Below are 144,179 nucleotides of genomic sequence, written 5' to 3'. Positions count from 1 at the left end.
TTTGTAAAAAAAATCATTTGAAGTCACATCATGGATTATGGTCAAGTTAAAAAGGAAATGGATCTCAATTTTTGGTGAGAAACCTTTGTATTCTGTTTTCTTAGCTGTATTATGGAAAAATTAGCAGGATCAAGAGCAATGCTACAAAGCAGTATCAAGAGATCCTGCAAGGCAGAAGAGCAAGGTTCCAGAACTCTGGAGAAGGGACAGGGGCAGTTTCTTCTTCTGAGAGAGACAGTTAAGCAGCCAGGAGTTGAGTTCCAGGCTAGTTATTCTGGGGTGGACCTAGGGAGCTAGATATTCTCTCTCCTGTGGCTTTGTGATCCAGCCTATCTCTATGAATCCTGCTGATGCTGAGAGTGATTTCCAACTGAGCTGCTCAATACTCCAGAGGACAACTATCAGTGAGACCTTTCCTTTGAATCCTGTTTCTGCTACCTTCAATTCCTTTCCACTTTTATATATTAAGTAAGGGGGTTTAATTTAACTAGTTGTAGGAAGTAGATTTGTAGGTAGTAAAGTATTAAATAGTGTAGGTTAATCACTTGATTTTGGTTTTAGATATATCATCACAATTCCCTTCCCTTCCTTCCCTTATCTTAAAATAAACTATTTTAGTCATACACACACACACACACACACACACACACACACACACACACACACACACATATATATATAATTTCAATGGTTATTTCAGCTGACACAGTGTGTCAATGATTGCAAGCTATATATTTTTGATTTTTAAAACTTTGTTATTATTGGGTTTTTTGCATGTGCAATATAATATTTCAGTTTTATTTTTTCTCTCCTTTTGTATTTGAAGCACATGTCAATATTATTGAAGATTTTTCTTTACATTTTTTTTATTTTGCAGTAATATAAGTTTAAAATACATTTCTCCTAATGTCAATGCATACCAAAAAAGCTCTAGACTATAAAATAATGCCAATGATTGTTTAAAAATTAAGGGACTTTGCTTAATGATTCTGTCTGATTCCAAGAGAAGGGAACACAAAGAGCCATTGCACAGTGCCAATGGAGCACAAATCTACTTGCATAGTGCCAATTGAGCACAAGGTTAAGGAGACAAAACCAATCCTACGTGTATTAATGACATTCTATGCAAAGAGCACAAGGACTTGATTATGTGTGAGACTCAAAGTTGAGGCTGTTAAACATGTATTAAATGAAGGACTTCCATTTACCACACATTCCATATTAAGTAGATAACATAGAATATTTTAGCTCCATCCTGGCTCCCATTTGCTGCTAAAATCTAGTCCATTTTCTCTTTCACAGTGAGGCAAACATTCTGTAGTCCTGGCTACCGATTGGGGAAGGGCATAATTACATAAATCACTTTAATTGTACCCTTATTCAAAGACCAGTAATAGGTTTATTTTTCCTCTACTTAGAATTTTTACATATAAGACTTTGATATTCATGTAGTTTTTAAATTTTGTTACCTTTTTATTCCTTTATTTCTGATGATTATTAGTACATCTCTTAAAATGTAATATTTTTAGTATTAGAGACTAATTTTAATTTTCACAAACCCTACATCAATATAGACTCATAATGGGTGAATGACTTGAGTATAAAGAAGTAAACTATAAGTAAATTAGGTGAACACAGAATAGTATACTTGTCAGATCTTTGGGAAAGGAAATATTTTAAGACCAAGCAAGAGTTAGAAAAAAATTACAAAATGTACAATAAATTGTTTTGTTTACATTAAATTAAAAAGGGTTTATACAAACAAAACCAATGCAATCAAAATTATAAGGGAAGCAACAAATTGGGAAAAAATCTTTATAACAAAACCTCTGACAAATGTCTAATTACTCAAATTTATAAAGAGCTAAATCAATTGTACAAAAAAGTCAAGCCATTTCCCAATTGATAAAAGGGCAAGGGAAAAAAATAGGAAATTTTCAGATAAAGAATTCAAAACTATTAATAAGCATATGAAAAAGTTCTAAATCTCTTATAATCAGAGAAATGAAAATCAAAACAACTCTGAGGTGCCACCTCACACTTAGAAAATTGGCTAACGTGGCAAAGGAAAGTAATAAATGGGGATGTGGCAAAATTGGACATTAATACATTGTGGAGTTGTGAATTGATCCAACCATTCTGGATGGTAATTTTGACCTATGCCCAAAGGGTGCTAAAAGTCTGTCTGCCTTTTGATCCAGCCATAGCACAGCTGGGTTAATATCCCAGAGAGATAATAAGGAAAAAGACTTGTACAAGAATATTCATAGCTGTGCTCTTTGTGGTGGCAAAAAAAAATTGGAAAATGAGGGGGTGTCCATTGTGAAGATTGGATTTGACTCTCTCCTGATTGAGGGTACTTAGCTCTTCCTTGATTGTGAAGATTGAATTGTAATCCCCAGGCTATTTTTAGATTTAATCCCCAAAGTATAAGCACAGTACTTAAAGTTGAGTATGGAGATCTACCCATTTTGAATTTAGCCACAAAAGGTGCAAACACCCATTTCACACATTGAGTTGGAGGTCTGTGACCCACATGTGAAAGAGTGGGCAGTCCTGGAGCAGAGGGTCGGCTATGATTGGTAGACATAAAAATTTAGGGGAAGTGATACAAGAGAAAACGTCTTTAAAAGTGGAGTTCCGGAGGCAGCTGGGTAGCTTAGTGGATTGAGAGCCAGGCCTAGAAACAGGGTGTCCTAGGTTCAAATAAATCAATTGGTGCTGACAGGCCAAAGAGAGGAATAATCTCTTTTAAGTGCACCTTCTGGCGAGCATTGGCTCTGACTCTGGCTCTGTAGGTGCGGTGGTGGAGGGTAGATCGGCTCACTTTTGGGTGGGATCTTTTTCACCCTCTTGTAGTGTGGAAATTCCCAAACCCCATGAACCTTCAATGCTGTGGCCTATTGTAGAGTTCCTCCATTCTTCTGAAGATTGTTTTTATGTTCTTTTCAGGTAGTCTATTTCTGTGGGTGCTGGGGAGAGGAAGCGTCCCACATCTAGACTGCCGTCATGCTTACCTGGAAGTCTTACACATCTTTTGTACACCTGCAAATTGATTTTATCTCTATGCCCAAAGCTGGAAAGTATACATTTTGTCTGGTAATAGATCAGCTGGCCAGATATCCTGAAGCATTTCCTACTGCTCAAACTTGGTTATTGTTGCCAAGTTGCACTTAAAAGAGAATATTCTTCACTTTGGCCTGCCAGCACCAATTGATTTAGAAAGGGGAAGTCGTTTTACTGATTTTTTTTTCTCTGATTTATTCTTGTTTGAGGATAACTCCTAAATTCCATGGGCCATACCATCCCCAGAACTCAGGCTACATTGAGAGAACAAATAGAGATCTTAAAACTATGATTGACAAATTGTCCACTGAGACTAATTCAAAAATGATGACATTCTCCCTCTGGTCCCATTTTACCTTTGTATTATATCTTTGGTAGGTCCAAACAGAGGCTGTTTGCAAAGTCAGACACAGGATTCCCTTGTGCCAGGTTCAGACTTCTACCAAGTATCTCACTTTGGCTGCCATTTTGAATCCTCTATCCCTGAGAACAAAGGTAAAATAAGACCAGGGAGTACTATTTCCCATCTGCTTCAAAATCTAGTCCCTTTTCTGTCTTTTATGGTGTGCCACTTTTCTGTAGTCCTAGCTGCTGATTGGGTAAAGGCATAATTGCTACTATAGGCTTATGGGCAATAAATCACTTTAATAGGGTCCTGATTTAAGGTCATGTTATAGGTTTATTCTTCCTTACTTTAGAATTTTAACACATGAAACTTTGATATTTTTTGTTTCATCCAGAAGTTACTTTTTCTCTTTTATTTGTTTTATTTTTATGTTTCTGGTTTTTTTTTCACAATTGATTAATATACCTCATAACTCAACCATGTATCCCAGGGTGATCTGTGTGTTGATGAACACACATCTGATGAACACCCCCTCTTGGGGCAGGGGGTTGTATTATTATCCTATCATGCAAAGTTTAAATTCATTTGAGAGTAATTTTAGGATAAGAAACGTGCTAACTCTTTGAATACAGAAAGAGGACCTTTTGGAGAAAGTGCCATGAAGATGCCTGCAGAGACCACACACTGCACCAAAAGATCCAGAATGAACTTTTGGATATATTGATTTGAACTGTAGGGGGTTGAATGCATTTATTTTTAATGTGCACTCATGCCAAAGGGGATTCCCCCCAGTTGGCTTTTTATCAATGCACCTAGCAATTATTGGTTTTGTTCTCTTTATCTTTTGTTTCCCTCTTATCCCTGTAAGATTAAAATTAATATACAATAACTCCAAGTATTATATTTTAAAAGATTTATTAATAAAGGAATATAAAAGGTACTTATCTAACAAAATAAAACCACATGCCCAAACTCTCCTTGCCTGTTTAAAAGAACCACTCCACCAAAGCTGTGTTAGGAAGAGAAGAGAGCAAGAGGTAGAATTAAACAAAATTTATCTCCTGCCTACATCAGCACATAATGATGGGAGGAGAGTGGGGTTCTGGGAAATGAAGTCCTGAGGTACAAAATTATAATTACACAACTCCCCCCTGTGATCCTTTGGGAGACTAGTCTCCCCAATGGATCATTTAAACATAACCAGCTTATAGCTCTAAAAATCTTTAACTAAAGATATATGCAATATTGCAGTTGTTAAGAGGAAATTACAATAATTTGGGGATAATAGAGAAATAAAAGAGAAAAAAAACAATGATTGCTACATTGACAAAAAACCAAGTTGGAGGTAGTTCTCTTTGGCATGAGTGTACATTAAAAATAAATGCATTCAATCCCCTACAGTCCAAATCAATACATCCAAAAGTTCACTCTGGATCTTTTGGTGCAGTGTATGGTCTCTGCAGGCATCTTCATGGTACTTTGTCCAAAGAGTTCACTTTCTGGATTCAGGGAGGTAACATGTTTCTTATCCTAAAATTACTCTCAAAAGAATTTAAACTTTGCATTATGGGATAATAATACAACCCCCCCCCCCGGGGGGGCTGTTCATCAACATACAGATCACCCTGGGATGCATGGCTGAGTTATGAGGTATATTAATCGATTGTCAAAAGAAATTCAAAACATCCAAAAAATCAAAATAAAATTTTAAAAAAGTAACTTCTGCATGAAATATAAAATATCAAAGTCTCATGTGTAAAAATTCTAAGTAAGGGAAAACAAACCTATAACAGGTCCTTTAATCAGAGCCCAATTGAAGTGATTTAATTCCCACAAGCCTGTAATAGCAATTATGTACTTACCCAATCAGCAGCTTAGTTAGTTAGTTAGTTAGTAGTAGTCTCTTGGTAACCGAGGATGACGATTGTCTTTGTGTGTTTTCATCTATGGTGTATAGATGAGTGTGCACAAAGACACTTGTGCATGGAGATTTAAGTGGAAAAGTCGTTGCACAGAGATAGTCCCACTCTCTCGGTGTTGGAAGCCTGGGTCCAGTGGCACAAAAAATCATTACACCTGGAGACTTCCTCAGCTGCATTGGATGGTCGTGTTGTCCTTAGTGCTCTGCTACGTCGCCATCTCAGCCATTGAACCTTCTTGTTGGTTTCTTCCACCTGTTCTGCCGAAGCAGTCTTCACATGCTGGGTGAGCAAAGCCCTGGTTCACCAGGGGTCGATGACCTGATGGCTACCCTTAAAAGGTTTGGCCAGCCTGTCGAAGCCATTCCCTGGGGTGTGGCCGCTGCCACATGCTAGCAGCTACTGGGAGCCACAAGTGAGAGCTGGGTGTCAGGTGGGGGTCAGAGGCTGGAGCAGCTAGGACTACAGAAAATTGCTACACTATGAAAGACAGAAAAGGGACTATATTTCAGCAGCAAATGGGAAAATGCATTCCCTGGTTGATTTTACCTTTTCTCTCAGGGATGGGGGATCCAGGATGGTAGCCAACTTTGGTACTTGGTAGAATGTGGCACAGAGAAGACCTGTATCTGACATATGTCAAACAGCCACAACCTCAAACCTCAAAAATGTTCAAGTCCCCTGTCTTGGCACATAATCTCATCAATCCCACCAGGATTGATTGGTCTCTTTGACCTTGTGCTTGTTGGTACTGTGTAGTGATTCTTTTAGAGATCCCTTATTCTGGAATCAGACACAATCATTAATGAAAGTCCCATAATTTTTAAACAATGAATGTCAGGTTTCCATAGTCTAAAGTTTTTGGGTATGCATTGACATTAGGACTAATGGACATTTTAAACTTATATCCTAGTGCAAAAAAAAAAAACTATTCATAGTGGTAACGTGTGCTTCAAGTACAAAAAATGAGAAAAAAACCCTCAGATACTCTATTGTACATACAAGGGAAAACAATAATAATAAAAAAGATTAAAATAAAAAATATAGCTTATAATCAGTGACACACTGTGTCAGTCAAGGAGGGGTAGAATACAAAAATTTCTAACCCCAAAATGAGATTCATTTCTTTTTACACTTGGCCATGATCCACAGCGTGAGTGCAAATGATTTTTACCAAGTAACAGCTTTTCAAAACAGCAGTATAGCAACTAATTCACATTCAAGAAGTACCAAAATCCCCCCAAATCATAAGAACACATTTAATGACAATAGCAAACAAACCCACTATCATTAGGATTCACATGAAACTCTCAAGGCACTTGCTGTGTGGCATTTAAAAATTTTATGAATTCATGGATATTTGTCACAAGTTCTCCTGATCTAGCCAATCTTTCAATCTTGACTGAGATATTAACAAATTATATTAATGCCATCATTCCAAAATGTGGCAGAGGAGCCCAGAAAATAACCAAAAACCTCTGTTTTGCTGATGAAAACCTTTTGGGTCTAAAACATCACCAAGAATCCAGATCATTCTGGTGGAAGGGTAGAGTAAACTGAAGATATAGAACCCATCCAGAAGCCAGTAGGCTTCTTGGGAAATGCTTCCTCTCAGGAGCCATTCAGATGTACCATACCCCCTAGGAAAACCTTCTCACCTCCTGGATGAGATTATAACATATCACAGGGTAATCAAGCCCCTTTTAGAGAACCTCCCTCCCTCTGGTACCTGTATTTATATGTCTCATTCATTTCAATGTGGAACCAAGGACTACAATAGTGAAAATCACTTCATATATCTCATCCATTACATTTTTAATAAATGCAGAGGTGGGGGAATACAATAGTGCTATTGTACTTTACTTCAACTACTAACTGAAACCTTACCTCTTGTTATAAACAACTCGAAGGAAGGCAAATGGTCAGTCAGAGGTAGGGAAGCTACTAGATATACTGAAAATCACTTCTGAAGACCCTTAAAATCAAATGAGATTTTTAGCTCATTAAATTCTTCAAAGGTTGTATATAAGTTGTAACCAGTTTGATGGAATTCAGTCATCATCATCTATGTGACAATAAAAGGCTGTTTAGGCAACATGTGACCTTAATGGATCTGGTGACAAAGCATCTATAAGGACCTATGGTTTTCCTTGGAAAAGGGTTTGTACAACTTAGCTATGGGCTTTTACAATGGTATTTTCTCCAGTTCAGTCATAGGGGAAGTGTACAAATAAAGACAATATAATAGAACATACAGCTAATGGCCAAAGCACAGTAACTTATGAAATAAGTGGGTATTATAGATGGTAAGATTTGTATAAATGCTGTATCAAGTTTGGATATACCACTCAGAGGGTAGGCCGAAAAATGTAGCTTGTAGGCCCCAAATGCTATCTGACTGATTGACAAAATGGTAAAAACATTAATTGAGGTTTATTAACAATCAAGTAAAAAGAAAGGGAGGAGGACCAAGAACAAGGTGGCCCTAAACTTTAAACTCTGGTTACTCTACCCTCCTTTCTACAGGTCTTGCAAGAGATCATTTTCAAGATATTGAGGCTTTCCTTCTCCATTCTATCTATAAAACTCACACTATCTGACTTATGTGACCTAAATGGTCCTCAAAATTAATGGTAGACAAGTTTAACGTTCTTCAAAATAAGATAGTTTTAACTCTTGGTGAGTTCATCCTCTTAGGCCTAACCAAAATGGCTCTGGGCATTTCCCAGAGTTTTACTGGGTACTGGCAGTTTTCTCTAAGCTGTCAAAGAAACTCTCAGGACACTGGATCTCATAGGAACAGATAGATGGAAATGTGGTGACAGAGAATGACAGAATCTCCCACCAGGATATCAGCATCTCAGGATAACTGGATACCAGGAATATCAGGAACATTTGGCTCTCAAGGAACAGATAAGGCAATTCCCCTTGGCTCAACAGATCAAGTCACAGGAAGTAACCTCTCTGATCTCCCTGATGGACAGGAAGAATGGCCCCCAACTGTCTCAGTGTGTCCATTTTTACCTCTTCCCCAAGCTTTAGAATAGCTCTTTCAGTTCTGTGCATGTGGCCAGACCCTCTTTGCAAAATCTTGAAGTTAGTCTTTTTTTGCAAAATCTTTCTTTCTGTCTTTCTCTTATACACTTAAAATGATTCAGGGTAACAGAAGATATTAGATTAGATTAATATGTGAACTTAACAAACAAAATTAAATCTTAAAACAATCAGCAAATACAATATATGTGACAGGATATAGGCACTGAATCCAAGAGTCTTTTTCTCCAATTCCAATAGACTTCTTCACTATTCAGAGGGGAACAAACTGAAAACAGTTAGAAATCAATGAATCAATGGTGTCTCAAAAGGCTTAAAATTCACCTCCAGACTCATTAAGGTTCCTTACCCTCCCCAGTATCATCATCCATTTAGATTCCTTTGGTCACACTTCTGGGGTTCCCCATACCTGCACTGGGGATAGTGTGGACAAGCCCGATATTGGATATATTACAGAGACCGGGCAGGCCAACATGGCAAAGGAGTATAGGGAAATGAATCTCCCTCCTGAATCTTAGGATTACTCAAGCTATCAACAGTAAGGTATCCAATCAGTACAGCCATGAATGATAGTAAGAAAAGACATCCTAAAACTGTAAGCTATGTGACCTTGGCAAAGCTCTCCAGAAATAGAAGCTGTTTGAGATAAGCAGGAAACTGGGCCATGCTTGCAAGCTCTACTTCCTGCCTGTAGGTGGTGCTACCCTGGTATGTACTGGCTGAGCATATAAACCTCACAAGGAATGTTTGGGCGAAGAGTTCTTTCCCTTCCTCCTCACAGAGGTAAAAACCAGTGGCCCAATGATAACTCAGTCAGCTTGGAAGCTAGACAGGGTTGGGAGTGGGCAGCAAGGAAGAGGCTTCTCTTGGGAAAAAAAACTCAACTTGGGAAGCCACAGCAAGCAAGGGGAAAGAGGATTTAGATCTCCCTCCACAGAGGAACCTCAGGGGATCAGCAGTGCTCTGGAGGCCTGGCTTATCCCATTTGGCAAAAAGCCCCAGGCTAAATCACTCAAATGAAAATGGGTGGGGAAGCCAGCAAAAAACAAAACAAAACAAAACAAAATAGTAGGAGCAAGCAGTGGTAGGGAAGCCATGGTGTGAGTGAAGGGAGTGATGGAGCAAACTTCAATAGTTCATGGAAAGCAAAAACCACAAGGACACCAAGACAGTGTCTGGTCAAACTTGGGAGGCAGTTGTGCAACTGCAGCAGCAGCAGCAGCAGGAGTGGGAGCAGCAGTGGGGCACTATAAGCGACAGGAAAGAAACTTGGCTTTGCAAATTTATTGACTCCCTATACTTTACTCAAAGGCTTTCTTAAAAGAAAAAATTGATAGTTCTTTTTCCAACTCTGGTGGTTGCCACAAATGTAAGATTAAAATGAATATGCAATAGCTCCAAGTATTATATTTTATAAGATTTATTAATAATCACTTAAAGTAAAGGAATAAAAAGGTAATTATCTAACAAAATAAAACCACGTGCCTAAGTTCTCCTTGCCTGTTTGAAAGAATCACTCCACTAAAGCCACATCAGGAAGAGAAGAGAGTGAGAGGCAGAACTACTCAGAATTTATATCCTGCCCACGTCAGTATGTAACAACAGGAGAAAAGTGGGGTTCTGGGAAATGAAATCCTGAGGTACAAAATTATAATTACACATCCTCAAATTATTGTAATTTCCTCTTAGAAAGTTCAATACTGTATGTACCTCTAGTTAAAGATCTTTAGAGCTATAAGTTGGTTATGTACTGATTCATTGGGGAAACTAGGCATGTAAATCTGGGAGATTTCTATATGCTCATTTTCCAATGGAATCACAGGGAGAATTGTATAATTAGAATCTGCTCTGCAGGCCTCTGAATCCCAGCATCCCACTTTCATTTTTACATTATGTCCTTACATTTTGGAAATAAAGTTTTCTGTAGCTCCTCCCCTCTCTCTCTTTTTCCCATGAATACAGCTGGGAAAACTTTTCTTTAGTTAGGCTTTTACTTTTGTCTTTTTATTTCTGCTACTTCAAGTGATTATTAGTAAATATTATAAAATATAATACTTGGAGTTATTGGATATTAATTTTAATTTTACAATGTTCTTTTTGTAGTATGCTTTAAAGCATTTTGCCCTGAGGCTATCTTTCCAGCCCCTGCTGCCTCTGCTACTGTTAGCCTTGTTTCTGCCCAAGCTCTGCGCTCTGCTGCCTAGGCCCTATGCTCTTCAGCCTCCAGTCTCAAGTCTTGCTGTCAAGTCCTTGCGCTGCCCTTGAGGGTAAGTCTGTAGTGCTTTCAGCCAGACATGGAGAATTTAGAGATTGCCCCTGCCCTTGCTCTGACTCTGGCAGGATAAGTAGTGTAAGGGAGAGGTGATCAGCTTGCACTTTAATTAGTGCAGGTTTTCCCCCTTATAGCATGGACATCACCAAACACAGCCTACTTTTAAGGCTGTATCCAGTGGGAGAGCCCCTTTACTTGTCCAGTTTTGATTTCTTACTTTTGAGATGCTTTGTAAGATCAGTTGGAAGGAGATTAAGAAGGCTTCTGTTACTACACTGCCATCTTGCTCCAGGGCTATTTAAATAGCAATTACTACTGTAGCACTGGCTTTTAGGAAAACACTAGTAAAGCCATAAGCTGAATACCATGTAGCTTCAGAATGATCACTAAAATTCCAGTTAAAATTCCAGTTAAACTGGTGGAATATAATTGAGTGAGAAAAAGTGATGAAGAAACAGATTGATAAAGTCTCAAGATAGTTTTTGTTGATGTACAACATCAACAAGCCTTATGACAGAACTTTGTGCGTATATGTGTAATTCTTGTAAGAGAAATGATAAAGGAATTCAAAATTATTTTTTAAAATAAGCTTCCCCATATAGATATATAGAACAGGGTAGCCTCCATGTAACAGATACTTATATATAATGGAATTAGAAGAGAACAAATATTTATTAAGCACTTACTATATGCTGGACCCCATTCTAAGTGCTTTACAAATATTATCTGGAATGTTCATCCCACATCTCAGCGAGACAGGAGTTCCACCTTTGTGAGTTGTTTTTTTTTTTTCCAATTTGAATTAGTTTATTTAGTCAATTTAGAATATTATTCCTTGGTTACAATAATCATATTATTTCCCTCCCTCCTCTCCATCCACCCTTCCCGCAGCCAGTGCACAATTTTATTGGGTATTACTTGTGTCTTTGATCAGAACCTATTTCCATGTTGTTGTTTGCACTAGGATATTCATTTAGAGTCTACATCCTCAACCACATTCCTTCAACCCATGCATTCAAGCAGTTGTTTTTCTTTGGTGTTTTTAATCCCACAGTGTTTCCTCTGAATATGGATAGTGGTTTTTCTCATAGATTCCTCCAGGTTGTTCAGGGTCATTGCATTGCCATTAAAGGAGAAGTCCATTGCATTTTATTGTACCACAGTATGTCAGTCTCTGTGTACAATGTTTTCCTGATTCTGCTCCTCTCACTCTGCATCACTTCCTGGAGGTTGTTCCAGTCTCCATGGAATTCCTCCACTTTATTATTCCTTTGAGCACAATAGTATTCCATCACCAACATATACCACAATTTGTTCAGCCATTGCCCAATTGAAGGCCATCCTCTCATTTTCCAATTTTTTGCCACCACAAAGAGCACAGTTATAAATATGTATGTACATGTATTTTTCCTTATAATCTCTTTGGGGTACAAACCCAGCAGTATTAGATCAAAGGGCAGTCTTTTATCACTCTTTGGGCATAGTTCCAAATTGCCCTCCAGAATGATTGGATCAATTCACAACTCCACCAGCAATGCATTAATGTCCCTACTTTGCCACATCCCCTCCAGCATTCATTACTTTCCTTTGCTGTCATGTTAGCTAATTTGCTAGGTGTAAGGTGATACCTCAGAGTTGTTTTGATTTGCATCTCTGATTATAAGAGATTTAGAACACTTTTTCATGTGCTTATTAATAGTTTTGATTTCTTTAACTGAAAATTGCCTATTCGTGTCCCTTGCTCATTTATCAATTGGAGAATGGCTTGATTTTTTTGTACAATTGGTTTAGCTCTTTATAAATTTGAGTAATTAGACCTTTGTCAGAGGTTTTTGTAATGAAGATTGTTTCCCAATTTGTTGCTTCCTTTCTAATTTTGGATGCATTAATTTTGTTTGTACAAAAACTTTTTAATTTGATGTAACCAAAATTATTGATTTTACATTTTGTGATTGTTTTTCTAGCCCTTGCTTGGTTTTAAAGTCTTTCTTTTCCCAAATATCTGACATGCATACTATTCTGTGTTCAACTAATTTGCTTATAGTTTTCTTCTTTATATTTAGGTCATTCACCCATTCTGAGTTTATCTTGGTGTAGGGTGTGAGATGTTGATCCAAACCTAATCTCTCCCATATTGTCTTCCAATTTTCCCAGTAGTTTTTTTTTTATCAAATAGTGGGTTTTGGTCCCACAAACTGGGATCTTTGGGCTTATCATAGACTATCTTGCTGAGGTCATTTACCCCGAGTATTCTGTCTCTTAGCCAGTACCAAATTGTTTTGATAACCACTGCTTTATAGTATAATTTGAGATCTGGGACTTCAAGTCCTCCTTCCTTTGCATTTTTTTTTCATGATTTCCCTGGATACCCTTGATCTTTTGTTCTTCCAAATGAACTTTGTTATGTTTTTTTTTCTAATTCAGTAAAAACGTTTTTTGGTAGTTCAATGGGTATGGCACTAAATAAGTAAATTAATTTGGGTAGATTGTCATTTTTATTATGTTAGCTCATCCCACCCATGAGCAATCAATGTTTTTCCAATTGTTTAGATCTAGTTTTAATTGTGTGGAGAGGGTTTTGTAGTTGTGTTCTTATAGTTCCCGTGTTTGTTTCGGCAGATAGATTCCTAAGTATTTTATTTTGTCTAGGGTGATTTCAAATGGAATTTCTCTTTCTAATTCTTGCTGCTGTAATGGGTTGGAGATATATAGAAATGCTGATGGCTTATGTGGGTTTATTTTGTATCCTGCAACTTTGCTAAAATTGTTGATTGTTTCAACTAGCTTTTTGGTTGATTCTCTAGAATTCTTTAAGTAGACCATCATATCATCCACAAAGAGTGATAGCTTGGCCTCCTCATTGCCAATTCTAATACCTTCAAATTATTTTTCTTGTCTAATTGCTACTGCTAGTGTTATTAGTACAATGTTAAATAATAGAGGTGATAATGGGCATCCTTGTTTCATTCCTGATCTTATTGGGAAGGCTTCGAGTTTATCTACATTGCAGATGATGTTTGCTGATGGTTTTAAATATATACTGTTTATTATTTTTAGGAAAGGTCCTTCTATTCCTATACTTTCTAGTGTTTTCAATAGGAATGGGTGTTGTATTTTATCAAAGGCTTTTTCTGCATCTATTGAGATAAGCATGTGATTTTTGTCAGTTTGCTTATTAATATGGTCAATTATGCGGATGGTTTTCCTAATATTGAATCATCCTTGCATTCCTGGTATGAATCCTACCTGGTCATAGTGAATAATTCTTGTGATCACTTGATGGAATCTTTTTGCTAATATTCTTTTTAAGATTTTTGCATCTATGTTCATTAGGGAGATTGGTCTATAGTTTTCTTTCTCTGTTTTTGACCTGCCTGGCTTTGGAATCAGTACCATATTTCTGTTGTAAAATAAATTTGATAGAAATCCTTCTTTGCTTATCCTGTCAAAGAGTTTGTATAATATTGGGATTAGTTGTTTGAATGTTTGATAGAATTCATTTGTGAATCCATCTGGACCTGCGGATTTTTTCCTAGAGAGTTCTTTGATGGCTTGTTCCATTTCTTTTTCTGATATGGGGTGGTTCAGGTAATTTATTTCTTCCTCTGTTAGTCTAGGCAGTTTATATTTTTGTAAGTATTCATCCATATCACCTAGATTGCCATATTTGTTGCCATATAGTTGGGCTTGATAGTTTTTAATGATTGCCTTAATTTCCTCTTCATTAGGGGTGAGGTCTCCCTTTTCATCTTGGATACTGTCAATTTGATTTTATTCTTTCCTTTTTAATAATTAGACTGACCAGTACTTTGTCTATTTTATTTGGTTTTTTTTCAAAGTACCAGCTTCTAGTCTTGTTTATTGAATCAATATTTCTTTAACTTCAATTTTATTAATTTCTCCTTTGATTTTTAGGATCTCTAATTTAGTGTTCATCTGAGGATTTTTAATTTGTTCACTTTTTAGTTTTTTTTTTTTTAACTTGCATGCCCAATTCATTGACCTCTGCCCTCCCTAATTTGTTAATATATGAACTCAAGGATATAAATTTGCCCCTGAGTACTGCTTTGGCTGCATCCTATAGGTTTTGAAAGTATGTCTCATCATTGTCGTTTTCTTCAATGAAGTTATTAATTGTTTCTATGATTTGTTCTTTAACTAACTGGTTTTGGAGAATCGTATTATTTAATTTCCAATCAATTTTTTATTTACCTCTCCATGTACCCTTACTAATTATTATTTTCATTGCATTGTGATCTGAGAAAGTTGCATTTATTATTTCTTCTATTTTGCACTTGTTTGCAATATTTTATGCCCTAATAAATGGTCAATTTTTGTGAATGTACCATGTTCTGCTGTAAAGAAGGTGTATTCCTGTTTGTCCCTACTTATTTTTCTTCACATGTCTACTAACTCTAATTTTTCTAAGATTTCATTTACTTATCTTACCTCTTCCTTATTTATTTTTTGGTTTGATTTATCTAGTTCAGATAGAGGAAGATTAAGGTCTCCCACTAGTATAGTTTTTCTATCTTTTTCATCCTTGAGCTCTACTAGTTTCTGCTTTAGAAATTTGGATGCTATGCCATTTGGTGCACACGTGTTGAGTACTGTAACAGTTAAATTAGTTTCTCTACAAAAAGTATTATATTTTAGAGGTTTATTAAAGATTATTAGAAATCAAGGATACAAATCAATAAGCCACGTTTCTAGGGCTGATAAGCCCATTCAATTTCACTTACTATATCTTGAGAGACGCATGTGCTTAGAAGTGGAAGCAGAGAGACCCGAAGTAGGTGGATAGCCCCTTTAAATAATAATTTGTGATCTCGCACTCAGGTGAGGACTGAGGTGAGATTATAGGGAATTCTGGGAAGTGCCAAGAACTCCTGGGGATTGACGTCTGGGGTTTAAATCTCCATTTTTATAGTATGATATTTCCTCATTGTTTATACTGCCTTTTATCAGGATGTAATTACCTTCCCTATCTCTTTTAACTAAATTTATTTTTACTTTGGCTTTGTCCAATATCATGATTGCTACTCCTGCCTTCTTTTTATCATTTGATGCCCAATTGATTTGGCTCTATCCTCTTATTTTTGCCCTATGCGTATTTACCTTCCTCATGTGTTTTTCTTGCAGACAGCATATGGTAGGGTTTTGGATTCTAATCCACTCTGCTATTCACTTGCGTTTTATGGGTGGTGAGTTCATTCCATTCATATTCAGAGTTATGATTACTAGCTGTGTATTTCCCAGTATTTTAATTTCTACTCCTGGTCCTGCCTTTTCTTCTTTCACTATTTCCTTCTATACCAATGTTTGTTTTTAATCAGTCCCCCTAGATCCCACCCTTATTTTACTTCCCTTTCTACCCTCCTCCCTTCTTATTCCACCCCCCCCCCTTATTTTCCCTGTAGTCTTTTGTGAATCTTAAAAATTCTCAGACCTTACTTCATAAGTTGTGGTTAAGACCATTCCCCATTTTAAACAATGAAGGAACTTAGATCAGGAATGTGAGACCTCTACTCCACCCCTACTTAAGCATGCTTTAGGGGGAGAAACTCCTTGCTGAACAATGAAAAAGACTTAAACCCATACTTATAGTAAGGCAAAAGTTCTTAAGCTGTGCCTATTTTTAGATCTAATACAAAAGGGTGCTAAGTACCTATAAAGGTCAGGCAGCTTGTGAATTTACAAGGAACAAAGAGGTGAGAACTTACTCAGAGGTTTTTTTCAGGTGTGAACTTAATCAAAACTTTAAGTCTACTCAGGTGCGAATTAAGAATGGTCTGTCCTTTGGAAAATGTCTACTGTGATTGGTAGATGTGAGAACTTAGGGGAGATGACATAGGAGAAAATTCCCTTTAAAAGGAGATGAAAAGCTGAGAGAAGGGACTGTTTCAGAAGAACTCTCTCTGGAGATTCAGCTGGGAAAAGCTGAATTGGAGGAGACAGCTGACCAAAGCTGCCTTGAAGGGCTTGAAGGCTGAACTTGATTGAGCTAGCTGAAGCTGAGCTGGTGTCTCTCTGAACACTAGAATCTTGCTTGGAAAATCTTGTGGTGAGAGGATAAAAGACTGACTGATCTCTCTCTTAGTGTTTTCAGCCTAGGCTGGCTCATGGTGGCCTAGGCTAGTATAGCCCTTTCACATTATTTCCTTTTTCTCTCTCTCTCTCCCTTTCATTAATTCCTTAATTTGCATTAATTAAAATCTATATAAAACCCAGCTGACTTGGGTATATTTAATATTTGGGAATTTTTTCCCTGGTGACCACCTTATATTTGATTTGAAGCAAGACACTGTCTTGAAACCATATTTTCTGTGGTCACAATTTAAGCAATCAACTCTTTTAACAGCCACAGTTTATGGCTTCCACTATTTTAATTGTTACCCTTTCTAAAACTACTCCCACCCTCTCCCTCCCTTATGCTGCTTCCCTCCCCACCAGTCCATTTATTACCCTTCTTCTCCCCTATAAGGTGCAAATCTATTCTCTACCCAAATGAATTGGATTTTTCTTCCCTCTTTGGGTCAACTCAATGCATGTAAGAGTTGAGTATTTCATATCTCCAACCTCTTTACCTTTCCAGTGTATTGATGTTCTCCCACCTCTGTAAAAAATGGAGACTTGAACTCAGGACTCCAGTCTCCAGAAGTCCTTGCTCACTTCCCAGAATGTTTTGTAATCGCACTGAATTATCACCTGGGCTAGATCACAAATTATTATTTAAAGGAGTTCTGCGCCTACTGAGGCTCTTTCCTACTTCTGCTTCCCATGAGATGAATCTCTCATGATGTAAGTGAAATTGAATGGGCCTCTCTGGGCCTAGACACATGCTTTCTTATTCTGTATTTTCTTTAATCCTTAACCTTTAATAAACCTCATAAAATATAATACTCCTTGACAGAGAGAAACTAATTTTAACTCTTACACCTCCTGCCATGAGCTTCTTAGTGACATATAAATTTACTCCCATTTGTTTCTTTCCCCATTTCTTTTAGTATTAACCTCTTTTTTATCTCTAGTTTTATATATATATATATGTGTGTGTGTGTGTGTGTGTGTGTGTGTGTATGTATATATATTTATGTATGCATATAGCTATATACCTATTTATGTCTTGTCCTTTCATCCTAAACAGTTTGTCACTGTTCCCTCTAAGTGTAATTCTTCCAGATGCCCAGGTGATAATGACACTTTTTAAGAGTTACCAATGACCTCTTTTCTTATAGGGATACATAACATTTTAACTTATTGAGTCTTTTTTAAAAAATAAAGGTTTTTTTCTTTTATTTTGTTTTTCTTTCTCCCCCCCTATTTTTAAATTACCTTTTGATGATTCTCTGGAGTTCTGTGCTTGGGCATCAAATTTTCTGTTCAGGTCTGGTCTTTTCTTTACAAATTCTTGGAATTATTCTATTTTGTTGAATAATCATACTTTTTCCTGTAAGAATATAGTCAGTTTTGATGGGTAGCTTATTCTTGGTTGTAGACTTAGTTCCCTTGCTTTCTGAAATATCATATTCCATGCCTTTCAGTCCTTCAGTATGGATGCACCCAGATCCTGTGTTATCCTCACTGTGGTTCCATGGTATCTGAATGACTTCTTCTTGGCAGCTTGTAATATCTTTTCTTTGGTCTGATAGTTCTTGAGTTTGGCTATAACATTTCTGGGTGTTGTCAGTTGGAGATTAAGAACAGGAGGTGATCTGTGGATTCTTTCAATCTCCACTTTTCCCTCTTGTTCCAGAATATCCAGGCAGTTTTCTTGAAGAATTTCCTGTAGTATTATGTCCAGGCTTTTTCTTTTGTCATGGTCTTCTGGTAGACCAATGTCTCTCCTCAAACGATTTTCTAAAACCTCTGTTTTGTGAATGAGATGCTTCATATTTTCCTCAATTTTTTTCATTCTTTTGGTTTTGTTTTATAGTGACCTGCTTCCTTGTGAGGTCACTTGATTCTAGTTGTATTCTGATTCTTAAAGACTGGATTTCATCCCTGGCTTTTTGGTCATCCTTCTCCTTCTGGTCTGATTTTCTCTGGAGGTCATCTTTCATTCTCTTTACCTCATCTCTCATCTCCTTTGCCCTTCACACTATACACATTATACAAAAGACAATCATAGATACTGTTAACATATCCTTGAAAGCAAGAAAGACAGTACTTTGGAAAGCCATAAAAATTAGTTTGCACAATGGTAAACAAAAGAGTTGGGAAGCTCTGCAGCAAGAGATCCAGATAAAATTTCCACTCAGCTTGGGTAAGAACTACTTCCTTAGAAGAACTGATTCTTATCAGTCTCTGGAGGTTAAGGTACTGGGAAACAAGGGATGGTACTAGCTTTTCCTACATATTATCAGCTCTAGGGAATCAGATTCTCTATTCAAATTTCATACATTTGCTACTCTTTAAATATTTTTAAATTTTATTTTATTTTTCAATAAACAAAAACTTATTTCCTCTCCCATTCTCACAATCTAAAAGAAAATAAAAGCCATTTTAACAAAAATATATAATCAAGCAAAACAAACCCTTACATTGTCCATGTTAGAAAAATATAAAGTTCATTTTGGATCTCAAGTCTAATATCTTTCTATCAGAAAAGGTAAGTAGCATAGTTCATTATCAATCTTTTGGAATCATAGTTGATCACTGATCAACTCCTCTTTGTATTTCTCTTCTTACTTCTTTTTGGCTTAGCAAAAGAAAAGTATTTACCTATCTGGCTATGTAGATAGAGGAGTTTGATGATTAAAGCCCATAAAATAAGGGTGGGATCTAGGGGGACTGATTAAAAACAAACATTGGTATAGAAGGAAATAGTGAAAGAAGAAAAGGCAGGACCAGGAGTAGAATGAACCCCTTCTGTTTAGGCTGGGCCAAAAGGCCCAAGCCCTTAGATAGCTGAGGCAAAGAAAGGAGATCAGTCCCTATTACTCACGTGACCAAAATGGAGAAACAGTCTCAGGGGCCTCCACTTCCAGCTTCCTTCAGAGCAGCTTCCTTCAGAGCAAGCACAACCTCTCAGAGCCAAAACCTCTCCCTTTTTTTTCCCAATGGTGAAATTTCCAACATTTATAAGTCTAAGAAATTTTAAGGTTTACAATCCCCATTGATCATTTAACATAATCATTTTGTAGTTCTAAATTCACTTCTAACTAAAGATATATACAATATTCAATTTTCTAAGAGAAATTAGAATAGTGAGAGAGGAAATAGAAAAGAAAAGAAAGCAAAACCAATGTTTTGCTAGGCGCATTGACAGAAAGCCAAATTAGGGGGAGTCCCTTTTGGCATAAATGTGTACAATTACAATAAATGTTCAATCAAAAGTTCAGTCCAATCAATCACATCCAAAGTTCATTCTTGATCTTCTTGATGAAGTGTAGGTTTTCGGCATCTTTCTGCAACAGTTCATTCTCTGGATATAAAAGTTTCAAGCTTCTTTCTTGAAGATCTTTTCTCAAACAGAATCAAAATCTTTGAATTTTTTTATAAAAGTAAAATCTTAAACAAAACACATGCTTTTTTAGTTTCTTGTATATCCCCAACCCTGCTCCCCTCTCCCTCACCACAAAGGTCTTTAAGAGGTGTCAAAAACTATTTCTGGAGCTCTTGGACCTACTGATCTCTGAGACCATTTCCAGTTCTCGTGAACCTCATGGTCTTTGTAACCCTTGGATGATCCTTCATTATCTGTATCTTCCTACATGAATAATTTGCAAAGAGTATATTGTAAAATAGATTAACATACTTATGATTAATTTGATAACACATTTTAAATTATTATAATAACACACACATATACACACTTGAAATTATAACTGGGTATTATCCTGGGATTACATTTTTAACCTTATTGCATACTCAGACTTTTGCCTGGGACTATACTCTTACTGCAAATCACAGTTAGAAGTTATCAAACTAAAAGGATACTTAAGCTAATACAAACAAGGGGTGGCTAATTAAATTCCTTTTATACTTCCTTAGTGAATCAGTCCAACTCTTCCTTCTCATCTACAATTAAATACCTTATTCTATTATATTTTATCATCAATTATGTTTGCCAATCCTCAGGCTTGGATCACCCTGACCATTCACCATCTTGGTTCCTATTCACTTGCTGATGAACAAAAATGAGGAAATGACAAAACCGTGCTGACTTAACCCACTACAATTTTGTTACATAATCTCATCTAGTCTTTATGGCAATTGGTAATCGATTCCTAGCTCTCTAATAAATTTACTATTCCATTCATCACATCAACTATTTCAGCATTCTCATTTTCCTAATAAAACCTCCTTGTATTGTCTCAATTCAGGCTCTTCACTGAAAAAAAATTGATGTCACTCTTCTCCCCTTCTCCTCATCTCCCTTTTCTCAGACATTTCTTCTCAACATGTACCCTTAATCCCATTCCTTACAATTTTCTCTAATAGATTGTTCCATTTATCATCTCCATTCTCTCTATAATCTTTGATCTCTTCTTATTTATTAGCTCTTTCTCTGATCCATACAAATATGTCTGTCTCCTCCAAATTAAAAAAAAAACCCTAATTTGATTAAAAATCTTCATTAATTATATCCTTTCTCCTTCTTTTCTCAATTAAAATCCTTGAGAAATCTATCTAGTGCCTTCAATTCTTTCCTCATTTCTAATCTCTGTAATCTGATTTCTATCCTCATCATTCAACTAAATTTCTTAATGATCAAAATTGATGGGAACTTTTCTCAGTATTCATTCCTTGTGACCTCTCTGTAGCCTCTGAAAATTTAATCACCCTCTCCTTTTAGATACTATCTTCCCTCTACATTTTTATGACATTAACCATTTTTGTTTCTACCTTTCTGACCATTCCTTCTTACTATCATTTGTTTGATCTTTATACAGGAGATGCCCACTCATTGAGGTCCTCCCCCAAGGCTTTGTCCTGGATCTTCTCCTCTTCCTTTTTATTTTTTGTTGGTTAATGATCTCATTGGGTCCTTTGGGACCAATTATCTTGGGACAGAATGGAACAATTATCCCTTTTATGTAGATGATCCTTAGATCCTTTTGTTCAGCCTTGATCTTTCCTGAATTCTAATTCCATATCTGCAACTGCCTTTTGGACATCTCAAATCATGTGTTCTGTAAGTATCTCAAACTCAACATGTCTAAATAGAACTATCTCTCTTCCTAAGCCTTTTCCACTTTCCAAATTTCTTATTATTGTCAACTACTTCCAAATGTTGTCAATTTTCTTATAACTATTCAATTATTTCAAATTCTTGAGCTTGAAAACTTGTTGTGATCCTTAGTTCCTCTCACCCCGGATATCCAATCTATTGTTGTCTTATTATTTCTACCTTCACGACATTTCTCCTGTATGACCCTTTTTCTCTGCACATAAGGCCATCACTGTGATGTGGGTCCATGACCTATCATACCTAGACTATTGCAATAATCTCCTAATTAATTTTCATATGAAGTCTCTCCCAACTCCAATTCATTCTCTATTAGCTGTCAAAGTGATTTTCTTTAAGTGAAGGTCTAACTTTGTCACCCCTCCTCTATAAACTCCAATGACTTCCTCTTGCCTCTGTTTTGATAGAATTTAATATAAGTAAACTGAGGCACAGGATTTCTGAGCTTTATCAACTTATTAGTAGGCTATGAACCTGTTATCAAAGTGGGTCACATGGCTACCTCAGGCCAATAACCCAGAGGAAGAGTTGAAGTTCCTTTTTATAATCATAAAACAAAAAACAGAACTGGGAAGGTAAGGAAAGCAATACAATTGACTACAGGGTCGGTACCATAATGGGGTGAAGACAACATTATTAGTTATATTAAGAAGAGTGAATTAACCCTCACCTGTGGCTAACAACCAGCCCTCTCTGTCTTAGCAGAGTGTTTGATTGATTTTTGGGACACATCCTTCAGGTTATTAATAGTGGACCACAGATAGCAGACAACCTGCATCCTAGAAGAGAAATAACATCTTCCTTAATTGTACAAGCACAGAAAAGGATGGATAGTATGTCGTGGAAATGTGCCAGGTATGCAAAGGAAATTTACCCTTCCTCCTTTTCTGGGGTCACACAGGTGATGCTATCTACTGCTGACTACCTGTGTGCCTGGAGTCAGCCTGAACTTGGCATGGAGGCTAGAACAGGACAAAGGGAGCCTTAAGGTTATAAAAAGGGCTAACTAAAGTTCATGGACTCTGTCTCTGGCATTCTGCCAAGGAATTTCTGTGTTGAGTTGCTGCTAGAGGATCCACCTGGAAAGTTAGATCAGTCCCCTTTTCTCTCTTTTTCATCTTCTACCTAGCTGAGTAATCCTAATAAATCTTATTGAAATATAAGAACTAGATTCCTATTTTAATCTAACAGAGGCCAGCTTCAATGAAAGCGAACTGATGTCATAAAATTTTTCAAGAGCTGAAAGTATGAAAGATTAACTCAGATGAGAAGCTAAACTCCTGTGACTAAGAAATGTTTATTGTTTTGGGTCTACCTGCAAGGTTAGATATAGTGGATCATACTCCCTGTTGACTACTTGCATACCTCAAGGTTAACATATTTCCATTTCCTTGAGGCAAGAACAGAACAATGATTAGCAGGAGAACTGTACTGTACTTCTAAACTTAGTTCATAGGCAAAGAGACAAAGAAATGTGACTTGAGCAATCATTCCAAATGGGGTAGTAATACAGAATAGGATCAATTACAGAATATAATAAATTATAAAATTATACAGAATTAATTTAATTCCTTCAAAACTAAAACTCACAAGCCTCCATTAATATTCTTATTTTAAAAGCTAAATACTATGAGGATACATTAGTTTAAAAAATTAATCATAGTAGAGAAACTAAAGTGATAAGAATAAATGGCCTGCCATTATTTCCAGTATGGAGTATGAAGGAGACATATAGGGAGCATTTATTACCAGTGACCATGAACAGAGAGTATACATGTAAGGAAAATTGATAACAAGGGAATATACATGAAGCTAGGAACTCATGTGGCCAGAGAACATGAGTGGAAGACATACATACGAGAAACATGGTCAGACAAAAACATGGCTGATGTAAATCATACTTCTAACATCGTAGAACTACTGATGCCTTTTGCTGATGTTATTATACTACTCTCTGCTGCTTTCTAATGGCCATCACATCTCTGCTTTCTACCAAGACTACTCTACTTATCCTGTGGTTAGTTCTGCGTATCATTCTCTGATACCAATGTAGCCACTTGATGGTCACATTAATTCTTCCTAGTAAGGTGTAGTGATAAGAAAGCCTTTCCCTGATAATATGCCTATCCTCCCCCACCCTCTTCCCCACCCCATATTTTTAGTCTTTTGAAATCTTATTTTTTTCCTAAATATTCTGTAATCTATTGACATTAGCTTCTTTGCTGTGCTTTATGCAGGACACTCTATCTCAAGACTCAGAATTTTCACTGGCTATCCCCATGACTAGAATTCTCTTCTTCTTCATCTCTACCTCCTGTTTTCCCAGGTTTTCTTTAAGTCCCAGTTAAATCCTCAACATCTTTAAGAAGCCTCTCTCAATCTTAATATTAGTGCCAGGCTCCTAAAATTATCTCCAATTTATCTGCCCTTCCCAATTTATCTTGTATATATAACTTGTTCATAGTTATTTGCATACTATCTCCTCTATTAGATTGGGAACTCCTTGAGAATAGGAACTATCTTTTGCCACTTTTTGTATTCACATTGCTTGGCACAGTACCTGATACATAGCAGGCACTGAATAAAAATATTTATTGATTAAAGTCTAGAATCTAAGACAAAAAATGTGGGGTTACTTAGCAGATAAGGATACAGTTATCTAATACAAGACAAAGATACTTGATGCAACATTGGGCACATATTAGGCACTGAATAAATGTCTGTTGACTTACTGAAGACTAAAATCTAAGATTAAAAACTAAACCAAAAAAAAAAAAACCTCAAGGGCTTACTTAACTGACAAAGATAGGATTATTTAGCACCAGGCAGAAATACATGATGCAAGACTGGACATAATAAAGGTGCCAGATGGTCATCTTAGCAATTCATTTTGACCCCAAAAGTAAGTCATTAAGCATTTATTAAGGACCTACTGTGTTAGGCACTGTGCCAAGTCCCTCAGTGAGAGTCAAAATCCTGATCAAGTCAAAAAGTCCAGACAGCTTCTTTCATAAGTTTTTTCTTGTTTTCTATCTTTTTTATGTTTTTTTTTTATCTAGTTCTTATCTAGTTTGTGTGGGAAAGGCCGAAAGAGCCCAAAGAGATTTTGAAGTTACTTTATTGTATAGGAAGAGAAGCAGTAATCTAATTGTCCATGGAGGAATCATGATGAGTGAAGAACTGCTCTGCAGTCCAGAGTTCTGTCCAAACACCTGGATGAGGCTTATTTTCTTTCCCAATTTCATAGCAGTCAGTGCAAGATGAAGGTCTTATGTGGTCAAAGGAGTAATGGCTCTTCTTCCTTTGATTGTCCATATTCCCATATGTTAGGTGCTGTATCTACTTGAAGATTGTTTGGGAAATAAAGGCAGGTTCTATATATCTATGTTAGTATTTACAAGCTTGTCTTTTTGCTCCCACCTACTTAAATTCTTACTATACTCTCTGCCCTCAAAAAACACATCTCAGTGGGAGTTGTGCCCATAGCAATTTCCCTGCAGTGCCACCTAGAGTTTAAGAGAGGTGAAAACGCAGAAAATCCTCTTGCTCTTCTTTGCTCTCTGTAGTTAGAATAGATAAAGAGGAAAAGCAGGTTTTGAAGTTGCTTTGTTGAAGAGGAAAAAATGCATCAAACTATTTACACAGTACAAAATCCTGATCAAGGCTAACAAGCTCAGGCAGCTCCTCATTTCTTTTATAAGGGTCTTTTTTTTTTTCCTACTGCCATCGGTTTGTGTGGGAAAAGCAGAAAGGGGCTAAAGAAGTTTTGAGGCTGCTTTATTGTATAGAGAGGTGCAGTTATCTATTTGTCCACTGCAGAATCATGGTGAGTAAAGGATGTTCCTTTCTTTTCTTTTTTTTATTAATTAACATGTATCATTGTTCAAAACCTATTCCATAATATTTCCATATTATTAATATCTGCAATAGAATGATCATTTATTTTTTACTTTATTATTTTAAAATTTATTTAATTAATTTAGAATATTTTCCCATGGTTACAGGATTCATATTCTTCCCCCCCCCTTCTTCCCCCTCTCATTGCCAATGAGCAATTTCATTGGGTTTTACGTGTATCATTGATCAAGACCTATTTCCATATTAGTCATATTTGCAAGAGTGATCATTTAGAGTCTACTTCCTCAATCACATCCCCATCGAACTATGTGATCTAGGAAATGTTTTTCTTAGAATGATCATTTAAAGTAAAAATCCCCAATCATATACACATCAAACCATGTGATCGATCATATATTTTTCTTCTGTGTTTCCACTCCCACAGTTCTTTCTCTCGAAGTGGTTGATATAGGTAAAAGAGCTATAAAACCTTTTCTTTCATTCTTTTCTCATAGCAACTGGCAAAGAGAATAGAAGGGTGAAGTGCTGATAATTTTTCTAGTTAGTGAGGACATGGTTTTCACACTTCTGAGTTTAAGTTAAGGCTGAAGACTTTTCCAGGACTTCTTCCTAGATATGCATGATTGAATTGGGGCCTCAGGGAGTAGGCAAATCACTTCATATTTTGAATAGGCAAAAGTAAATACATAGTGCAGATCCACTATATCAGATTCAAGAATCTCTTCTGGATATAGAAAACTTTCTAAATACATGTAGCACAGCTGATCTTCATTCATACAAGATCCAGTTTGGCATTTTCCCTATAGGTACAAGAGGTCCTGTTACAGGTAGAAATATTGTTCAAATATTGTAAGATCTTGATGTCTAAAGACCCCATAGAGATATTTTCCCCTCTGTGTGTGTATATAGGTACATGACTGAATGGTCTATTCTGGTTCATGGTATGTCTTAGGTAAGTTCTGCTCCCATGACTGAGTGTTTATATGTCAACAGAAAAGTAAGATTTGGAGCTATTCCAAACCACAGAAGCTCTGTGAAATCTATTCAGGGTGCGTACAAAACTGTCTCCTTTACAGTTGGCAGGATTAAAGACTCTGTTTCTAACTTTCAAGTAATAGAACATGTAGAAAAGAATAAAGGATTTTTATGTGGAGCCAAGATCACGGAGTAAAAGCAGGGACTCACCAAAATTCTTGTAAATTCCCTTCCAAACATTTTTAAAATAGCCTCAAAACAAAGTCTGAAGTGGCAAAAACAGCAAAAGGTGGGATGAAACAATATTCCATCTGATACTGTAACAGTTAAAATTTAGGGGAGACGGGGAGACTGAGGCATCTGAGGCAGGTAGAAATTAGTTTCTCTCTGCAAGAAGTATTATATTTTTAGAGGTTTATTAAAGGTTAAAGATCAAAGAATATACAAGTAAGAAACATATGCCTAGGCCAGAGGCCTAGACAAAATAACCTCACATCACGCAAGAGACACGCCTGCTCCAAAACGGAAGTCCAAAAAGAGCCAAGAGAGAGAGCCCTCAAAAGCCTTTGAATCAGCTTAAATACCTTCTCATCTCGGCCCAGGTGAGATTACAAGGCATTCTGGGGAAGTGGAGCAAAGGCTCGTGGGGATTGTAGTCCTGTATTCGAGTCTGTTTTTTACAATACCAACTTAGAAAGTTGGCAGGTAAGATCTGTCTCATTGGGGTAAGGTGGGAGAACAGTTAAGTGCCTGTTATACCTGCCAAGCCAGCTGCAGACCACTCCTAGAGCAAGTCAGCAGCAGGACTTCGGAGCAACTGAATCTATACAAGTCATTTATGAAGCTCTTAGCTCACAGATGGTAAGGAGATCAGACAACTGGTCAGATGGAGATTACAGAGGACTGTTAGCTGGCACTGGTTGCATTACCCATATTAGGATCCAGATCACAGTTCTAGGGCAAAGAAATACACTAGTACATTAGAATTCCTTTCTTAAAAAACAAACAAACAACAACAACAAAAAAACCCAACATTTATTTATTTAATTAATTTAGAATATTTAAAAGAAAAGAACATGAATCATGTAGCCAAGGGAAAACTTGGTTACATGATTCATGTTCTTTTCCTCTTTTCCTTCCTTCTCCCTCCCATAGCCAATGAACAATTCCACTGAGTTTTACATGTATCATTGATCAAGATCTATTTCCATATTATTCATATTTGCACTAGGGTGACTGTTTAGAGTCTCTATCCCCAAACATATCCCCAACAAACCACGTAATCAAACAAATGTCTTTCTTCTGTGTTTCTACTCCCACAGTTCTTCCTCTGGATGTGGAGAGCATCTTTCTCATAAGTCCCGCTGAATTGTCCTGGATCATTGCACTGCTGCTAGTAGAAAAGTCTATTAGAATCGATTGTGCCACAATGTCTCTGTGTACTCACAAAGTCTCTGTGCACAATGTTCTCCTGGTTCTGCTCCTCTCACTCTGCATCGATCCCTGGAAGTCTTTCCATTTCACATGGAATGTCTCCACTTCGTTATTCATTTTAGCACAATAGTATTTCATCACCAACAGATACCACAATTTGTTTATCCATTCCCCAAATCAAAGGGCATCCCCTCGTTTTCCAATTTTTTGCCACCACAAAGAGTGTGACTATAAATATTTTTGTATAGGTCTTTCCCCTTATTTCTTTGGGGTACAAACCCAGCAGTGGTATGGCTAGATCAAAGGGCAGGCATCCTTTTAAAGACCTTTGGACATAATCCCAAATTGCCTTCCAGAATGGTTGGATCAATTCACAATTCTACCAGCAATGTATTAGTGCCCCATTTTTACCACATCTCCTACAACACTTGTTACTTTCCTTTGCTGTCATATTAACCAACCTGCTGGGTGTGAGGTGGTACCTCAGAGTTGTTTTGATTTAAATTTCTCTAATTATGAGTAGAGTTCCTTTCTACATGGAGCAGGTACCATGCTCACATTTTCAAGGCAACAAACAGTGCTTTTGGTCACTCACATACCAGAGTACTGGTTAGGAGAGTAGTGAACACACCCCTCTTTAGAACATACCACCTTAGAAGAACTGAAAACTTAGATACCCCTGTAATTCTTTAACACTAGCCTGTACCCCCTTTCCTTTTTGAGGGGGGGCACCTAAGATTAACCTTAAAAGTTTTGATATTAATTTTTATGGAATTGGATTGATCCTGATTGGATTAATCTCTAACCTGACCCACTCTGATCAAATCAAAAGAATGGATTAGGAAAAAATAATGGGGGAGGAGAAAAGCAGGCATGGACTTTCTGGAGGATAGTAGAGGCCTCATGATTCCCTCTTTTTTGGAGCCTCTTATCCAGAGTGAGGTCTGAGCCCCCCAATTGGAAGAATTATTGAAAGAGATATTAAGAGATTAAATTTGAGTTCTAAGAGGAGATTTGCCTTTTTTTTTTTTTTTGGCTAGGAATTGAGAGCCAGAAGGGTAAATGGGCATAGCCCCCAGGCTTAGAGGTAGCTTGGTAAGGAATCTGCCAACCACATAAGGCCTTTTATTTCTCTGTCCTGCTTTTTAAATTATTTAATAAATAATTATGAAATAAAATATAGTATCAAGAAAATTTCAGGACTAGTTCTAGAAAAAAAAACAGGAAAAAACTCCTAAAGCTTCAGACAGTGCTCCCTTCACCTAAGAGTAGAGTCTAACTTCACCATTAAGCTAAAAGCAAAGAAATTGGCTTGGAAAATGTTGGAAAAATAAGCAAGGTACCAAAAAAAAACCTAATTGTAGAAGGTTATTATGGTGACAGGGAAGATCAAAACACAAATTCAGAAGAGGACAACAATGTCAAAATGGGTATATGCAAAACCTCAAAGAAGAATGTTAATTGATCTCAAGCTTAGAAAAAAATTTATGGACAAGATAAAAAAGGATTTTAAAAATCAAGTAATAGAAATATAGGGGGAAATAGGGAAATAAATTAGAATAATGTAAAAAAGTCATAAAAAAAGAGTCAACAGCTTCGGAAAGGAAATCCACAAAAATATTAAAGAAAAAAAGCACCTTAAAAAGCAGAAAGGCAAAGAAATTAAGAACAAGATTCATCTACTCAGTCAAAGTGAGTATAATCCTTCAAATAGGATTTTTCAAGCATTTATGTTGAAAAGGTCAGAATTGAACACAAAATTTTATTTACAAATATGATTACATAAACAAAGAATTTAAGTCTTAAATTAGCAAATTGTGTTCTGGCCTAATGTTCTTCTCCCCCTTTTTTTTTCTATCTGCAAAGCAGACCAAGGATTGAATTACATAGATCTATTTATGAGATGCTCTTTAGTCATCCTGTTCTCAAAGCAATTTTTTTTTCTTCCAAAATACACATCTTTGCTGGGAAGAGACTCATCTGTTGCTTCTTACATATGGAAATTCCAGAATAAACTTCATGGGGGAGGAGCTGTAGTCCAGTCTGGACCCTTGGACCTTTCACTGTATAATTTCCACCCTGCTTATAAAATCTATGTCAAGAATTTTCAACAATCTGGGGGAATTCAACCTGCCTACTGTGTGAATTTATACCTTTCTAAAAGGAAAGTTTTGAAAATCCATTTCAGGAAAAACATGAACTGTTCATGGGTAGGATGAGCTAATATAATAAAAATTACAATCCTCCCTAAATGAATTTACTTATTCAGTGCTATGCCTATCAAACTACCAAAAAAAATGGTTTTTTTAATAGAATTAGGGAAAAAAATACTAAAGTTCATCTGGAATAATAAAAGACCAAAAATATTAAGGGAACTAATGAAAAAAGGGAAGGGCAGGAGCCTAGCAGTACTAGATCTTAAACTGTTACAAAGCAGTCATCATCAAAACAATATGGCACTAAGAGGTAGAAGTGTGGAACAATGGGATAGACTAGGGGTAAATGACCTCCACAAACTAGTGTTTGGTAAATCCAAAGATCCCTGCTCACTATTTGACAAAAACTTCTGGGAAAATTGGAAAACAGTATGGGAAAAATTAGGTTTAGTTCGCCATCTTACACCCTATACCAAGATAAATTCACAATTGGTAAATGACTTAAATATCAAGAGCAAATTCATAAATAAATAAATTAGGTGAACATAGAAGAGTTTACCTGTTTGATCTGTGGAAAAGGAAAGAATTTAAGCAAGAGATATAGGACATTACAAAATGTAAAATGAATAATTGTGATTATATTATGTTTAAAAGTTTTTGTATAAACAAGATTAATGCAACCAAATTTAGAAGGGAAGGAATAATCTGGAGAAAATTTTATAATGAAACTCTCTGATGAAAGTCTAATTTCCCAAATATATAAGGAACTAAGTCAAATGTATAAGAAATCAAGCCATTTTCCAATCGACAAATAGTCAAAGGATATGAATAGGAAGTTTTCAGACGAAGAAATCAAAACTATTAATAATCACATGAAAAAGTGTCCCAAATCTCTTATAATCAGAGAAATGCACATCATAACAACTCTCAGATACCAAAGCTAGCAGATTGACCAATATGACTATAATGAAAAATAATAAATGTTGGAGGGGACATATCAAAATTGGGATACTAATACACTTCTGGTGGAGTTGTGAATTGATCCAACCATTCTGGAAGGCAATTTAGAATTATGACCAGAGAACTTTAAAAGACTGCATGCCCTTTGATCAAGCAATATCACTACTAAGTTTATTCCCCAAAGAGATAATTTTTTAAAAAAATTGTTCAAAAATATTCATAGCTGCATTCTTTGTGGTAGCAAAAAATTGGAAAATGAGAAAGTGTCCCTCAATTGGGGAATGGCTGAACAAATTGTGGTTTATGATGGTGATGGAATATTATTGTGCTATAAGGAATGATCATCTGGAGACTTTCTATATGAAATGGAAGAATTTCCATGAACTGATGCAGAGTGAAATGAGCAAAACCAAGAGAACACTGTACATAGAAAGTTAAACATTGTGCAATGATAAAATGTAATGGACTTTGCCAATAGAAACAATACAACGATCTAGGACAATTCTGAGGGACTTATGAGAAAGAATGCTATCCACATCAAGAGAAAGAACTGTGGGAGTAGAAACACAGAAGAAAACATATGACTTATCACTTGTTTATATGGGTACATGATTTGGGGTTTTGGTTTCAAAAGACAACTTTATTGCAAAAATGAATAATATGGACATAGGTATCAAGTGATAACCTTTGCACAACCCAATGGAATTTCTTGTCGACTCTAGGAGGGGGGAGGAAAGAAGGGAGGGAAAGAAAATGTATCATGTAAACATAGAAAAATATTTTTAAAAAGAAAATCCATTTCAGGTTCCTCCCCCCCCCCTTCTCCCCTGGGTTAGAAACTGGGTTAGAAATGAGGCCCAAGGCTTATTGTATAAGTAGAAGCCTCTGGCTCCCTGGTATCCCAGAAAATGCTTGCCTCTTGTTTCACATGACTCCCAGCATCCAGAAGATTGTCCTCTGACCAGTCCTGAGGCTAAATCTGTCTAACCAGGGAGACCAAGAAAAGTGATATCACTGGAATTTTAAATTAGTGATGGAAGAAGCAGTATGGTCACTGTTTTTTGTCTTTCCTGGTGTGGCAGCATGTGGTCTCTTTGCCAGCAAATGGATACATGAGATAAGTGGTGAGATCAGGTTAGCTAAGCAACAGGTCCTGTCATTATGTGCCTTTTCTCTCTCCAACCCATTTTTACTACCTAATAAAGCATTATAACAATATTTAATCTTCAGAGAATTTTGTTCCTATCACTACAAAAACCTCTTCAAATATGCCTGTCATGTGGGTGGCTAAGTGGTGCACTGGACATAGAATTCAAATCTGACTTCAGATATGTATTAATTGTGTGCTCTTGGGCATGTCACTTAACTCCATTTGCTTCAGGTTCTTCATCTGTAAAATGATCTGGAGAAGGAAATGGCAAAGCATTCCAATATCTTTGCCACCAAAATCCCAGCTCAGTCATAAAAAGTTGGTTACAACCAAAAACAATTGAATAATAACAACAAAAGCTTCCCGGTGTTATTGCTGTCCCAAACAGGCCTCCTTACTAAATATATCTGAAAGTATAAAATGTTAGAAACTTCAGACTGAATGAATATTTATTCTTTGCCAATTTTTTGGCTTCACAGTTTTTGGTGTCACTTGTTATTATGGGATTATTTAAGGGAAAGAGGCAAGAGGGAAATATCTAAATATTTTAAGTTTACTGACGGGAATGGGAAAGGAAGGAGGTTAACAAAGGAGAAGGAAAAGTTATTAATCTTATCCCCAAACCTAAATTCCCTTAATACTATCCTAATGGCAAACTTATCTAGGCTGAATAAGTTAAGTTCCCCCCAAACAGAACCTCACAAAACAGAGTCCAGTAAATGAGCCAAGATTCCAGAGGTAAAGTCCAAAGTAGGTCCAGCAGAGAAGTGATGATTCTTCTTTGGTCTTTTATCCAGCTGCCAGCATCCAGTTCAAGAAGGTGTTCTCCTCTCAAGCTGGTATCTCACAAAGGGCCAGAAATCTTGTAGAAAGATGGATCACAGCTAAGTCCCAAAACTTCTCCCAAAAATCTCATTTTTTCAGTTGAGACCTTAGAATCTTGACCCAGGCTCTCATGTGCTTCTCTGTCACATGTCGTCAATCAAATGCAATTCATTTTGCAAAATCATTTTGCAATCTTTCTTTGCTTACTACACATTATATATGGAAGTGCCAAAATACCACTAGATCTATAACCCAGTTTTTTGTTTTTGTTTTTTGCTTTGCTTTCCTGATTCTTATAATATTAACCATTGTTCTTTCTAGCCCAATCAATTTGGAAAGTTAGAGAACTAATACACAAATTCCTGACCTTGGAAGGTTAGCTAAAATGGGGAATTTTCTGCTATATATTCTACCTATTACTTTGTTCATTTTCTTGTTACTTGTTATGTTGTCTGCTAAGCTCTCTTGCTGTAAAATTTTGATCATAATAGCCATGATACCTTTTATCTTTTATGGGTTCCAGTCAAAATATTATTGTGGCAGAGACAAGGGCTTATGCACAGCTCAAACCCATGGCTGTCTAAACAAGATACCATCTCAGGCTCCTCCTCCTTGTGAAGATTGGATTTAGCTATCTCTTGGTTGTAACAATGAAGATACTTAGCTCTTTCTTTATTGTGAAGATTAAATTGTAATCCCCTGATTGTAACAATGAAGGTACTTAGCTCTTACTTTATAATGAAGCTAGAATTTTAAGCTACAATCTATTTTTGATCTTAACTAAAAAAAAAAAGGGTGTTAAGTAAGTACAAAAAGTGAATTAACCACAAAAAGGTGTTAAGTAACTACTAAAGGTGAACTACAAAGAGGTGTTAAGTAACCCAAAAAAGATACAATCTAACCAAAGAAGGTAAGAACTAAAGAATGGGCAGTCCTGGAGAAAAGCATCTGCTATGATCAGTAGATGTGAAAATTTAGAGGAGGTGACACAAGAGAAAAAGGTCTTTAAATAGAGGGAAAAAAGATGGAAGGTCTGTTCAGATTCAGATATTCAGATGAGTTTGGACGCAGTCAGTCACCAGGCTTGGAGTGAAGGATCAGTCACTTGGAGCTGAAGGGAAGACGGACATTCATTCGGAGATTTTGGGCACTGACTGGAAGGAGCAATCAGAAAGCGACACCAGATTTCTCTAAGACTATCACCATTGGAGAGTGAAAAACTGACTTAGTGACCCCTCCTTTCTGGAGGCATGAAGCCTCCAGGTAAGGCCCATAGTTCTTGAGACTCTCTTCTCCTGGCTGGGAGTTAGAAATTCTAACTAGTATAAGAAGAAGAATTCTCTCTCTCTCTCTCTCTCTCTCTCTCTCTCTCTCTCTCTCTCTCTCTCTCTCTCTCTCTCTCTCTCATATTCCTTAATATTTTCCTTCTATTTTAAATATTGTAAATAAACTACCATAAATTCCATTTACTTTAGTAATTAATTTTGGGATTTAGAAATTAATTCTTTGGAAACCACATAATTAATATATTTCAGAGTCCAATCAAAATTTAAATTTAACATCCTCCTCTTCTTCCATATTCTACCACTTAGTCTACCTCTGTAAGCATTCAGGCACCCTCTGCCATTGATGTTCAGAGAAGTGAGTATTTTTGGTGTCATAATTTTACTTCTGATCCCAAAACCATATTCCACTGGGAGAAGCAGGCAATTACTGCAAAAAAATAAAAAAATAAAAACAACAAAAACAACAACAAAAAAGCCATCTGAGGCCCCAAATCTGATAAGTACTACTGCTTCTACAACTCTCACAGTGATATGAACATGAAACTGGAACTCTCCCTCATGCTAGTTATTCTGTCAATTTTAAAAATCTTTATCATATCTTCCTGCATTTGCTTGTTTACTTTACTAGTACTGTTCCCTCTGGCCTTTCCTAACTAAGGATTACATCATATACGGGTGAGAAATAATGGCATTATCCACACCAACCATCAGATAAGAGACAGCTTACAAAATTCCAGGGTCATTGGGCCTCACAGATGTTGTACTTGTCATCACATTCATCAGTTTGATCTGGACTCTTGTGTTCCCATGCTATTGCAGCACAATGACATCATACAGCTGCTAGAAGGCACTTTGAATGGGGATATCTTATTCACTGACCCTCCCTCCCTAGCTCTATTCCTTTTTGCTAATTGTAAGCTTGAAGCTAATTGTAAGGTTAACAGCAGAAGCTTTAATATAACAGATTTCACAGAGTCAGTAAATGGTACTGTAAAGGCTCTTAAATATCCCTAGATTCTCACTGCAGTTGGAGTCAATTCCTCTTTTTACAAAGCAAGAATGATACATTTTCAGCTCTCACCAATCTTCTCCTTTTGTAATAATAATACTGGGACAAATGATACCTTCATGTCTTGGGGAAGTTCTATCCAATACAATTATACTTTCCTGATCTCTGATCTAAATAAAGCAGAATTTTCATTTGTGCCAAGACCAGAGTATTTAGTGACACTACAGGTCCACTTTGGAACTCCACTTATACAACCCTTACTTATAATAATAGAAGGGCCACTGGACCTTACTAAAGAATTCCAGAGATGGTGTGGGAACTGGTAACCCTGGATCAATTTTTTTATTTCTTCAATAGAGGCCTCTGCCTCCCTCTTTCCTGGCTAATATAGAACTTGGGGAATACTCCATTTACTGTCACTGTTGTAAGAGCACTCATATATAGTCAAAACCCTAAAATAGAACCATTAATACACTGATGTGAAAGATAGCATGCTTTGATCCTCTTCCATCTGACTCCAAAGTTCTTTCTTTCTCTGTGTGATGCAGAGTGAAAAAAGAGAACCAGAAGAATATCACACATAGTAACAACAGGTTAAGTGCTTATTCTTTCAAGAGGCTTAATCATGGGTAGGGGTGGGGAAATACTAGGAGCCTAGGGCTATGGTGGAATTCACAAAGAAGGAGAGATACTTTTTAAAATTTTATTTTCATTATCATGCAAAACATGCTTCCATATTTATCACTGTTATAAGAACACCCATATATAGTCAAAACCCCAAAATAGAATCATTAATACACTGATGTGAAAGATAGCATGCTTTCATCTGACTCCAAAGTTCTTTCTCTGGAAGTGAGAAGCATTTCCATCATGTCTTTCAGGATTGTCCCAGATTATTGCATGGCTAAGAGGAGCCAAGCTTTCACAGTTGGTTATCATAAATTTTGTTGTTACTATGTGTGATATTCTTCTGGTTCTCTTTCTTCACTCTGCATCAGATCTTTCCAGCTTCTCCTGCAACAATCTTGCTCACCATTTCTTATAGCACAATAGTATTTCTTCTCCAATAAGTATCACAATTTATTCAGCCATTTCCCAATTGATGGACATCTCAATTTCCAATTTTTTGCCACCAAAAAAAGAGAAGCTATAAATATTTTTGTACTAATATGTCTTTTCCCCCTTTTCATTATCTCTTTGCGATACAGATCCAGTAGTGGTATTACTGGATCAAAGGTTATGGACAGTTTTATAGACCTTTACAACTAGTTCCAATTTTCCTCCAGAATGGTTGGATAACCTCACAATTCCACCAACAATTCATTAATGTCCCAAATTTGCCATAGCAAACATTTATCACTTTCCTTTTACTGTCATAATTGCAAATCTCATAGGTGTGAGGTGTTACCTCAGCACTGTTTTAATTTGCATTTCTATAATGAAGAGTGATTTAGAATATTTTTCCATATGATTATTGATGGATTTGATTTCTTCATCTAAAAATTCTTGTTTATATTTTTTGATCATTTGTCAAGGGGGAATAACTTGTATTCTCATAAATTTGACTTAGTTCTCTATAAATTTGAGAAATGAGACCTTTATCAGACAAATTTTTTATAAAAAAATTTCCCCCAGTTTGTTGTTTCCCTTTAAATCTTGGTTACATTAGTTTTGTTTGTACAAAGGCTTTTTAATTTAATATAATCACAAGTATTCATTAGACATTTATAATACTCTTTGTTTCTTATTTGACTGTACTTTCCTTATCCAAAGTTCTGCCAGGTAAACTATTCCTCTAATTTAGTTATAGTATACATCCTTATTTCTAAATCATATACCATTTTGACCTAATCTTGGTATAGGGTATGAGATATTGGTCTATACCTATTTTCTGCCATACTGTTTTCCAGTTTTCCCAGCAGTTTTTGTTAAAGAGTTAATTATTATTTCAGAAGCTGGGATCTTTGGGTCTATCAAATATTAAGTTGCTAAGGTCATTTCCCCCTGTATAATGTGTGTTTAATCTATTCCACTAATCTATCATTCTATTTCTTAGCCAGTTCCAGACTGTTTTGATGAATATTGCTTTATAGTACACTTTGAGATCTGGTACTGCTATGCCACCTTCCTTCATATTTTTTCATTAGTTCCCTTGATATTCTTGGCCTGTTTTTCTTCCAGATGAATTTTGTTATTATTTTTCTAGCTCTATGAAATAATTATTTGTTAGTTTCATTGGTATGGCACTGAAGAAGTAAATTAATTTAGGCATAATTGTCATTTTTATTACATTAGCTTGGACTATGAAGAATTAATATTTTCCCAGACAAAAGATCTGACTTTAGTTGTGTGAAAAGTGTTTTGTAATTGTGTTCATATAGTTCCTGTGTTTGTCTTGGCAAATAGATTCTCAAATACTTTATATTGTCTAGAGTTATTTTAAAGGGAATTACTCTTTTTATCTGTTGTTGCTGATCTTTATTGGTGATATACAGAAACACCAATAATTTATATGGATTGATTTTTGTATCCTGCAAAAAATTGTTAACTATTTCAACTAGTTTTTTAGTTGATTCTCTAAGATTCTCTAAGTGTACCATCATATCATCCGCAAAGAGTGATAGTTTAGTTTCTTCATTGACTGCTTTAAGTCTGTTAATTTTTTCTTTTCTTATTGTTAAAGCTAGACTTGCTATATGATATAAAATAATAGTGGTGATAATGGGCATTCTTGCTTCACTCCTGATCTTATTGGGAAGGCTTCTAATTTATCCCCCATTGTAGATAATACTTGCTGATGGTTTTAGGTAGCTACTACTTATCATTTTATGGGATGACATATTTATTCCTAAGCTTTCTAGTGCTTTTAATAGGATTAGGTGTTGTATTTTGTCAAAGGTTTTTTTCTGCACCTATTGAGATAATCATGCTTTGGTTATTAATTAATTAGTAATGGTAATTAACCATAGTTTGATTATTAATATAGTCAATTATGCTGATAGTTTTCCTAATTTTTAAGCAATCTTGCATTCCTGGTATAAATCCCATCTGGTCATAGTGAATGATCCTTGTAATATATTACTGTATTCTCCTTGTTAGTATCTTATAAAAAAATTTTACATCTATATTCATTAATGAAATTGGCCTATAATTTTATTTCTCTGCTTTATTCTTCTTGTCTTGGGTAATAGTAGTATATTTGTTTCATAAAAAAATTCAGTAGGATTCCTTCTTTGCCTAGTTTCCCAAATGGTTTGTTTAATATTGTAATTGATTGTTCTTTAAATGTTTGATAGAATTCATTTGTGAATCCAAAAGCCATGGGGATTTTTTCATAGGGAGTTCATTGGTGGATTTCAATTTTTTTTGTGTGCTGAGTTGGGATTATTTAAGTATTCTATTTTCTCTTTTGTTATTTTTGGCAATTTGTATTTTTGTAAATATTCATCCATTTAATTTAGATTAAGAGATTTATTGCTATATAATTGGAAAGATTGCTTTAATTTCCTCTTTCTTGGTAATGAGTTCACCCATTTAATTTTTGATACCAATTATTTTATTTTCTTCTTTCCTTTTATGAATAAAATTATTCAATGCTCTGTATATTTATTTTTTCCCATAAAACAAACTCCTAGTTTTATTTATTAATCCAATGGTTCTCTTACTTTAAATTTTATTTTCTCCTTTAATTTTATTATTTCCAATTTAGTCTTTAATTGAGGATTTTTAATTTGCTCTTTTTGTAGTTTTTCTTAGTTGCATGTCTAATTTGTTCATCTGCATTTTCTCTATTTTATTGATGTAAGCATTTAGAGATGTAAAAATTTCCCTAAGTACTTCTTTGGCTACATCTCACAAATTTTGATACACTGTCTCCACCTTGTTACTCTGATTAATGAAACATTATTGATTATTTCTGTAATTTTTTTCTTTGGCCCACCCCTCTTTCCATGGAGCCTTGTTAATTATAATTTTATTGCATTATGATATGAAAAGGAGACATTTATTATTTCTGCTTTTCTGCATTTGGTTGTGAAGTTTTTATGCCCTAATATTTGGTCAATTTTTGTGTAGGAGCCATGTACTGCTGAAAATAAAGTATATTCCTTTCTATTCCCATTCAATTCTCTCCAGAGATCTATTAGGTCTAATCTTTCTAAAATTTCTTTCACTTACTTTACTTCTTTCTTGTTTATTTTTTGGTTTGAGTTATCTAGATCTGAAAAGGGGAAGTTGAGGACTCCCACTAATATAGTTTTTTTTAACCCTTACCTTCCACCTTGGAGTCAATACTATGTATTGGCTCCAAGGCAGAAGAGTGGTAAGGGCTAGGCAATGAGGGTTAAGTGACTTGCCCAGGGTCACATAACTGGGAAGTGTCTGAGACCAGATTTGAACCTGGGACCTTCTGTCTCTAGGCCTGGCTCTCAATCCAGTGAGCTATCCAGCTTCCCCCCACCCCCGACATCTCCTCCCCCATATAGTTTTATTGTCTATTTCCTCCTAAACCTCATTTAATTTCTCCTTTAAAATTTTGGAGGCTATATCATTTGGTGCATATATGTTTAGTACTGATATTACTTCATTGTCTATAGTACCTTTTAGCAAGATATAATTTTGGTTTTTATCTCTTTTAATCAGATCCATTTTTACTTTAGTTTGTCTGAGATTATGATTACTACTTCAAGTTTTTAAATTCAGATTATGCACAATAAATTCTGCTCTATTACTTTACCTTTACTCTGTGTGTGTCTATCTGCCTCAAATGTGTTCTTGTAAGGTCAGCCAGACCTACCATGCCTACATTAACCAGTTAGGAAATATCATCACTAATGTATATGAAATTCAACATATTATATTGGCTACTTAGCAATTTTCCAATGAAACCCACTCACAAGAAAGTGGTTCTTGGGGGAATCTCTTTTTCTGGTTTTCTTCATTGTTTTCCTGGTTTAAAGGCAGTAAAATATTTTTTTACTATGGTTATAGGGGCCCTGTGTTTAGCTTATTGTGTTAAAACATGCTCAAAGATGATTCCTAGATATTTCACGGTAATTAGAGATGATTCATTAGTTAGAAATTATGATGTACCCCAGGAACAAGAATATGCTGAATTATATGATTTATAATAACCTGCCCTCTGCTTTTGTGATCATGCTTTCTGCCAACACAAAATTAAGTATAGATAAACTTTTTGGATAAGGAGATTCATGGGAGACTGATCTCTCAAGAATAAAAGAAGGGAATTATGGAATGTTATTTGTCAATTATTTATTTTTACTCACACTGTTCAATTACATATACCTTTTGTTAATCATTACAAATTAAGAAATAGGAATAAGATCCCATAAAAGCTGACAAGGTACTGACTCTAGGAAACTCTTCTGTAAGCTATATTCATCTTTTCTGCACATTTGAGCTCCTGCAACTGAGCTGTCAAGTTCCCCATTTCTATTAAAAGCCCCTGTCAGCCAAAATTTCTTATTTCTAAAAGCCTGGTTGCCTGTAATTATCATAGTTTTTATGGTCAAATGCAAGTCGCATGAGGATAGAAAACACTGGAAATTATTCACTTGTCAAGCCATTGCTAATAAATTGTTGCTTGAAGCTTTTTTAATTGCCTCAAACTCACTCTTAGATTTCACTGATGACATTAATATATAAATTTAATGGAACATTATTATACTATATTCCCAATCTACAGGGATTATAAGAGAGGATATCAGAGGATGGAGGACAATGTATTAGGGGAGGTTAAGGGGAAACATGAACATGAAAGAAAAGAAGAGAAAAAATGACAGAGATGCTAGGGAAAGAAATACGGCAAAAGTAAAATATGATCAGAGCAAAAGTGTGAATCAAAGGCAGAGGGTAGTCAGGATAAATGGAGGGGCAATGTCAAAGATCAAGGGTATGAGGGGACAAAAGGTATAGAAAGGAAGGAGAAAAATGAAAAGGGTGAGCACAAGAAAGATAAGAAGGCACTTGGGAATAGTGAGAAAAGGAAGAAAAATATGGGGACAATGCAGTGGAGAGGAGAAGGGAAAGAAAATATGGGAATTACAAGGGAAAGGGAGGAGAGAGAATAAGTATTTGTTAAGCACTTTGCAAATATCTTACTTGGTAAGCAGAGAAAGAGTGAAAAATATGGGATAAGAGGAACAGAGGGCAGGGAAAGAGAAGATGAGGGTTAGAGATGAAGGGTAGATTGTGGTAGTGGTGATATAATAGAAAGAGTCAGAGGGAGAAAATAAGAATTGAGGGAACCTTGGGTGAGGAGAGCACAGGGCATATTTACATAAGAAGACAAGGAAGTCACCAAAGAAAGAAAAGTTTTTGAATAAAAATTGCTAAGTGAAAATGTGGAACAGAGTTGAGGGTGCAGTTGATATCTAGACCTTAATATTTCTAAAGACAAAGACATTAAGCAAATAAAGAGAAATTTTGTCAACAACTCTTGCAGGGTGATCCAAGATTATTTTAGGATGCATTGCCCATGGTGGCCTCAGATTGACCTTGAAGAGTGAAGAAACATTCCTTCTTATGTTTTTAAAGGCCAAAAGGAAAAAACAGGAAGAGGCTAATGATGTCATAGAAACTTTGAGAAAACAAATCAAATTTTTGGAGTATAAGATTGATAAACAAAACAAAGGGCATGATGCTCAACCAATGATGCTAGCCCCTCTCCAGGAACCTAGCAGTCCCTTACCTGCCAATTCTGTCATGAGAAGGGCCACATAATGATGAACTGTAGGAATTTTTTCCAGGTAATGATGAACTATACTGACTGGAGAAATTCCTATAGGAACAGTTACAGGAATGATAATTATGATGGTGATTTCAGGAATCATAATTTTAAGACCAATAATAATCCTAGGGACATAAATCAGGCACTTGTCAACTCATACCAAATTACCCCACAGCAGTATATTTTGAGTGGAGATAGCCCCCAAACCACCCAGGGAGCTACTGCCCTTCAGGGGGAAGCCCAAAGTACTACCCAAAGATTATGAAGGTGTATGGGGGGGTAGGGGGGGATAGGAATCAGAGGATACAACCTTTGATTTTCCAGATGCTGATGTCTTACTGCCCATTGTCCCTATCCACTACCCCCCATACTAATGAGCTCCATGTAACATTAAAGGTTGATAACATCTGTTATGATTGTCTTTTGGACACTGGAGCTTTGCGGTCTGTATTGAAGAGTCCACCTGATTTGGATTGCAGTTCCATTGGCTCAGTTAATGTCAGGAGAGTATCAGAGACACCCCTAAAAGTTCCCAAGCTTTACCCTAGAATACTGTCCATAAGACCCCTTAGTGTTGAACACTCTTTCCTCTTAATGCCTGGCTCCCCTTTAAATTTGCTGGGGAGAGACCTTTTGTGCAAACTTAGGGTCACAATAGCTTGCTCTCCAGATGGCTATATGACACTGGAACTGCCTGAGTAATTCTTAACTTTACTCCCTGTACTTCTTTCAGATACTCATTAAATGAAGGAGACACCTATTTTTGAGATGCCAACTGATATACCTGAGTCTCTCTGGACTACATTGTCTTCTGATTTTGGCCTACTTAAATTGGCTGTTCCTGTCCAAATTCAAACAAAATCTAGTCCACCTCCTTCCATTCCTCAGTACCCTCTTTTGAAGGAGGTAATTGATGGCATTACACCAATAATAAATTCCCCAATTTACCAAGGCATCATAATTCCCTGTAAATCTGAATACAATACACCCATCCTGCCTGTTAAAAAGCCAAAACTGGAGCCTGATGGCAAGCATCTCTATTGCTTTGTCCAGGATTTGAGAGCTGTGAACAATCACATTATAAAGAGACACCCTGTAGTTTACAACATAAATACTGTTAATTCTTCTATTCCTAGAACAGCTATTTACTTTATAGTAGTAGACTTGTGTTCAGCTTTCTTCTCTATACTCATACATGAGAGCTCCAGGCATATTTTTGCTTTCACCTGAAAGGGTTCTAAGTAGATCTGGGATTGTCTGCCCCAAGGTTTTGTGGACAGCCCTACTCTGTTCACATAATCTTGATCTGCTGATACAGATGCCATAAAATTTAAATATAATAGTTTAATTCAGTATATGGATGATTTATTCTTGACCTCAACAAATACTGAAGCATGCCAAGTGGATTGAAAACACCTCCTCTTAGAGCTACATAAGAGAGGCCACAAGGTCTCCAAGGAAAAGTTCAGTGGTGTCTCCCCAAGTTACAATATTTAGGCTTCATTTTAACTGCTGGGTCCTGTTTAATTTCTCCCAAGTGTATTGAAAATATCTAAAAGTTAAGTGCTCCTACCACTAAAAAGTAATTGAGAGTTATTCTTGGAGCAACGGGATTTTGTTGGCAGTAGATCTCTTGCTATGGGGAAATCACTAAGCCCCTTGTAGCATTCACAAAAACTCAGTCCCTGAACCACTTAAATTGGAAACAGAACACCTAACAGCTCTTTCAAATTTAAAACAAGCTATCCTGTCTTCCCCTACTCTAGGCATACCAAATTATGATAAAACATTTGCCTTATATATCCATGAAAAAAAAAGGGGTAGCTTCAGGTGTTCTAACTCAACTTTTGGGACCTGCTCATCCCCCAGTAGCCTATTATTCTGCCCAGCTTTACCAAGTAGCTGCTGAAGCACCACCATGCCTTAGAGGAGTAGCTACCACAGATTTACTGGTAACCAAATCTGCCGATCTGGTATTGGGATGCCCTCTGACCATAATGTGGAAATAACCAAGCAGATATTGCAGCAAAACCAGCAGCCTTAGAGGGCCCTGAATTATGCTACTAATAATTACTGATGATTTGGATCTATCCCTTTCTTATAATGATAAGGAAGTTGAAAAATAGAAGCAGAAATTTAAAGCAAAACAGATAAATGGAGTATGGGTATCATCAGTTTGGCAAACCCTTACTCCTTAGAACTTTCTATAACCAGATTTGTCACTCTATTCATAAACATGGTCATTTTGGCACCCAAGGTATTGTAGACTCTGTTAAAAGAGTATGGTTAGTTCCTGGAATAACTACAATTGCCTCCAAAGTATGTACAGCTTGTCCTATCTGCCAGGCCTTTAATCAACATGCCTTTTGAGGAAAAGCCTTTGGTGGACATCCTTTTGCTTACACACCATTTGAGCATCTCCAAATTGACTTTTTCTCTATGCCAAAAGCTGGACAGTATAAATTTTGTCTGGTCATAGTTGATCAAACAACCTGGTGACCTGAAGCATTTGCTACTGCTCATGCCACAGAGGCTTTTGTTGCTAAAATCCTTTTGAAAGAAATTATTCCTTGTTTTGGTCTGCCAGCATGTAATTGATTCAGATAAAGGAACTCATTTTACCAATTCAGTGTTATCTCAAATTTATTCATGTCTGGGGATAACTGCTAAATTTCATATGCCATATCATCCCCAGAGCTCTGACCAAGTTGAATGAATGTATAACAATCCAACTGGCAGTTGCTATATAATTTTCCTTTATGGGTTGTAGCTTGAGAAGGAGAAGGGAGCCTGAGGAAAATGGGTATAAATGAAGACTCAAAGACAAGTTAATTGATATGGGGAGTGGTGTAACCCCTGATAAGGTTTTCCTTTGAAGGTTAATTAAAGGAACACCTGAGAAATAAGGAAACAGGAGGTAAGAATTCCTGAGAAATAAGGAAACAGGAGGTAAGAATTCCTAGATAAGATACATGTGGGAAGTCCATTTCAGTACAGTATGGGAAGGGGGTGGGGAGAATTTCCCGTCATTTTGTTGAGCTGTCGAGTATGAATGGGCAGCTATAAATCATGGACTTTGCAGGTATTTAAGCAGGATCTTGAGCAAGGGTTCATAAATTTCCCTTTGGCAGAATAGTGAGGTCTGCGGAGGCCTCAGAATCATGTTTCTAGTGGGCGACAGTGTTGCTAGGAAAGATAAGGAGAGATAGGAGGAAGAACTCCAGGGATGCAGGAATAAAGAGGTAGGAATAGCGCCCCTCACCCCAGCATTTATTGAGATGTGGATTGGGAGGTGTTCAATGAATATGTAACATAGCACAGGTCTTAACATTGGTTGAATTGATAGTGAAGAAAACAAAGAGGTGGGGGTAAATCCAACCTGAGCTTTGCAAATGAGTGTGCTCTAAGCAAAAGAGCCCGCATTTTGTTAATGGCCTTACTCTGAGCAGAGGCAGCGTGGCCCTGAGGCAGCTTGGCCAACACCCAGCTCATGAATTTGCCTGTCCTTCACTAGTGCCTAGGACTGGCCCTTTAACATCAAGAGTTCCGACCATGAGTCTGGTAGTACAATATCAATACATCAATCATACTTCCCAAATGCCAACATGCCTGGTATGCTACAGAATGAATAAAGAACTTAAAACCATGATTGGCAAATTGTGTACAGACCCATTTAAAGTAGCCTGAAATTCTACCTCTGGACCTACTTTATCTCAGAAGCAGACCCAGAGGTGATTTACTCATCTCATTGTTTGAGATGCTATTTGGACATCCACCTATTCAGGTACAACCATTTACCCCTGCCTATACCTCAGGAGGATATAACCACTGCTACATATATCAGACAATTACAAACAAAATTGAAAGAACTCCATGCCTCTGAAGCTGCTGTTCAAGCAGGCCCCATTGATTTTTCACTTTATGATTTAAACCCAGGTGATAGTGTGTACATAAAGAATTTCAAATGTACTGGGTCAACTGAACCTGCTTACGATGGACCATTCCAGATCCTATTAACTACACCAACAGCCATAAAATTTGGAGAGAGGGACTCATGGATTTATTGTAGTCATGTAAAACGAATACCTTCTGTTGATGGTGAATAATTGCTTGCACTTATTGTATTTGACTATTGATTGTGATTGGACTTCTTTATTGCTGGATTGGTACTATATTATTGCACTTTATTTGATTGATCCTTATATTTGCACAAATTGTCTTGTAGAGCAACACATGTACTACCTCATAGAAGAAAATCTGTATTAGTGACCTATATTGACCTGATGTGCCTTTTGTAGAATTTTGTGTCTTTACTATTTTTTTTGTATTTTCTTGAATGTATTATTGCTTTGTCTACCTCATTTGCACTCACATTGTTTTATCTGCCTTATTTGCTCTCACATTGAAGACCATGGTAAGTCAAAGAGGAAATGAATCTTATTTTTTTAAACTAGTCCCTATACTTTACCTCTGTAATTGTGAAATATACACAATTTTAACATTTTTGTTTTCTTCCTACATGTGTCAGACAGTATTTGATTTCTCCCTTCTTTTCTCATTTTTTGCCTTTGAAACACGTCACTAGTATTGAAAATTTTTTAAACTATTTTTACTTTTTGCAGTAGCATAACCTAAGATGTCCATTTACTTAGCATATAAAACACATACCCAAAATGCTTTGGACTATGGCAACCTGCCACTAGTTATTTAACTATTGTGAGACTTTTACTCAATGACTATGTCTAATTCAAGAACCATGGACCACAAAGGAGACTTCAAAAGCACCAAACAAGCATAAAAAAGGTGAAAGAAACCAAACCAATCCTATGGGGATTGATGACATTCTGCCCAAAAAGCACAATGACTTGATCATGTGTGAGACTCGAGGTTGTGGCTGTTTAACATGTGTTAAATGCAGGACTTCCTTGTAGCACACTCTATATCAAGCATATAACGTGGATTGCTCTGGCTCCATTATCCCGGGGAAAAAAAATAAAGAAAAGGGTTGAACCAGGAAATTCTATTTCCCATTTGTCTTGAGATCTAGTCTCTTTTTTTATTTTCTTTCATGATATGACAACTTGCTGTAGTCCAGACTGCTAAACTGGGTTAGTGACTAATTGTTGTTGTATGCTTATGGGACATGAATCACTACAGGAACCTGTTGTGAGTTGTGATATTTTTTCCCTTTTTTTCTTTTTTCCTTCTTCACAGAATTTTTTTCTTCAAGTTTTCTTTTTATATTTTTTTATCTGACTCAGAAGTTATTTTTTTATTTTAATTTCTTTGATTCCTTAATGTTTCTGATACTTGATTCATATGCCTTATGACTCAACCATGTACCCCTGTGTAATTCCTACATATATCCCTGTAGCCTCCTTGGGGGAGGGGATTGTATTATTATTTTCCTCGGGGGGGGGGAACTATGTTATTATTGTGAACTTTGACTTGAATTTGAGACAAATTTAGAACAAGAGACTACCTCTCAGAATCTAGAAGGCACTGTGAAGTTGCCTGCAGAGACCACACGCTGTACCAGAAAATTCAGAGTGAACTTTGAGATATGGCAAATTTGAACTTTGGGGAGGTGTTTGAATGCTTTTGTTTTTGAATGTACACTCTTATGCCACAGGGGACTGCCCCCTAATTGACTTTTTGTCAATGCACCTATTTTTGGTTTTGTTCCTTTTCCCTTTTATTTTCCTCTTATTCCCAAATTATTGTAATTTCCCTTTAAAAACTGTAATATTTGCATATACCTCTAGGTCAAGTTATGAGTTAGTTATGTTTTCATGATCCACTGAGGAGACTGGTCTCCCAAAGGATCAAAGGGCGAGATGTATTGATTTAGAATCTTGAAACCTAGAGACTACATTTCCCACAACCCCCTTTTTCCTTTTCCAGTTATGGGTCTCCTTATATGGGGGGAGTTTTTAGTTTCTTTTTCTGCCCACAAGCTCTCTCTGGATCCATGTGGAGGAGGGAGAAGTGACTCTTGGTTTTTTGCTAGCCTTACTTCCTTATACTTCAAGATAAATATTACTAAATAATAATACTTAGAGTATTGGATATTAATTTTAATCTTTGCACCAGGCACTATGGAAAGGCATGAAAAAAAATTACCTGCCATCAAATATCTTACATTCTACTAGGAGTAAAAATGGCACATAGATAAATAAATATAGAATATATGTAAAATACATAGTTATTTGGAGAAGCTTGTTATTGGGGAATCAGGAAAGGCTTCTAGTAGAAAGTGGAAGGAGATGAGGGTTCTAAAAAACAAAGTTAAGGGAAAAAAATCATTCCAAGTCTGGTCTGTGCAAAGGCATCAAGGTGGGAGATGGAATGTCATTTGAAAGAAATAAGAAACAGGAGAGTTTGGCTGAGGGATAGATTAAATGTGAGGAAGTAATGGAGCACCTGTCTAGGCTACAGTAAACCTGTGAGATATTCTACATGCCAAACACAGGGATTTGTACTTAAACCCAGAGGCAATAGAGTTATTAAGCCTTCTTGAATGGAGAAGTAATATCAATTTCTCAATATTAAAAGGACAAATCTTCTTTTTGGCCTCGTCCCAATAAATAAGGGAAACTTGAAATGAGACCAAAGGAATTTATTGTAATACACCAAGGCAGTAGTTGCGTGGGGGCCAGCCTGAATCAAACTGAGAGTGACTTCTATAGACAGGATTAAATAACTTCTTTATAAGGGAAAGAGAGTTCTGACTTAGCTGTTCCAATGAGATGAGTTAGTGCCACGTTAGCTCCCTTATTACAGTCTCATAAGGAGATGAGATCAGTGCTAAGGAGATAGGATGATTGTATATGGGGACCTTCCTTTCCTGAGTGGGAGCTGGTATGTATTCCAAAGGACAGGCAAGGTCTCTGAGTGAGTTGGCTAACTGCACAGTAAACCCCACCTTTGGTGCTAACCATACTTCTGGTGTGGCACTACAATCGATCCTATATCATTCGTTTATCTTCAGCTGCATGGCCTTAATCTCTGGCTGCCTGTCACTTGGGAAATTTGACTTGGGAATCAGTCCATTGCATCAAGGGAGACATTGTAAATATAAACAGCACAAGATCTCCACGAGGCCCCAGAAGAGAAAAATCACAGATACCTTAGCCATCAAATATTTGGGAGCCAAGAGGTTAGCCATTCTCATGGAGACCAAGGTTCCATCCCCTTCTCCAGGAACTTGTTCCAGGCATTCCAAACCAAATCCATGTGTATATGGATGTTGTTGAAGTTTATAGAAACCCAGGTGCAGCCCTACTGTCCTACAAGAGTACATGCACTACTCCTTGCCAGAAGGAAATCTAGAGCACTCTGGCACCTCCAAACTTTGTATCTGGTTTACATAATTTAAATTTAATGAAACTATATGAAAGTTGTCTTTATTTCAAAGAGGCTCCCACCATATTTTCATGGCTTTATAAACCTTCATTACTTTAGCTATTTCTTCCTCCAAAATTTGACATTAAACTTTCCTTGTTTCTCTCATTTTCAAATTACTAGTGAGGAGACAGAAATTGTAATCTCTCAAATTAGCATGTTTTCTGTGTTCTCCATCCTATCACCCGTATGGTATTAGGCAGCTTTTAAGTACTGCATCGGACTTATTAAAAGGTGAAAATTAGATGTGAACCACCTGAGGGCTCTTGCACTTAACTTTAAGCTTGGGTCAAAAGCTGGACTGTTTTGAGAGTTTTCAATAGAGTTTAGTGGTATCCAAGTACTTGTACCTGTTGGGTTTTGAGACCTGTTATATGGATAAACACTAGCCCTAGTGGGGAGAACTTCAAAATAACAAACACAATAACTGCCCAAACATTAGGTCTGGTACCTCCAAGCTTTATTTCTGCTTTACATAAAAGTCATTTTGTCATGTCATGTGTGTTAGCACACAAGTGTAGCAACACTGGGCATGCCTCAGGAAGGGAGAGTAGAGAAAGCTGATGTGAAAAGAGGAGATATCTATCTAGACACAATCTAAGGACTGAATGGCAAGAATAATCTGGAAAGAAAGAATAGCTCTGAAGGGCAATATTGAAGGAATCAAGGGATGAAGTTGGCTCTTGAGAAGTCTTGCCAGGGTTGTCCATTTGAGAAAAACCCTAGCACCACCTGTATGAGTAGTAAGATTGTTGAAAAACAAAGGTGTTGGGGGTAGCTAGGTGGCTCAGTAGATTGAGAGCCAGGCCCAGAGATGGGAGGTCCTGGGTTCAAATCTTACCTCAGACACTTCCTATCTGTGTGACCCTGGGTAAGTCACTTGATCCCCATTACCTAGCCCTTACTACTCTTCTGCCTTATTGATTCTAAGACAGAAGGTAAGGGTTTATTTAAAAAAAAAGAAAAAGAAAAACAAAGGTGTTATTCCTTTCCTCCCTTTGTCTCTCGTTATTTTGGTAGACAGTGAATTATATCACTGGACAATACTAAATTGTCTACCGAAAAGATGCATTTTTCTGACACACAGCCTATGGCCAATAGAGCTTGACCAACTTTTATATTTTAAGGCTACAATCCAAAGTATCTGGACCTCAGTTTTAAGATACTCCACTACACCTATGGTTTCATTAACAAGTACTTGTAAAAATATAATCATTTTACTCAGTAGCACTAGACTAAGTCTGATCCCAATCATGGGCAATGAGAAAAGTGTGTTTAGGTTTTCTCATTAAAGGGGACTGTGTAGCAGAAATCTGGATAAATTCATGCCTGTTTAGCAACTGTGTACTAGGAGACAGAGTAAATGTGAGCTGGGGGCCAAAAGCCCCCATCCCAACCCACACTTGCCTGCCCAATTTGAGGGGAGCCAAGAATACACTTTTGTTTTGTTGTTGTCATTACATAGGAAATAAATTCTCAACAGGGTTATCCTAAAAAAAATCCTCTCATGTGTGAAGTACTCCTGGCTTAATACAATTTCCCAGAAGACCCTTTCTGTCCTGATGGGCCACATTTCTCTTCAGAGATAGGGTACAATTACATCCTATTTGCTGTTATATTTCCTATCCTCCTTTCTTGTTGTCAACATGGATTTTTGGAAGACTCGGTTTACCCTTACTTTTGAGAAACCCCAGTACTAAGCACATCTTTTTTTGGTTTGAATGTGAATCACCTTTTTGTTATGGAGGTTTCTCTATTGGTTGAAAGTTTCCTTTCAGGAAGCCCAGTTCCTGAGTTTGACCTTTATCTTTAATTTGTTACAGCTGACCATTTTCTAATGTCATAGCTGTTGAGTGTTTAGAGGTTTACACACCTGTTTGTAGTTAGTCTTTGTAGGCTTCCCAAAGGTATAAAGAGACTCTCAGGTTCAGCTTCTCTTTGGAGTTGGTATTAAGAGCTGGGTCTTCTCCCAGAATATGATTCCCAGAGTCTCAGAGCCTTTGGTTCTGCATGAAATTTGATTTATGACTCTGTGTGGTGCCCAGATTAATGAGCTTATCCCTTTATTTGATTAAAAAGTGGGTTTTCTGACTACTTGGAAGTTCTGTATTTCTTTCCAAATTAACACTGTTTTGATCATAACACAGAACTGGTGGCCTAAAAATATGCCTTAAGTTCAAAATGAGGGGAGAATTGTGAAAGGTTTGTGATGTTTTCCCTTGGCTGAAAGTGAATGATGGGGGGAGATGATTATTCCAGCTCGTGGCAGTACAATTTGGTGTTATATCTCAATTTGCCTTGGTACTCTATCCACTGAGCCAATCACCAGCCCTGAAGTTTGCCTTATTGATTGCAAAACAATAATCGCACCACTCCTGGAAATTTGCTTCCCCACCCACTAGGGGCATCCTTTCCCCTGAGGACAAAAGGGGCATGTGCAAATATACATCAGTCCAGATAGAAATGATAAGCAGCGTACAAAATAGGCAACAGGTCATCAACACAGAGAGAACTAATAAAACAGGCAAAATTACAATAAGATGAATAAAGAAACCCAATATCCTGGCACCCTTAGAGGTATCAGGTCCTTTAACAGTGTCCATGATCTTTAGAAGTCTGATAAGCATTTCTTGTGCATCTCTCAAACAGCTCTGTATGGTTCAGAAAAGGTTAGTGGAGAATACCTCCTTGACTGTCTCCAGGTTTTAGGTCACTTGTAGAGATTCTCTGTTTAATGCTGCTAAAACTTACTAGTGATAGGACTTGGGATAATTTAATAAAACATGGCAAAATCTAATCAGAGTAGCTTTTCAGTAATTAGGCACTGGGAGAGGAGAATGGGGTTTAAAAGATGCCACCTGGGAATTCAGAATCAAGGGAATGGGGAAGATATAACAAGTGGAAAGCTGTAATTAACAATAAATAACTGAAGAATGAGTTCAGGCTGGTTGTCAACATCTCCAGGAGTTTAGTCTCAAGGTCTTATGCAAACCAAGTAAAGGGAAGAGTGTGGGGACCTGAAGAAAGGTTATTTTTCACTTTTCCTGAAGGCAGAGACCCAGCAGCAGATTTTGTAGCTGATGGGAAGGCCTTTCTCTTCTTACCCCAAAGGCTATTTACTAGTGTTTACCCTAGAATGATTCTCTTTCTCTCTTCCCAAGTCTATTTACCCATCTGGAAAATTAGGAAGCTGATCTAGAAGACCTCTAAGATCCTTTATAGTTTTGAATTTTTTTTTTGGCTCTATCAAGTGTCCCTGAGGATTTAAGGAAGAAGAGGATGTTAATTTGGCTTTCATACCTGCCCTGGAGTCCTCTTACCTGAATTCCATTGAGAGTCAGCCTCTCCCCACTACTTCTGCCCCAGATGACTTAGTTTAGTGACTGACTCGTTGGGCTAATTAATGCCCAACGAGTTTGGGGCTTTCCTGGCAGTTCTATATCTATATCTATATCTATATCTATATCTATATCTATATCTATATCTATATATTCTCTATATCTATATCTTTTTCTCCAGTTCTATATCTTAGTCCATTTTAACAAAAGTTATGCCAGATGAACAGGAATGGTTGGCCAGCAATTTTTATCACTGGAGGGAATGCCCACATCATGGACTACATAGATCCATTTGTATGTTAAAAGGTGATTAGATTGGGGTTTGGGAATTCTGCTCCAAACAGGAGTTGGTGTGACCTATTTCAGATCCTTGGAAGCACCAATGTCTTTTTCATCCTGGGGTCTACTTTCTGAAAATGATGGCCCCACCACAGCTTTCATCTCCATCCAACCCCCCTGAGGCTTTCCCACTTGTCCACAGAGGTGGAGAATAGTGATGAGTGGTTCAAGAAGGCAAATGTGTTCTCATATAAGAATGAATTTGCAAGCTTCACAGCTGCCTTGACAGGACAATGAACTATCAGTGTAAGGGGTGAACTCTCCAGGTTTGATGCTTAAGTTGAAAGGCCACTTGTTAGGGATTCTAGAGAAGGTCCGCCCAAGCAGGGCTTCAAATGGATACCTGATGAGGTCCCTCCAAGTTCTGAGATTCAAAAATTCTGTGTCCTGAACAATCATGGAGAAAGTAGGAGAGTGATAAAGGTGAACACTGAGTAGGGAGAGAGCTGAAAATGAAGGTCTGGGGCTAAGAGAAAGTAAGTCCTGAACTATTTAAATTTTATTGTTTCTTCTCTGGGTCTGGTGAAACCCTAGTTCAACTCATCCATTGTTAGCTTGAATGGGCTTTTCTATTTCTTAGGATCTGCCAGGGATTACTCCCTGATGGGAAGAGAAGACAAGTCTGAGTCTAGTCAGCTCATTCTAGTGTTAAGCCTGCATGACTAGGACACTCTTATTGACTAAGGGATCAGACATCACCTGCCTGATCATTTGGGGGACATGAGGCAGCCTCTGGGGTATCCTTCTGAGGGGGTCTTCCAATTCTCTCTTTATGCCCTTCCCCCTCACTCTGTTTTTTTCTAAGGGATGGGGACATGCCTCAGTGGCTAAGTCTGAGGACGATTGTTCATCAGGAAAGATTGTGCAAAAGACAGATAACTAAATTCACCATAAAATCCTCATCAGGGATATTCTATCCTTTCTCCTCTACCATGAAGTCCAGTAAAGGTAAGGACAGGAAAATAGACAGACACGGGGAGACAAAAATAAAGGGCCCCTATTCAGCATAGGTCTTTTTCTCTGGAGTCCATATTCAATCAAAAGCTGAGATATTTCCCAGGGTGAATCAATCTTCAGGCAGTCAGGAGAGCAGCCATCCACAGATCTTCACTGGGACAGGCTCAGTGGCAAGCTGGCGAGGCTTTCAAACCACCCCTGGCTCGAATGTCTATGGCATCATTAGACCGGAGTTTCCCACTTTTCTGCTGTCTCATTTCCAACTGTTCATCACTCGTGTCTTGCTCCTCTGTATCACTCCTCACATCATTTTTCACCTAAGAATGAGAGAGACAATCAACCAATAAATATCTATTAAGTACCTCCCAAGTATCCATCACTGTGCAAAATAATAGAGACTCAAGACAAAAATACCATAGGACCTGCCCTCACGAAACTGCTATCTCTCAGGAGAAATAGCCCGCACTTCTAAAATTATGTACATAATATATGCAAAGGAAATAAATAAGGAAATTTTGGAAGTAGAAGTTGAGGTTAGGGAAGAAATCAGGGAAAGCCTAACTTATTAGGTGATGCTTGAGCGAAGTCTTAGAGTAAACAAGGAAGTTTAAGAAGCAGAGGTGGTGTGAGGGTGGGGATGGGCAGATTCCACTTCAGACATGGGGAACAACATGTTCAAAGACACAGAGATGGGAGGAGTGTCCTAGGTGAGGAACAATAGCAAGAAGGTCAGTTTGCCCAGAAAGAATTATGAGTGAAGCAATGGGAGCAATGTGCAGTGAAGCTGGAAAAATATCCTGGGGCGAAGTGGTGTGCGTTTTTAAATGACAGATAATCCATATTTACTTCTGGTGGTGAAAGAGTGGCCTTTGTCATCAATCATGCTGTTTCACCCTCTGGACCAACAGACCTTGCATTTGCCCTGGCACTGTCTGGACCCTCAAACTCCCTTCCCTGAATTCCAGCCTTGGAACATGCTTTAGTATTCTATTGCTGCAGGAAAGGACAACACATTCACAAATCCAATGACTTCCCAAATGAGATATTGCTTGTAAAGTGCTTTGCAAACCTTAAAGTACTACATAAATGCTAGTCATTATTCTCAAATCAGAACATTCATGTATGGCCACTCCTAACCACTATGTATTCTTTGCTTTTCCTCAAGGTTAGAGACAGTTTCAATTTTATATTGGTATTTCTGGAGCTTAGCACAATTGTAAGGTTTGTAACAAATATTTTTAATTCATTCTTTGAATAGGAGAGTTTATTCTTTACACTGTGAATGAAATAATCTTAACCCAATCTAGGTTCCAGTGATTTTTATCAATAAAAAACCAGAGTATTCTCCTTCCTTTCACCCTCAAAAAGTTCTGTAATTAGAACTTTTTGAGGGTGAAAGGAATTCCTACTCTCCAAATTCCTACTCTCATTCTTTCTAACTCAAGAATTCAAATTCTCATGACCTACTCCTTCTCTTCAACCCAGTCACATATAGAAATGGTCAGATTCTGGGGACAGCTGGGTGGCTCAGTGGATTGAGAGCCAGCCTAGAGAGGGGAGGCCCTAGGTTCAAATCTGGCCTCAGACACTCCTTAGCTGTGTGACCCTGGACAAGTCACTTAACCCCCATTGCCCACCCCTTACCAATCTTCTGCCTTGGAACCAATACCCAGAATTGATTCCAAGATGAAAGGTAAGGGTTTAAAAAAAAAAAGAAAGTAAAAGAAATGGTTGTATTCTTCAATTAAATATCACCCATAAATATTTCTACTACCATGTGTATAAACTCTGAGATTCCCTTAGCTAAGCATAATCTTTTATCATTCTATCTTTCTTTCTACTTTATTACCCCCCCCCCAACCTTCTTCTTCACTGTGACCTTCAATTTTCCCTATCCCTCAATTCTTAATCAAGTCATTACCCCTGCACTGGCTATGATCTCCTCCCTTTCCTACTTTGACCCACTTGTGAGTAAGTCTAACTGGATACCTGAATCTCTTGCCTCCTTATCCTATTAGCTATTATTATTATACATTGCCAAACCCTAACCTTGGATTACACTCACTATCTATCCCTTTTGTTCATAGTCACTTGCTACTGGATGGAGGTCAATAGAATCACAAGACCATAATAAATAACTAAGATCCCCTAAAAATTTAAGTTAAATGTCTGCAACGAGGCTCTCACTAAAAGCAAGGGAATTCTTTTATTCTTTAATAATTAATTTGGCAGGCTATTCACCATGATAGGAATTCCAAACTTTTTCATCCCTCCTCAAGACTCTCACAATACTCTTTCCTCTTTTCTCAGCTGAGGACCTCACCTCCTATTTCACTGAAACTATTGAGAGCTCATTCATCCTTCCTCTTCTCACATCACTCAGGCATCTTCTCCCACTATCTCCCCTTTTACCACTATATCACATAAAAGTGGCCTTTCTCTTTACCAAAGCAAACTCTTTGATATGAACCCTTTGCCCCACCTCCTCCCATCTTTTTTTAGTAGGCTTTCCTTGATATAATCTCCCTTCTCTTTGGTCTAACCTTTGTGATTGTTATTTTGAGTTATGTGGAGGATGAATTAGATAGGTCAGGTGGAAGGTGATGATGTCCTGAACTAGGATGATGGGTGTATGAGTAAAGAATGGATAAGAAGGGTGGGATATTGCAGGGATACAAGTGACAAGATTTGGCACCTGTTTGAATAAATAAAGTAAGACAAGTGGGAAAAGGATGAACAGAAATGGGGTGAAAAAATAAGACAGAGAGAGATAAAAAAAGGGAGGGGAGTGGGATAGATGGGAGATGAAGAGAGGAAAAGGGGAAGAGAAATGGAGAGTAAAGAGATAGAGAAGAGAGAGGTGAGGGGAAGAGAAGTGAGAAAGGGAGAAGAGGAAGGAAAAGGAGAAAAGAGGAGGAGAGAGAAAAGAAAAGAGAGGGGAGGGTAGAGAAGAAATAGAGAATTAGAGGGGGAAGAGAGATAGAGACTTAGAGATATGGGAAGAGAGATGGGAAAAACAAGAGATGAACTTGAGTAAGATGCTTTGCTGGAACAACTTGGGTGTCTATTAGCACTAGGATGCCAAGCCTGAGTCTCCATGTGCCCCTTCCACCGGCAGTACTCCTCCCTCTTTCCCCACTTCATCAATTGGAGGGAGGGTTCGTGGACCAAGGTCAGGTTTGTGGACCAGGATCAGGTTTGTAACTACCTGGCCATCTGATAAAAGCTTGCAGAACATTCGGAGGATGAGGAAAAACCAGAAGGCATTGAGACCCTGCAGGACCATCAGGAGGACATTGGCAAAATAGTATCCAAAGAAGACCTGGTAGTTGGTCAGGAAAGCATAATAAGTGGTGTGGAGGACTCTGCAAGAGAGAGCAACTGGGAGTCACAATGTGTAAAGAGGAGGAGCCAAGCTGCCAGGGTTCAGATCCCTTGGTCACCAGAAACAACCCCCCTTCCCCCAAAGAACTGGAGGGACAGAGTGAAAAGCCTCTGGGATGGGGGAAGAACCTCTTGAGAGGACACATAGTCCTGACCTCTTCTCATCTTTCTCACACATAGAAAGACTTGTCAGGCAGGAGGCTTGTTTCTCTTTCTAGGAGGCAGTTCTTGGCAACAGAAGGTCCCCATGACTCAGACCCCTTTCCTCCTTCTGCCCTCATCCCATCCCACCTCTTAGGCCCAGGCTCACTTGATTGGGAAGAGAATGAGTCTGCAAATGAAGAACACCATGGCAAAGAGGATGAACATTGTGTCTCGAGCTAGCCTCCACTTTGTGTAAATTAACATCTTACAGGCCTGGAAGGAGACAACAGAGGGAATTTTGGTAAAACATAAACCCAGAGTTGGGAGGGGCTTCAGAGGGTATCTAGTGCAATCTGTACCTGTCTAAGAGTCCCCCTAGATAGGTAATCATTTCTCCTGAAGGGCTACTATGATAGGAACTTAGTACATTTCACAGAAGACTCATCTTACTTTCAGAGAACTCCGATCCTTACCAAGCTTTTCATTATACACAGCCTAGAGAAATCCCTCAGATGGATGGGCTGAGTTTCAGGGTTTTAAGCAAAGAAAAAGAGTCCTACCGCATCTTTTTTATTTTGAGTAAGACAGACCTAGTCACAGGATCCGTCCACCTGGATGGTGGTGTATTCATTGAGTGGTAATATTCATTATAGATCATTATAGATCATATCCCCTTCAAATCCATCCCTCTCCAGACTTTCTCCATTTCTCTTAAAGGTACCACATCCCTTAACACTCAGATATGAAACCCCTGAGTTATCCTAGACTCCTCACTTTTGCCCCACCTCCATATATCCAAGAAGCTGCCACAATATCTCTTATCTACATCCTCTTATTTCCAGTTATACAACCATCAGAATTAGGCTTAGTTACTCTTGCCTGGATTACTGTAACCAGCCTCTTAATTGGATCCTTTGCCTCATGTCTCTTCCCATGCTAGCCCATTCTCCATTTAGCTGCCAAAGTAAACTTCTTAAAGTATGTGTCTGACCATTCACTTTCCTACTTTAAAAAACTCCAGTGGCTCCCAATCACCTCCAATATTTGACATTAAAAAGCCCATTCAAAGTCCCAACTTACTTTTCCAACTTTAATACCTTCCTTGGTTTCTAACCAAGCTGGGCTATTTCTAGTTCTTTATATTTATACAAAAATATATATATATACAAACAATAATAATAGCTAGCATATATGTAGCACTTTACAAATGTCATTTCATTTTCTATTCACAACCACTCTGGGAAGTAGGTGCTATTATCATTCCTATTTGACAAATGAGGAAACTGAGGCACACAGAAGTTAAGTGACTTGCCTAAGGTCAAACAGTAAGTGTTTGAACTCAAATCTTCCTGGCTACAAGTTGAGTATGCTAATCACTGGGTCATCCATCTTAAAGTATGAAGCCATTATAAAGAAAGAAAAATAGATATATATTGAGTATTCTTGGCTGTGTTAAAATCACATATAATTCACTTTTGATGATTATTTTTATAATGACACTGCTTTACTTATTGGTAGTTATGACTTATTTTTTGGATCTCTTGATAAAGCAATATCTTTTTTAAAAAAGGAAATAACTAGCTACTTTGATCTAATTAACTGATTAATTATTCTACATAAGGACAGGGATAGATCCTGGATCTGATGTGTCATTGATCTAGGAAACCCCCTTTACTAATTGAGTTTGGCACTTTTTACCTAGAGCAGTGGCCTCAAACTTGAGACAAGAGTCACTAAATCCATCGTCAGGATTCCTTAGCCGCATATTAACTTAGAAAACCATGTTTTAACTCTGTTATAATAAATTATTATTCATTTTATTAAATATTTCTCAACTACTTTAAAAAAAGACCCTTACCTTCTGTCTTTGAATTAATGTCAATTCTAGGAGAGAAGAGTGAGTGGTAAGGACTAGGCAATGGGGAATAAGTAACTCACCCAGGATCACATGACTAGGAAGTGTCTGAAGCCAGATTTAAAACCAGGACCTCTCATCCACAAGCTTGCTCTCTAACCACTAAACCATCTAACTGCTCCCTCATATATATTTTGATCTGGTTCCTACTGCACTATGGAGTGTTGCTAGCTGATCCCTCTGGTTTAGAACATTGAAAGATGCAGACATTGGCCCAGGCTCATATAGCCAATATATATCAGTAGTGAGACTCCAACCCAGGTCTGCCTATATTTGAATTCAAATCTTTTTTTAATTTTTTTACTAAAAACCAAGGCATAACAGGATTAAAAAAATAATGAAGGATATTCAGTCACATTGCTTTCAAGAGCAATAAGGTTTCTTTCCATTGATAAAAAATTTTATAAAATTTTATCTATTTTATCTTTATCTTCCTTTAAAAATTTACAATTGTGCCTTTTGTTATGTATTAATATGAGTAAAACAGGACATGGAAATAATTTATAGATAAATGCACATGCTTCTGTGCTCAATCCTGAGTTGATCAACTCCTAAAATTCATGCCTGACTACTGGCACTTCTCTATGGAAAAAGATCTTTCTCCCTTCAAGAGGAAGAAGGGGAAGCACCAGCATCTAAGAGCTAAAAAGACTTCTACAGTAGGTGGTATGTGAATTAAGTTTTGAAGGATGCCAGGGATTCTATGAGAGAGAAGTGAGGAGGGACAGAGAATATTCAAGGCCAGAGGGGCTGCCAGTGCAGAAGGAAAAAGACAGGAAATGAGTGTTGTGTGTAGGAACAAGCAACCCAGCATAGCTGGACCATACAAATCATGATGGGAAAATAGTTTAATTAGACTAGAAAGATAGGAAGAGACCAATTTCTAAAGATCCCTAACTGACAAATAAAGGTATTTTTATTCTGATCTTAGAGGTTATAGGGAACCACTGAAGATTGCCTGCTGAGGGCAGGGAGGAAATGTCATGGTCAGAATTATACTTGAGAAAAATCACTTTGACAGCTCTGTAGAGGATGAATTGGAATATGGAGAGATGAGAAATGGAGGCTTTTTTTATTTCAAATGTTAATTTAAAATTTTTTAGCATTCCAAATTTCCTTTCCATTCAACTCCTCACACATTTCAAAGGTAAGAAACATGCTATCAATTATACATATGAGATCATGCAAAATGGATATCCATGTTGCAAAAAAGGAAAATATTATTTTTCGCTCTGTATTTGGATTCCATCAGTTCTTTTTTCTGAAATTGGAAAGAATTTTTCATCATAAATCCTTTCGAATTATCTTGGATCATTGAATTAATCAGCATAGCTAAATCATTCACAGTTGGTCATCCTTTAAATATTGTTGTTATAGTGTACAGTGTTCTCTTGGTTCTTTTTACTTCACTGTGCATAGATTAATGTCTTCCCATGTTTTTCTGAAAGTATCCTGCTTGACATTTCGTATAGTACAATAGTATTCCATCACAATCATATATCACAACTTGTCCAGCCATTCCTCAATGAATGGGTATCTCTTCAATTTATAATTCTTTGCCACCAAAAAAGGAACTTTAATAAACATTTTATACATATAGGTCCTTTCCCTTTTTTTGATCCCTTGGATATATATAGCTGTGATATTGCTGAATTAAAGGGTATGGGCAGTTTTATAAACCTTTGGATATAGTAGAGATTGCTCTCCAGAATAGTTGGATCAGTTTGCAATTCCACAAACAGTGAATTAGTGTTTCAATTTTTCTACACTTCCTTCAAAATATAAATTTTCCTTTTTTTCCATGTCAGCCAATCTGATAAGTTTAAGGTGATATATTAGTTATTTTAATTTGCATTTCTCTAATCAGTGATTTAGAATATTTTTATATAACTATAGATTACTTTGATTTCTTTCCTAAAAATTACCTGTTCATATCCTTTGACCATTTATCAATTGGGAAATGAATTGTAGTCTTATAAATTTGACTCAATTCTTTGTGTATCTGAAAAATAAGTCCTTTATTATAGAAATTTTTGGTAACATTTTCTCCTGGTTTCCTTCCTTTCATCTAACCTTGGCTGCATTTGTTTTGTTTCTGCAAAGCCTTTTTAACTTAATGTAATCACAATTATCCATTTTACTTCCCTTGATTCCCTCTATCACTTGTTTGGTCATATATTCTTCTCCTGTCCATAAATCTGACAGATAACATTTTTCCATGCTCTTGTAATTTGCTTATATGATCATCCTTTCAAACTAAATTATGTAATCATTTTGACTTTGATATGGTGTGGGGTGTTGGTCTATATATAACTTCTGCCAAGCTACTTTCCAGTTTTCCAAGAAATTTTTGTCAAATGGTGAGTTCTTCTCCCCAAAGCTTAACTCTTTGCATTTATCAAATCCTAGATAACTATGGTCATTTACTAGTGTGTATTCTTCACTTAACCCATTTAATATATTTCTTCTTTTTAATTTACATTTATATATTTGTTACATGAAAATATGCAGATCTCCCTCTATCATCTCTATTAGAGAAGGCCTCATTTGACAAAAAAAGAAATATTTAGAACTGTAGGATTTCCATATGAACTGGAACAATCTCCAGGAATTGATACAGAGTGAAAGGAACAGAACCAGGAGAACTTTATATGCAGAGATAGATACACTGTGGCAAAATCAAATGTAATAGACTTCTCTACTAGCAGCAATGCAATCATTTAGGGCAATTCTGAGGGACTTATGTGAAAGAATGATATTCACATCCAGAGAAAGAACTGTGGAAGTAGAAACACAGAAGAAAAACAAATGCTTGATCACATGGGTCAATGGGGATATGATTGGGGATGTAGACTCTAAGCAATAACTCTAATGCCAATATGAATAATATGGAAATAGGTCTTGATCAATGACAGATGTAAAATCCAGTGGATTTGCTCATTGGCTATGGGAGGGCGGTGAGAGGATGGGAAGGAAAGAACATGAATCATGGGACCATAGAAAAATATTCTAAATTAATTAATTAAATAAAATTTTCAAATAAAAAAAGAAATATTTATGAATAAAACTGTCTTGCTCATTCTCACATATCAATTCTTAGCCAGTACTAGATTTTTCATGATTATTGCTTGGTAATACAATTTGAGATCTGGTACTGCTAGACCACTTTTATTCATATTTTTTCATTAATTCCCTTAATATTCTTGACCTTTTTTCTTAGAGTTAAATTTAATTTTCTTCCTGCTCTATAAAAAGGTTTGGTAACTAAGATCAGGTTTTGGTTTTTGCTTTTGCTCATATATCCAGTCTTTATATATATAATATATATATATATATATATATATTATATATATAACCTTGCCTATATGTGGAAGTTCAGCTCTGCTTCTATGGTTGCTTTTTCATCAGGAATTTTAAAAAATTCTCTATTTCATTATTTGTCCGTTTTCCCCCCACCTGGAGAATTTTACTTAATTTTGCTGGTTAGATTATTCTTGGTTGTAATGCCAGATCTTTGGCCTTCCAAATATCATATTCTAAGCATTCCATACATTTAAGATGGATACTGTTAAATCTTCTGTGATCCTTACTGTGGTTCCATGATGTCTGAATCTTTTTTTTTCTGGCTGATTGCAATATTTTCTCCTCAACCTAGAAGCTCTGGAATTTGCTTATACTATTCCTCGGTGTCTTCATTTTGAGATCTCTTCAGTAGATGGCGTATTCTTCAAATTTCTAGTTTATCTTCTAGTTTTATCATATTGGGGAAGTTTTCTGTGATAATTTCTTGAAATGTTTCTAGACTCTTTGATCATAGCTTTCAGGTAGACAATAATTCTTAAATTATTTCTCCTTGATCTACTTTCCAGCTCACTTGTTTTTGCAATAAGATATTTCACATTTTAGAAATCATTCATTTGATATTGTTTTATTGTTTTTTTGATGTCTCATGGGGTCATTAGTTTCTACTCAATGGATTTTCCAAGTTAATGAATTTTGAACCTCTTTCCATTTGGCCAACTCTGCTTTGTAATGATTTATTCTCTTCAATGAATTTTTATACCTCTTTTATCATTTAGTCAATTCTTTTTTTTTAAGGTACTATTTTCTTCAGTATTGAAGGGCAGGGCATGTTTCTTGAATCACTCTCTTTTCTTTCTACAATTTTTCCTCTATATCTCTTATTTGTTTTTTTTTTCAATCCTTTTGAGTTATTCCAGGAATTTTTGTTGAGTTTGTATTCTGTTCAATTTTTTTTTCTTTGAGGTTTTTCTTGTAGCTGTTTTGGCATCAATGCCTTCTTCTGTTTGTATTTTTATCTTCCCAGTTACCATAGTAGCTTTTTATGGTTAGGTTCTGGTTTGGATGTTCATTTTCCCAGCCTATTTCTTGACTTTTAAGTTTATGCTAAAGTTAGGCTCTGCTCTTAAGTTGGAGGGTGCACTGTCTCAAACTTCAGGTTTTTTGTGCTGCTGTTTTCAGAGATAGTTACTAGGGCTCATACATTTTTGATACTTCTAAATGATATGATACAAGGAAAGGCATGGTCACTGACTCTAGTCTTTATCCAGAAATGGACTTTTTCATCCAATTAGCCACAAGTGCTATTGCTCCTTTGAACCTTAGAATTAATTCAGGCACCTGTTCACTTCTACTTCTTTCTGTCTTGAAATGAAGGCCATGGCCTCTGTTCCTTCGTGAGTAACCACAATCATTCTTCTCTGCCTTGAAAATCTGACCAGAACTTCTGAACACCTGCTTACACAAGTGTTAGTTTTCCTTTCTGCCTTGGAATTATGACCCCCAACTACAATAGTGTCCTTCACCCAGTGCCAGCAAGGGTACCCTGCAATCTCTTTCTGACCAATTCCTCAACCCCCTTACTATCTGTGGGCTGAGAGGTCTGGAAGCTATTGCTACTTCTATTGCAACTGCCTTTAAGGACTACTGCTGGTGTAGCAGCAGAGATGTTGCTACAACCCATGCTGTACTCCAGACCAAACACAACCCTAATGGGGGGGCCAATCATAAAGCTAATGCAATAGTCTAAGTAAGAAGTGATGAAGTGGCAGCTTTGTGAGAGAAAGGAAGGTATGTGTGAAAGCCATGGTGAAAATTATGAAACTGCCATCACTTCGTGTAGTGCCTAGAATATAGGGACTTAATAAATAATACTTGAATGACTAACAGAAAAAAGAACATGCAGCTACTTAAGTGGAGTGAGGATAACAAGTCAAGAACTTCAATCAATCAATAACATTTATTAAGTGCCTACTCTGTGTCATGTGCTGTGAAGAGGCAAAGCACAGATCCTGACTTCAAGGAGCTTTCAACCTAATGAGAGAGACAATATTGGATCAAAAAAATATCTAGCTAGCTATATGTAAGATAAACAGGAAATTCAAGATTATGAACCTAGTTGACTGGAATGCCCCTGGAAGTAAAATGTAAGTTGAAAAAGAGAAGGGTTTTGGGTGGGGAAAGATAAATGACTTCTCTTTTGAAAATGTTTTCTTTATGTATAAGTTTGATATTCAGTTTGAAGTGTCTAATAGGCAATTAGTGATGTAAAACTGAACCTCAGGATAGACACTAGGTCTGGATATATACATTCCAAGAATTTTCCCCACAGAAATAATCATTTAATCCATGGGAGCTGATGAAATCTCCAAATACTGAGGTGAGGAAGGAAGGAAGGAAGAAAGGAAGGAAGGAAGAAAGAAAGAAAGAAAGAAAGAAAGAAAGAAAGAAAGAAAGAAAGAAAGAAAGAAAGAAAGAAAGAAAGAAAGAAAGAAAGAAAGAAAGAAAGAAAGAAAGAAAGAAAGAAAGAAAGAAAGAAAGAAAGAAAGAAAGAAAGAAAGAAAGAAAGAAAGAAAGAAAGAAAGAAAGAAAGAAAGAAAGAAAGAAAGAAAGAAAGGAAGGAAGGATCCAGAAAACAGCACTACTTCAATATAACTCAGAAGCTACAATACTTTCTACATAGAAGATACAATACTTTATACATTTCTCTAAATTTTTACTTTCTGGTAGGGGCAAAGCCAGGGAGATAACAAATCTTACTTCTCTTCTTGGGGCCATTATCCTACTCTATAGGATGGAGTCAGATCCATTCGTCTTTGAGACCCTACTACTATTAGGGACTCCAGGACCCCTAGGCACAATGGATTTTGATAAAGATGGGGAAATTGAGGAATAGCTCTATTTTCTTCTCTGGGATTCTGACTCCTGCACAGATGAGGCTCCCAGGACTTCAAGCTGATTCTATCTATACTTTTCCAGACTGGGCTCACTCACCTCCATGAAGATATCTGACACATCATGTAGTAGCAGCACCAAGGCACCAATGTGCACAAAGTTGGCAGAATAGGAGAACAAAATCAAAGTAACAGCAACAAAATGGTGGACAACCTGCTCCTTGAAGTCCTGGGGAAAGGAGGACAATGATGAGACCAGGTCCTCAAGAACTTCCCAAAAGATCTAGCTGGATTTGCCTATGCTCAGGGTTAGACTTTGATCCACAGTCTAAGTGTTCTTTTCCTCCCACCATTTCTGCCCTGACCAAATGAGAGTCTTCTTGGGGAAAGTTCTAGTATGTCAAGGAGAGGCAGAGGTTGAAGTGAGGTACAAGGAGGAGGAGAAGTGGGGTCAAGTGTCTGACAGCATGGTGAAGGGAGAGATTGAGATTGGTTTGGATAGGGACCTCATACTAGGAACTTCAGAGAGCAAACCTTGGCTGTTGAATTGAATAGAACAAAATTGATCCCTTAACTTCTGGACCCCCTTTCCAGGCTCCCACAGGGCACATGAAGCTCAGGTGGACCAGATCCATCCTTATTTCTTCCATAGAACAAGATGCTATGCTTGGCTTCAGGAACTGGCTTTCAGGGTCTGGACCAAGCATAACACATTTCTCATGGTAACAGACACTAGCCAGGCTCATCCTTTCATTCTTTTTTCTTTTGACTGGTGAAACAGGAACATTTCCCAATACCTGGGATCCCTCCAGACTCACCTTCCTCTTCACATCATAAGACAGAGTAAGCAGCAAGGAGAAGTAGAAGCTGAGCTCCAAGAGGTACCACCAATATATGGCAGGCTGAAGAGGCTGCAGAGATCAAAGCAGCCATTTGGTCATTGATGTTGCCAATTGATATGCAAGGGGTTCAAGAGTGAAACAACTATTCAGGAACTTGTGTACTATGGGACCAAATACCCTGTCTGATCCCATTCTCCAGCCATACTAGGCTATGCCCTGTGATCAGACCACTAGGACCAGTTCTCCATCACTCAGGCAATGCCTGGCAATCAAGTAATCAACAAGGATCAATTAAACTTATCCATTATGTTTCTGGCATTGGGCTAGGCACTAGGGATACAAAGGCAAAAATGAAACAATTTCTCCCCTCAAGAAGCTTATATTCTACTAGGGAAACAACCTTCACCCACTTATATATACCTTCACAATATACAATACATACCCATATATACATAGTAAATGTCTACATATGTATATACAAAATAGACAGAAGGATTTGAAGGGAAAGACACTAGCAGTTGGGGATCAAAGCTTCACAAAGATTGTGTCATTTAGACTGAGTCTTAAAAAAATTTAATGATTCTAAGATGTGGAGGTGGGAAGGAAGAGTATCCCAAGCACAGGGGACAGATGGGAGAGGGAGAACCAGTTATGAAAAAGTAAGCAGTCCAGTTTGTCTGGATCATAGTATACATGAGTGAAAATAAGGTATAATAAGACCAGAAAGGTAAGTGGAGAAAGGTTATAGACTTTAAATATCAAACTCGGGAGTTCCTGTTGACTATTGAAGTAAAAGGGAACCAATGGAGTTATTGAATTGGGAGATGACGTAGTCAGACTAGTCTTCTTGGCAGCTGCATGTAGGATAGATTGGAATGAGAAGAGACATAAGACAGGGAGGGCAATTAGGAGATGAATAAAGTAATCTAAGGGATAGATGATTAGGGCCTATGTTGCATGAGTGGAGAGAATATGACAGATATGAGATGTTGGGGAGCTAGAAACAACAAGATTTAGGAACTGGTTGGATATGGGTAAGGGAAAGGGAAGTGTCAAGAATGACAATGAAGTAAAATTGCAAACTGCTATTGGAAAGATAGGACTGCTGTCAGAAAAACAGAGGATCTGGGAAAAGGGATTGATTCTGAGGGAAAGATGAGTGGTGTTTTAGATATGTTGAGTCTGAAATGTCTGCAGGTCGTCCAGCATGAAGAGTCCAAAAGGCCGTTGGTGACCTGTGGTTAAATCTCAGGAAAGAGAGAGTAGAGCTAACTATATAGTTCCAGGAGTCATCAGCATAGACATGATGGATGATTAAACCCAGGGCCCTGGTGAAGTATACCAATGTAATGATAATAATTAATAACAATAATAATTGACATTCATATAATGCTTTAAGGTTTGCAAAGCACTTTACATATATCATCATACTTTGCCTAACAACAACCCAAGGAGGTAGATGCTATGATTATCTCCATTTCTCCAGATGAAATAGGTCTAAGAGGTTTGCCCAAGGTTACACAGCCAGGAAGTGCCTGCAACAAGGCTTGATCAAATTCAGATCTTCCTGATGCCCAGACCAGCATGTTATATACTGTATCACCTAGGAAGCAAGAGAGAAAAGGTAGAGAGAAAAGAAGAAGGTCTAACCCAGAGCTTTAGAGTTAGGAGACATGACAGGATGATAAGCCAAGAAGGGAAACTGAGATGGAAGTCCTTTGCCCTCTTAGGCTCCTTCCACACACTCTATTCCCACTGTCTTTCTCACAATATTCCCTTTTCTTCCTATTTCATTGTGACCTCACCCAGACCTTGCTCCAAATCCACTTTTCTACATATCAACCCTGAATTACTAATTTAGTGCCCTAGAGAGTGCAGTGGATGGTGTAGTGGACTTGGAGTCAAGAAAAGGGGTTAAAATCTACTTTCAGACACTTAATAGGTGTGTGATCTTGGGCAAGTCATTTAACCTCTGTCTGTTTCAGATTCCTCATCTGTAAAATGAGAATATTCATAGCATCTCCCTCACAGAGTCATTATGAGGATCAAAGGAGAAAATATTTGTAAAAAGCTTTGCAAACCTCAAAGTGCTGTGTAAATGCTTGCCTTCCTCTTCCTCCTCCCCCTTATCATCATCATCATTGTTCCTAGAGCTTTAGTGGACATATTTGATACTTGTCCCTGCCTAGGGACTGCTCACCTGCTTAGGATATCCATCCCAGACAGTCTCTGGCTTCCCAAACCAGGTTTCCTGGAAGAAAGAAGGGACATCTAGACATTGCTCACAGAATAGCTAATCCTCAAAGGTGATAGCTGCTCCCCATGGCTTTGAGTCTTCCCCCAGGGAACTCCAATGCACTCAGTGGGAATGATTGTATTGCCACTTGACATCATCTTCTAACTTTATCTTGCCCTCCACTTCTCCCCTCCTTCCCAGGTTCAGGTCAAGTCAGAATCAAATTCCGGTTAGATGAGAAGCTTGACTGTTCCATTCTACCTCCCTCCAGGCCATTATTATCTGGTCCCTCTGTTAGCTATGGAATAGCTGGTGTCAATTGGCTGGAGTTGCAAGGTCTGGCAAAGTAGGAGGCTGCTTAATGATAAGAGAGTTTTAACCAAATTTTCTGTCACAAAAAAATTATAGTAGTGTAATATGGCGGCCAGAAGAGTTGGTTGGACAGTGGCTGCCTTAAAAAGGGGGCATAGCTTCAAGGAATAGGGGGCACAGTTCCACTATATTCTGTCCTCTTAAGACCTCGTCTGGAGAATTGTGTACAGTTCTACATACCATGGTTTAAGGACTGTCTAGAGGAGGGCAAGAAGTAGGTGAATTTGCCTAAAATATGGATTTTATCTGGCTGATAAGATTAAAAAATATCTTAAAGCCAAAGTGTGTAGGGCTTTACAGGGGGGAAAGAACAATTTCTCTTTATTTTAGAGACAGTAGAGTAATTCAAGGTTCTTGAACAGGAAAATGGCATGGTCAGATATAAGCTTTAGGAATGTCTACATGAAGGATGGACCATAAGAAGTGAAAAAATGGAGACAACATAAAATTAGGAGTCTCTTGCAATAATGGGGAGCAGAGATGGTGAGGGCTTGTATAGAGTGGCTGTGGTGGAAGTGGCGAGAAAGGGATGGTTCCAAGAGGTGTTACAGCAATAGAATCAGCAAGACTTGGCAAATGATTAGATGGTGAAGGATTTTTAATTCATGTCACAAGAGGATTTACTAGAGAAATTGAGCATGTTTAGCCTGGAGAAGACTCAAGAGGAACTTGATGACTGTGTTCAAGTCAGCTGTCATGAGGAGGAGGAGGGACTGAAGATATTAGAACTAATGAATCTTGAGATTAAAAATTCAGTCAAAGCTGATCCTAAAGACAATGGTCTAGGGACAGTTGAAAGCAAGATTTAATTGCAAAGGCAATTTTCTTGTTATGGCTATGTTAAAAATTCACAAGATTGACATATACTGAAACCTTCAAGAAAAGAATTGATTTGGGGCTAAATTTTCAAGGCAGGAAATGAGCTTAATTTAACTCTCTCAAAAAGGAACACTCCCAGCTCCCCAAATCTTCAAAGTAAGCAGATTCATTAAATTCCACATTGTAAGCAGTTGTTGTTATCTACATCTTACACACAGCAGGAAAAGGACACTATGCATTGCAGAGGATGTTCAGTAAGACCCATGCTACAGCATACTTTCCAGGAAATCATATATGTCTATTTGTGATATGTTTTTATAATCATGGGATGTAGGAAGAAACATCCTGCATCATCAGTTCTGTATTATCTTTGTGGAAACCAAAGGTGTAACTTTGAATGAACCATTATCATTCTTACCAAGATGCTCTACTCAGCTAATTGGTCAATTTGCAAATAAATAGGTCTGCTGAAGAGCCCTCAATACAAAGAAGCTTCAAGGCTCCTTCTATTCCCTGCCTTTGTGTATTCTCCTGCTCCTTTCACCTTTTTCCCTTTCCCTATCATAATGTCCCTGGTTTTCCTCACAGGTTAAGACCCTCCATGTTTATATGTTGTACTGGAGGCAACAAGAGACTTGCCTTGTTCCACTTGGTCCAAGAAGGTAGAACTGGGAGTAATAGATGGAAGTTACAAAGAGGTGAATTTGGACTTAATCTCAGGGGAAAAAATGTCTTAATAATGAGAGCTGTCCCATAGGTGACTCTGGGAGGTGGTTTCTTTCCCTATGTGGAGGTCTTCAGTCTATATCTAGGTGAGGGCCATTTGTCATTCTCTACTAGAGACTCCTTTCCTATATGGATTGGACAAGATGACTGCTGACTTTCCTTTCAATTCTCAAATTCTACTACTCTGTGACTCACTCCTTCCTTCTACCTTATTCCATCAAGCCTGAAATTGCTTCCACTGAAAATCTCATCTGTTTGATTGAGTGTCACTATTTCTTTTTCAGTTTATATCTGACTCAGGGTTTCTAATCTGCCTTGTCTGTTGGTTAGTCTGAGCAGTCACACTACATTAACCCTAGAGAGTCTGTGACCTTGCCTCCTCCAGACCCAATACCACAGGAACTACAAGGTGGGATGGTATAAGAGGATGGAGAACAATTCAGAGTTCATATGAGGAAAAGCATATTTGAAGAAGGTATGGGTGGGGTGACAATGAAATAGATAGAAAGAGAAAGGAATATGGTAGAGTGAAAGCCAATAGGAATAAAGTGTGTGGGTGGAACCTAAGAGGGCAAAGGGGATGAGAATGAAGGAACAGAACAAAGAAGAAAGGAATCAAGGGAATGGGAGTGAAAATGATTAGGGAACATAAGAGGACGCAGAAAAGAGAAGGGATGGAGTGGACAGCGAGATGAAGAGATGAAGAAACAGTAAGACATAAGGAGTAAAGGGAGAGGGATGATGATTATGGGACCATGAGAATGGAGGTATGGGAAGAGACAAAAAGAATGGGGAAAACAAGAATGGGCAAAGTAAGCTGAGTTAAAAACTGAAGACAGGGAGAGAGAAGATGAGAGAATAAAATGATGGAAGATGGAAAAGGATGAATGAGCATGAAAAAGGAAGAAGGACAAAGATAATAGGAATGGGAATGATGAGGAGTCAAATGAGGAGGGCTGGTCATATGGGAAGTGAATGAACCACATTGACTCCATCTTGTGACTCAATTCTGGATCTAGCTCAGACTCTTTTCTATTCAATTACTGGTCTAGTCCTACTTCTGTCTTGTGAAAAAAACTATATTCAGTTATGGAAATTCTGAAAGAAAAAAAAACTTCATCACATTGTTTAAACATAGCCCTGTGTGATTGGGAAGTTAAACCACTTCTACATGTTGCTTAACTGAGGACCTAAATAATGCTGACTAGAAGCCCAGTCAGATCAAAAAATTGATGAAAAGAACTTTTTCACAATTATACTTCTCAAATAAACTGTGTGTCTTGGCTGAAAACTGGCCAACCAGTCATTATTTCTATGCTCCTTTGATTAAATACAAATATTTGGAAGGAGCAGTATATCTCTTTTACTGATTTCAGGGAATTATACCTGTTTGCTTTCCTGTTTTCCTCATATCAAATGGGAAAGTTCCTAATCTTTCCTTCAATTATAAATCAAATTCCTTAATTTTTATCCTATTTAGTACCCTGATAATTATTTTCTTTTAATTAATTGGCCTAATTTGATTAATTGCTTTTAATATATAAAAATCCATCTCATTCTGTATTCAGGGTCTTTTGACTGACTGAGGAGTCCATTGACTCCTTTATTATACCTGTTCTGCTAATAAATTATATAGTTTGGATTGTTTCTTCAGTTATTATTTATTACTTAGAAATAATAAATAACTTTAGCAAAGTTACAGGATACAAAATAAACCCACATAAGTCATCAGCATTCCTATTTTCCAATAACAAAGTCCAACAGCAAGGCATAGGAAAGGAAATTCCTTTCAAAAACAACTCTAAACAATAAAAAATATTCGTAGGGGTATTCCTACCAAAACAAACCCAGCAACTCTATGAATATAGTTACAAAATACTCTTTACACAAATAAAGTCAGTCTTAAATAATTGGAAAAACATTAATTACTTATGGATAGACCAAGCCAATAAAATAAAAATGACAATTCTACCTAAATTAATTTACCTATTCAGGGTCATATAAGCCAAACTACCCAAAATAATTTCATGGAACAAAAAAAAAAATAATACAAATTTATCTGGAAGAACAAAAGGTCAAGAATATCAAGGGAATCAAGGAGGGAAAGGGGGAAGAATACGGAGGAAAGACACCTAGCTGTACCAGATTTCAAACTATACTGCAAAACTATAATCATCAAAACAATCTGGTACTGGTTAAGAAATAGACTAGCGGATCAGATGAGTAGATTAGGTAATCAATACATGGCAGTTTATGTCCATAGCAACTTAATGTTCAGTAAATCCAAAAATCCAAATTTTTGTGGAAAGAACTCACTATTTGACAAAATCTTCTGGAAAAACTATAAAATAGTATGGCAGAAACTAACCATAGATCAACATCTTACTCTGAACACTAGGATAAAGTGAAAATGGATACTTGATCAAGAAATAAAGGGTGGCACTATAAACAAATTATGAGAACATGGAAATGTTTAACTTTAAGACCTAGAAAAGGGAAGAATTTAGGCTAGATAAGACAAAGAAAGCATTACAAAAGATGAAATGGATAATTTTAATTATATTAAGTTTAAAAGGTTGTATATAAACAAAACCAATGCAACCAAGATTAGAATGGGAAAAAACAAATTTGAAGAAAAATGCATAGCAAATGTCTCTGACAAAGCCTTCATTTCTCAAATACATAGTAAACTGAGACAAATTTGTAAGAATACAAAACATTCCCAAAATGAAAAATGGACAAAGGATATGAAGAGGTAGTTCTTAGATGAAGAAATTAAAACTATCATTAGTCATATGAAAAAAGGCTCCTGATTACTATTAATTAGAGAAATTCAAGTTAAGAAAACTTTGAAATACCACTTCACACCTATTGAATTGGCTCACATCACCAAAAAGTAATGTTATTGGTAGAACTGTGAACTGATACAACCATTCTGGAGAGCAACCTGGAGACATGCTAAAGGGGCCAGAAAACTATTTATAACCTCTGACTCAACAACACTAGTACTGGATCTGTATCCCAAAGAGATCAGAGATAAGAGGAAAGGACCTACTAGTACCAAATATATATATTTTTAAACCCTTACCTTCCGTCTTGTAGTCATTACTGTGTATTGGCTCCAAGGCAGAAGAGTGGTAAGGGGCAAGCAATGGGGACTTAGTGACTTGCCCAGGGTCACACAGCTGGGAAGTGTCTGAAGCCAGGTTTGAACCTAGGACCTCTCATCTCTAGACCTGACTTTCAATACACTGAGACACCCAGCTGCTCTCTGTACCAAAATATTTTTATCAGTTCTTTTTGTAGTGGTAAAGAATTAGAAACTGAAAGGTTGTCCCTCAGTTGGAGAACAGATAAGGAAGTTGTAGTGTATGATTGTAGTGGAATACTATTGTGCCTTATGAAATAATGAACAGGATGAATTCAGAAAAACCTGGAAAGACTTACATGAACTGATGCAAAGTGAAGTGAACAGAACTAGGAGAACAATGTATACACTAACAGCAAAGCAAGTTTCCAAGATAACTACAAGGGACTCATTATGAAAAATACTATCCACAGCCAAAGAAGGAACTATTAAAGTCTTATTGCAGATCAAAGAATGCCATTTCCCACTTTGTTTCCTTCATGAGATTTTTATTGCATGTATAATATATATGTTATATCATGTCATGAGCAATATGTAAACATGTATTATATGAAAGCACTGCTATATAACCTGTATCAGCCTGGGGTAGGGAGGAAGGGAGAGAGAAAATCTGAACCCTAAAATGTCAGAAAAAATTGTCAAAAATTGTTTCCATAAGTAACTGAAAAAAATAAAATTTAAAAAGTCATTATTAAGTATATGCTTCAGTCATATAGTGGGGATAAGATAGGACATACTCACATTGTAGAAGACGAACAAGCCATCCAAGAAAGAAGTGGAATAAAACAAAAATCTCCAACTGAAAATACAGAACAGAAGTAGAGGTGAATTGATGAAGTCTTATTTCTGGGGGTGAGAGGGAATGTGTGAAGATGAATAATAGCCCTTGTTGTCTAAGACTGGCCCACTGTCCCAAGTCTAGGTAACTTGGAGCTAGCCTTCCATTAGACCCTCCAACTCACCAGGATTCAGAGAATTTCTTGCTCATTAATGGCCGCTCTTGGTTTCTCCGACGTCGAAACCAGCACTGTATTTGCCTCACAGAAAGGCTGCACTGACTGGCCAGGTGACTCAGATCATCCTGGGGATAGTAGGAAAAAATTAGGGATAGGGCCAACATAGAGGGCTTTAGTGTCTGGTGACTGTCTTTCCCCCTAAGCTCACATACTTTCCTTAATCAGGGAATGCTGCTTTGCTCTCCAGGATCCTGTAGGATTCCAAGAGCATGGCAGGGGGCATGTTTTAGTTCTTAAGCCTAGTCTCCCTGGGCAGGGTCCCAGGAACTGCCTCCTCTTCTCCACTCTCCCCACCCCTACTCCTTACCCCCACCCCTCCACCCCCACACTGAACTCAGAGCTGGGAGGCATATCCTCCAATCAAGAATTTCCCAAGCCACATCCTGGTCCTTGCCCTTTTGGGGAAGAGGATGTCTATGTTGATGGGTGAAAGACTCTCTGAAACTAACTTCTCAGGTGCTATGGAAAGATGAAAATTTAACATTTTCTGTTTTCACTGACTTTACATTATCTTAAGGGAAGATCATATGTGTACATATATCTAAATATAAAATGGATGCAGATAAATGCAAATTTCAGAAGTATTAATAATTGGAAAAATTGTGAAAAGTTTCTTGATGGAGGTAGAAGGCTTGAAGGGAGATAGGGTTTCCAAAATGATGAAGTAAGAGTATTCCTAGAGAAAGAGATCATTCCAGAAATGGGAGCCGGCATACAGTGGCATGGGAGTGGGAGATAGTATGTTAAATAAAAATAGCAGCAAGTAAATAAATTTAGCTAGAACATAGAGTGTGTGGGAGGTGTAATAAGTCTTTTCTTTTTTAAACCCTTACCTTCCGTCTTGAAGTCAATACTGTGTATTAGCTCCAAGGCAGAAGAGCGGTAAGGGCTAGGCAATGAGGGTTAAGTGACTTGCCCAGGGTCACACAGCTGGGAAGTGTCTGAGGCCAGATTTGAACCTAGGACCTAGGTCCTAGACCTGATTCTCAATCCACTGAGTCACCCAGCTGCCCCCAGTAATAAATCTTGAAAGGTGTACTGAGTCAAATCATAAAGGAGGTCTTGGAATCAATAGAGGTCAATTTGTAGAACAGAGGAGAGCCATGGTTAGATATAAACTTTAGGAATGTCTTAATTGGTGGCTTTGTAAAGCATGGATTATATAAGGGAAGACAATGGAGTTGATAGGACAAATTAGAAGGTTGTTGTATTTGGGGGAGGGGTGGTCAGACAAAAATGTTGAGAGCCTGAATTAAGTTGGCTATGGTAGACTGGAAAGAAGAGGAAATGTTTCAAGAGATGTTATGGGAATAGAATCAACCAGAGTTGATGATTACTGGGATATTGATTTGAGAAACTGGGAATGACCCTTAGGGAGAAAACTCATGTCTATTGAACATAGAATTAGAAAGTTGAGCATGACTTTAGAGACCAACCTCTCATTTTACAGTTGAGAAAACTAAAGTTCCAAGAAAAAACATCAAATGACTTGACTAAGTCAGTGACAGAGGTGGAATTAGAACTGAGCTCTCCTAAACTCTCTGAAATTATAGGTTGGTAGAACTTGGTGCTAAAGTATCACTCTCTCTAATGGAAACAACACAGAGAGTGGATGTCTAAGTAAGCCCTGGACACATAGCATCTCCCATCTTCCCCATTTGTTATTCAAAGACCACCAAACAGTAGGGACTACTCCATGAAGAGGGTTGGTGTTTAAACCCAATGGCATCTAACCCTTGACACTCCTCACCTTTTCGGGTTTCTTATTCTGGGTCTGGAAAAATGACTCCAGGATGGGGTTGGGAGTCGCCTTGATCCTTCGGGGGTCACGCACACCCATGGCTCTGCTTAAGGGCAGTCCTATGATCCTGTAAGAGGAGACAAAAGAAGGGGTGTATATAGGAACTTTCTCATTTATGGCATTTCTGAATCTCTGCCAAATCTTGCTTACCACCTGACCTACCACAGCTAACTTGGCATAGCCTGAGGGAGATGGAGTATGATGTGTGGTTGTATGAAGAGGAAGGCTGCCTGTGGGAGCATATATTGGATATTTAACTTTGGGTATGAGAATATATTTTTTCTTTAAGGGTAGAACTTCTGGACTCTCAGGAAAGAGGACAGAAATAGTCCTTTCAGTGGATCATATGGGTTCTCTAAGACACTGAGCCACAACCAAAGAAGAAATAAATAGTCTCCTTTGAAATTCATGATATACTAAACACTTATTGTACATCATGCCCTGTGCTAGGAAGATATAGAATTTAGATAACACAACATCATTGCCCTTACAAAGTCTATGGTCTAGGAAGGAAATAGATATACATAATATTATATTATAAATGCATCAAAGCAGTAAAAAAGGGAACTTTATGAGGGAAAGATCATTATCAAGTAGGGACAAAGGAGTGAAAGAGATCAAGGAAGGATTTTTTTTTTAGCCTTAATTTCTTCATCTGAAAACTGCCTATTCAACTCTTTGACCATGTAAACCTTAAAATTTCTTAGAATTATAAATGTTGGAAATTTCACCATTGGTAAATTTTATACTTGGAAAATTTCTTACTGATAGTCTATTGGAATGTGAACCCCATTGGCATGGGAGGATCCTCCTCCTCCCTTCTTAAGATTACTTTAGGACAGAACCTTTTGCTGAACAATGGAAAGGGCTTTGACCTATGCTTAAGCATAGAACAGGAAGTTCTTTGAGTCATGATTGATTTTAGAATTGATACAATAGAGATACTTGGAATGACAGAACCAGGTCTTGGAAATTACAATCTCCACCCTACTCAGTCCTAACAGGATTTAGGAAGGGCTGCAGCATAGATCAAAATTTAATTATTCCAATCTCCACCCTACTCAGGGTAACAGGATTTAGAAAGGGCTACAGCAAAGGATCAAGATTTAATTATTTGAGAATATGACCTTCAACAGACATGTGCAAAGCCACAGACCTCTGGGCAGTCCTGGGTTAAGGTAGAGCCACCATTGGCACATGGAAGACAGTGATTGGTAGATGTGAGAACTAAGGGGAGGGAACTTGGATGGTTTCCTTAAAGATAGCGGGGTCTGAGGACAAGAGGGGGGTGGTTGGAGAGGTTTTGCTCTGAGAGGTTGTGCTCTGAGAAGCTTGCTCTGAAGGAAGCTGGAGGAGGAGGCCCCTGAGACTGTTTCTCCATTTTGGTCACATGAGTGATAGGGACTGATCTATTTTCTTTGCCTCAGCTATCTAAGGGCTTGGGCCTTTTGGCCCAGCCTAACAGAGGGGGTATTTAAGCCCTATTCCCTTCTCTCTCTCTCTCTCTCTCTCTCTCTCTCTCTCTCTCTCTCTCTCTCTCTGTCTGTCTCTCTTTCTCTCTCTCTCTCTTACCTTTCTTCCTCCTGTTTTTAATTAAACTCCATAAAAGGCTGACTGCTGACTTGAGTTTTCATTTAGGAATTACATAGCTGAATTCCTTGGCGACCTTAAATTAAAATATATCAGTCTTTTAAAGTGATTTCCTGGTCACATTGTGGCTGACGACACGGGAATCTAAAGAATTCTCTCAATAAACTTCTGAAATTCCTTGCCTTTTTACTCTACCGTCTCACCACTTAGTCCCTTTTAACAACAAACTTGGCTTAAAGAAACAGCTGCTAGAACACGTGAGTATAAAAAACTTTTTCTCTCTTCTCTTTTCTCCTTAAGTTAAATTGGAATCAGCAGTTTTTCTTTTTCTTCCCTTTAATCTTAAGGGACAGCTGGGTAGCTCAGTGGATTGAGAGCCAGGCCTAGAGACAGAAGGTCCTGGGTTCAAATTGGACCTCGGATACTTCCCAGCTGTGTGACTCTGATAGTTAGATAGAAAACAGCTGTTTTAAATCTCAGCAACAGGACCCTAAAGTCCTGGCTGGAAGAGCTGTTTCTAAATATCCTTTCCCTTAAGGAACAACTTCCTGGATTAGGAAAAAAAAAACCCTGTGGAAAGTTTGTTACTTTGCCCTGCTCCCCACGTGTTTTGTGAAATTACAAAATATATATATAAAAATGAATACTACATTCTTTGACAATTATATGGCAGCTGAAGAATTAGGGGCATTGAGGAATGCAGGATACCTCCAACTTTTTTATATTAATAGGTACAGTCATTTTTGTACTCCTCAATACTATATTTAGAGATGCTAAAATAAAAAAAAATGAGGATAAAATAGAAAATATTGAGGATAAAATAGAAAATATTGAGGATAAAATAGAAAATATTGAGGATAAAATAGAAAAAATTGAGGATAAAATGGAAAAAATTGAGGATAAAATGCAAGCCCAATTAGAAGATCTAAAATGTTTCTTACAGGATCAATTGGCAAACACCCACTCTACCAGAAACAGACCTGTTTCTGAACCTTTGAATGAGGAAAATTTCCTTCCCTGAAATAGAGATGGAAAACACCTTCCCTATAGCCCAGTTAACAGACTGCTTCTCTCGTGCAGTGCAAATCTTGACTGAATTTAATCCCCCAAAACCCTTCCCCTGCAATCCCAGTTTCTCATGTTCCCTCTTGTAAACCTCAAATTTCCTTAGACTTATAAATGTTGGAAATTTCACCATTGGGATATTTCATACTTGGAAAATTTCTTACTGATAGTCTATTGGAATGGGAACTCCATTGGCATGGGAGGTTCCTTCTCTTCCCTTCTTAAGATTACTTTAGGACAGAAACCCTTTGCTGAACAATGGAAAGGACTTTGACCTATGCTTAAGCATAGAACAGGAATTTCTTTGAGTCTTGATTGATTTAGAATTGATACAATGGAGATACTTGGAATAAATCTCCACCCTATTCAGTCCTAATAGGATTGAGTAAGGGCTGCAGCCTAGATCAAAATTTAATTATTCCAATCTCTACCATACTCAAGTTAACAGGATTTAGTAAGGCTGTAGCAAAGGAGTATAGATTTAATCATTGGAAAATATGACCTTCAACAGACATGTGCAAAAAGCCAGAAACCTCTGGGCGGTCCTGGGTTAAGCGAGAGCCTCCATTGACAGGCAAATTGATGAAGAGTGATTGGTAGATGTGAGGACTGAGGGGAGGCAACTTGGATGGTTTCCTTAAAGATAGGAGGGTCTGGAGACTCGAGGTGGTGGTTGTTGAGTTTTTGGGTCGGTGTGGTTCCTGGGCTCTGAGGAAGCTTGCTCTGAAGGAAGCTGAAGGTGGGGGCCTCTGAGACTGTTTCTCCATTTTGGACACGTGAGTAATAGGGACTGATCTCTTTTCTTTGCCCCAGCTATCTAAGGGCTTGGGCCTTTTGGCCCAGCCTAAACAGAAGGGGTATTTAAGCCCTATTCCCTTCTCTCCCCTTTCTCTCTCTCTCTATATCTCTAATTCCTTTCTTACTCCTATTGTAATTAAACTCCAAAAAAGGCTGACGGCTGACTTGAGTTTTTCATTTAGGAATTACATAGCTGATTCCTTGGCGACCTTAAATTAATATATATCAGTCTTTTAAAGTGATTCCCTTGTAACATTGTGGCTGACCACACGGGAGTCTAAAGAATCCTCTCAATAAAACTTTTTCTTTGCCTTTTTACTATACTGTTTCACCACTTAGTCCTTTTTTTTTTTAAAAAAAAAAAAAACTTGGCTTAAAGACACAGCTGCTAGAACACGTGAGTATAAAAAACTTTTTCTCTTTTCTCCTTAAGTTAAATTGGAATCAGCAGTTTTTTCTTTTTCTTCCCTTTAATCTTAAGGGACAGCTGGGTAGCTCAGCGGATTGAGAGCCAGCCCTAGAGGCAGAAGGTCCTGGGTTCAAATCGGACCTCAGATACTTCCCAGCTGTGTGACTCTGATAGACAGAAAACAGCTGTTTTTAAATCTCAGCAACAGGACTCTAAAGTCCTGGCTGGAAGAACTGTTTCTAAATATCCTTTCCCTTAAGGAACAACTTCCTGGATTTAAAAAAAAAAAAACCCTGTGGAAAGTTTGTTGCTTTGCCCTGCTCCCCACGTGTTTTGTGAAATTACAAAATATACATATAAAAATGAGTACTACATTCTTTGACAATTATATGGCAGCTGAAGAAGTAGGGGCATTGAGGAATGAAGGATACCTCCAAATTTTTATATTAATAGGTACTGTCATTTTTGTACTCCTCAATACTATATTTAGAGATGAAAAAATAAAAAATATTGAGGATAAAATAAAACAAAATGAGGATAAAATAAAACAAAATGAGGATAAAATAGAAAATATTGAGGATAAAATAGAAAATGTTGAGGATAAAATAGAAAAAAATGAGGATAAAATAGAAAATATTGAGGATAAAATAGAAAATATTGAGGATAAAATAGAAAAAATTGAGGATACAATAGAAAAAATTGAGGATAAAATAGGAAATATTGAGGATAAAATAGGAAATATTGAGAATAAAATAGAAAAACTTGAGGATAAAATAGGAAATATTGAGAATAAAATAGGAAATATTGAGGATAAAATGGGAGATATGGAAGATAAAATAGGAAAAATTGAGGAAAAAATGCAAGCCCAATTAGAAGATCTAAAATGTTTCTTACAGGATCAATGGGCAAACACCCACTCTACCAGAAACAGACCTGTTTCTGAACCTTTGAATGAGGAAATTTCCTTCCCTGAAATAGAGATGGAAAACACCTTCCCTATAGCCCAGTTAACAGACTGCTTCTCTCGTGCAGTGCAAATCTTGTCTGAATTTAATCCCCAAAACCCTTCCCCTGCAATCCCAGCTTCTCATGTTCCTTCTCCTACAGAAAACCAAATTCCAATGCAAGGGAGATCTTGTCCTCCTAGAGAAACCTGTCCTTGTCAAACTGACCCACAGGTGCAAAATCCAACTAGAGGCCTGTTTCCTCTAAGAGAAGTACCTGAAATAGGACGAAATGGGGATGTGGTGACTTTAAGACATAGGATACCGTTTACTCCCCAAGAAATAAATGAATTTACACGAAATATCCCCACATATGAACAAGATCCTTTTCTAGTAACAAAAAAGATGGGAGACATATTTTTTCAATATAATCCGTCTTACAAGGACGTTGAGAGCTTACTACAGGCTTTTTTAAGTGAACGTGAAAAAAATAAAATAATTGCTCATGTCAACAAAACCCGGGGGCGTAATGCAGCACATTGGCCATCTCAGGATCCCGAATGGGACTATAATAATCCTGAGGACTATCTACAACTATACCGTTGTAGAGAGGCCATCCTCACGGCCATGAAGGAATGTGCGGACAGTACAGATAAGTGGATGGAACTGGAAAAAATTAAGCAAAAGGAAAACGAAACACCCTCCAGATTTATGGACAGAATTATCGAGTTTGGGGACAGATACTTAGATTGGGACTTAAATAAAGAGAATAGTTTAAGACAAGTTAGAAGAATCTTTGTAAATAATTCTTGCAAAGTAATTAAAAATTATTTTAAAACACAATGCCCAAGATGGTCAGATATGGACCTTGAAGAATTGCGAAAAACAGCTATATATGTTTTTAAGGGAAACGAAGAAAAGGAGAAAGAGAATAATGATGACATGGAGGAAATGAAGAAAAAAATGAGATGTGTAATAGATAGGATAACTAAATTAGAAAGTGGGCATGATAATGAACCAACGACAATTGCCCCTCTCCAGAAATCCAATTATCAATCCATTACTTGCCACTTCTGTGAGAAGAAGGGCCACAAAATGATGGAATGTAGAACCTTTCTTAAGATGTTTGGAAGGAATACACAGTTTAATAATGGTTTTAGAAATAACTATAGAAATTATGATAATGGTTATAGAAACCAGAATTCTAGAAATTATAATAATGACTATGGAAATAACTATAATGAATATAGAAATAAGAACTTTAGAAACCAGAATTATAGAAATAGGAATTGGGAATTTAATGACAATGCTCAAATTGAAGAAAATTTTAATGATAATACTCAACAATATATGAGAAATGGCGCTCGTCCAAAAATTATTCGAGGTGCTAATGATCCTCAGAGAGGTGCCCTTCAGGAGGGTGCCCAGGGAACTTCCCAGTATAATAAAGATGATTCTTCTTAGATTGTATTGATTTTGTTGATATTAATTAACCTTTTTCAGTTTTTTTTTCTCTCCTCTCCAAATAGTAGGAAAGATGAATAAAGAACTTAAGACTATGATTGGCAAATTATGCACTGAGACCCATTTAAAATGGCCTGAAATTCTCCCTCTGGCCCTATTTTATCTTAGAAGCAGGCCTAGAGGAGACTTACATATTTCACCATTTGAGATGCTTTTTGGACATCCGCCTATACAGGCTAAGCCTTTCTCCCCGGCTTATACATCGCTATTAGGGGGAGATATTACTATTGCTTCCTATATACAGGAGTTACAGCACAAACTACGTGAACTTCATGAATCCGGAGCTGCAGTACAAGCTAGACCATTAGACTTTTCTCTGCATGACCTGAACCCAGGAGATAAAGTTTATATCAAGAATTTCAAGCGAACTGGAGCAACTGAACCTTCATGGGAAGGACCATTCCAAATATTATTAACTACTCCAACATCTATAAAGATTGGAGAAAGAGACTCTTGGATTCACTGCTCACATGTGAAGAAAGCATCTTCTGCTGAGACTGATTGACTCTATCCTATCATATGAATTGTGACTCTATCTTATCATAAGAATTGGAGATAATAATCCATAGACAAATGGATGCTGGTTTTTTTCTCTCAAGAAATATTGAATTACTGATTTTTTTTCTTATTTTTTCTTATTTCTTTTCTTTTATTTTTTATCAGAATATTTGATTTTTTTTCTCATTTTTTGTACTGAAGGTACACATAATTAATATTAATATTTTTTTCCCTGCAGTAATACAAGTTAATATATATACTCTTGCTATAATATCAATATATGCCTAAAAGCTTTAAACTATGGGAACCTGCCATTTATTGATAAAATATTATAGGACTGTGATTAATGTTTGTGTCTGATTCCAGGAAAAGGGATAAAAACAAGGAGCACAGACTAAACCTGAATAGTGCCAATAGAGCACACATGAAATATTAAAGTGAGACTCAAGGTTGCGACGCTTAACTTATGTTTAAGTCGTAGGACTTCCTTGTATCTACACTCCTTTCGAAGTACTCAAACAAGTACAAAGCTTGACTATCATGCTGGCTCCCTATATCTCTGAAGAAAAAAAATCAGACAAGGGAATGACATTTCCCCATCAAAATAGAATTCTAATTCTTTTCTTCTTATATTATGGCAACTTCCTGTAGTCTTGGCTACAAATGGCTAAGTGAAATATTACTGCATTCTGTCCTACATACTTGTGGGATAGAAATTACTTTAAACTGGACCTATACAAGGTCTATTTTGAAATTTTCTTATGTTTTTGATTATTTTTCTATTTTTTTTGATAATTGACACATACAACCCCATACCTGAACATTGCATTCTGAGCTTAACTTGATTTTTTTTTAAATACTTACTTCAGGGGGGATTGTATTTTAATTTAAAATCTAAGAATTTTTGAATTTTTTTTTTGTTTGAGATTGTATTTTTATAAAAATCCAAGACTTTTGTTTAAGATTTTACTTTTATAAAAATTTCAAAGATTTTGATTTTGTTCGAGAAAAGATCTTCAAGAAAGAAGCTTGAAACTTTTATATCCAGAGAATGAACTGTTACAGAAAGATGCCAAAAACCTACACTTCATCAAGAAGATCAAGAATGAACTTTGGATGTGATTGATTGAACTGAACTTTTGATTGAACATTTATTGTAACATTTATGCCAAAAGGGACTGCCCCTAATTTGGTTTTCTGTCAATGCGCCTAGCAAACATTGGTTTTGCTTTCTTTTCTTTTCTATTTCCTCTCTCACTATTCTAATTTCTCTTAGAAATTGAATATTGTGTATATCTTTAGTTAGAAGTGAATTTAGAACTACAAAATGATTATGTTAAATGATCAATGGGGAGACTAGTCTCCCAATGATCATCAGGGGGGATTGTAAACCTCAAATTTCCTTAGACTTATAAATGTTGGAAATTTCACCATTGGGATATTTCATACTTGGAAAATTTCTTACTGATAGTCTATTGGAATGGGAACTCCATTGGCATGGGAGGTTCCTTCTCTTCCCTTCTTAAGATTACTTTAGGACAGAAACCCTTTGCTGAACAATGGAAAGGACTTTGACCTATGCTTAAGCATAGAACAGGAATTTCTTTGAGTCTTGATTGATTTAGAATTGATACAATGGAGATACTTGGAATAAATCTCCACCCTATTCAGTCCTAATAGGATTGAGTAAGGGCTGCAGCCTAGATCAAAATTTAATTATTCCAATCTCTACCATACTCAAGTTAACAGGATTTAGAAAGGCTGTAGCAAAGGAGTATAGATTTAATCATTGGAAAATATGACCTTCAACAGACATGTGCAAAAAGCCAGAAACCTCTGGGCGGTCCTGGGTTAAGCGAGAGCCTCCATTGACAGGCAAATTGATGAAGAGTGATTGGTAGATGTGAGGACTGAGGGGAGGCAACTTGGATGGTTTCCTTAAAGATAGGAGGGTCTGGAGACTCGAGGTGGTGGTTGTTGAGTTTTTGGGTCGGTGTGGTTCCTGGGCTCTGAGGAAGCTTGCTCTGAAGGAAGCTGAAGGTGGGGGCCTCTGAGACTGTTTCTCCATTTTGGACACGTGAGTAATAGGGACTGATCTCTTTTCTTTGCCCCAGCTATCTAAGGGCTTGGGCCTTTTGGCCCAGCCTAAACAGAAGGGGTATTTAAGCCCTATTCCCTTCTCTCCCCTTTCTCTCTATATATATATCTCTAATTCCTTTCTTGCTCCTATTGTAATTAAACTCCAAAAAAGGCTGACGGCTGACTTGAGTTTTTCATTTAGGAATTACATAGCTGATTCCTTGGCGACCTTAAATTAATATATATCAGTCTTTTAAAGTGATTCCCTTGTAACACTCTCCTACAGAAAACCAAATTCCAATGCAAAGGAGATCTTGTCCTCCTAGAGAAACCTGTCCTTGTCAAACTGACCCACAGGTACAAAATTCAACTAGAGGCCTGTTTCCTCTAAGAGAAGTACCTGAAAAAGGACGGAATGGGGATGTGGTGACTTTAAGACATAGGATACCATTTACTCCCCAAGAAATAAATGAATTTACACAAAATATCCCCACATATGAACAAGATCCTTTTCTAGTAACAAAAAAGATGGGAGACATATTTTTTCAGTATAATCTGTCTTACAAGGACGTTGAGAACTTACTACAGGCTTTTTTAACTGAACGTGAATAAAATAAAATAATTGCTCATGTCAACAAAACCCGGGGGCGTAATGTAGCACATTGGCCATCTCAGGATCCCAAATGGGACTATAACAATCCTGAGGATTATCTACAACTATACCGTTGTAGAGAAGCCATCCTCATGGCAATGAAGGAATGTGCAGACAGTACAGATAAGTGGATGGAACTTGAAAAATTTAAGCAAAAGGAAGAAGAAACACCTTCTAGATTTATGGATAGAATAATTGAGTTTGGGGACAGATACTTAGATTGGGACCTAACTAAAGAGAGTAGTTTAAGACAAGTTAGAAGGATCTTTGTAAATAACTCTTGCAAAGCAATTAAGAATTATTTTAGAACACAATGCCCAAGATGGTCAGATATGGACCTTGAAGAATTGCGAAAAAGAGCTATATATGTTTTAAAGGGAAACAAAGAAAAGGAGGAAGAAAATAATGATGACATGGAGGAAATGAAGAAAAAAATAAGATATTTAATAGATAGGATAACTAAATTAGAAAGTGGGCATGATAATGAACCAAAGACAATTGCCCCTCTCCAGAAATCCAATTATCAATCCATTACTTGCCACTTCTGTGAGAAGAAGGGCCACAAAATGATGGAATGTAGAACCTTTCTTAAGATGTTTGGAAGGAATACACAGTTTAATAATAGCTATAGAAATAATAATAACTATAGAAATGATGATAATGGTTATAGAAACCAGAATTCTAGAAATTATAATAATGACTATGGAAATACCTATAATGAATATAGAAATAAGAACTTTAGAAACCAGAATTATAGAAATAGGAATTGGGAAAATAATGACAATGCTCCAATTGAAGAAAATTATAATGATAATGAACAACAACAATATATGAGAAATGGCACTCGTCCAAAAAATACTTGAGGTACTAATGACCCTCAGAGAGGTGTCCTTCAGGGGGGTGCCCAAGGAATATCCCAAACACAATGATGGTGTCCGGGGGGGAGGGCTGGGGCACAGGAATCAGAGGATACAACCTTTGATTTCCTGGACCCTGATGTCCTACTACCCGTTGTCCCTATACACTGCCCCCCCATACTAATGAACCCCATGTTACCTTAAAGGTGGGTAACACCTATTATGACTGTCTATTAGACACTGGAGCTTCCTGGTCTGTATTAAAGAGAACACCTGATTTACAATGTTATTCTGTTGGCTCAGAGAATGTAATGGGAGTATCAGGAATAACCCAAAGAGTTAAAAGACTTCCTCCTAGAATGGTGTCTGTAGGACCCCTAGAGGTACAACACTCCTTCCTTTTGATGCCTGACTCCCCTTTAAATTTGCTGGGGAGGGGCCTTCTATGCAAACTCAGAGCCACAATATCCTGCTCCCCAGATGGCTCATTATCATTAGAAGTACCAGAGGAATCTTTAAATTTACTCCCTGTACTTCTCTCAGAAAACCAGGAGGCAAAAGACCCTTCCACTTCTGAAATACCTAAAGATATACCGGAGTCTCTTTGGGGCACATCTTCTTCCGATGTAGGCTTACTTAAATCTGCTGTTCCTGTGCAGATAAAAACTAAATCTAGCCCACCTCCTTCGATCCCTCAGTATCCCCTCTCAAAGGAGGCAATTGAGGGTATTACACCAGTTATTAACTCATTAATAGAATAGGGAATAATAATCCCTTGCAAATCTGAATACAACACGCCCATCCTGCCAATTAAAAAACCAAAAAGAGGGCCCAATGGCAAGCACCTCTATAGATTCGTACAGGATCTAAGGGCAGTGAATAATCACGTCATAAAGAGACACTCCGTAGTTTCTAACATACATACTATTATTTCATCTATTCCTAGCACAGCTACATACTTTACAGTAGTAGACTTGTGTTCAGCTTTCTTCTCCATACCTATACATGAGAACTCCAGGCATATTTTTGCTTTCACCTGGAAGGGCTCACAATATACCTGGTGTCGGCTGCCACAGGGTCATGTCGAAAGTCTGAGCTTATTTGAGCAAATTTTGAGCCAAGACACAGACAATATAACATTTAAAAATAGCAAATTAATCAAATATGTGGATGATCTACTCTTGGCTTCAACAGATGCAAAAACATGTCAAGAAGATAGCAAACACCTTCTTTTGGAATTGCATAAAAGAGGACATAAAATCTCTAAGGATAAAGTTCAGTGGTGTCTCCAAAAAGTAGAATATTTGGGATTCATCTTGACTGCGGGTGCTCGTTATATTTCTCCAAAACGAATTGAGAATATTCAAAAATTGAGTGCTCCTACCACTAAGAAACAGCTGAGAGCAATTCTAAGAGCAACAGGGTTTTGTAGACAATGGATTCCTTGCTATGGGGAAATCACTAAACCCCTTATAGCATTAACAAAGGATTCGGTTCCTGAACCCCTCAAATTAGAGCCTGAAAACTTGTCAGCTCTATCAGATCTAAAAAAGGCTATCATGTCTACCCCTGCTCTAGGCATCCCAGATTACAACAAGCCATTTACTTTATATGTGCATGAGCGAAGAGGAGTAGCCTCTGGTGTGTTAACTCAGACTTTGGGACCTTCTCAGCGCCCAATTGCTTATTATTCTGCCCAACTAGACCCAGTAGCAGCAGGAGCACCACCATGCCTTAGAGGAGTAGCTGCTACAGCCTTACTAGTAACAAAAACCATTGATTTAGTATTGGGATGTCCATTAACAATAATGTGCCCACATGAGATAGAAGCATTATTGATAAAACATAGGACACAGGCATTCTCAGATCAGAGAATTACAAGGTATGAAATAACCTTATTAAATAGTGAAAATATTACCTTGAAACGCTGTTCAACTCTTAACCCTGCCACCTTGCTTCCAGATTTACCTACTTCAGGAGAACCATTACATAACTGTGAAACATTAGTGTCCATGGCAGAAAAGCCTCGAGATAATCTCTTGGACACTCCCTTAGACAATGCAGATCTGATTTTATTTACCAATGGTTCCTCTTTTATGAGGGATGGCATACGTAACACTGGAGCTGCTGTAGTCTCAGAATTTGCTACTGAATGGTCAGCTTCACTACCTTCTAACATTAGCGCTCAAGGAGCAGAACTCATAGCTCTAAAACAAGCTTGTATAATTGCCAAGGATAAAAAGGCAACAATTTATATGGATTCTAGATATGCTTTTGGCATTTGTCACTCAGTCGGGATGTTATGGCTCCAAAGAGGATTTTTAACCTCAGCTGGAAAATCTATAGCTAATGCAGAAATTATTAATGAAGTTCTTTCTGCTCTCAAACTGCCTAAAGCCCTAGCTGTAGTTCATTGCTCTGCCCATACAGGTGGCTCTGACCCTGTCTCTAGAGGAAATGACCGAGCAGATGCCGCTGCAAAACTAGCAGCCATAGAAGGACCTGGATTAATTTTAACATTAACAACCACTGATAATTTAAATTTATCACTTTCCTATAATGAAAAGGAAGTGGAAAAATGGAAACAAAAATTTAAAGCAAAACAGATTAATGGAGTATGGGTGTCATCTGAAGGAAAACCCCTGCTCCCTAGAAGTTTCTATAACCAAATTTGCCAATCTATTCACAAAAATGGTCATTTTGGCACCCAGGGCATCGTGGACTCTGTCAAGAGAGTATGGATAGTCCCTGGTATAACTACTATAGCCTCTAAAGTATGTTCAGCCTGCCCTATTTTCCAGGCATATAACCAACATGCATATCGTGGAAAAGCCTTTGGGGGATGTCCTCTGGCTTACACACCTTTTGAACATCTACAGATAGATTTCATAACGATGCCAAAGGCTGGACGTTATAAATTTTGTCTAGTAATTGTAGATCAACTAACCAGATGGCCAGAAGCATTTCCTACGACCCGAGCCACAGTAGATTTTGTTGCAAAGATACTTTTAAAGGAAAGTATTCCTAGTTTGGCCTGCCAGCAGGTTTTGACTCCGATAGAGGGAGTCATTTTACCGATTCTGTCTTAAACCAAATATATTCTTGCTTGGGGATAACTCCAAAATTCCATGTTCCATATCACCCCCAGAGCTCAGGCCAAGTGGAGAGGATGAATAAAGAACTTAAGACTAGTATTGGCAAATTATGCACTGAGACCCATTTAAAATGGTCTGAAATTCTCCCTCTGGCCCTATTTTATCTTAGAAGCAGGCCTAGAGGAGACTTACATATTTCACCATTTGAGATGCTTTTTGGACATCCGCCTATACAGGCTAAGCCTTTCTCCCCAGCTTATACATCACTATTAGGGGGAGATATTACTATTGCTTCCTATATACAGGAGTTACAGCACAAACTACGTGAACTTCATGAATCCGGAGCTGCAGTACAAGCCGGACCATTAGACTTTTCTCTGCATGACCTGAGCCCAGGAGATAAAGTTTATAACAAAAATTTCAAGCGAACTGGAGCAACTCAACCTTCCTGGGAAGGACTATTCCAAATATTATTAACTACTCCAAAATCTATAAAGATTGGAGAAATAGACTCTTGGATTCACTGATCACATGTGAAGAAAGCATCTTCTGCTGAGACTGATTGACTCTATCCTATCATATGAATTGTGACTCTATCTTATCATATGAATTGGAGATAATAATCCATAGACAAATGGATGCTTTTTTAAAGAATACATTGAATTACTGCTTTTTTTCTTATTTTTCTTATTTCTTTTCTTTTATTTTTTGATCAGAATATTTGATTTTTTTCTCATTTTTTGTACTGAAGGTACACATAATTAATATTAATATTATTTTTTCCTGCAGTAATACAAGTTAATATATATACTCTTGGTATAATATCAATATATGCCTAAAAGCTTTAAACTATGGGAACCTGCCATTTATTGATAAAATATTATAGGACTGTGATTAATGTTTGTGTCTGATTCCAGTAAAAGGGATAAAAACAAGGAGCACAGACTAAACCTGGATAGTGCCAATAGAGCACACAAGAAATATTAAAGTGAGACTCGAGGTTGCGATGCTTAACTTATGTTTAAGTCGTAGGACTTCCTTGTATCTACACTCTTTACGAAGTACTCAAACAAGTACAAAGCTTGACTATCATGCTGGCTCCCTATATCCCTGAATGAAAAAAAAAATCAGACGAGGGAATGGCATTTCCCCATCAAAATAGAATTCTAATTCTTTTCTTTTTATATTATGGCAACTTCCTGTAGTCTTGGCTACAAATGGCTAAGTGAAATATTACTGCATCCTGTCCTACATACTTGTGGGATAGAAATTACTTTAAACTGGACCTATACAAGGCCTATTTTGAATTTTTCTTATGTTTTTGATTATTTTTCTATTCTTTTGATAATTGACACATACACCCCCATAACTGAACATTGCACCCTGAGCTAAACTTGATTTTTTTTAATACTTACTTCAGGGGGGATTGTATTTTAATTTAAAATCTAAGAATTTTTTTTATTTTTGAATTTTTTTTGGTTTGAGATTGTATTTTTATAAAAATCCAAGAATTTTGAATTTTGTTTAAGATTTTACTGTTATAAAAATTCAAAGATTTTGATTTTGTTCGAGAAAAGATCTTCAAGAAAGAAGCTTGAAACTTTTATATCCAGAGAATGAACTGTTGCAGAAAGATGCCGAAAACCTACACTTCATCAAGAAGATCAAGAATGAACTTTGGATATGATTGATTGAACTGAACTTTTGATTGAACATTTACTGTAACTGTATACATTTATGCCAAAAGGGACTCCCCCTAATTTGGCTTTCTGTCAATGCGCCTAGCAAAACATTGGTTTTGCTTTCTTTTCTTTTCTATTTCCTCTCTCACTATTCTAATTTCTCTTAGAAAATTGAATATTGTGTATATCTATAGTTAGAAGTGCATTTAGAACTACAAAATGATTATGTTAAATGATCAATGGGGAGACTAGTCTCCCAATGATCATCAGGGGGGATTGTAAACCTTAAAATTTCTTAGACTTATAAATGTTGGAAATTTCACCATTGGTAAATTTCATACTTGGAAAATTTCTTACTGATAGTGTATTGGAATGTGAACCCCATTGGCATGGGAGGTTCCTCCTCCTCCCTTCTTAAGATTACTTTAGGACAGAACCTTTTGCTGAACAATGGAAAGGGCTTTGACCTATGCTTAAGCATAGAACAGGAAGTTCTTTGAGTCAGGATTGATTTTAGAATTGATACAATAGAGATACTTGGAATGACAGAACCAGGTCTTGGAAATTACAATCTCCACCCTACTCAGTCCTAACAGGATTTAGGAAGGGCTGCAGCATAGATCAAAATTTAATTATTCCAATCTCCACCCTACTCAGGGTAACAGGATTTAGGAAGGGCTGCAGCAAAGATTTAATTATTTGAGAATATGACCTTCAACAGACATGTGCAAAGTCACAGACCTCTGGGCAGTCCTGGGTTAAGGTAGAGCCACCATTGGCACAGGGAAGACATGGACAGTGATTGGTAGATGTGAGAACTGAGGGGAGGGAACTTGGATGGTTTCCTTAAAGTTAGCGGGGTCTGAGGATGAGAGGGGGGTGGTTGGAGAGGTTTTGCTCTGAGAGGTTGTGCTCTGAGAAGCTTGCTCTGAAGGAAGCTGGAGGAGGAGGCCCCTGAGACTGTTTCTCCATTTTGGTCACATGAGTGATAGGGACTGATCTATTTTCTTTGCCTCAGCTATCTAAGGGCTTGGGCCTTTTGGCCCAGCCTAACAGAGGGGGTATTTAAGCCCTATTCCCTTCTCTCTCTCTCTCTCTCTCTCTCTCTCTCTCTCTCTCTCTCTCTCTCTCTCTCTCTCTCTCTCTCTCTGTCTCTCTCTCTTTCTCTCTCTCTCTCTTACCTTTCTTCCTCCTGTTTTTAATTAAACTCCATAAAGGGTTGACTGCTGACTTGAGTTTTCATTTAGGAATTACATAGCTGAATTCCTTGGCGACCTTAAATTAATATATATCAGTCTTTTAAAGTGATTTCCTTGTCACAACCATTTGTTAATTGGAGAATGGCATATTTTTATGACTTTGACTTGGTTATATATTAAACCAATGGGACTCTTAGAGATACTTGCTATAAAAAGTTCCCCCCCAAATTTCTGATTTCCTTCTAATCTTGGATGTATTGGGGTTTTCTTTTTGCAAAACCCTTTTAATTTAAGGTGATCAAAATTATCCATTTTACATCGTATGACACTCTCTGTCTCTTTTTTGGTCATAAATTCTTCCCTTATTCATAGGTCTGACATGTAAATTATTTCATGTTCCCCTAGTTTGCTTATGATGTCTAAATCATGTTCTCATGTTGACCATATGTTGGTATATGGTGTGAGATGCTGGTTTAGACATAGTCTCTGCCACACCATTTTCCAATGTTCCCAACAGTTTTCATCAAATAATTATTTCTTATCCCAAAAGCTTGTATTTTTAATTCATCAAATATTATATTACTATGGTTACTTATTACTAGGTATTATGTACATAATCTATTCCACTGATCTTCCATTCTATTTCTCAGTCAGTACCAAATTGTTTTGATGATTTACCCCCCTTTCTAATACAGTTCATACCATTTGACTCAAATCTCATTTTAAATGCATATGTTTTTAAGAATGTCAATGACATAAAAATCTCATATATAATAAATCTTAATAACACATTTTGTATCAGCAAACACAGAACAAAAAAAGGAAATATAATAGGTCCCCATCAACCAGAGAATAGCTAAATAAATTGTGGGAAATGAATTTAGTGGAATATTATTGGCTAAACAAAATGATGAATGTGAGAAACTTGACAAAACTTGACTGAACTAATATAGAGTAAAATAAAATTCCTAAGGAAAGTATGCAAAATTCCTGTAATAATGTAAATGCACTTGAATACTTATTTCATAACAAATCTTGCTTCCCATCTCACTTGAAAAGATGAAGAAATGAACTGGTTCCTGTTTCCTCATAGACATAGGACCAATAGAAGCAGGATATTGTATACATTATCATATGTGATTGCTGCATCATTTGATCTTGCTTAACTTTTTTCTTTATTATAAAGAAGGAAGGGAAAGTAATACCCTGAAAGAACTGTAAAAACAAAAGGTATCAACAAAATTTTAGTTTCTTTTTAAAAAGGGGATACTCACCTCTCAGAACCATATCTAATGACCAGTAAGACAAATGTCAAGGGAACAACTGCAAGCAGGTCCTTGGGATGAGGATATGTGATGTCATCAGAATCTTCTAAGTCAGCCCATGTGTACCCAGGTGGTAACCAATACTCAGCCTTCCAAAATGATTCATATAGGGTGGCCAGCATCCTAAGGGCAAGACAACAAATATATCAAAAGGAATTGGCAGGGAGAAGCATGAGTCTATTATTACAAAATTGTTTAACAGAGCCAGTAAACCCAGATAACCTCTTTTAGAGACAGAAGATCTAATATCTACTTGTTTCAGGTCACTCAATAAAGATATTGGCATATCTAAGACTAGAAACCAGGTACATTAGCTCATAATTTAAACTTCTCCATGTTGCACTGTCTCATTTAAGAGAGATGACAGGATAAGAAACAAGATGGAGGCTTAGTAGCAGCAAAAGCTAAAACCACTCTGATGATCCTTCCAAACTAATCTTTAAAAAGCACCTCAAAATGATAGAAGTCAAAAACCAATAGAAAGACATAGTGAGGGGGCTCTCCTGCTGAATATAACTTGAAAGTTAATCAGAGAGAGATGACTTTCATGGAATAAGGGGGAACTGGAAGCAAAACTGCACACTGGGCAGTATTGGCTGACTACACCTCTCCTCCCACCCACCCCTCATCCCCTGTGACCTACTATACCAAGTTCCAAGCCTGGGAATAGATCAACTTTGGAATCCCAAGACCCTGTATAAAGCAACAACAAAGCACCCCAAACCCCAGTCCAACCCTTAGAAGTCCCCTGATCTAGGACCACCCTATAGTGAGACTGTAAAGTCCATAGCCACTTGACCCTTTCAAAACTGCACTAGCACCAGGACAAAATAGGTAACATTAATGAGTCCTGCAAGCCATCAGCAGAGAAGACAGAATCAATAGCTTTCAGAATCTTTATTCCATGGGGGGTAGGAGGGGGGAACAGCTGAGAAAATGAGCAAATAACAAAAGAAACACCTAACTCTAGAAAATTTCTGTGGAGATATATGCAAAGCACAGACTGAATAGGGAACAATGAAATCCAAGCAACTACATGCAAAACTTTAAAAAATGTAAATTGATCTGAAGCACTGGAAGAACTCAAAAAAAGAATTTAAAAATCAAATAAGTAAGGTTGAAGAAAAATGGGGAAAAGAAATTAAAGTAATGCAAAAATGAAATAACATCTTAAAAAGCAAAGTTGGTCAACTGGAAAAAGAAGTTTAAAAATCCAATGAATAAAAGAGTTACATGAAAACTACAATGGACCAAATGGAAAAGGAGGATCAAAAGGTTATGGAGAAAATTCATTTTTAAAAATTAGAATTGGGTAAATAGGAGCTAATGATATCACACAACATCAAGAAACAATAAAACAAAATCAAAGGAAGAAAAGAAATCAAAATATTTCATGGAAAAAAAACAACTGACCTGTAAAATAGATCCAGGAGAAACATTTTAAAAATTATTGGACTACTTGATAGTCATGACCAAAAAAATAAAAATATATACATCATATTACAAGAAATTATCAAAGAAAACTGACCTGAAATTTTTGAACAAAAGGTAAAATAGAAATTGAAAGAATCCACAGATTACCTTTTGTAATAAATCCCCAAATTACAACACCCAGAATGTTATAACCAAGTTCAAGAACTCCCAGGCCAAGAAGAAAATACTGCAAACAGACAGAAAGAAACAATTCAAATATCATAGAATCCTAGCCAGAATTAGGCACTTCAACATTGAAGGATCATAAGGCTTGGAATATGATATTTTGGAAGGCAAGGGAAATGGGTTTGCAACAAAGAATAACCTACCCATCAAAACTGTCTATATTTTTTCAGTGAAAAGTATGGTCATTTAATAAAAATAGAAGATTTTCAAGCATTTCTAAAGAGAAGATCAGACTTAAACAGAAAATTTGATGCCCAAATTCAAAATTCAAGTGAATCATAAAAAGGTAAATAAGAAAGAGAAAAAAATGTAGGGATTTCAACAAGGTCAAATTGTTTATATTTCTATGTAGAAATATGATATCTGTAACTATTAAAATTGTTATCATTGTCACAGTAGATAGAAAAAGTATACACAGAGAGGGGGTGTGGTAGTAAGATGCTTAGGATGATATTTTAAAAAATCAAGAGGTAAAATAGGAAGATTGCAGTAAGAGAAGTGGGAAGAAAGAAATAAAATGGGTAAATTATATCACATATAGAGGCACGGGGTGGGGGGATCTATTATAGTAGAAGGGAGGATAAGAGTGGTGATGGGTAATAACTTTTTTAAAGTAAAACCTTACACTCATTGAAATTAGCTTAGAGATGGAAGAACAGTCAGACTCATTGTAGTGTAGAATCCTATCTTACCCTATAGAGAAATAGAAGGGAAATAAGAAAGGAGGTAGTGAGTGGAGGGAGTAATATAAGGGAGGGGAAAGTTAGAATAGTGAATAAAAGACCCTTTAGAGAAGTAGGAGGGAAATAAGAAGGATAGTGGTGGAAAGGGGAGTAATATAAGGGAGGGGAAATGTAAGGAGTGATTAAAAGAAAAATACTTGTGTGGACGGAAAGAGTGAAGGGAGAAAGAGCAGGATTAAAATACAAAATCAAGATGGAGGGGAATATACAGATAGTAATCATAACTGTTAATGTAAATAGAAGTAGATAGCAGAGTGCATTAAAAACCAGAGTCCGCCCATATGTTGTTTACAAGAAACATATCTGAGGCAGGTATGCACACACAGAGTAAAGCTAAGAGGCTGAAGCAGAATCTATTGGGCTTCGACTGAGAAAAATAAGCAGGAGCAGCAATCATGAGAACAGACAAAACTAATCAAAAAATAAATAAGAAAGAAGTAGGGGAAGTGAATGAAATTTTAGAAAAGTTAGATTTAATTAATATCTGGAGGAAATTGAATAGGGATAAAAATGAAAATACCTTATTTTCAGCAGCACATTGTACATATGCAAAAATTGACATATTAGGACATAAACATTTCACAACCAAATGCAGCAAATAGAAATAATAAATACAACCTTTTCAGATCATAATGCAACAAAATAAGGGTTCATGGAAAGGCCAATTAAAAAGTAATTGGAAACTAAATAATCTAATCCTTCAAACTAACCTATCACTCTTTATGGATGATATGATGGTATACTTAAAGAATGCTAGAAAATAAACTAAAAAGCTAGTTGAAATAACTAATAAATTTAGCAAAGTTGTAGGATACAAAATAAACCCACATAAATCATCAGCATTTTTATATATTTCTAAGAAAACTCAGTAGGAAGAGTTACAAAGAGAAATTCCATTTATAATCACTCTAGACAATATAAAATACTTGGGAATCTATTTGCCAAGACTAACATAGGATTTATATGAATACAATTACAAAACACTTTTTAAAAACAACCCTTATCTTTCACCTTAGATCCAATACTGTGTATTGGTTCCAAGGCAGAAGAGTGGTAAGGACTAAGCAAGGGAGTTAAGTGACTTGTCCAGGGTCACAGAGCTAGGAAGTGTCTAAAGTCAGATTTGAACCTAGGACCTTCTGTCTCTAGACCTGACTCTCAATCCAGAGTCACCCAGATGCCCTCTGCAAAACACAATTGACACAAATAAAGTTAGATCTAAACAACTGTAAAAAACATTAATTGCTCATGGGTAGGCTGGGCTAATATAATACAATACAGTCCTACCTAAATTAATTTGCTTATTCAGTGTCATACCAATCAAACATAGAACCATAAAAAATAACAAAATTAATCTGGAAGAACAAATGGTCAAAAATATCAAGAGAACTGATGACAAAAAAATGTAAAGGATGGTGGCCTAGAAGTGCCAGATCTTAAACTGTATTCTTTAAGCAGTAATTATCAAAACAATCTGGTAATGGCTAAGAAATAAAAGGATGTATCAATAGAATAGATTAGAGGTAAATGACCTCAGCAATCTAGTGCTTGATAAACCCAAAGATCCCAGCTTTGGAGATAAGAACTCACTATTTGACAAAAACTGCTGGGAAAATTGGAAAATAGTTTGACAAAAATTATATACATATAGATCAATATCTCACATCCTATGCCAAAATAAGGTCAAAATGGGTACATAATTTTTAAAAGAGTAATTTTATAAGTAAATTAAGAGAACATAGAAGAGTTTACCTGTCAGATCTATGGAGAAGGGAAGAATTTATGAACAAACAAGAGATAGAGAACATGACAAGATGTAAAATGAATAATTTTATTATATTAAATTCAAAAGGTTTTATACAAACAAAATCAATGCAACCAAGATTACAAAGGAAGCAACAAACTGGAGGAAAAATTTACAACAAATTTCCCAATAAAGGTCTCACTTCTCAAATATACAAATTTATAAGAATCCAAGTTAATCCCCAATTGATAAATTGTCAAAGGGTATAAATAGGTGATTTTCAGGTGGATAAATAAAAGATATCAATAATCAAAGAAAAATGTTCTAAATCACTATTGATTAGAGAAATATAAATAAAACAGTACTGAGGTACCACCTCATACCTATCGAATTGACCAATATGGCAGTAAAAGAAAATTATAAATGCTTGAGGAAATGTGGCAAAAATGGGACATGGACACATTGGTGATGGAGTTGTGAATATATCCAACCATTCTAGAGGGCAATTTGTAACTACCTTTTGATTTGGTAATATCACTACTAGTTCTATATCCTAAAGAAATTTTTTTTTAAATGGGAAAGGATCTGTTCGCACAAAAATATTTATAGCTGCTCTTTTTGTTATTACAAAGAATTGGAAACAAAAGGGATGTTTCTTAAAAAAAAAAAAACCCTTACCTTCCATCTTGGAGTCAATATTATGTATTGGCTCCAAGACAGAAGAGTGGTAAGGGTTAGGCAATGGGGGTCAAGTGACTTGCCCAGGGTCACACAGCTGGGAAGTATCTGAGATCAGATTTGAACCTAGTCATCTCTAGGCCTGGATCTCAATCCACTTAGCCACCCAGCTGCCCCTCAAAAGGGATGTTTCTTAATTGGGGAATGACTGAACAAATTCTAGGATATCATGGTGATGGAATGCTACTGTACTATAAGGAATGATAAATAGGATGATTTCAGAAGGAGCTGGAAAGACCCACATGAACCAATGCAGTGCGAAATAAACAGAACCAAAACATTATACAAAGTAACTGCAAAATTGTGGAACAATCAAATGTGATAGACTGCTACTAATAGCAATACAATGATCCAGGATAATTCTAAGGGACTTATGAAAAAGAATACTATTTATCTACAGAGAAATAGTAGTAGAAATGCAAATGAAAACATGATTTATCACTTGTTTATTTTGGTATATTTGGAGGAGTTTTGGTTTTATAAGATTATTCGCTTACAAAAATGAATAATATAGAAATATGTTTTGCATGGTAATACACGTATTACCCTGATTGAATTGCTTGTTGGCTCTGTGAGGGGGCTGGAAGAAGGGAGAGACAATATGATCATATAAGTTGGACAACTTATGTGGAAATTTGTTTTTTAAAAAAACAAATTAATTTTTAAGTAAAAATAAATAAAATGAAATGAAATTTCTATTAAAAAAAAGTGACAAAGATATTTTCCCAGAGGACAGGGATGGTTACAGATATTTGCTACATGCATTCATATCTAGTCATATTTCTCTCCTCTCGTATTTGGGAAATTAATTTTTGAACTCATGTAAGACAAATACAAATCCCAGAAATATTCCCTTGGAGAATTCCTCCAAGTTCCTCATTATCATCATCACCATTTTAGCTAACATTTATGGAGTCCCTTAAGGCTTATAAAGCATTTTACAAATATTAATTCATTTTATCCTTATAATAACTCTGAAAAACAGATGCTATCATTAGTCCCATTTTATAGATGAGGAATCTGAGTCTGAGTGACTTACCCAGAGTCACACAGCAATAAAATTCTGTGAGGGTAAATTGAATTCAGATCTCCTTGACTTCAGACTCGGGAACTTTTTTCTTTTTTACTTTCTTTGTACTTTCAGTGCCTGGTACCTAGTAGGTACTTACTAAATTATTATTGACTTCACTTGAAAGACTTTATCAAAGGGTTTGCTAAAATCTAGGTAAAATATCTCTATGATAGTTTAGTAATCGAACAATTGAGGAATACTATCACAAATGGAAAAATTCATTTGGAATTATTGGACATTAATTTAAATCTTACATTTCCATGTAGACAATTCGTGTCTTACTCACAAATAGGTAATTGTACCTATTTACCCTCCCCCTCCCAACTCTGAAAGCCCCTAATCTTTCCTCCAAAAAGAAGTCAGATTACCCAACCTTGTATCCTGGTTTATATTTTGTTAATAAATCAATACACTCAGTAGTAGCTTGGACTTTTGTTTCCTCGGTTATTTCAGATTTCAGATTTAACACATACAATTGGTTGCCAAGGATTGTCAATTTTGTCTTCTTAGTACCTCTTGAATTAACCCCTTTCTGAGTTCACATGGTCACCTTCCTGTCCCTTATCTTCCTACCTCACGTCTCTGCCCTCTCCAAAGAAGCCTCCACATAACTGACAAAGTGATTTTCCTAAAGTTCAGATTTGAGCAGGTTATTCCAGGTATGTAATAACCAAAGGGATGCTTGAATATGTGTGACAGACAGCATATGTATATAACCTGAAGGTAACAGGGTGCTATGGGACATATATGTATGATATATGTGACACCGTGAGGACCCAGATGAATGACATGTTATATGTGTTTGACTCAGAGATGTGTGTTTTGCATGTATAGGTGCTATGACTTGTGTTTAATGGGACAGTGTCATAGGAGTTGAGATGAAAGAGTATAGGATAGGGAAGTGGGGTCATTTGGGAACAGAGAAAAGAAATAAGAAAAGTTGAGTGGAGGGATCATTGAGACCTTCCTTGGGAATGAGCCCTTAAGCCCATCATTAATTTTTAATATTCACAAGAAAGCACAAAAGACTGATCCTGAGGGAACAGCGTGGATTTTTCTCTTCAGGACTGAGGACTAAGCCCAACTCCATCCTCTCACCCAGCACCACCAGGTTAGCCCATTGATGATATCCATCCAAGAGTACCAGTCTGTCCAATTTCTCCTTCAATAGGGAATTTTCCAACCTCTGAATCCAAGCTGGGGTCCACCTTGACCCTCAATCTTTTTCTTTCAAAAAGTAGTATATATTCCAGAAACTTTTACTGAATTTCTTCTACACTAAGGACTATCTTGGTCCTGGGAGCAAACCTGGACCAACCTCTGTTCCTGTTAGTAAATGTGTGAAAGACACATATGAGAGTATGACACAGAGATTAAATGTGTAACTTGAGAGTAACAGGACTTTTGGAGAAAGGAGTGTGACTCAAGTGTGACAGAGATGTGTGCTATAAGTGTATATATGAATGTTTGACAAAGATAAGTATTTCTGATGTGGATGCATGCCATTTGGGATATGGGTGTGTCTGTGTATAAAAGTGGGGTATCACAAGGGTGTGAGTAACACAGAGGGGGAGGCATGAATCACAGAGAGATGGGGTTACTTGGAAACTACAAGAGGTCAGAAAGAAAGGGATAAATTAGGAAGATTGTGTATGGGTTGTACCCCTAAACCCTCTTCTAAGGTTTGGAAGAAGCATGTGGTAGATCAATTAATTAGCAAGCACTTCTTAGTGCCCACTATGTGTCAGTCATTATGCAATTTACCCAAGACACAAAGATGAAAGTGAAATACTTCTTGCCCTCTAGACTCTGTACTGGTGGAGACCTTACATATATAATTAACTAGCAGATAGTTACAAGATAATGGGGGAAGGAGAGGCACTGGCACCATGGTGGGTGTAGGAAAAAAACAAAATACCTCAGGCAGGAATTGATGTCTGATAAGATCCTTAAAGGAATCCAAAGATAAATGCTTGTTAAATGAGGAGGAGCTGAGATGGCAGTGTGTTCCAAGCATGGGGGACAGAGAATATCACTGAATGGGGGATGGTGATAGACATGTAGGAGCCCCAGAGCCTCCCTGGGTGCAGTGGGCACCAGTTGTGTAGACAAATGAGTTGAGGTAACCCCTTAAGTGTTGGGGCTGTTTATCAGTGAGGACAGGATAAAGAGGATGGGGAGGAAGTACTTACCTATTGCTGTGATGCAGAGATGGAAACTAGTTGAGATCGACTCTTCTCTCCCCTGGAGCAGCCCTAACTCAAGTGAAGCAGTTTGTATCTGTGCCACTGCTCAAATGGAAGACAAGAGTGGGCAGGATGATGGGTTACTCTTACTGAAGGGTCTTTATGGAGCTCTGGTGGAGGATAGACAAAGGCTCAGAGTGAAGTGGAGCCCAAGTCTGGGGAAAGGAGCCTGGGGAGCAGTCTTTGGTTCCAAGGGGGTGAGAACCTAGAGAGAGAGGACTTGGGCAGGCTCTTAGGGGTGGTTTTGGAGGAAGGCAGGTGGTTCACTGGCCAGAGGCCAGAGGCTGGGGGAAGAAGAAGAACCATCAGGATGATGCTGAGAGTGGAGGTGGCTGTAAGGTGGCAAATTGGAGAGCAGAAAAAGGAACTGATAGAGCCTAAGATTAGGAGGTGCCAGAAATCCTGGAACCTTTAACTATCTTCTCTCTTTCTGTCTGGCCTAGCTCTAGGAGCCCCTCTAGCCCAAATCTGGGAAGGTGGATAGACTAACCACAGAAGCTGGACACCACCTTTCTCATCACCACCTCTAGCTTCCCAGGGACTTCTTAGCCAATCTATAATTCTGCATCCACTTCTCCATGGAAGATTCATCCTTCTCACAGGATCACCACCCTGACTCACACTGGGGCACTCAGCCTCGCTCAAGTTATGGAAGTACTCTCTCCCTCCAGACACCTCTGGTGATCCCAGGCTCATGATACCACCCATTCCAAACAATGAACCCAAAAACACAGGACTGCTTTCTATCTTTCCAGGCTTTGAACATTTTACACTTCATACACCTGAGACACCCTTCCCCTTTCTTCTCTGTGATCTAGCTATCCTGACCTCTTTGCTGCTTCTAGTATGAGGCCCTCTATCTCCTGATTTCATGCCTTTTTCCTCTGGCTTTCCCTTATGTCTGGAGAGCTTTCCTTACCTTACATCCAGGTCTGCTTCCTTCAAGCCATTTCAAATTTCCTGCCTTCTCCAGAAGACCTTTCCTCTTCTTCTCTCCCCAACTTATCCTCACTCCTTCTTTCTGAAATTACCACCATATACTGTAGCTTGTAGAATTACTCTTTTTAGTTAAAACAAACAAACAAACCTTACCTTCTGTTTTAGAATCCATCAGTTCCAAGAAGAGTGGTAAGGGCTATACACTGGAGTTAAGTGATTTGCCCAGGATCCCACAGCTAGGAAGTATGTGGAACCAGATTTGACCCCAGGACATCCTCTCTCTGAGCCTGGCTTTTTCTCCACTGAGCCACCTAGCTGTCCTTATAATCATTCTAAGAATGGGAGCTCCTTAGGTCTCCTGTTTTTATCTGTCTTTATGTACCCAAAGCTTAGAATAGTTCCTGGCACACAGTGTTTAGTAAATGTTGATGCCTACTGATCCATAGTTTCCTTAAGACACAGGTTCCTGGCTTCCAACAAACACTCCTATTTACTAACAGCTGCCCCACAGGTTTAGAAGTTCCCCACCACAAGATAATAACCAGTACTTTCTCAGACCCAACTGCCCCAACACCAAGTACCATTTTAGAGTATTCAGAAGCAGGCTCCCTTCCTCACTCAATCTCTCCTTCGTTCAAGTTCCAGCTAAAATTCCACTTTCTTCCAGAAGTTTTTCCCAGTTCTTAATAGTAGTACCTTCCTTCTGTTGATTATCTGCAATCTATCCTGTAAATAGCTTGTTTGAGCAGAGTTGTTTGCATTTTGTCTTTCCCAACAAATCGTCAACTCTTCAGTGCAGGAAATGCTTTTTATCTGACTGCATTTCCAATTATTAGCACAGTGCCTGGCACATAACAGACGCATAATACAAGCTTATTGGCTGACTTCCCCTTCCCTTCCCCCAAAGAAGGTGGGTTACCTCAAGCAAGAGCTTTCCTAGCTCAGACCTAGGCCCTCCTTCTCTTTCGTTTCTGTAAGAATGATTGGTTGTTCACATGTAATGTATTTGGTGACTCATGGGCTCTATGAACTGAACCTGTGAGAGGACAAAGACTTTCCTTTCTTTCCTCTATTACCTGAGAATTAGACCTTGGTGGGGGGTTGTTTCTCTTTTGTCTTCTTTGTCCTTAGTTTCAGATACCAGGATGATCCCCAAGGGACAGGGAGCTCTAGCTGTGGCTGCAACTTTGGAATCCGAGTGGTAAATCAAGCCAACCTGGACTGGAGGCTCTGTGATTCCAGGGTGCTTAAGATTCAATCCTCAGAGAGGGTGGGTTTGGACTTGGAACTCGGACTATGCTGTATAGAAACTGAACTTCACTGTGAATCGAATCCCCATCCTCTTCCCAGAAACTGAAGTGGTTTTGATCTTGGTGGGAGTGGGTGATGCTCCTCACATTTGGTGGGTGGATAGGATTAAGTTTGTAGATTTATGATTATATGTTGAAGGAATATTTCTGTGTAAAAACTAATGTGACTGCTAGGGGCTAATGGAATTGGGGACTGCTTTGGTAGTTGGAGCCATTTGCAGAGGACCTAGATACCCTCCAAATTCCCAGTAAGGGTAGCAGTATTACAATAAAAAATCCCAAGACGGGGCAGTTATGTTGCTCAGTGGATTAAGAGTTTGGTCTGGAGACACAAGATTTTGAGGTCATATTTGACCTCAGACACTTCCTAACTGTGTGACCCTGGGCAAGTCACTTAACCACCATTGCCCAGCCCTTACCACTCTTCTGCCTTGGAGCCAATACACAGTAATAATTCTAAGAAAGAAGGTAGGAGGTTAAAAAATTTTTAATCCCAAGAGACTGAGTTCTAGGTTAAAAAATTGATTTATTGTTCAGTCTAGCTATAGTGGTAGTCTCTCGGTGACTGAGAATAACAAACAATAAATTAATTGGTCAGTGATCTCTCTCGATTATCACAAAGACATTCAGCATTTTGAGTCATTAAATACCATTTGGAGTCTCATTATTCAACCCTCCCCTAGACAACCCAAGAAATCTCTAATTTGTGAATATCTAATGAGAAGATGGGTTTAATAATGTACAACCCTTCCTTAATTCCTTGATGAGGATGAAAAATTGTATGCCCAATCTAGAACTCCAATGAATAGATGAAGAAATCAGGTTATGCTCAGTGAGGAGTGGCCTTCTTTTTCATTCATTTCAATAGGGTGTAAAATAAATAATTTTGATTACATTAAATTAAAAAGAGTTTGTACAAACAAAACCAATGCAACCAAAATTAGAAGGGAAGCAGCAAATTGGGGGAAAAAATCTTCATAGTAAAAATCTCTGACAAATGTCTAATTACTCAAATTTATAAAGAGCTAAACCAATTGTACAAAAAATCAAGCCATTCTCCAATTGAAAAGTGGGCAAGGGACATGAATAGGCAATTTTCTGTTAAAGAAATCAAAACAAAACAAAAAAATAAGCATATGAAAAAGTCTTCTAAATCTCTGATAATCAGAGAGCTGCAAATCAAGACAACTCTGAGGTATCACCTCACACCTAGCAGATTGGCTAACATGACAGCAAAGGAAAGTAATGAATGTTGGAGGGGATGTGGCAAAGTTGGGACATTAATTCATTGCTGGTGGAATTGTGAATTGATCCAACCATTCTGGAGGGCAATCTGGAACTATGCCCAAAGGGCGATAAAAGACTGTCTGCCCTTTGATCCAGCTATAGCACTGCTGAGTTTGTACCCCAAAGAGATAATAAGGAAAAAGACATGTACAAAAATATTCATAGCTGTGCTCTTTGTGGTGGCCAAAAATTGGAAAATGAGGGGATGCCCTCCAATTGGAGAATGGCTGAACAAATTGTGGTATATGTTGGTAACGGAATACCATTGTGCTAAAAGGAATAATAAAGTTGGAGGAATTCCATGGAAACTGGAACAACCTCCAGGAAGTGATGCAGAGCCAAAGGAGCAGAGCCAGGGGAACATTGTACACAGAGACTGATACACTGTGGTACAATCGAACGTAATGGACTTCTCTAGTAGTAGCAATGCAATGTCCCTGAACAATGTGCAGGGATCAAGGAGAAAAAAACACTACCCTCAAGCAGAGGACAAATGGTGGGAGTAAAAACACCAAGGAAAGGCAACAGCTTGACTACAGGGGTGGAGGGGATATGATTGAGGAAAGACTCTAAATGAACACCTTAATGAAAATACCAACAACATGTAAAGAGTTCGAACCGAGGACACAGGTGATACCCAGAGGAAGCACACATTGCCATTGGGGGGGGGGGGGGGGGGGGAAGAAAATGATCTTTGTTTCTAATGAATAATGTTTGAAAATGACCAAATAAAATAATGTTTAAAAGGGGGGAGGAGGGGAAGAACAAGCAAAAGTTAGAAAAAAAATAACAAAATGTAAAATAAATAATTTTGATTACATTAAATTAAAAAGGGGTTGTACAAACAAAACCAATGCAACCAAAATTAGAAGAGAAGCAGCAAATTGGGCGGGGGAAATCTTCATAATAAAAATCTCTGACAAATGTCTAATTATTCAAATTTATAAAGAGCTAAACCAATTGTACAAAAAATCAAGCCATTCTCCAATTGAAAAGAGGGCAGGGGACATGAATAGGCAATTTTCTGTTAAAGAAATCAAAACAAAACAAAAAAATAAGCATATGAAAAAGTCTTCTAAATCTCTGATAATCAGAGAGCTGCAAATCAAGACAACTCTGAGGTATCACCTTACACCTAGCAGATTGGCTAACATGACAGCAAAGGAAAGTAATGAATGTTGGAGGGGATGTGGCAAAGTAGGGACATTAATTCATTGCTGGTGGAATTGTGAATTGATCCAACCATTCTGGAGAGCAATCTGGAACTATGCCCAAAGGGCGATAAAAGACTGTCTGCCCTTTGATCCAGCTATAGCACTGCTGAGTTTGTACCCCAAAGAGATAATAAGGAAAAAGACATGTACAAAAATATTCATAGCTGTGCTCTTTGTGGTGGCCAAAAATTGGAAAATGAGGGGATGCCCTCCAATTGGGGAATGGCTGTATGGTATATGTTGGTGATGGAATACTACTATTGTGCTCAAAGGAAAAATGAACTGGAAGAATTCCATGTGAACTGGAAGGAACTCCAGGAAGTGATGCAGAGTGAAAGGAGCAGAGCCAGGAGAACATTGTACATAGAGACTGATACACTATGGTACAATAAAATGTAATGGACTTCTCTAGTAGTAGCAATGCAATGATCCAGAACAATTCAGAGGGATTCATGAGAAAGAACACTATCCACATCCAAAGGAAGAACTGTGGGAGCAGAAACACAGAGGAAAACCAATTGCTTGATCATGTGGGTCAATGGGGATATGATCAGGGATGTAGACATCAACAATATGGAAATAGGTTTTGATCAAAGACACATGTAAAACCCAGTGGAATTGTGTGTTAGCTATGGGAGGATGTGGAGGGAGGGGAGAGAAAGAACAGGACTCTTGTAACCAAGGAAAAATATTCTAAATTGACTAATTAAATAAAAATTCAAAAAAGAAATAATGATTACTTTGAAATTAAAAAATGATACATTAGAAAATTAGAGAACTCTGGAAGAGGAATGAAAAAAATGACTCACCTACCTTTCAAGTAGTAGGAGTCAGGGTGGTCTCTGTTACACATGTAAATCGTATGGAGCCAGGGAGGTTAGAGCTCAGAGGACACCTGAGAGCATAGAAAGTCAAAACCAGGAGGGCCCTTAGTACACAGAAAGTTAGAACTATGAGGGAATTAGAACACAAATGTCAGAGCTAGGAATGTTCTTAGGACACAGATGGTAAGATTTGGGAGGTGTCTTAGGACACAGACTGTAAGAGCTAGGATACTATGGTCACTATGAATATAAATGATCTCATCAACCCCTCCAATTTCTTAACAGAGAAAAAAGCCAAGACCTTGGGAAGGAAAAGGCCTTTACTCAAGATCATACAACAAATGTATGGAACCCTTGGGGATTTTTTCTGATGTCTAACCCAAGACTCTTTTCAATTGTCCTACACAGAGAAATAGTATATAAATTTCCTTCCTGGTTTGGCAGGTTAATGGTTGGTGTATAAGATGTTTAAGTAACATATAATTAATTCAAAAATATGCTGATTGATTCTTAGAGAGTGTTCTTTCTCTCCTCAGATTTCCCTGGAGTTCTTTTTTTTTTCCATGCCCCATCACTTTCTTCCTATCAATGAAAAAAACTGAACCCTCTCCTGTAATTGATAGAATGTAAGCTCTTTGAGGACAGCATTTTGGCGCCTAGTAGAAACTTAAAAAACTGACAAATGTTGATTGAGCTTGCTCCTTCCTTTGTCCTTTTGGTGAGAGGAACACCTTAACTCCTCCCTCCATGCAAGTGAGGATATTTTTTCTCTAAAAGACCATAAGGTTGTCGTGGGACTTGATTGAACTAGAGAGATGCAAGCCGCAAGCTGTGTCTCCAATGACATAGCTTCTTGGTAGTCTCTGGCCCTTTTTCCATGGCTTCCTGATCATCCAAGAGCAATCATGTGAAATATGGATCATTCAGACTTGGAAGATATCCCAAGACTGTGCCAGTTACCAAAGCCTTCCCTGATGTCCAGTCCCATTTCCATATGGTAGTAAGGGGGAGCCATGTTTCCCCAGGCCAGGTGCTGGAGTATAAAATAAACCTCCTTTTGTTAATTTTGGGAAGAACTATAAGTGCCTTATTTCATTCCAATATCAAACCTAAACTAATAGTTAAAGTTAATCCTGCCCAGAAGTGTTCCCATCACATTGTCTCTTGTGTTACATTTCTCTGTATATATTCATTAAAGAATTATCTGCTGCTCAAGGATACAGGCGCTAGGATCATAAATTTAGACCTGGAAGGGACTTGTGGATCATCTAGTCTAATCTTTTCATTCTAAAAATAAAAAAAAATTTCTCTGAGTCCAGTATCTATTTAACATTCTATTACATTGAATCATGCAAACATCTGTAGAAGGGAAGAGTTCAAGCAGAGTAAGAACCAACTAGAAAGGTTTCTCAGGAGTTAATGTCAACTGTTTTGACTTGACTACTCTGTTTCCTCTCTAAACTATGTCTTCTCCTAGAACTGCCAGGTCCAGTTTATTAGGAACAACCTTCTGGAAATGTGAAGCCTTTCTTCTGTTTGGCAATGATCTCCTCTTTCTCTCTTCCTCTCCTCTTCTCTTGTTTCTCTTCTAAGAATCCTTCCAGGGTCAATTCTGTTTTATTTTCCCAGTACCCTTCTCTCTGAAATCTACCCTAGCCCATTTAGTTGGCTTCAATACTTATTAGTTGGGGATGACTCCATTTCTCTCAGGGTCATTTTCCTTAATTATAAATTCAAACAAAAATCTACCTCCCTCAAAGGATTGCGTTAAAAGACAATCAATAAATATTTATTAAGCACGTACCATGAGCCTGTCTGTGTTAAATTCTGGGGATACAAAAAGAGGCAAAAAACAATCCAGGACCTCAAGTAACTTAAAATTCAATAAAATAAATGTATTCAAAGCAAACTTGTCTGTACCAGATAAATAGGAAATAATTAACAAATTAACAAAAAAAAAACAATAAATAATGAAGGTACTAGAATTAAGAGATGATGATAAAGGCTTACAGAAAAAAGACAGGATTTTAATTGGAATTTAAGGGAAGTCAGTAGGCAGAAATGAGGAGGAGGAAGAAGAGGAAGAGTGTTCCAGGTTTGGAGCAGAGTCAGAGAATATTCCCAGAGCCTAGAGATAGAGAATTTTGTCTGTAAAACATTATCTAGTGTCATTGGACTAAAAAATCCATGTTAGGGAGTGTGCCATAAGGATACTAGAAAGATAGAAGGGGTCTAGTTTATCAAGGGTTTAGAATGCCAAATAGGACATTTAAGAAATACACTCCTGGAGACAACCAGAGCCACTGGAGTTGATTGAGTAGAAAGGTGTCATGGTCAAAGCTATATCAAGCTACCAAAGAACCACCTTGTAAAACAAGGAAAAAATGACAAAATCCACCTGGAGGGACAAGGTCAAGAATATCATAGGAATCAAGGGGGGGGGGAAGAGTTGGAAGGAAAAGAGTCTAGCAACATTATATCTTAAACTATAGCGCAAAGCCATAATTGTCGAGGGAATTTGGTACTCCGAAAGAAATAAAGGCAGTGATAAGTGGAAACTATTAGGTGCTCAATGCAAATGAACCCAGTAGCCTAGCATACAATAAATCCACAGATCCCAGCAATTTGGGCAAAAATTCACTATTCAACAAAAATCTTGGAAAAGTGAAAAAGCAGTCTGGTAGAAACTGGGTATACACCAACTCCTCATGCTATATACCAAGATAAGCTCCCAAAGGATACATAATTTAGCTATAAAGGGTAACATCATTTAGAGAAGCATGGGAATTACCTTTCATAAAAATGAATAAGAGAAAAGTTTATTGCCAAAAAAGAGATTGAAAGGTTTTCAGGAAGTAAAATGGACAATTTTGATTGTTGTCATTCAGTCATTTCAGTCCTGCCTGACTCTTCATGACCCCATTCAGGGTTTTCTTGGGGAAAAAAATCATGGAGTGGTTGCCCATTTTCTTCTACAGCTTATTTTATGATTGAGAAAATTGAGGCAACAGGATTAAGTGATGTGCCCAGGGTCACCTAGTAAGTATCTGAGGCAAGATTTGAACTCAGAAAAATGAGTTTTCCTCACTTCAGGCCTGGCACTTTGTCCTCTGTACCACCCAGCGCAGAGGTAAAACTAATATAGCTAAGATCAAAGAGAAACAGGAAATTGCTGGAAGGTATGAAAGGAGAGATTTTTAATGCAAGTTTCTCTGATAAAGGTCTCATTTTTTAAGATACATAGGGAACTGGTTCAAACTTTTGACTTAATCATTCTTCAGTTGATAAATGATCAAAAGGTAGGCAAGCTGCTTTCAGAGGAAAAGAATATAAATGTAAAAAGCTGACTAGGCTACAAAAATGCATTCTATTACTACTAATTTATATGAATAAAATAATTATGGGGTACCAATTAATATTTGTCAGATTGCTAAAAATAATAAAGAAAAGAAAAATGACATATGCTGGAAGGACTGTGGGAAGAAAAAAGTTGATGATAATGAGAACTGGTCCAGCCATTCTGGAAAATAATTTGGATCTCTGCCCCCAGCCATTAAACTGAGCAAACATTTTGACCCAGGGATATCACTGTTATGTCTACACCTGGGGCAAAGAAAAGAGATCAGTCCCTATTACTCACGTGATGTAATGATTAAAATTTATGGAATATGGGGAGACTGAGGCAGGTAGAAATTAGTTTCTCTCTGCAAGGAGTATTATATTTTTTAGAAGTTTATTAAAGGTTAAAGATTAAGAATATACAAGTAAGAAACATGTGCCTAGGCCAGAGGCCTAGACAAAATAACCTCACATCATGGAAGAGACGCCTCTGCTCCAAAACGGAAGTCCAAAAAAAAACCAAGACCCCTTTCAAAAGCCTTTGAATCCGCTTAAATACCTTCTCGATCTCGGCCCAGGTGAGATTACAAGGCATTCTGGGGAAGTGGAGCAAAGGCTCATGGGGATTGTAGTCCTGTATTCGAGTCTATTTTTTACATTCCTCCCTTTTATCGTTTGCAAAAAATTAATTTTTTTCCAAAGGATCATGAAAACATAATCAATTTAAAGATTACAATAATTGAGGATAAGAGAAAGAAAAGAATAAAACCAATAATTACTGGACGCATTGACAGAAAGCCAGTTAGGGGGCAGTCCCCTTTGGCATGAAAGTATGCATGCAAATAAATGTTCATTAACCACACCCAAAGTTCATTTTGTGCAGTTCGTGGTCTGGAGGCTTCTTCATGATGGCTTCTCCAACAGTTCAGTTTCTGAATTCAGGGAAGTAGCATCTTCTTTACCTAAAATTCTTCTCAAAAGGAATTTAAACTTTGCAATTTAAATAATGATATTTTTTACATTCCCCCCATTAAGAGGGTGATATTAAAAAAAAAAAGGGATCACTTAGGGATGCATGGCTGAGGTATGAGGTATATGAATCAATTGGCAAGAGATATTAAAAAGACATCAGAAAAATCAAAAGGAAAGAAAAATTTCTGGATGAAAATATAGACTATCAAAGTCTTATGTGTAAAAATTCCAAGTAGAAGAAAAATAAATCTATAACAGGTCCTTCAATCAGGGCTCAATCAAAATGATCTAAGTAATGATGCATTTACCCAGTCAGTGCCAGGACTACAGAAAGGTACCACACTATGAGAGGCAGAAAAGAAAGGGACCAGATTAAAGAAGCCAAGTAGGAGCCAAGGTTTCGGGGATACTGGTCTGTGAGTATTTTCAGGGTGAGTGTGGATACAAGGAAAGCCTATGTCTTAACACATGTTAAACATAGTAACCTCGAGTCTTCACACTAGGTTCAAGACCTTTGTGTATTGGCCTAGAAGTGCATCAATCCATCCTAGATTGGTCTTTCTTTGGCCCTATGAAATGGCTCTTGTGTTTATCTCTTGTCCTGGAATCAGACAGAATCATTAAGCAAAGTCCCATAATTTATTAAATAATTAGTGGCATCATTTTTATAGTCACAAGCCTTTTGGGCATGCTCTGACAAATGTATCTTACACTTGTAGTACTGAAAAATCAAAAGGTTAAAGAAAATCTTAATACTGGTGACATGTGCTTCAAATATAAAAAGGAGAGAAAAAATAATAAAAAAACTGAAAAAGTATATTGCACATGCAAGAAATATATATTAATAAAAGAGCTTTTTAAAAATTCAAAAATATAGCTTATAACCATTGACACTCTGTGTCAGCTAAGAAAATATAAAATGCAAGGCTTTCTCACCAAAAAATGAGATCCATTTCCTCTTTGTATCTGGCCATGATCACTGAGTAGAAGGCAAATGAATTGAACAAGGTTAACAATTTTTCATTTTTAAAAATACAGTAGTACAAATATGTAGATATCAAAATCCCCCAAATTCTCAATAGCCCAATTAATTACAATAGCAACCAAACACACTTTCATATTTCACATAAGTTGCTGTATGACATTTTTAAAACCTATGAATTGATGGACATTTGTCACAATTTTTACAAACATAGCAATCCTTCAACCTTGGTAATAAACATATTTTTAAACAAAGTAAAACTCATCTAGGGTTAAGAACATAATCAAGAAATCTATATATTATTCTGGTAGAAGTAAAGTAGTGAGCTGAAGAGTATAAATAAAGGGGTGCTCCTTTTTCTTGGAGGCTTATAGTGACCAAAATGGAGAAACAGTCTCAGAGGCCCCCACCTTCAGCTTCCTTCAGAGCAAGCTTCTCAGAGCACCTCTCCAACCACTCAGAGCCAAAACTCTCCAACCCCCCTCCAGTCCTCAGACCCCTCTATCTTTAAGGAAACCATCCAAGTTCCCTCCCCTCAGTTCTCACATCTACCAATCACTGTCCATCATTTTCCCTGTGCCAATGGTGGCTCTAGCTTAACCCAGGACTGCCCAGAGGTCTATGGCTTTGCACATGTCTATTGGAGGTCATATTCTCAAATAATTAAATCTTGATCTTTTGCTACAGCCCTTCCTAAATCCTGTTACCCTGAGTAGGGTAGAGATTGGAATAATTAAATTTTGATCTATGCTGCAGCCCTTCCTAAATCCTGTTAGGACTGAGTAGGGTGGAGATTGCAATTTCCAAGACTTGGTTCTATCATTCCAAGTATCTGCATTGTATCAATTCTAAAATCAATCATGACTCAAAGAAATTCCTGTTCTATGCTTAAGCATAGGTCAAAGCCCTTTCCATTGTTCAGCAAAAGGTTTCTGTCCTAAAGTAGTCTTAAGAAGGGAGGAGGAGGAACCTCCCATGCCAATGGGGTTCACATTCCAATAGCCAAGACCCACTATCAATAGGAAATTTTTCAAGTATGAAATTTCCCAATGGTGAAATTTCCAACATTTATAAGTCTAAGAAATTTTAAGGTTTACACACCCCAAAGAAATCAAAGAAAGAAGAAAAGGACACATGTGTGGAAAAATATTCATAGAAGCTCTTTTTGTGGTTGCAAGAGAACTGGAAACTTAGAGGAAGCCTATCAACTGAGGAATGACTGTGACAGAATAAGATTGAGAGCCAGGACTAGAGATGGGAGGTCCTAGGTTCAAATCTGGCCTCAGACACTTCCCAGCTGTGTGACCCTAGGCAAGTCATTTAACCCCCATTGCCTAGCCCTTACCACTCTTCTGCCTTGGAACCAATACACAGTATTGATTCCAAGGCGGAAGGTGAGGGGTTAAAAAAAAAGGGATGGTTTTAGAGAAATCTGAGAGACCTCATGTGAATCCATGCAGTAAATTGAGTAGGACCAGGAGAACAATTTATATAATAATAGCAACATTGTAAAGACAAACAACTTTGAATATCTTTGGAATCTCTGAGCAACAAATTGATCAAGCACAATTTTTGAGCACACACAATGAAACTTGTTGCCTTACTTCTAAAGAGAAGTGAGAATCAGAGTTCATTTGTTTTTATTTGTTTTGCTTAGTGCTTGTTTTGACATTGCCAACATGTGAATTAGTTTTGTTTATATATGTTTGTAAGCGGTTTTAATTTTTCTTGTTTTCTCAATAGTAATGAGAGGAAAGGGAGAACTGAGAGGGAGAAAATATGGATCTGAAAATAAATTGAGTTTTAGCCTGAAACTGGGTTATAACAATCCCAGGGTTTAGAAATATGCCTCCTCGGGGGCAGCTGGGTAGCTCAGTGAATTGAGAGCCAGGCCTAGAGAGGGGAGGTCCTAGGTTCAAATGTGGCCTCAGACACTTCCCAGCTGTGTGACCCTGGTCAAGTCACTTGACCCCTATTGCCTAGCCCTTACCACTCTTCTGCCTTGGAGCCAATACACGGTATTGACTTCAAGACGGAAGGTAAGGGTTTAAAAAAAAAAAAGAAATATGCCTCCTCCACGTGGAAATGTCAAAGGAACTAAAAGGACTTAATTGATTAATTGCTTTTAAAATATAAAAATCTCTTTCACTTTGTATTCAGTCTTTGGACTGACCAGAGAGTCCACTGACTCACTATATCATGCCTGTTTTGTTAACAGATTATTTTGTCAGTTAATAATTAATAATTATCCACCACAGTATTGGGGAATACCAATCAGGGTGGGACAGGACTCTGGCCCCAGGAGTGTCCCAGTGATTTCACCACAGGCTCTCTTTACATAAGACTAGTCCCAGAGGTTGGACTCCTGCTCTCAATCCCTATTTATTCCAAATAAAGTTTATCTTGACACTGAAGGTTGGAGAAGTGTTAGGTTTAGAGTTAAGTTTAGGATTTAGGGTTGGGGAAGGACAGTGGTTTCCAGTAGTAATAAAATACTAGTAGGTTCCCCACTTGATACATTTTTGGGAACTTGGAAACAGGGGATGCTCCCAATGATTATGGTATTGACTAAATAGAGTGCAAATAAGTTACATGACATCTGGTATAAATCTGCAAGAGATTTAGCTGGTCATTTGTCTTGGCTGACATTTAGCTTTTTTTTTTTTGGTTATTGGAAATTGAAAAAATAAAACCAGTTATTGAAAAATCTTATTCTGATCAGATGAGTTTTTGGTTTTGCTGGGCAATTTTAAGTGATGGTTCCTCTTGACCTCTCCCTAAAAGGGTTTTTTTTTCCTTTATATCCTATTCTTCCTCCTTCTCTGGAACTTATTTTCTAAAACTGCAAGTTCTTGACTTCATGCTGCTGGTCAAACTGCTAAACAGACTTTCCTTATTTCTTTTTCCTTTGATCCTCCATCTTGCTCCCCTTCTGCTATAATAGGAGATTTGAATTCTTTTGAATATGATGAACATGTTGCAGGCAATTTTCTTCTCTGAGAAAAGAATTTACCAGATCCAGCTAACCTGGATATTTTGTTAAATACAAGACACCATAGACCTTTCTTTCTTTTTTTTTTAAACCCTTACCTTACATCTTAAAATCAATATTGTGTATTGTTTCCAAGGCAGGAAAGCAGTAAGGGCTGGGCAATGGAGGAGTTAAATGAAATGTCCAAGGTCATATAATTAGGAAGTATCTGAGGCCAGATTTGAACCCAAGACCTCCCATCTCTAGGCCAGGCTCTCAATTCACTGAACCACCTAGCTTCCCCCAGTCCAACAATTCTTAAATTATCTTTCCTCAATTTTCTTTCCAGATCAGCTATTTTCCCCATTAAATGGTTCACATTTTCTTATTTTTTTTTTATTATTTTGACTCTTTTCTTCTTTTTTTCATTTGATGGCTTATGTAGTCATTAGTTTCCACTTGTCCAATTCTAGTTTTAAAGGATTTATTATCTTTAGTGAAGGTTTGTACCTTTGTTTTTACCAAACTATTCATTCTAGTTGCATAATTTTCTTGCATTGTTCTCATTTGTTTTCTTAGTTTTTCCTTTACTGCTTTCATGAAATTTAAATAATCTTTTATTTTGCTCTTTTTTTATTGCTTTCTTTAGCTCTTCTAGGAATTCGTGATGAACTTATGTCCAATCTACATTTTTCTCTGAGGTTTCAATTGAAGATATTTTCAAATAATTCTCTTCTTCTGAATTTGGGTCTTGAGATTCCATAGAGAATTTTTATGGTCAGGTTCCTTTCTTATTGTTTACTCATTCTGTTCACTTCTGAGTCATGGTGGTGTGAATTTTAGATTTTCTCCACTCTGCTTAGTTTTTAGAAATTTAGCAACCAAGGAATGTACACCCCCCACTTTAAGGATTAACTGTGAGGAGGATGGCCTATGACTGACATGTGCTAGCAAGTGACAAATCAAAAACAACTGATAGATCCCCTGGGCTGTCCTAAGTCAAGCTTAAGCCACCGTTAGTACATGTGAGATGCAGGAAGTGATGTAAAGAATGGTCTATATATTTTGTGTCACTTCCTCTCTCTGGGCTCTCTCTCTCTCTCTCTCTCTCTCTCTCTCTCTCTCTCTCTCTCTCTCTCTCACTCTCACTCTCTCTCTCTCTCTCTCTTTCTCTCTCTCTCTCTCTCTCTCTCTCTCTCTCTCTCTCTCTCTCTCTCTCTCTCTCTCTCTCTCTCTTTCTCTCTCTCCTCTTTCCTCTCTCTCTCTCGTTGGGTTTTTGCCACGTTGGGAGCTCATGGTGGTGTCCTTGGCATCTTGGTGGGTTTTGGTGTTTGCAACTTGGTGGTGAGGTGACTGATTCCTCCTTTCCTCCTTTCCTTGACCTCCAACTCCTATCTACATTGCCAGAGCAGTCCAATTCCCCTTTCTCTCTCTTCTTCTTAATTTCTTCCCTCTATTGTAATTAAACCACCTTAAAAATCCCAAACTGACTTGAGTATTGTATTGGGATTGAATTTTAATCCCTGGCAACCACTAGTATAATATATTCAATCAACATTCCTAATTTTACCCTTAACAGTGGGATGGCTAGCCTGAGTTTTTGTGACTATATCTGGGAGTTGATAGGTTTTGACTGCCTCCAAGATAGTGTGATATAGGGAGAATTCTGGCTACTATCTCCCGATCTACATTCTGGTTCTTACTGAGTTAGGGCTTCTGCTCCCTCACTGCCTTAAACCCTAACCATTCCTCTCTGTCTTGGAACTGCTACCCTGAACTAGATAATGAGCAAAGAAGGTACCAAATGGTGCCTGCTTCTGTAGTCAGTTCTAGCACAACATTCTTTGTATTATCTTTTTGATTAAGCATTTATTACTGCACTCCTCTCCATCCCATGGATGCTGAACCTGCCTCCAAGTACCACAACTAGTGAAACTTCCTCCCTTTACATTTCTGGCCAGATCCTACCTCAGTGTCTTCAGGTGGGTCTCTCTTTCAGGCCTCCTAAGCAGTTCTGAACTATAAAAATGAGATACTTTAACTTTTTTTTGTTAACCTGATTGGAATTGGATTTGAGGTATTTTTAAGTTATTTAGAAGAATGGATTGGGACAGTTCAGCAGAAACATTTAATTCCCTCAGCTATCTTGGCTCTACCCCCTAACTTAAAGAAGTTAAAGAAAGGGGAAGAGGAGGTCTATGTATAGAAATGTACATAGCAATTCTTTTCATGGTATCCCTAAGCTGGACACTAAGAGGCTGTCATTCACTTGAGGAATGGATGAACAAATTATAATAGTACATAAATGTTATTGTGCCAAAAGAAATGATAAAAGGGATCATTTTAAAGAAACCTAGTAAGACCTCTATGAAGTGATGCAGAAGATAGGGAGCAGAACTAGGAGAACAATTTATACAATGACAATATCAAATAGAAAACAACTCTGAAAGATTCACAACTCTGCTCAATGCAATCTCCTCCTGCCAGAGAGGTGTATTTAAAATGCAGAAAGAGACATTTTATGACATGGACAATTGTTTTGTTGGATATGTAAATATATATTGAGTGTTTTTTGTTTTTAATTTGCTCAGTGTGGGAGACAAGTAATGGGAGGAGCATATTTTTAAGAAATATGTTTTATTTAATAAAGACATTTTTAAAAAATTCAGCTCTAGCAATTCTTTTACTACAGACCTTTCTTTATCTCCCAAGCTGCAGGTGTCAAACTGTAATTGCTTTACATTTTCTTGTGTGTACATTTTGTATTCATTTATATTTCTGCATGTTTTCCCCATGGCACCCACTTGTTCTATTGTTCTTTTGTATATCCTACATTTAGAAATTACATTTCAATTTTACATGAGGGTAAAATAATGCTTTTGTCAAATGCCTGGCTAAAATATGTCTGCAGCATTTTCCAGCTTCTCCAATCTAGTAAAGTTATCCCTCAAAGGAAAAGAGATTACTCTGACATGACCAGGGGAAATGACAGATATATGGAGAAGAGTGATAAATTTGCCTTTCTGTGTATCTGTCTTCACAGAGTATCAGAATTAGAATCATCAAGTCCAATTCCCTCATTTGATAGATGAGGAGGCAGATCCAGAGAAAAAGGAAGACCCTGTCTCTCTAAAGGAAGTCCTGGGTTCCCCAAATGAGTTTGATAGCTGTTGTTTAATCATTCAGTTCTATATGACTCTACATGATGGAATGGATTTTGTCCATAGGGTTTTCTTGGCAATGATACTGGGATATTTTTGCCATTTCCTTCTCTACTGTGTCCCCATTTTACATATGAGAAACTGAGGCAAATAACGGTTAAGTGATTTGTCCAGATTCTTAGCTAGTAAGTGTCTGGAAATAGATTTGAACTTGGCTCTTCCTCACTCCAGGCCCAGTTCTCTAATCCACTGTACCATGTAGCTACCTTAAATTTGAGAGAGCTAAGATGAAAAGGAATCAGGCATTTATTAAATATTTACTATCTGCCAGGGAATTCTAAGGGCTATAGATACAAATACAAGCAAAATGAAAGGTAGTCTTTGCTTTGAAGGAGCCTACATTTTAATGAGGTAAGATAATACACAAAATGGAACTGAAAAGAGGGTGGAAAATGAAAGTACCTGGCCTTGGTGTTGCTATCTTGAGAAGGAGGAGCAGAGTCAGAAGGGAAATGAAGTCTGTGTCTCTGCACAAAATGGAGGCCCTGGGGACAACTCCCCAGTGGAGATGTGGGGTCCCAAATAGAGGGATGTTCTGCAGTGAGAAGGCTCCCGGGATAACTGGACATCTCAGGACAAAGAATCCCCAGGTGCTAAGAGACATTCCACAACGAGTCAGCATCTGAGATACAGTTTTGAAGTTCAGGAAGTCAGGAGCACAGCTTGGGTCTCTTGAGACTCTTCACATTGTCTCACAGAAACTAAGAAGTCTTACCCATTCTTCTCCAAAATCCCCTAAACCAAGCACTTGACTTTAATATCTAAAATGGAGTTGTCATGGGATGAATGTGGAAAGGAAGATCTTTTGGGGGAGCTGGGGATCTGAGAAGAAGAGACTTTGGATTGTGATTCCAATATCAGCTCTATTAACAACTTTGTGACCTTGGATAAATCACTTTACCTTTCAAGATCTCAAGAAAGAAGAAACCAGACAAGATGACCTCTAAGGATCTTTCCATCTCTGAATCTGTTGCTTGACCTTGGTAAGACTGGTTCCATATATATCCTTTGATTAAAGTTCCCAGGCTGGCATTGGCAAAGAGAGTGTACAATATTAGCCATGCATAGAAATGTATACCTCATTCTACATATCTAATCTTTCATCTCTCTGTCACAAAGTAGGCAGCATTGTAAATTATTAGTCCTTTAGAGTCATAGTTGGGCTGATCATTTACTTTAAGCTGAGTTCTTTTTTTTTCTCAAAATTATTCATTTTTGCAATATTGTCACTTTGGTGTAAATTGTTCTGATTCTATTCATTTCACTCTGCATCAGTTCAAAGAAATGCTGAAGTGACAATTACACTGCTATTGCTGTCTTCTCTGTATAGACTTCTATTTTGGGCTCCTAAATTATAAGAGAATAAGTTCTACACTATTCTTCTCCTTTTCTTTCTTCATGAATTCTCTTTCCCTTTCCCTTTTCTTCTTGGAATATCATCAAAATATAACAAAAACTTTCTGCCAGTTCTCTCCCCCATCTTATTTGACTCCCTTGATGAACTCTGACGATATTACAGATGTTCCTCTCATCTCCTCACTCTCATCCCTTTTAAAATGCACTTCATCTTTAGTAAGTCTCTTTTGATTGTTCATTATATTTATTCATTTATGTTTCACTTTACTCCCGTGTTGCTATTTCAAAACTTTTACTCATCTTTGATCTTTTCATTAGAAATCTTTGTAAGCCCTCTATTTTATTAAAAATCTCTCTTCCCTTATAATATTATATTCAATTTTTCTAGGTGAATTATTTTTGGTTGTAAGTATATATCTTGGGCTTTTTAAGATGTCGTATTCTGTGCCCTCAATTCCATTGTAATGATAGCTGCTAATCTTATATGATCTTGGATGTAGTTTCTTGGTACTTTCATTCTTCCCTCCCCCCCCCCCCACCCCGGCTGCTTGAAGTCATTTTTCTTTGAGTTGGAAGTTCTTATATTTGGGTTATGATGTTCCTGGGAGCTTTGGTTTGAGTGTTTTGTTTTGTTTTGTTTTGTTTTTCAGAAAGTGACTCGAATACTTTCTATTTTCACTTTGCCAGCTGTTTTTACGTGATATGAGCAATTTTCTTTCATGATTTAAAAATATTTTTATTGATATTTTTTGTCTCTTTTTTACATTATCAGCATTTTCCCCAGCATTCCTCCTCTTCTTCCCAGATAGCCAACCCATAGAGCAAATAATACTTCATGATTTCTAGATACTTTTGGTTTTGGTTTATAGATTTCTCAGGGAAATGAATTATAAATTTTTTCTCATTGATCTGTTTTCGGGGTTAATATGTTTCTCCTTTTGGAAAAGCTTTTTAGTCATCCTCCTATAAAAGCAAAAACTTTCTCTCCAGAATACACAGCATGATTAAGATGCTTATGATGCCTCTTCTACACAGAAACTACAGAACAGGCTGAGAGAACTCCATGATACAGGAGCTACAGTACAAACTGGTCCTTTGGACTTTTCATTGCATGATTTCCATCCTAGAGATAAAGTCTGCATTAAGAATTTCCAGTAAATTCATGGAACTCAGCCAGCCTGGGAAAGGAAGGTTCCAAGTGTTGTTGCCTACTCCTGCTACAAGAATTACTTGAGGGAAGGACTCTTGGATTCATTGTTCATATGTCAAACTGGATCCTTATTTGAATTTATAATGGATTTTCTGATTTATTTTATTTTGTCACCCATTGTTTTTCATTTCTCTTGATAATTATTCCTAGTTTATTAACTCTTTTTAAGAGAATAGAGAAGCAATAAGTGCCCATATTTCTGGAAATTTTATATATTCAGGAAAATGGATTCTTTATTTTGCCACTTCCTCTATGCTTTACGTTTTCAATAATTTTAATTGTAATGAATGGTATTGGTATTCCTTGTCATACTATTTCATTTTGATGTTTTTTCCTATACAGTTAACACTTTTTGGGAAGACTTGAGAATGGAGGACCCAGAAAGCAACCTGTTTCCTTCTTGAGAATTTTGGCTTGGTAATTGTTGGCACATTTATCAGATTGGATTCTTTTTTAACTGGTTATGGGTTATGGATTATTTGTCACCATAGGCAAATGGGCTCTTCTTGCTGTAAATTTGATTTTTATTTTTGACCTAAGCATTAACTTGCCTTTATTTGTGTGACACAGTGATACCCATTGGTCTTTTCTCCTTCTGCAATTCTGATTCTGATCTGAAGATGTGATCAACCTCCTTGATTTGGCTTATGGGGGAAATAATGACATAAAAGGAAGATCAGATATAAAATGGAGTTGATTTGGTGTGAAAATCAGGAGAACCAATCCGATTCTATCTCATCAACATTGAGTCCATCTTGTATGGCCATATTGATCTCCATTTTGTTAATTTTCTGTTATTCATTCATTCATTCATTCTCACTTGTGGCTCCTAGTAGCTGGTAGCATGTGGCAGCGGCCACACCCTGGGCAACCAGGCCGGCAAAACCTTGTGAGGGTAGACATCGGGTCGATGTCGACCCATGGTGAACTAGGGCTTTGCTCACCCAGCATGTGAAGACTGCTTCCGCGGAACAGGCGGAAGAAACCAAAAAGAAGGTTCAATGGCTGAGATGGAGATGCAGCAAGGCACTGTGGAGTGCTTAGGGAGTGATGGAGCACAAAAGACAACACGGCCATCCAATGAAGCTGAGGAAGTCTCCAGGTGTAATGACTCTTCGTGCCAATGGACCCAGGCTTCCAATGCCGAGAGAATGGGACTGTCTCTGTGCATCGACTTTTCCACTTAAATCTTTATGCACAGGTGTCTTTGTGCACAAAAACGCACAAAGACAATCGTCATCCTCAGTTCGAGAGACAACCAACATTCATTGTAAACTAAATTATATAAGCCATATATTATTTCATCCATGCAAATGGATAGCTCACAATGAGGGTGTCCAAACTACCCTGCTTATTGTTCAGACTGACCCAATCAACTGAATTCTTAAAGATGTTGTGACCATGCTGTAGTGACTATGAGGGAAGGTATAGAAGTTGTAGCATAATGGTGAATGGGCATTGAAAAAAGGTCAAGATGGAGCAAAAGGGAGAAATAGTAAAATAGAATAGGAGAGAAGGGAATAGAATAAATACAATAGGAATAAATAAGCTAAGGATGCCAGAAAGAAGAGATAAGAAGGAAGAGACTTGGCATGGGGAAAAGACGGTAAAAATTCTAGGACACTAGAGATAGATAACATTTTTTCAGGAAAAAGAAGGACAGTATCATTAGATCACAAGACAAGTTCAAGAGAATAAAGTATAAAAAGGCTGGAAAAATAGAAAGGAGCCAGATTTTGAAGGGCTTTGTGTTATAGCCTGCCACCTGGCTGAATCTCTTTGAACAATTGAAGAAACAGAAGCAGAAATATTAAGTGACTTGTCAGGGTGACACAACTAGTAAGTGTGAGGTCCAGCTCTCTTTCCCAAATTTTGAATCCCTACTGTGCTGTGTATTGTGTGACCTTCAGCAAAATCTCTTCTCCTCTCTGAGTTTCAAAGGTAAGAGAGTGCTGTAGTGAAAGAATTGAAATATTTGGAGTCAGAAAACTTACAGTTTAGTGTTTATTCTGTTCTTAATAAGCTGACTGACCTTGGTCAAATTACCTTTGTAGTCCTCTGTAAAATAATGGGTTTGCATCTTGAGTCATATGTAAAAATGCTCTAAATCAATCTTGACTAGAAAAATGCAAATTGAAACAACTCTGAGCTACCACCTCACACTTATCAGATTTACCAATACGACTGAAAAAGAAAACAATAAGTGTTGGAGGGAATGTAGGGAACTTGGGCCCCTAATGAACTAATATTGGTGTAGTTCTGATCGGATCCAAGCCATTCTAGAGAGCAATTTGGAACTATGCCCAAAGAGCTCTAAAACTGCATACCTTTTGATCCAATAATACCACTACCAGGTCTGTATCTCAAAGAGATTTTTAAAAACAAAAAAGGACTTAATTGTACAAAAATACTTATTATAGCTTTTTTTGAGATAGCAAAGAAAAGGAAATTAAGAGATTGTTTATCAATTGAGGAATGGCTGAACAAGTTATGATATGTGACTTTTTATGGTATTTATTTTAAACTTCAAAAAAATTTTTCAGTTACATATAGAAATAATTTTTCACAATTATTTTCTCTTTTGGTTATATGGATAAATAATTTTTGACAATTTTTTGACATTTTGGAATTCAAGTTTTCTCCCTCTTTATACTCCATGCCTCACCGAGACAATGAATAATGTGATGTAGTTATTTTGGTACTTTCTTGTGATACATATTTCCATAGTGCTAAGAACTCTCATCAAGGAAGTATAGTGGAAGATGGCATGCTCTGATCTGCACTCAGACTCCAAAAGTTCCTTCTTTGGCTGTGGATAGCATTTTCATCTTGAGTCCTTTATGGTTATCTTGGGGACTTGATTTACTGATAATGGTTTAGTCCTCCATAGCTGATCATTGCACTTTGCATCATCCTGTTCATTCTTTCTTATGGCACAATAGTATTCCATTCTGAACCTTATACCACAACTTATTCATCTATTTCTCAAATGATGTATACCTCCTCAGTTTCTAATTCTTTACCATGTAGAATATAATTGAGATGAAATACTTGTATGGTATCTCCATAAATATATATATATATATATAACATAATATATATATATACATATATATATATATATAACTTATCTAAGGCGCTTTTTAATCTCCTTAGATTCTTTCTTTTTTATTTGTTTTTTGGTTAGATTTATCTAGTTCTAGGAGAAAGAGGAGAAAATTAAAGTCTGCCATTGTTGCTATTTTGTGATCTCTTTCTAGTGATTTTTCATTTAGTTTTGTTGGGGGTTTTTTAATCTGGGTGCTATAGCACTTAGTGCATACAGGTCCAATATTGATAATGCTATGCTATAGAGAGTAACCCACACCCACAATAATATACTTACCCTGTTCATCCTTTCTAATTATATCCATTTTAGCCCTGATTCTGAATGAGATCATGACTGCTACTCCTAATTAATTTGTGTGGAAGGAGCAGATAACAACAAATTAGGATTGAAGGGGAAGAAAACAGGAGACCAAGAAATGTAAAATTGGGCGTCCTTCAGACTTTGGCCAATGTAAAGAGATAAGCTGGGCCTCTTTTAGACTTTGGCCAGTGTAAAGGAAGTTTTGAAGAAATGTTTCCTTTAAGAAGTGTGCAGATATTTTTCAATCAACTTAAATAGACTAAGTAGTCTTGACTACTGAACGAAGGCAACTGACATCCAATGGGAAATATCTCTTGACTAGCTGAGTGAATTACCATGTCTCCTTAGACCTAGGTTAAAAAAGCAAGATGGCCAACTCTAAGGAGGGTGAGTTATGGCAGTTAAAAAGAGAGTCAACAGTGAAATAATAACCCAGACTTTGAATTTATTTTCCTTGAAGCTTACTAGATTGCTAAATTTATTCCTTAACCAATCACTAGACTTTTTTCCCTGGTGAGGTCAGTTGCTTTCATAATGGTCAAGGCCCTATTAGTCTTTAAAGTAGAGACTTTAAAACTGAGTAAACTGAGAGCCATTGTTTTCATTAGTCCCTTAACCTAAAAATAGTTTTTACATACTAGAATGCAATACATTTTATTTAGAAAAATATAGAAATCATTTTCTGCTACGCAGAAACAAGGGTAGGTTATTGGGAATTTTATACCTCCTAAACATTTAAATCTCTTAACTGTCTTTACAGTAGTCAATCAGAATCTGAAAAAGACCCAAAATTTACAAGATTTACGTGGAGCATTCCAAAGTCTAAAAGGAGCCCACCCATACATCTCTTTGTCTATGATCTATATTCCTTTCACCCTATAAATGCGACTATTCAAGATCTGAAAAGTATAAAACCTTATATCTCAAAGTTTATTACCAGCTCTTTATATATTGTAGTTTCATCAAATGGATTTGGGAGTGTGGATGGGGGAGGCTGAATAGATCAGTAATCCCTAAATCAAACCCTCCCATGTAAACAAATTCATTAATAAATGAAGAAATGTACTAGGTTCTCCCTTGATACCCTGAAAGAATTTCTTCTTGTCTCTTATTTTACTAAGTCACTTTGTCAGAATCTGTTCTTTTTCTCTTATCACTTCCTATGCTGTATTATCAGTAGACAGATTGTACTCCCCTTTTCTTCCCCTCCCATACTGCACCTTGCTTCATTGCTTCATAAAAGCAAGTCTGTCATTTTTGTCTTTGTGCCCTTAATATTAAGTATATATACATAGTAGACATTTAAATGTTCATTGAATTTACCCTCTGTTTGTCAAATTACATTGTACATTGTATTTGTGCATATGTTTTCTTCCTCAGTGGCTATAAGTCCTTTGAGAGCAAGGACTGTGTCCTCCTCATCCTATTCTTCCTCACCCTGCTGAAGGATGTAGGGAAAAGAGGGAAGGGAAAGTGAAAGGAATAAGACTTTATATAATGACAACTATATGCTAGGCAGTGTACTAAGCTCTTTATAATTCTTCTCTTATTTGATCCTCACAACAATCTTGGTAGGCAGGTGCTACTCTATCTCCATATTATAGTTGAAGAAACAGGTGTCTTGCCCACAGTCATACAATTAGTAAATATCTGAAGCTAGCTTTGAACTTGGGTCTCTCTAAATATAAGCACACATCCACTGTGCCACCTAATTGCTACTTAGCCAAACAGCAAGTCTTTTTCTGGGAAATGGGAAAAGAAGAGGCCAGCTGCATTTCCTTCAGCAGATATGACAATCAAGACTGGAGGCAAAACCAGGACACAATGGCTTCATTGAGTTTTTCCTTGTTCGAGCTGGCTGCTGTGAATCTTAAAATTTCTCAGACTTGTGAATCTTAAAAATTCTCAGACTCTACTTCAGAAGATTTGATTAAGCTAAACCCATTTTAAACAATGAAGGGACTTTGGTCAGGAAGGTGGGAACTCTAACATTACTCCACACATACTTAGGCATACTTTAGGGGAAGATAAAGTTGTAAACCCCTTACTGAACAATGAAACGTATTCAACCCATACTTAAAGTGAAGCAAGAACCCTTAAGCTAGGCCTATTTTTAGATCTAATACAAAGGGGTGCTAAGTACCTATGAAGATCAAATTAATCAGGCAACTTTCAAAGGACAAGTTTAGTCTACTCAGGTGTGAATTACTCAAAAGTTTTAGTCTACTCAGGTGTGAATTAAGAATGGTCAGTCCTTTGGGAAACATCTACTGTGATTGGTAGATGTGAAAACTTAGGGGAGGTGACATAGGAGAAAATTCTCTTTAAAAGGAGATCAGAAGGGGACTTCCGGGTAATCATGGCTGCAATCTAGACGCTGCACGCTTTCTCTCCCCAGCACCGAACGAAATAGACTACATCAAAGGAGCATAAAATCACCTTTGGAGGAACAGAAGGACTCCCCAGTACCCCACAGAGGCAAAGGTACGTGGGGCTTGAACATTTCAACACTAAAAGAAGGAAAAGCTTGCACAGAAAAGTGAACTGAGCCGCCCTTCCCCCACCCCACCTCCCCCACTAAACCAGAGTGAGCTACCTGAGCGCTCACCGGGACAGCGAGTGAGTGGGGAGCGTCTCTGTCTGGGGGGGCACTCCAGGGTCCTTGGGATCTGGGGACTGCCAGGAAAAAAACGTCTCAGGGCGCTTTCACTGGAGAAGCCAGCGGACTTCGGGCGGGCTGCGCTGAACAACGCGCGCTGATTATCTGGGCGGAGCTGAATACCTGGGCTCGGAGGCTGGGAAGAACTAGTCTGAAGCAACCTAAATTCACAGAAAAACCACTCTTATAACCCAGACCCCAGACCAAAAAGGAAAGGGAAATAAAACCACCAAAGGGATGGCTCACATGGCCCAAAATCAAGCCTCCAGGAAGAAAGGGAAAAAAGTTACTATTGAAAACTTTTATGGTGGAAGTACCCAAGGAAAAGAGGAGAATGAGGAGGAAATCCAAAAAAATTCAGAACACGCCTCCCAAAATGGAAACTATCAACAAGCTCTGGAAGATCTCAAACTGGAACTTATCCAAAAGATGGAAACCTTCTGGAAAGAAAAATGGGAGAAAGAGATCAGCTGTCTGACAGATAAGACTGCTCAATTGGAAAAAGAACTCGAAGCATCCAATACAAGGGCAGACAAGGCTGAAAAGCAAATCCAGTCCCTAATGACCAGAATCAAGCACCTAGAAGAAAGTGAGATGATAAAACAGCAAGAATCAATAAAGCAAACCCAAACAATTAATGAATTGGAAGAAAACATAAAATATCTCACTGAGAAGGTCACGGACCTGGAGAACAGAGGAAGACGAGAAAATCTCCGTATCATCGGTCTCCCAGAAAAACCAGAGGTAAACAACAAATTGGATTTTATTCTAGAGGAGATTATAAAAGAAAATTGCCCCCACGTTCTGGAGCAAGGGGGCAAAATAGAAATAGAAAGGATTCATAGAACACCTTCTATACTAAATCCCCAAAAGACAACGCCTAGGAATGTAATTGCCAAATTCAAGAGCTTCCAAGTAAAGGAGAAAATCCTACAAGAAGCCAAGAAGAAGAGCTTCAGATATAAGGGGGCTCCCATAAGGATCACACATGACTTAGCGGCTAACACACTAAGAGACCGCAAAGCATGGAACACGATATTTAGAAAGGCAAGAGAGCTGGGTCTCCAACCAAGAATCAACTACCCAGCAAAACTGACTATATACTTCCAGGGGAAAGTATGGGCATTCAACAAAATAGAAGATTTCCAAGCATTTGCTAAGAAAAGACCAGAGCTCTGTGGAAAGTTCGATATCCAAGCACAGAAAGCAAGAGAAACATGAAAAGGTAAATATGAAAGAAAGGGAAAAGGAGATAAATCTTATCTTTCTCTTTAAGTCAAACTCTCTTCTATAAGGACTACATTTACATCTAATTATATATATTAATATGTGGGGAAAATGTTTTGTGTAACTCTCATAAATTGTATCATCATAAGAGTAGTTAGAAGAAACATGCATAGGGAAAGATTGGGGAATCAAGAAGATTTGGGGAAAGTTGGGGCAAAAAAAGGAAAAGGGAGGGGGGAACCGTGATAATACTAAGATTAACTTCAAGAAATAGGGGGGGAATCAATAGAATAAACTTTCCCATATAAAGATACACATGGGAAGGGGAGGGGAAGAACTCTCATATGAGAAGGAGAGGAAGAGAGCGTGAAGTGGAAGTACTTAAACCTTACTCTCAGTGAAATCAAATCTGAGAGGGAAGAACATCTAGATCCAGTGGGATCCTGAATTCTATCTTATCCATTAGGGCAAGAAAGAAAGGAAAATTAAGGAGGGGGAGGGGGGAGGGAGTACAAAAAGGGAGGGAAGGAGAGGGGGGAGGGGAAGGGAGCATAAAAAGGGAGGGGCTAGAAAGGGAAGCATCTTAAGGGAGGGGACTAGGGGGACTGACCTAAAGTAAATCACTGGTTCAAAAGGAGAAAGCTAAAGAAGAAAGGTCAGAACTAGGGGAAGACATCAAAATGCCAGCGAATCCACAAATAACAATCATAACTTTGAACGTGAATGGGATGAACTCACCCATAAAACGCAGACAAATAGCAGATTGGATTAGAACACAAAACCCTACCATATGTTGTCTTCAAGAAACACATATGAGACGGGTTGACACTCACAAGGTTAGAATTAAAGGTTGGAGTAAGACCTTTTGGGCCTCAACCGATAGAAAGAAGGCAGGAGTTGCAATCATGATATCTGACAAAGCCAAAGTACAAATAGACCTGATCAAAAGGGATAGGGAAGGTAAATATATTCTGCTAAAAGGAAGTATAGACAATGAGGAAATATCACTAATCAACATGTATGCACCAAATGGTATAGCATCCAAATTTTTAATAGAGAAACTAGGAGAATTGAAGGAGGAATTAGACAGTAAAACCATATTAGTGGGAGACTTGAACCAACCACTATCAAATTTAGATAAATCAAATCAAAAAATAAATAAGAAAGAGGTAAAAGAGGTGAATGAAATCTTAGAAAAATTAGAATTAATAGACATATGGAGAAAAATAAATAGGGACAAAAAAGAATACACCTTCTTTTCAGCACCACATGGCACATTCACAAAAATAGATCATACACTAGGTCATAGAAACATGGCACTTAAATGCAGAAAAGCAGAAATATTAACTGCAGCCTTTTCAGATCACAAGGCAATTAAAATATTGATCGGCAAGGGTACATGGAGACCCAAATCAAAAATTAATTGGAAATTAAATAACATGATACTCCAAAATCGGATAGTTAGAGAAGAAATCATAGAAACAATTAACAATTTCGTTGAAGAAAATGACAACGGCGAAACATCCTTTCAAACCTTATGGGATGCAGCCAAGGCAGTACTTAGAGGAAAATTCATATCCCTGAGTGCATATATTAACAAATTAGGGAGGACAGAGACCAAGGAATTGGAAATGCAAATCAAAAAACTTGAGAATGAACAAATTAAAAACCCCCAGAAGAAAACCATACTAGAGATCCTAAAAATTAAGGGAGAAATTAATAAAATAGAAAGTGACAGAACTATTGAGCTAATAAACAAGACTAGAAGCTGGTACTTTGAAAAAACAGACAAAATAGACAAAGTACTGGTTAATTTAATTAAAAAAAAGGAAAGAAGAAAGGCAAATTAATAGCATCAAGGATGAAAAGGAGGATCTCACCTCAAATGAAGAGGAAATTAAGGCAATCATTAAAAACTACTTTGCCCAACTATATGGCAATAAATATACCAATCTAGGTGATATGGATGAATATTTACAAAAATATAAACTGCCTAGACTAACAGAAGAAGAAATAGTTTTCTTAAATAATCCCATATCAGAAATTGAAATCCATCAAGCCATCAAAGAACTGCCTAAGAAAAAATCCCCAGGGCCTGATGGATTCACCAGTGAATTCTATCAAACATTCAGAGAACAGTTAACCCCAATATTATACAAACTATTCGGCATAATAAGCAAAGAGGGAGCCCTACCAAACTCCTTTTATGACACAAGCATGGTACTAATTCCAAAGCCAGGCAGGCCAAAAACAGAGAAAGAAAACTATAGGCCAATCTCCCTAATGAATATAGATGCAAAAATCTTAAATAGGATACTAACAAAAAGACTCCAGCAAGTGATTAGAAGGGTCATCCACCACGATCAAGTAGGATTCATACCAGGGATGCAGGGCTGGTTCAACATTAGGAAAACTATCCACATAATTGACCACATCAACAAGCAAACCAACAAGAATCACATGATTATCTCAATAGATGCAGAAAAAGCCTTTGATAAAATACAACACCCATTCCTACTAAAAACACTAGAAAGCATAGGAATAGAAGGGTCATTCCTAAAAATAATAAACAGTATATATCTAAAACCATCAGCTAATATCATCTGCAATGGGGATAAACTAGATGCATTCCCATTAAGATCAGGAGTGAAACAAGGATGCCCATTATCACCTCTATTATTTGACATTGTATTAGAAACACTAGCAGTAGCAATTAGAGAAGAAAAAGAAATTGAAGGCATCAAAATAGGCAAGGAGGAGACCAAATTATCACTCTTTGCAGATGACATGATGGTCTACTTAAAGAATCCTAGAGACTCAACCAAAAAGCTAATTGAAATAATCAACAACTTTAGCAAAGTTGCAGGATACAAAATAAACCCACATAAGTCATCAGCATTTCTATATAATTCCAACACAGCTCAGCAGCAAGAACTAGAAAGAGAAATCCCATTCAAAATTACCCAAGACAAAATAAAATACTTAGGAATCTATCTCCCGAGACAAACACAGGATCTATATGAACACAACTACAAAACACTTTCCACACAACTAAAACTAGACTTGAACAATTGGAAGAACATTAACTGCTCATGGGTAGGACGAGCCAATATAATAAAAATGACCATCCTACCCAAACTCATCTATCTATTTAGTGCCATACCCATGGAACTCCCAAAATTTTTTTTTACTGATTTAGAAAAAAACATAACAAAGTTCATTTGGAAGAACAAAAGATCAAGGATACCCAGGGAATTAATGAAAAAAAATACAAAGGAAGGGGGTCTTGCAGTCCCAGATCTCAGACTATATTATAAAGCAGCGGTCATCAAAACAATTTGGTACTGGCTAAGAGACAGAAAGGAGGATCAGTGGAATAGACTGGGGGCAAGCAACCTCAGCAAGACAGTATATGACAAACCCAAAGATCCCAGCTTTTGGGACAAAAATCCACTATTTCATAAAAACTGTTGGGAAAATTGGAGGACAGTGTGGGAAAGATTAGGCTTAGATCAACACCTCACACCCTACACCAAGATAAATTCAAAATGGATGAATGACTTGAACATAAAGAAGGAAACTATAAGAAAATTAGGCGAACACAGAATAGTATACATGTCAGACCTTTGGGAAGGGAAATACTTCAAAACCAAGCAAGAATTAGAAAGAATTACAAAATGCAAAATAAATAATCTGGATTACATCAAATTAAAAAGTTTTTGTACAAACAAAACCAATGTAACCAAAATCAGAAGGGTAGCAACAAATTGGGAAACAATCTTCATAAAAACCTCTGACAAGGGTTTAATTACTAAAATTTATAAAGAACTAAATCAATTGTACAAAAAATCAAGCCATTCTCCAATTGACAAATGGGCAAGGGACATGAACAGGCAATTCTCAGCCAAAGAAATCAAAACTATTAATAAGCACATGAAAAAGTGCTCTACATCTCTTATAATCAGAGAGATGCAAATCAAAACAACTCTGAGGTATCATCTCACACCTAGCAGATTGGCTAACATGACAGCTATGCAAAGTAATGAATGCTGGAGGGGATGTGGCAAAGTGGGGACATTAATTCATTGCTGGTGGAGTTGTGAATTGATCCAACCATTCTGGAGGGCAATTTGGAACTATGCCCAAAGGGCGATAAAAGACTGTCTGCCCTTTGATCCAGCCATAGCACTGCTGGGCTTGTACCCCAAAGAGATAATGGACAAAAAGACTTGTACAAAAATATTCATAGCTGCGCTCTTTGTGGTGGCCAAAAATTGGAAAATGAGGGGATGCCCCTCAATTGGGGAATGGCTGAACAAATTGTGGTATATGTTGGTGATGGAATACTATTGTGCTAAAAGGAATAATAAAGTGGAGGAATTCCATGTGAACTGGAACAACCTCCAGGAAGTGATGCAGAGCGAAAGGAGCAGAACCAGGAAAACATTATACACAGAGACTGATACATTGTGGTACAATCGAAGGTGATGGACTTCTCCATAAGTATCAATGCAATTTCCCTGAACAATCTGCAGGGATCTAAAAAAAAAATACTACCCACAAGCAGAGGATAAACTGTGGGAGTAAAAACACCGCTGAAAAGCAACTGCTTGACCACAGGGTTGGAGGAGATAAGACTGAGGAGAGACTCTAAATGAACACTATAATGCAAACTCCAACAACAGGGAAATGGGTTCGAGTCAAGAACACATGTGATAACCAGTGGAATCATGCGTCGGCTATGGGAGAGGGAAAGGTGGGGGGTGGGGGGGAGGGGAGGAAAAGAAAACGATCTTTGTTTCCAGTGAATAATGTATGAAAACGACCAAATAAAATAATATTAAAATTAAAAAAAAAAAAAAAGGAGATCAGAAGGCCTCTGAAAGAAAGAATTCATCCTTGGTGGCTGAATTGGAGCTCGAACTAGTTGGAGTAGTGGGATCTCTCTAAACACTAGAATCTTGCTTGGGACAAATCTTGTGGTGAGTGGATTAAAGACTGACTGGTCTCTCTCTTAAGGCTCAGGCCTAGGCCATGTTGGCCTAGGCCCTTCATACTATATTTCTCTTATTTTCTCTCCTTTTTCTTAATTCCTTCATTTGTATTAATTAAAATCTCCATAAAACCCAGCTGACTTGGGTATTTCATATTTGGGAATTTTTCCCATGGTGACCACTTTATTTTTAATATAAAATCAAGACACTAAAAAATTATCTTTACCAGTGTGGCCAAAACCTTACAGTTTGGCCATTTACATAATTTTGCGGTCATAGTTTATGGAAACCACTCTTTTGTCTGTAACACTTCTACATCCATCCAAACTATCTTCAAGATAGAGGTGTCTGAGATCAGAAGAAGCAGGGGTCCTTGACGGCAAAAAGGCACCTAAGATCTACTTATATACTATAGACCTTCCAAGAGTTCCAGTTCACCCAGATCCTGGGTCCATTATTTGCACCAAGAGACTCAAATTTATCATTCTTCCAGAATTACAGTTTAACATTTGATAGTTTCTACAGAAACTGTGAGTTGAACATCCTGTAGAAACTCTGTTGTTACCTTCCTTTACCTTCTCAAAGGACATTTAAACTGCCAAGTCCTAGGACTCCTGGGTTTCTATTAAGCCTATATCCAGTAACATTTCTGGAATCCAAAAGAATAGTGGACTGATTGGTAAATGTCTGTTGTACATTGCCTTATTATTGTGCACTCTTCACCTCTGCTAAATGCTACATACAGTGTGAGTAGACATGTGCATATGCTTGCATGATGAGCCAACTCCATTGTGCCAAGGTTGAATGATGAAGACTCAATGAAATATAGCATTGAAATGAGGTCAAAAAAGAAATCAGGGATTCAACCAGGTGGGGTACTAGAGCCAAATTATCACTGGGTAGAACCAGAAATCGACACCTCCTTTGTCAAACTATTCAATAGAAGCAGCTAGGTGACACCATGGCTAAAGCACTGTGTGCCTGGAATCAGGAAGATTTGAAATCAAAGCTAGACTTACTACCTACGTGACCTCGAGAAAGTTAGAAAATCTCTGACTTAGTTTTGTCAACAGTAAAATGGGGATAATGATAACATCTACCTCTCAGGGTTATTGTGAGAATCAAATGGAATAACATTTGTAAAGCACGTAGTATACTTACTGGAACCTAGTAGATTCAAGAAATTCTCATTCCCCATTCTCTCTCTATTCTACCCACATAGAGAGAGGTGGTATAGAGAGTAACCAAATCTCCTAGAAACATAAAAAACATAGTAATTTGTTCTATCTTTCCAGCTCAATGGATCATGGACATACTATTCACCTAAATATAGAAGAAGGCCAATTCATGATCTAGAGTGTGTCTATCAGTTGTTCTACCTTGTGGTTAAATGTGGCATCATACAGAATTCGTTTTTAATTTTTTTATCTGCTTAAGTAAGGGAAGTCTGAAGATCTTTCTGAAATTTTATAGATTTTCCTATAATTTCATTTTTGAGTGTAAATTGGAACAACTCTGAGCATGCCCAGTTCTCCTGACATGAAGGCATCCTTAAAGGTCCTTTAGAGCAAGTTGCATACCACATGGGTGGAGGTGGCCTCTTTTGTTAGCCTAATCTTTAAAACTCTAGAGACTGAGTCAATGGCTCTTTTTGATTGAATTCTTTTCTGCCATGCTCTTTTTAGTTGCTGGCAACTCACATCTGCTGTGTTCAGTGGGTAAAGATCCCAGTTCCCTCACAGTATGGGAACCATGAACTGAACTGGTATGAAGTGAGGGATTCCCTTCTGTTCCCTCTTTTTTCCTTTTACTCTGAAAAATGGGTCCATCACCGGGGAGGAGGTATGTATATTTCTGTTCTGTGTTGCTTGCCCTGTGTTTCCAGTGCTATAGATAATGTGCATGAAATCTAGGAGTTTGAGCCACCTTGGAGCCAGGACTGTAAGTGGATTAGTGCAGTTAGCCCAGGATGGAAGCCCTGAGAAAAGTCAGTGTGCCCAGCACTTGAGTCCAAGGTAGGGATTTGGACTTGGAACTTGGACTATATCATAAGAGAACCGAGCTATGCTACAAACTTTATCCCTCTTTTCTTTCTAGTGACCAAAATGTTCAGGGTGGAGAGAGTGGTGGCAAACAGGGGAGTAGGGTCATGCCTTCTCTGCATTGGGGGAACGTTTGTATGTTTATGATTTTACCTTATGAAATGAATATTTCTGTGTAAAAATTTAAAATGCTAGTGGCTAAGTAGAATTGAGGGGCAAGACTCCACCCCTGGAATTGAGGAGAAAATTGGTCAGGCTTGGAAATAGACATCCTGGACACCCTCCAATCCTTTTAAAGCTATTAGAGAACTCTGAGTTTTGAGGGGGAGAAATGTTTTCTGTTTTGTAGTGTTTTTCTTATTAGGAGCACTCTTCTTATATCCATCCATTCATGCATTTATTTATCAATTGATTGATTAATGTAATTATCTATTTATTCATCTATCCATCTAGTTATCTATTTTAGGGCAATTAACAGATCCACAAGACAGTCAATTGGCAAATTCTCCAGTATTGGTTTGCTTTTTCCTTTTTTGATTTCAAGGCGCTTACACCTCAAAAAAAGAAAACATGTATTTTTCCTCTCTTCTACTTCCCCTCTCCAATTGAAAAGCAGCAAAAAAGTAAAAGAAAACTTGAGAAATAAATGTTTAGTCTAGCGAGATAAAATTTGAGAAGGCTTTTCTGAATTGAACTGCTTTGCTTCATAGTAAATTGTATTGATATAAATTTACTAATCATATGCTACAAATTCAATTTTTCCTGGTAGTAGCAGATAGAGTTCTGATTCTGGCTGTAAAAGACCTGAATTAATCCTACCTCAGATACTCAATAGCCTTATGACCTGGGTCACTTAACCCCTTAAACTCAGTGTCTTCATCTCAAAAATTGGAATTGTAATAGCACTTGCCTTACATGGTTGTTATGAGAGTTAACTTAGAAAACATATAAAGTGCTTTGCAAACCTAAATGGGCTATATAAATGCTAGCATCATGAGTAATTTAGGTAAAAGGAGGTATTTTTTCAAGCAAGACAATGCTTTATTAACAGGGCACAAACTTGAGAACAAGATGGGTCAATAACTTCCTCAATTAAAGAACCAAAGCAAAAGGATAGCCCTCCTTTTATAGGTTTTGAGGAGCACAGAACAAAGAACAAAACACAGTAGGTGACATCTTGTGTTGAAGACAACAAGATTCTTCAAAGCTGAAGCATGGGGAACAGTGGTTGGAGGTTGGAAATGAGGAAATAACAAGTCCCCTCCCTCCTTTCTTTCTGTGACTAATAAAAGTTCATTGTTTGAGTCCACCTGCAAGGTCAAAGATAATGGATCATACTTCCTTGATGAGCAAACCAGACATTCTTGAAGGATAGGATGGTGATGTAAAAATCAAGCCCAGGGTCCCTGACATCCACTTGCATCTCCCAAGGTCAGCAGAATCCCTTGAGCCAAGACTAGAGCAACCTGGATTTCTAAACTTAACTCATAATAGACCAGCTGAATTTTGAACTAAGTTCAGAGGACAGAGAACCATGACTTAATGAAATTATACAATAAAATCAAAATCAATTAAAATGATATAGAATCAATTTAATTTTCTCACCAACTATTATTATTTTACTGGGTTTCAAATTCATACATTACAGCATTGTGCCTTATATTTATGATGATAAAAGTAGAAGTAAAAGACTTCATGTACTTTTGAAGTACTCCTCAATGTTTTTTCTTTTATAATTAACTGTTGAATAATAATTCTGAATAATATGGCATTCAGCCTTCTTCCTTTCTGCAACCCTTATCCCCAGCTGAGAAAGAAAGAAAAACAACATTCCCTTTACAAACAAGTTAAACAAAACCAATTTCACATTGAGCACTTCCAAAAACCAGAAGGGCTCCTGTCCTACTTTCCTTATTCTTATTCTTGCTTTACTTAGAATGAATCCTTTCCTTATTATTTTGTCCTTTTTTCTCCATTTTCCATCGGATTTTCCTATTGTGTCATCTGGAATCATGAAGTATATTTCTGTACCCAACTCTGTGTCTGTCTCTCTTCGAATGTAGTCTTCCTTCCTTTGACCAGCTCAGATGAGAGTGAGGTGTAACATCTCCACACACTCCTTCTTGTTGTTCATCCTGACCACGTGAGATAATTTCCCCTATCCTTCCTTGCCTCGTTCTTTTCTTTTCATTTTTATTTTAAGATAATGAAGACATAATAGAACCACTCCCAGAACTTCTAGTTAGACTAGACCTGTTCTGATGTAAAATCTTAAACTTGAAAAAGCTGATGTTCCATGTTATAATGATTGCAATATTACTTAAGAAACAATTTAGCATTTCAGAGAGCCCGCAGTAGTCTTCAGCTAACAAAACAGAACTCTTTGGCTTCATTGTCTTAAGGTTGGCTGACTACATCTATTTAGGCTTTTCTAGGACCAGCAGGGGGTTGCAAAGTTCTCTTTTTGCTGCTGTCCAACTGAACACTTACTGTTTCCTCTCATTTCACTGAAACAATGACTAACACCTCCAGTACATTTTAACCACTTACTATCAATTGGTTTTTACAAAGAATATTTACTTTCAGATATAACAAGAACAAACGTACATTTTCCCCAATACCTTGGAGGCATGGTCTTGCCCTTCCTCTCCCTTCCCAGTACCACCATGAACTTCCAATTGGAGGAGGTTAGGCTCAAAATTTAGCTGAGTTCCCACAAAGCATTTCTCCACCAACTCTACAGTCAAAGGTAGCTTTGTTGCTGGACAGATCCTTCTGCTGGGCTAGGATCTTGAAAGTCACTCCTTAAAATGCTTCTTGTTTTTTGCTTCTTCAAGACTTCTAGATTTTGCTGACCACAAACCTGGTTCCTATTTTCTGGATTCTTGTGGATTGTGATTGTGGCTCCAAGAACTCAAAAGATTAGAGACTCCAATTCTAATACCTAGAATAGAAAAAGACAAATGAAATGGCCACAGAGCTAGTATTTCTTGTGGGGATATATGGCTTCAAAGACAAGGATGGAGAAAGGGCCCAAAGCCTGGTTCTCTCACTGGACACCATAATACCAATAGAGTACAGCTGAAGATAAAAATAAGTGAAGGGCAAAAAAGAAGAGTCAGGGAGGAAGTCATTGACTCAAAAGACCCTTTTAAAGTCAATCAAAAAACTCTTCTCTTCAACATATAGATTAGATAACCAGAACCAGCTCCAGAAAGCTCACATGTCCTTTCTTTCCAAGATATTTCCTATACACATCATCAAAATTTTCCCAGATGCAGCTTGCTAGCATCCTCCATGCAGGGAGACATCAACTCATGGGATCTGGGCAAGTACTGGATGCCCATTACGCTTTGTCAGCACTTGGCCAATATGAAAAGATCCCTCCTTAAAATTTCTTAGACTTATAAATGTTGGAAATTTCACCATTGGGAAATTTCATACTTGAAAATTTTCCTACTGATAGTCTATTGGAATGTGAACCCCTTAGGCATGGGAGGGTCATCCTCCTCCCTTCTTAAGATTACTTTAGGACAGAAACCTTTTGCTGAACAATGGAAAGGGCTTTGACCTATGCTTAAGCATAGAACAGGAATTTCTTTGAGTCATGATTGATTTTAGAATTGATACAATAGAGATACTTGGAATGACAGAACCAGGTCTTGGAACTTCCAATCTCCACTCTGCTCAGGGTAACAGGATTTAGGAAGGGCTGCAGCAAAGGATCAAGATTTAATTATTTGAGAATATGACCTTCAACAGACATGTGCAAAGCCACAGACCTCTGGGCGGTCCTGGGTTAAGCTAGAGCCACCATTGGCACAGGGAAGACATGGACAGTGATTGGTAGATGTGAGAACTGAGGGGAGGGAACTTAGATGGTTTCCTTAAAGATAGCTGGGTCTGAGGACTAGGGGGGGGTGTTTGGTGAGATTTTGCTCTGAGAGGTGGTGCTCTGAGAAGGCTTGCTCTGAAGGAAGCTGGAGGTGGAGGCCCCTGACACTGTTTCTCCATTTTGGTCACATAAGTGATAAGGACTGATCTCTTTTCTTTGCCTCAGCTATCTAAGGGCTTGGACCTTTTGGCCCAGCTTAAACAGAGGGGGTATTTAAGCCCGATTCCCTTCTCTCCCCTTTCTCTCTCTCTCTCTCTCTCTCTCTCTCTCTCTCTCTCTCTCTCTCTCTCTCTCTCTCTCTCTCTCTCTCTCTCTCTCTCTCTCTCTCTCTCTCTCTCTCTCTCTCTCTCTCTCTCTTTCTTCCTCCTGTTTGTAATTAAACTCCATAAAAGGTTGACTGCTGACTTGAGTTTTCATTTAGGAATTACATAGCTGAATTCCTTGGCAACCTTAAATTAATATATATCAGTCTTTTAAAGTGATTTCCTTGTCACATTGTGGCTGACCACACGGGAGTCAAAAGAATTCTCTCAATAAACTTCTGAAATTCCTTGCACTTTTACTCTACCTTCTCACCACTTAGTCCCTTTTAACAGCAAACTTGGCTTAAAGACACAGCTGCTAGAACACGTGAGTATAAAAAACTTTTTCTCTCTTCTCTTTTCTCCCTAAGTTAAATTGGAATCAGCAGTTTTTCTTTTTCTTCCCTTTAATCTTAAGGGACAGCTGGGTAGCTCAGTGGATTGAGAGCCAGGCCTAGAGACAGAAGGTCCTGGGTTCAAATCAGACCTCAGATACTTCCCAGCTGTGTGACTCTGATAGTTAGATAGAAAACAGCTGATTTAAATCTCAGCAACAGGACCCTAAAGTCCTGGCTGGAAGAGCTGTTTCTAAATATCCTTTCCCTTAAGGAACAACTTCCTAAATAAAAAAATAAAAATAAAAAACCCTGTGGAAAGTTTGTTGCTTTTCCCTGCTCCCCACGTGTTTTGTGAAGACTGTTAGAGAAATAATTACTCTCTCTCTCTCTCTCTCTCTCTCTCTCTATATATATATATATATATATATATATATATATATATATATATATATATATATATATATAATTGAGTACTACATTCTTTGACATTTATATGGCAGCTGAAGAATTAGGGGCATTGAGGAATGCAGGATACCTCCAAATTTTTATATTAATAGGTACTGTCATTTTTGTACTCCTCAATACTATATTTAGAGATGCTAAAATAAAAAATATTGAGGATAAAATAGAAAATATTGAGGATAAAATGCAAGCCCAATTAGAAGATCTAAAAGGTTTCTTACAGGATCAATGGGCAAACAACCACTCTACCAGAAACAGACCTGTTTCTGAACCTTTGAATGAGGAAATTTCCTTCCCTGAAATAGAGATGGAAAACACCTTCCCTATAGCCCAGTTAACAGACTGCTTCTCTCATGCAGTGCAAATCTTGACTGAATTTAATCCCCAAAACCCTTCCCCTGCAATCCCAGTTTCTCATGTTCCCTCTCCTATAGAAAACCAAATTCCAATGCAAAGGAGATCTTGTCCTCCTAGAGAAACCTGTCCTTGTCAAACTGACCCACAGGTACAAAATTCAACTAGAGGCCTGTTTCCTCTAAGAGAAGTACCTGAAATAGGACTGAATGGGGATGTGTTGACTTTAAGACATAGGATACCGTTTACTCCCCAAGAAATAAATGAATTTACATGAAATATCCCCACATATGAACAAGATCCTTTTCTAGTAACAAAAAAGATGGGAGACATATTTTTTCAGTATAATCCATCTTACAAGGACAGTGAGAACTTACTACAGGCTTTTTTAACTGAACGTGAAAAAAATAAAATAATTGCTCATGTCAACAAAACCCGGGGGTGTATTGCAGCACATTGGCCATCTCAGGATCCCAAATGGGACTATAACAATCCTGAGGATTATCTACAATTATATCTTTGTAGAGAGGCCATCCTCACAGCAATGAAGGAATGTGCAGACAGTACAGATAAGTGGATGGAACTTGAAAAAATTAAGCAAAAGGAGGAAGAAACACCCTCCAGATTTATGGATAGAATAATCGAGTTTGGGGACAGATACTTAGATTGGGACCTAACAAAAGAGAGTTGTTTAAGACAAGTTAGAAGGATCTTTGTAAATAACTCTTGCAAAGCAATTAAGAATTATTTTAGAACACAATGCCCAAGATGGTCAGATATGGACCTTGAAGAATTGCAAAAAACAGCTATATATGTTTTAAAGGGAAACAAAGAAAAGGAGGAAGAAAATAATGATGACATGGAAGAAATGAAGAAAAAATGACATATTTAATAGATAGGATAACTAAATTAGAAAGTGGGCATGATAATGAACCAACGACAATTGCCCCTCTCCAGAAATCCAATTATCAATCCATTACTTGCCACTTCTGTGAGAAGAAGGGCCACAAAATGATGGAATGTAGAACCTTTCTTAAGATGATTGGAAGGAATACACAGTTTAATAATAGCTTTAGAAATAATAACTATAGAAATAATGATAATGGTTATAGAAACCAGAATTCTAGAAATTATAATAATGACTATGGAAATAACTATAATGAATATAGAAATAAGAACTTTAGAAACCAGAATTATAGAAATAGGAATTGGGAAAATAATGACAATGCTCCAATTGAAGAAAATTATAATGATAATGAACAACAGTATATGAGAAATGGCGCTCGCCCAAAAAATACTCGAGGTACTAATGACCCTCAGAGAGGTGCCCCTCAGGGGGGTGCCCAAGGAATATCCCAAACACAATGATGGTGTCCGGGGGGGGGGGGGGCTGGGGCACAGGAATCAGAGGATACAACCTTTGATTTCCTGGACCCTGATCGTTGTCCCTATTGTAATGAAGGAAATTTAGGGGAGATGGGAGAGGTTTATAATATTGTAATGGCTAAAATGTGGCTACAGGATTTATGTAATATTAAACAATGGCCGCCAAGGAATTTACTTATGAAATTCCTAAAAATGAAACACTCAAGTCAGAATGAAGTTTATGGAGGTTTAATCACACTGGGAGTAGGGAAAAGGATAGGGAGAGAAGGAGAGAAGAGAAAAGGGAAAAAGGGGCTACTCAACCTCTGACCAAGGCAGAGGGAGTTTTAGGCCCAAAGGCCCAGGTGGAAAGAGTCAGTCCTTAACTCACGTGACCAATCTGAAGGAAAGCTGTCTGCGGGCGTCCTCCCTCTCCAAGCTCCTAACACCCACTCTTCCTAACACCAACTCGCGTCTCCCTCTCCCCACAGGAAGTGCGCGAATTCCAGAGGCTGTTCCCTACCTCACTTCCTGTGTCTCACAAAATCCAATGGTTGGCTCTAGCTTGGCTTAGGACAGCCCAGGTGGGCAGTTAGTTATTTCTGATTTGTCATTGACTAGCACATGCCCGTGTAGTGTGGGTGTGCACAATTTTTGGGTGCTAGACCAAGATGGAGACTTTTAAAATTCACACTATCCAC

General features: G+C 37.4%; 1 protein-coding gene across 15 annotated transcripts; it reads right to left on the bottom strand.

Moving 5' to 3' along the window:
• Positions 1-50,094: 50,094 nt before the first annotated feature.
• Positions 50,095-104,582, bottom strand: LOC100025736 (ceramide synthase 4-like). 15 transcript variants are annotated; one of them, XM_056822056.1, is made up of 14 exons: positions 104,327-104,577; positions 103,726-103,827; positions 102,753-102,848; positions 96,186-96,264; positions 94,554-94,727; positions 76,837-76,954; positions 75,033-75,151; positions 74,812-74,869; positions 68,970-69,020; positions 66,746-66,838; positions 66,028-66,156; positions 57,985-58,091; positions 57,499-57,655; positions 50,095-54,607 (listed from the first exon to the last, which is right to left on the bottom strand). In XM_056822056.1, the coding sequence occupies exons 5-14, from the start codon at positions 94,724-94,726 to the stop codon at positions 54,455-54,457; spliced, it is 1,158 nt and encodes a 385-aa protein (XP_056678034.1). In that variant the 5' UTR covers position 94,727; positions 96,186-96,264; positions 102,753-102,848; positions 103,726-103,827; positions 104,327-104,577; the 3' UTR covers positions 50,095-54,454. The 15 variants fall into 15 exon arrangements, with proteins under 15 accessions (XP_056678034.1, XP_056678031.1, XP_056678035.1 ...); XM_056822053.1 differs by lacking the exon at positions 96,186-96,264 and having other exon boundaries at positions 102,753-102,916; positions 104,442-104,579; XM_056822057.1 differs by lacking the exon at positions 96,186-96,264 and having other exon boundaries at positions 104,442-104,579.
• Between the last annotated feature and the right edge of the window lie 39,597 nt (positions 104,583-144,179).

Source organism: Monodelphis domestica, chromosome 3 (genome assembly GCF_027887165.1).
Source record: "Monodelphis domestica isolate mMonDom1 chromosome 3, mMonDom1.pri, whole genome shotgun sequence".
In the NCBI taxonomy this organism is placed as follows: Eukaryota; Metazoa; Chordata; class Mammalia; order Didelphimorphia; family Didelphidae; genus Monodelphis; species Monodelphis domestica.
This window is presented reverse-complemented; position numbering and strand designations above follow the sequence as displayed.

Coding starts and splice junctions, on each gene's coding strand:
- LOC100025736 (XM_007489482.2), bottom strand. CDS start 94,726: ATGCTGGCCACCCTATATGAATCATTTTGGAAGGCTGAGTATTGGTTA. Junction 75,152..76,836: donor AGAATAAGAAACCCGAAAAG/GTGAGGAGTGTC, acceptor TACTATCCCCAG/GATGATCTGAGTCACCTGGC. Junction 66,839..68,969: donor GGGATGGATATCCTAAGCAG/GTGAGCAGTCCC, acceptor TGATCTCTGCAG/CCTCTTCAGCCTGCCATATA.